Below are 144,179 nucleotides of genomic sequence, written 5' to 3'. Positions count from 1 at the left end.
GGGCTCCAGACTCACTCAGCATAGAGTCTGCTTACGATTTTCTCTTCCTCTGCCACTCCCTGCATCCCCCCTCTAAAAATATATATAAATCTTAAAAAAAAAAAAAAAAACGATGAAAAGTATCCTGAGAAATGTTGGCTATATTTTAATCCACCCCGCATCCCTATACATACTGCCATCATGTAATGGTAAATTGAATTAACATCTACTTAACTTTTGAATAATGAAGTCATATACCTCCCTGATGTGTGACTTTGGGTTTGTACATATAGATTTTTGAATCATTCAAGATAGGTTAGGAAAGCACTGGGTGTTGCAAAATGATAAAGCAGGGCTGAACCAGATAGCATCCCCTTGAGGGAGATGCAGCAAAGCAAGGAAACAGCCTAACCTGAGGAGAGCAAGAGGTGGGAGGTGCTATGACAGATGGCAAATGTTGTCTCAGTGAATGGCTACCTTCTGATAAGCACTACCATTGCTGAACGGAGTAGATTGTAAAAAATTAAAATTAAATAAAAATTCAAGAATTACTTCATTTGTTTCTTCTTGAGTATGGATATTTCTTTATGTCTCTTGGGCCACTGTGGGCAAGAAAGAGTCAGGAAGTCAATAATTTTAAGACATAAACAGGCTTAGAGCACTAGAAGAGAATATTCTTTTATTCATTCGCTAATCCCTCAGTCACTTATTTATTCCTTCTATTCCTTCTATTTATTCCTTCTATCTATTCTTCTATATCATAGACAAGAAAAAAATTGAGATACACATCTCAGTTGTTTTGAAGCTCTTAATGAAAATCCCAGAGGTAAAAATATTGGAAAGATTATAACAATCCAGAGATGATATATTAAAAATATCTGAGCCATAGCTGTCTCTGTAAAGGAACCATATAGAAATATAAAGATTCTTTTTAAGTTATTTTATACATTAGAAAAAATATATGATATTTAATATATAATATAAAAATATATACATACAAATGTTGGCATATATTTATCGATGTCCTGAACAGGCTTTAGATCTTTAAAAATTATGAATTAAAAAAAATAATGATGATACAGAGCTGACACTCTAAATTTGGTTGTCGCTGAATGATAACAGAATGATAAAAAGAATGATAACAAAATGATAAAAAGAAGTATAAGATTTTTATATTAAATCATCTATCACCCACTTATAATTGGGTAAAAGATAATTAATGTTAGTTCATATTGTTGACTGGCTTTTTATGGTAATTGCTTTTTGATCGGTTTTTGCAAATTGGAACTAGAGATTTATAACACCAGGAATATTTTTATTAAACCTTTAATAAAAAAAATACGCTTATAAAGTGAACTTTAATTATATTCCTCTGCAAAAAGTTCATATTTCACAATTAAATAAAAACTACTTAGAATTAAGAAAGTTCTATTGATGCAACATTCTGAGTTCCTTGGAAAAAAGTAAGCTATAATATAATAAGGAATTGGGATGTGGGAAAATACTGTTCATTTCTCACTTTAATAATTAAAGTCACACAAATTCCATAATTATAATGATAATAACAACAATATTGATAACTCCCATTTATTGATCACTTAGGATATACCAGTTCAGTGTCTAACACTTGTCTCCAAGTCATTTTACTTAATGCTCACCACAGCCACAGGAGATAAGCATCGTTACTCTTCTCATTCTATAGATGAGATGCTGTGGCACCAAGATGTAGAGTTCTTTATCCAAAGTCCCACAGCTGATAAAGAATGGCGGTAGGATTCTCCAAGTCTGTCTGTCTTCTAAACCCACTGGGTTAACTATGCTGGCTGGCCACATATAGAAATTAGTTTTTTTGACACTGTCTGCTGACATTTGCATTGAGGAGAGAAAAAAAAAGTCTTACCATAATCCTAGTTTGATTTCACCATGTGGAAGAGAAAGTGGAGAGGAAAGTGAACCCTGTCTCTTGATAAATCATCAATTCTATCTCAGTGGGATGAATCCTTTCAGTGTCCTTGCATTCTGAAGCACAGCTTCCCACCCAGCACGGACCTAAGAACCTATTTAGTTCTGAGAATATCATATCCAAAGCATACGGATTATTTGAGGAAAATTTCCCTTGCACATGCATTACAGGGGGGAAATCTCAAATGTAACCCAATCTCAATGAAATGAGATAAACAAAAGAAAAATGAAAAAAAAATTAGCTCTATTCTCCTATTCTGTCCAGCACTCTTCTCTCCCACAGTCTCCATTTGGAAATACTTTCTCAGCCTTCTTATGGTTTTGAGCACATATTTAACATTTTGAGAAACTTCTATTTGCCTTTGGCTAGAATATCCTACATAAACATCCTCTGCCTACTTATTTAGAACAGCTCCTGTTTCTTCTCACACTCTCCTCTTGCAAGTTCACTATTGTGATAACAGTCATATCCCCCCAAATGTAATAATTAACACTTAGTAATAGGAATGTAGGAAAGTTTATTTTTGGTTTCTCTTACCCCAAAATCAAATTGCTCTTTCATTATGGTCTTAAGGGAACACGAGCCATGTGGCTGTATTCCTGAATTTCCAAATCTCATTCCTGAAGAATTCCATGGAACAGAGATCAACCAGTTGGCATTATGCTGAGAATTGCACTTCCTAAAAGCTCTCAAATAAAGAATGCCATGAAAATGACATTTTAGTCAGAGATCCCAAACTGGATTGACTTCCTCCCTTCTTACTATTCTTGAGCCAATCAGAGATGACTGTAGCGTGCATTCATTTGGAATGACAAGGCAGATAAATATCAGGATGATTGAAGAAAGATGAAAATAGAACGAGTTGGAAGATAGACTGAGAATGGAGAGAAATATGTTGTAGTTTGAAATGAAGCATCAAACTTATTAGTTGTATGACCCCAAATATCAGTGTATGTATAATGTATAATTTGGGCAATAAGTATATTTGGAAATAATTGGAATTTTTAATTTGATTTTCTAAACTTTATTATATTTTCATTTTCAGCATCATCTTGACTCTTTCTTCCAATCATTCAGCTGGATGGCTGGTCAACTCTTCCTAAGTTAGTTTTAAGGGGCCTTTCTAAACTATTCTCATGGTCCCTTTTTAAGTGGCCTATGCTTCTTAGCATGCCCTCCTCTCTATACCACTTTGAGTCCACTTTCTTTATAGCAACTCACTTCCTCATTCCACATTTTTTTAAATTTTTTTTTTCATTCCACATTTTGTATTTAAGAGTTTCTGATACTCTCTAGTTGTAGGAACATTTGATTCCACTTTATGGAAGGGCAAAAGATTGTGTATTGTTCTTTTTTGAGCTGGAACATCTTGATTATATAATTTCAAGACATCAGCTTTTGTTATGTCTCTCAATTTTCCCAGGAATGATAAAATTATCAAGATGCTAGAAAAATGTAATTGTTCCTTCATGAAAATATGAAAAAAACTGATATAAAATATTTGTTTCTCTCTCCCTGTGAAATAAAGCAACAGAAATGTATTGGGCTTCTCATTCTTGCCCTGAATGGTCATTTGTTATCAGGATAGTTGAAATGTTAGCCACTTGCCACACTGCTTCTACCCACAAGATAGAAAAAATTCCTATCAATTTTGAAGGGGTAGCTTGAGTTATAATTATTGTTTTGTTCTTGAGGAATCTATATATTTATCACACTTATGAAAACAAAAGAAAATAAAATTATAGATCCAACTTTTTGAAAATGGGTTGATGAAGTTACCAACATGTGAAGGGATTTGAAGAATTCTACAAGAATCTGATTCCTGACTCTGCCCTAAACACTTCCTACCCCTCCTTATTAGAACCAAGTCTACATCCTGAGTTAACCCTTTATTTCCTCCACTTCAGTTACAATTATTTTTTTCTTTTTAAAGAGAGAGAGAGAGAGAACAAAGGGGAAGAGCAAGAGGGAGAGAGAGACTCTTAAGCAGTCTCCATGCCCAGCATGGAGCCTGATGCTAGGCTCCATCTCACGACCCTGAGATCATGACTTGACTGAAACCAAGAGTTGGTTACTTAACCTGCTGAGCCACCCAAGAGCCTCTTGAGTTACAGCTTTCTAATTTATAGTTTTAAATTCTATTAAAATGCAAGAGCATCTTTTTGTTGTTGTTATTTCATAAGAAATTAATGTATTTACTTTGCAGAGGTAGCACTAGGTTTGCTGCAGAGTGTGAACATGATTAATATTACCTTAAAGAGTTATCTGGCTCAGATTTGCCTGCGTAGGATGTAGCTTCATTAACATGGAATCCCATTCACCTTCCAAATGAAGAAACTGGAAGAAGGTTTTGATAAAGCAATAAGAGCTTCGGGGGTGAATTTAAGTACCTGAAGTGCAGATGGTGATGCCAGTGAATGGTGAGAGGGCACCGGAGGAGAAAAACACTGAACACACACAAAGTCGCCCAGCTTTACAGTTATGCCTAAAACAGCTTTGTCAGAAGCCCTCATTTATTTTCACCCAACTTGTTTACAGTTTTCAACCCACATTTTAACCACAGCTCAACTTTCAGATTACAGCTAAGACTCATGTTTATATTTAAATAAGAACACCTCGCATCCAATAACAAACTGTTGGTTCCTGAGAAGCTAGGGTAATAAATGACAGTCCTGGATTGATACAATTATGAATTTCTTTAATTCAAACCTCATCTCCTCCTTCAAACTCTGCTCACTCTTTTGCAGGTAAGGCTTTTCCACAACAGTATCAGAATATAAATAGTTAATGTTTCTATTAAAACAAGCTTTTAGATGAGGCTGAGTTGTTCTTTGTTCTTCACTAATATCACATTAATAGTTGAGTATTTTAAGCCTAGGTATATAAGGTGCCTTTGTAACCAATGAATAATATATCATATTATTATACATATATGTGATATATCCACATATATACATATGCACATATATGTAATTCACATGTACATAAATGTGAAACAATCTTCTATTTTCCTTATTAGCTTTAATGACTGGTAACACATAATCTCTTATGAGTCTACGATTACTAATGTTGTTTCTCCTTTGACAGAGAAGTTACCTTGGATAACCTATCCCCACATAGAGTTTTATGACCTGCTCTCCAAATTATACAAATTACTCAGAAGTGAAAACCACAATGGAAATATTACAGAATCACATTCCAGCTCTGGAACACAATGCCTTGGTTGTTAGCCAACTTTCTTTTCTTCATCGTTCAGAGTAGTTTATAAAAATATTTTTCTATGCCAATATTGAGTACTGGCACTAGTGTGTTCTCCTTTAAATTTATTGCTGGAAGCTACCAGGATAATTTGGAAGGAACATATCAGTATAAACCAAATAGTACATCTCAATCCAGGAGTTCTCTCATTATCCTAAATAGATCATTAATTTGTATCATGGAGACTCCATCTGAAATGTATGGTCAAAGAGTAAAAGAATGGGCCAAGACTTATAGGAACTTGCTGATAGAACAAGATGTTACTGCCAATCTAGGGTCTCATCAGGGTAAGTTTTCTGTGTCTCAATAATTTCATAAAACGATCATGTAAGAACTTTGTGCAATGTCCTGGGCATTGAAACTGTGCCAAAGAAATGAGACAATGCAAAGAACATATATTCTATGATCAACATTTATAGCAACTACAATGCAGTGTTACATTAAAAAACATAAAACATGATTATGTAAAATTCATTAAATGTGTTTTAATATCAGGAAATCTACTTAACTACTTATATAGCTAGTCATGTTAATAGGTTAAATAAAGACATGTGACACACAATCGATATAAAAGACATCTGATAAAATTTCATAGCATTCCTGTTGAAAAAATTTTTGAAATGATCATGTATATTTTCTTCATAGTATGGGAATAATAAAACTAAACCATGACCTGCATCACAGTGGGTGAATTTTCATTAAAATAAAGAATAAGACATGAATCTCACCATTACCATCACTATCTAGCACTATCCTTTGAGGGCCTGCTTAGACATTAGAAGAAAACAACCAAAAATGAGGTGTAATCATAAGAAAAAGCAGGCTAAATTGTCAATATTCGATTTTTTGATTGTATATCTATACCTCAGGGTAACCAATTGGGTGGATGGAGGGCTTTTTGCACAAAGCCATTTAAAAACTAATTTACAAAACCTTTTTATTCTATTTGACAGTAATCAGTTAAAATATAATAGAAACAAAACTAAAGTATCTAAGGATAGCAAGAAATATGTAATATCTTTATGAATAAAACTGTACACAAATTTTTTGAAGCTCAAATAAGACCTGAGATATGGGCAATTGTTTTCGGAAGATGTCAATTTTCTTTGAATTAATATATAAATTTAATTCAATTCTGATAAAAATCTTTGTTTCAAGATTATGATTCAAATGATGTTGAAGTTTATATGGAAATGTAAATAGCGGATCATGGGCAAACATCTTCTGGAAAATATGACTACTGAAGGGGATCTAAAATGCATTGTAAAGTCATGGTCATCAGAAGATTCTGGCACTGGAATAAATACAAAGAAACAGGGGAATTTGTATTTAATTTTTTTACCACTACAATACTCCCTGAGTACATGTTAAGCAGAACATCATTTCCTAGGCATGATTATTAATCGCTTCATAGCCATTATCATGTAGATATATATAACCAATCATCACTGGCAAGTGTACAGTTCTTGCTATTGTGTTCAACCAGCTATTTTTCTTAATATGGATGAACAGGTTATGTAGATGGAAACAAACACCACTTTTTAATGTCAAAAGAGTTAATTTTTTATTTCTGTTTCCTACAAAAACTCATACAATTCACAACCAATTAAATGTTCTACAATTTTGAAATATTTTTAAAGCAATATATATAGGTAACACACGTTTAGAGACAAATTAGAAAATATATACCTTTACCCATCCTAGGATATTCTTCTTTATTCATCACTGACAACATGAGGGCTAAGATTAGTATTTTATTCCTTAAATTTTATATTTAATTACTGGTGAGTCTGAGATTTTGCCCGCGTTTATGAGCTACTTGTGTTTTCTTCTGGGGATTGCATATTTATATTTTTAGGCCATTTTTCTTTCCAATTTGAGTTAATTTTTTTACAAATTGGTTTCTGAAACTATATCTACATAATAAGGTTGCTAGATTTTTGTTTTTCAAACACATGGCAAACATTTTCCTATATTGTCTTTTAATTATTGATAATGCATTTCATCACAAAGAAATTTTAATTTTTATGTAGTCAGATGTATTGATCTTTTTCTTGTGCCTGTCACACTTAGTGGGAACTTCCCTATGCTTATATCCATTTATACTTCTCTTGTAAACTGGTGATTTCACTTTCATATGTAAATCTTTAATCCATTTAGATTTATTATGGTGTCAAGTACAAGAAGGGAATATAATTTTATTAGTCTGTTTCCTTCTGTTATGAAATGTGATCATTATTTGATAGGAATTAATATAATTTTATATATATATTAATATCTACTGTAATATATATTTCATGTAGTATATATTTATTATTTAATATAATTTGATAGAGCAATCAACATTAATTTTAAGCATAATAATAAATACACACAAGTTAAACTGTGTAATATCTTCCTTTCTTCCCCCTTCTTGCCACAGCAGACAGAATTGAAAGGCTGATGTTGGAGGAGAGAAAGCAGCTTCCAAGAGGGCCCAGAGGACCCAACTTAGGGGCACAGAGACTGGCTACATTTCAAACATAAGCAGTAAACATTTTGAAGGGCATATTGGAGTGGATCTAGATATCTTTTATTCCATACACACTCCAATTCCTCCTACCCCCTTTACCCCTACTGCTATCATCATCACCACTATTGGCAGCAAAACCTCTCCATTATTTCATGAAGAAATCTCAGGTAGCGATGATGAATGGGGTATACAGGAAACAGTCTTCTTCATTGCTATTCTAATATATGCAAAATGTCTTTGGTATCATTTTGAGGTAAGATACTACCTAAATTAAAGTGCTTTATGTGAACATACACATATTTGCTTAGAGAAATTTTAACTGTCCAATTTTTTTTCCAAAATAATTTTATGTCCATTTGAACAGGTTCTCATAACCAAAGAGAAGTCTGAAAGTTACTACTTTATTAATGTGATCAAAGCAAATACTAACAGGAATGAGACAAATCTAAATTACTAATATAATCTGATGTGAAGAAACCAGCATCATTTCTACAATATTACTGATGGAATGGATATCTAATTGTGAGAAAACATCAAAAATGTCAAGGCTTTGCAAATCAGCAAAGACTGGGAAATAATTCCAAACTGAAGGAGATTGGAGAGATATGTCAACTAATTGCAATGTGTGATTCTGAACTAGGTCTTGTTGGTTTCTTTGTTGTTTGTTTTTCTATATTTTTGTTTGTTTGTCTTTATTAGTTTAATTGGAAAACTTGACTGGAAGACTGAAAATTAGACGGCAATGATATATCTGTTCTAATTTCCTGGGTTTTGGTGGTAGTATTGTGACTATAAGGAAGAATGTTCTTATTTGTAGAATATGACAGTAAGCATTTAGGGATGATTGGGTTGGGTATCCTGGTGGCAACTTACTTTCAAAAAGTAAAAGAATTGTTAAGAAAAGGAGAGTTATTTCTACAGTATCCAACACTTTTCTGTAAGTGTGAGATTGTTTTGTTTCAAAATAAAATAGATAAGAAATGATTAAGCATAACGTGATAGGCAAACTATTAAGGCATAGCTACTAACTTCCTACAATGTTGCTAGCATTTTGCCATGATCTATCGGTGATGGGTGGTCATTATTTAAGATATGCTTGCTGCTTTTGAAGCGTTTACGGTCTACTTGAGTATATCATATTTGAAATATAATTATTTAAGGCTAATAAAGTTCTCATGTGTTTGATAGGGATTTGGAGGTTGACTGGTGTATATTGAAATAAAAAAGAGTGCCTTTAAGGAATATTTTGCCTGAAACATTCTTTAAGAGCTAAGAAGATATTTCTCTTGCTTGCATCAATGAACTGTGGAGAAGCAAGGGGCAAAAAGTGATGATTATGTTGGGTAGGTGAGAATGGGTGACTGGCAGAGGATTGTCAGCTGAGCTACCAGTTGTGGAGCTAGGCTCTGGATAGGAACTTGCATAGAGTCAGCAAAATCCAACATTCCACCTCCAAATTGAAATAAAGCACATGGCAAATCTTCATTTTTCTTTCTAACATAGAGACTGTTTGGTAAAAGAGGGTTTTGTATGCCAACAATTAAGTAATATGTACCGAAAAATGATATCAACTAAATAAATAAATATATGAGAAATAAAACAGGTTTTAAATGCTTACATTATTTTTGTAAAGAGGAAGAGTGACTGATCCCACCTGACTTCCTGAAAGTTTTCTGGGATAATCAGTTCTATTCTTTCAAACCACATTAAGGTTATTTTTTTCATCCTTTGCCTCAACCACATTGCACTGGTTGAGCTTCCTTTCTGGGCATCACCAATTACCCATTAGTGGTATCCTAGTTTCCAGAGGAAATTAAAGAAAAATAGGAATGAGAATATGAAAACAAATATGCAGAGTCACTAATCTTGATGAAGTCATATGTGTCATTAGAAAAATGGAGGGAAGATACATCTAATGCATGATCTCTGCTCCAAATGTTAATTAATGGCCACCTAGATTTCTGCTGAGACATCTTCAGTTGCAGATATATTGCCATTTGAATAAGTGTGTATATATGCATGTCTGTGGGCACAAGTCATGACAAAAGAAACAATATCTTTCACTTTCTAAAGGATTTTTCTTTTTTCTTAGCTGTAGGATATAACGTGTTCTAGATGATTTTTGGAGCAGCACTGTGATATATTATCATGCCCACCTCCTTCAAATCTAGTCTTTAACATAGTAAGTAAGTAGCACTGTTGCTATTTTAGATTCATGAGGATCCTGGGATAATTTTTTTTTTCAAAAAAGATGAAAGCATTTCTAGAGTCTGTATTAGCTTACTGGTCCTGCAAGCTCTCTTGAATAAAGATGATGCTATCCTGCACATTAGTTTGAATATTCTACCCACAAGTATCCCCTCTTCATTTCATTGCTTGAATCAGAAGGTCTCTAAAGCTTTCATTCACTTCAATCAACATAAAATGTTTCCTAACACTTGTGACATATTTGAATTATTTGGAAACCTGGAAAAAAAAAAAAGGCTATGGATGATTGAAAAAAAAAAGGAGAATTAATTGATTTGGTGAAGAATCCAGTTATTGGTACTTTGAATATCTTCCTGAGTTCTCAAATATAACTGGAGATGAACATGGGATGGGTTCGCTGGTGAAGCCTTCCTAAAAAAACGGCCTTTTCTTCTCCATCTTGTTGTGCTGCTTGGAGGACAACTGACATGTTAAAATTCTTCTCTCAATGAATGGATGTAGTATACTCCATTGTGGATTGTGTGGAAACGTGGAAGTTGCTTTGATGGCTGGAAAAGGAAATTCAATATTGACAAATAAGGTGAGGAGATAGAAGCAAAGTTTGCCATGAGTGTATTCCCTGGACTAGCTTTAAACAGTGAGCTCAAGTGGGAAGCTCCTGAGCACAACATGATATTCATTCTGAATAATTTACTCATTAACCCAGTACCTAACATGAGCCATGTCCTACACTAGACACATGAAAGCTGAAGCTGATTCAGTCGGCCTTGATGGAACACACTGCACAATAAATGGGAAGTGAGGCAAACACGGGGTGACTACATTGAACCTGAACATGGGACCATGATGAAAGTAGTGTAGAGAAAGGAAATAGGGTATTTTGTAACAAATAGGGAAGAGTATTATTCCTTCTGAAAAGTTAAATTTCTATATTTTTTTAAGATTTTATTTATTCACGAGAGACACACACAGAGAGAGAAAGAGAGAAAGAGAGAGAGAGGCAAAGACACAGGCAGAGGGAGAAGCAGGTTCCATGCAGGGAGCCTGATGTGGGACTTGATCCCGGGTCTCCAGGATCACGCTCTAGGCTAAAGGCAGGCACTAAACCATTGAGCCACCCAGGGATCCCCCCTGTATTTTTTTTTTTTTTTACAGTGGTAAACTCCCTACAATTCTTACTTTTATATTACAATATTGCTAGTCTTTACTTATATATTTTTTCTTCTTTGTTTGCTTATTTTTGCTTGCTAAATAACAGAACACCACGATCTGGGAGTCTCACTGTTTTTGAATTAAAATGTTTATTTATGAGAACTTAAAAAAAACCAAATGGGTCAGTTTCAGTGAATTCTCCAGAGGCTGCAGCAATAGTTAATTGGTTCCGTCCTGGGGCAATGAGAGCCAGCATTTCCCAAGACTAGGACTTGGAACTTCTCCAGAGGTGGTAGATAGGCCTAACACCAACAGAAGGTTCCAAGTCACATGAATCTGGGGAATTATGGATTGAGTGAAGTTACATATGTTTATTTACCTCAGGATTAATTAGAAGCTTTAATATACTAGTGAACGATGTGATTCACCAAGAAGAGGGTATTTTGTTCAGGGCTTTTCAAACACAAAGTGCTGTGGACTTTTTTATTTCCTCCTTAGGATTGGCAGTAATATAGCCCTCTGACTTTTCCAGCTATATCTTAAAACAGTCCATGTTTCAAATGTCATCCCATCGGAGAGATTTTGCCAACCACCCTATCTAAATGAACATCAGGCTTACATCAATTTCTACCCTTTCACCTTGTTTTTGTTCTCCTTCTCTGTGTGTTTCTCACTCCCTCTTAGAACTTAAGGTCCCTGCTACCATAGAGCCTTGCTTCTCTTCAGTGCTTGCCACACAGTACATACTCAAAATATGTGTTCACTGAATTGATCCTGTGTTGCCATCTTCAGTGAGTGACTTTGGTTCCCACGGCCACAAGATGGCTGCTCTACTTTCAGGTGTCATAACAATGTTCTAGATAGAATGACAAGCAAATGATGAGTCATGTGCCTCCTGGTGCTGTCCTTCCCATCTGGAAGACCAGAGTGGTTTCTGAGTGGTTTCACCCTCTAGGCTTCTGCGTATATCTCATTGCTTTGACTATGAGTTTCCGAGGATTCTACAAAGACGAGTATTTTAAACAGGCAAATAGCCATTGTGAACAAAATAAGATTTCTGTATTTACGGAAGGAATAGGCTATGTTGGGTATTATGTATGCCATTAGCATTCATCCCCACCATCCCCAGGAGGCTGTGATTGTCACATACTCAGCTTCACTTGTTTTACTTCTTTGGCTCCCATAGACATTTGAGTTTGCAGTCTTGAACTAGACATTTCTTTCTTTAACGTAAAGATTTTTTTAAGACTTTATTTCTTTATTTATTTATTTATTTATTTATTTATTTATTTATTTATTCATGAGAGACACAGAGAAAGGCAGAGACATAGGCAGAGAGAGAAACAGGCTCCCTGCAGAGAGCCTGATGTAGGACTCAATCCCAGAACCATGTGATCACAACCTGAGCCAAAGACAGATACTCAACCACTGAGCCACCCAGGCATCCCTTTTATTTTTATTTATTTATTTATTTCAGAGATTTATTTATTCATGAGAAACAGAGAGAGAGGGGTGGAGACACATGCAGAAGGAGAAGCAGGCCCCCGTGGGGAGCCCAATGAAGGACTTGAGCCCAGCACCTCCTGGGATCATGACCTGAGCCAAAGGCAGACGTTCAACCACTGAGCCACCCAGGTCTCCTAGGCATCCCATTTTATAACTAATAAAAATTTTATTTATTTCAGAGAGAGAGTTTACGCAAGTGGGGAGAGGAGCATAGGGTGAGAGAGAGGAAATCTCAAGCAGACTCTATGCTGAGCATGGAGCCTGACCCAGGACTTGATCCCTGGACCCTGAGATCATGACCTGAGCAGATATCAAGAGTCGAACTCTTAACCAACCAAATGCTCCTGAACAAGACATTTCTTAAAGTCACTCTTAATCTTTAAATTTTATGATTTACTGATCTATGCATCTCTAGCAAAAGCCTTTGATTTATCTGTATATAGAAAGTTCTTGCATATTTGGTTTAAATAATTAACTTAATAATTATTTAAGGGAAAAATCTTCCTTTTTTTCCCTCATAAATAAAAGCAAACCAAACCAAATTAAAAAAAAAAAAAATAACCCACTTCCAGGTAATAGTCAGCTTTGTTCTGAAGTCATTCATGTTGTGTTCACTGAAGTAAAACAAATGGTCTGTAACAAGTGACCGTCACTCCCCTGGGAAGGTCTGTCATGCAACCATCACGAGTCCTAATCACAGTCTTAGGAACAATGATGACGCTGTCACTAGAAGGTCAGGAGAGGAAGCTGAGAGGCTCTCAAGTCTCAACCAGGGCAAGCCTGACAGAGGACACAGAAGTTAAAAAAAGAAAAAGGAAAGAAAAAAAATCAGATCCACGTAAAAGGAAACGAAGACACACAAAGAAAACTTTGTGAAATGTGTTGAAACTTGGAACATTTGGTTTTATAAAATATCCTGTCACCTTCTAACAATTTTCCATTTTACCATTTGATAAGTGACAAGTTTCACATTGCACAGGTGGCCGATTCCACTACAAATAGCTTCTTGAGCCTTATCAGTATCATTTATCAGAGGCAGCAGAAAATGTGGCATTGCACTAGAGACATTCATTCCAGTCCTATCTACACTGCTGAAGGCTAGTGGATCTCAGGATGGGCCAAAATGATACACTGATATTTACTAAGTGTGTATTAAATGGTAGGTAGTGTAGTAGACATGTTGAGATTCGTTACACTATTTATTTCTTCTAAGAGCCCTGCTAGCCTATTACAAAAGAGAAAATTGAAGCATACAGTACAAACTTAGGCAAATAACTTGAACTTTCTGATTTTCCATTTTCTCTAATCTTATTAGCATTGGACTGGTTGATACCCTTTTTCATTCGTTAAGTGACTATGTCTAATAATGTCCTTAAAATAGAGTTCCTCATTTGCAGAACAGAGATAATGAATCTGCCTTATTGTTTCAAGAAGGAAGGGAGGGTGGGAGGGAGGGAGAAAGAAAAACGAAAGAAAGAAAACCAGGAGATATATATAAGCTCAGACTTAGACTATCTTTGGGTTTCTTTTTCTTTCTTTTTTTTTTTTTTTTCAAGATTTATTTATTTGTTTTGTAGAGAGAGGGAGTGGAGTGGAGGAGTAGAGGGAGAGAGTCCTAAGCAGACTCCCTGCTAAGCATGGAGCACAACACGGGGCTGGTTCTCACCAGCTGAGATCATGACCAGAGCTGAAATCAAAAGTTCTACCTCAACCAACTGAGCCATGCAGGTGCCCCTACCTTCAGATTTCTGAAGAGCAGCACTGGAAATAATAAAACAATGACAACAACAACAACAACAAAACCATAAGTAAATAAATAAATAATACAATCACTTAAAAATCCTGAAGGAGAATTGTTTTCCCCTTGAGTTCTATACCTAGACAAACTATTAAGAAGGCATGAGGATAGAATATTTTTAGACATGGAAGGTCTCCAAAAATTCACCCAATCCCATGTGACCCCTGCTCTATCATCTGCCTGTCCTCCAAATATAGCAATGTGTACCCTTCTTCCCTTCATAATTATTGCAGCTGTGTTTCACATGCAACATTCCTTTGTACAATATAATTAAAAATGAATTACAAGAAAAAATGAAATACATCCCAGATTATTATTAGATTCAACAGAAATAAAATTATATTCTCATAAATATGTTGTGGAAAACCAACATAAGGAAAAGAAGAATTATAAAATCTGTACATGTTTATCATTAAAAGGGAGTGTTTAAATGATGAAATTGAATGTTTCTTACACTCAAAAATTTAATTGTTCCACATATGTAACTTGACAAGCATTCTTAGTAACACAGCTATTCTCTATTTTATTATTTTTTTTAGCGATTCTCTATTTTAAACAGATGCATAGTTTAACACACCAAGCTTTTATCAATATCTAAAGTTTTTAATGTCATAAATGTGCTTACTTTTTGCTGGTTAAATGATCCATTCTATGCTGCATTGGTCACAATTGTACCCCAGAGTATACTGCATATCTGAAATATTTCCATCTTTTGTTTCAATAACATTTGTAGGAGTAAAACTAACCTCTCAAAATATGTGACAGAAGGATTTCAAAGTAATTTCAGCCTAACCAGGATATTCAATTGTATTTTTTATTTAAAATGGATGATAATATATTTTGAACATTTATCTTTAATTTTTTACCAATAAGCTAGTTCTAACAATCTAGCCTGTAAAGTTTTAATTAAGTTTAAATTATCTTTCAGTAGAAGAAAAGGATTTCAGATTCATACATATCCTATTGCATGAACTTCATATATATATGTGAGTGTGTGTGTGTGTGTGTATATATATTATATATATATATATATATAATAAAAATAGTTCATCATACTTATGAGGTATTCAGTGATGACTTTCCCCAATGCATTATGAAGATTATCACCTACTTCACTGATAATTGTGTTAAATTACAAATTATGTCATAATGGTCTGCAAAACTTCTTGAAGCTTATCTGCCACTATAAAGTATGTTGCATTCCTTCTTTACATGAGAGTATTAAAGAATTAAATATATCAATGATATCAAACAAATAAGCAAACCTGACTACCTAATCTATATTTTTTTAGAATTTGGAATATCAACTATTTATTTTATTTTGCAGTAAAACCAAGAGTTCATTCAGTCTACACAAAACTTTCCTCCTTTAAACCAAAGAACCCCAGCATGTGTAGAATCTGCTCATAGTCAGTTTTCATCTTATCCCATAATTAGTGCAAAGAAACTAAAATTTAATACATTAGTTTTTACATAATTCATATCATATAACCTACTTGACTTTCAACTTTTTTTTTTTTTTTTTTTCAGGACAGCAACTTAGGAGCAGTCATAGAGCACAACTTCCAGATTGGACAGAGACAGAGAACTCAAGGAAGAAGCTGCAAAGAAAACACACACACACACACACACACACAATACAGCTGAATTGCTAGCTCCTTGACATGCTTGACCATGTGACAAAGAGCATTCAAGAGTCTTTTTAATACACTTGGAGAACTTGAAGGCTTTAATGATAAAGACAGAAAATCATGAATACAAATAAAAAAGATACACTTAGTAGCTGAGAAAAACAAAGTCAATCATGCTTAAGATGATCATAATGAAAGTATGATAAATTGCATTGAAGAATGTAGAGAAAGGGACACAAGATGTGAGGGGATGTAAAGATGCTTCCTATTTTCTAGTAGGAAGTTAATAGATGATGCCTACAAATTATAAATCAAGAGGCAGCAGGAAAAGTTTCTTACTTAGAACTGTGGACGTGGGGATCTGAATAAACTGCTAAAAGTCACCTGTCAGTAGTCACTTGTGGTTTGGTGAAGAATGGAGTTGTAACAGGGGACTTCTGATTTCAGGAAAAAGTTTGTAAGACATTTTGACTTGTAAAACTCTGCAAGTGTATAAAATAATTTAATAAAAGATGCTACTCTGATTTAGTATTATGATTCTTCATTTTATCAAAATTTTGATCTAAATATCTGCTTCACACAGTTTTTTCTCTAAATATATGTATATGTTAATCTCCATAAGCTGTTAAAACTTAGTTATCATAACTAAATTTACTATAATTTTGAACCATTCGTAAAACTTTTAAATTTTTACCTGAAAAATCAACTGATTCTCATTCTGTGGGTCTTTGTATTTAAAGTTCAAGAATTTTGACATTTTAAAGGTTCAATAAGGGTTATTGCTTTTTGTGCTTATGACTTTAAGTGGCTCAGAAGACTTTAAATTTTCTTTTTAGAAAGTCACCTCACCTCTGAGCAGAGAAACCCCTACCCCTTAGAGGGAAAGCTTTTGTACAAATTTCAACCAAGAAGAAATGAGGTTAGAGTGGAAAGTATTTGGCAATGATAAATTTTAGCCCTTGCCAGAATCAGTTATTGTGCTTTAAGTTTGTAAAATTTCATGTTGTTATGCTTAACATAAAATATAATGATGTTCTTTGGATACATACATTAAATTTTATACTAACGCAGGTAAAAGCACAGATAAACTTGCCTTCATCAGCTTGCTCACAAATTCTGACTATATCTTTGTTGAGATTTCATTTCCTATTTTTTTTTTTACTACAAAGATCATAAAAGCACAAGGCAAACAGCTTAAACCTGAAATGAATTCCATTCTGTTTAGTGACCTGAAACTTTTCCCTGGGAAATTTTTACTTTGGCCACATGATCCTTGCTTGTTCTTTAGTCTTCCATAACCTGAAATCTTTCAAGGATTCCCATCCTTCTAAATGAAAAATTATTCTGAAATTCCCACTGGAAATTCTACTTGGGGGTGCCTAGGGAAAAAAAAATACACACACACCTATACATGAGAAACTGCCTTGAGTTATTCTGGAGCAAATGACACTTTGTATTTAAAATGGAGAAGAGATTGCTTTCTTGCACAATACCTATGCTCCATGTAAATCATACCCTCTGACTGAAGATTCACTGCAGGGTTCACATTGACCTGGAAACAATTCAATCTACAGGGATCAAGGCCAAGGGGAAAGAGAGATATAGCATAAAAGCCAATTCATTATGCTAGCCATCGTTCTCAAAATGAGTGTACAGTTGCAATCAGGTTAATATAAACATCAGGGTCACAGAGGCCACATGAAATTGCAAGGGACAGAGTGACCTGCTTTGTTTGGGTCACATCATGGCAGATAGATTTTCATCTTAAGCTGCTTTGGCCATATATTGTGTCAATGCGGGCTTCTTTTCAACAGGCTACCTCCCCACGGTGCCTCTGAATCCTCTATTTCTAGAGAGTTCTTGAAGGCACTGGGTTTAGGTCCACCCATGCCATTCCCACACTCGTGTTGTGAGCAGCCCTTGGGAGTACATAAAAGTGATTTTAAGGATCCATCAGATCCAGTTTGATTTCCAGTCTCTGAATGACTCCAGCCCATATAGTTTGATTTCATTCAACCATACCCTGTACCCCCCACCTCCATTGGAGGCTTAATTACCAGAACCACTTCTGCCTAAAAGATGGAGTGTCTGAACCACCTTGAAGTGTGTGAAGGTAACTCTGTACCACCCTCCCTTTTTTCTGGGAGTCACTTCAGTGTAAGTGAATTTCAGCTCAGACTCAAGATGATCCTCAGTTGTCCTTGCTCTGAGAGTCTACATTTCTGTGACTTATCCAATACACCAGGCATGCCAGGTCCAGGAACTTGTCTGGATTTTAACCCTTGGAGACATTAAAAGAAACCTCAAATACAAAATATTTAAAACTGCAGTCATGATCTTTTCCCCCTCTCCAAATAAATCTTTCTGTTCACTTATGTAATTGGTGACATTGACTTTTGCCTCAATCAACTGAACCAGAAACTATGGTCCTTCCCTTGAGTCCTATTTCTTCTGTTCCTTATTCTTCACATCCACTTAATCACCAAGTCTTGATAATTCTTACCCTATCCCGTTTCTTCTATTAATTTATACTCCTATATACTTCTATTAATTTATATCTCCCTCCTATACTGTTGTAAAATCTTCTTTCCTGCTATGTTCATCTTGCCTCCAACCTTTTCTGACTCTTCATTCTGTCAATATAAATCACAAATAGGGTGATTACAATCTTGCCATGGCTCCCTACTGCCTCAGGATAAAATTCCTTTTCCTCAAGAAGGCCTGAAAGGCTCTTCTGATCTGACCTGTCTTTGTCTCACCTCATGACTTTTGTTCTACCCACATGTTCCATTCATGTTAATGCCTTGTAGATGATTGTGTCTTTTAAGAAAACTCCTTGTGTTTTCTAAGCAAACCAACCAATCTCAGACCTCTGTGCTTTGCAGGTGTCCATCCTTGAGTCCCTTCCCAATCTGGCTGGTGGGTATCTAGTCTTCCTTCAAAGGCTATTAGGCTTCACCTCCTTGTGGGTCTTCCCAACACACAGAGTGAGGCTCAAGACAATCTAATCTTACTGTCCCGCTAGGTCATTTTCTTATGTCTTATTTAGTCTCAGGTCACTGTATTCAGGCTTTTCCTGTTGCTAATTTTCTGAAAGTACTTTTTCTAAAACCCCAAATGACTTTCATTCTGCTAAATCCATTGCCCCTTTTTGCAGTTTAGCTTACTTAGCACAACTGCTGTGTTGGATTTTGTGGATTATGTTCTTGTTTTGGAGCTCTTCCTATACTACTGAATTCCTTTCTCCTTTCCTTCCTTCCTTCCTTCCTTCCTTCTCCTTCCTTCCTTCCTTCCTTCCTTCCTTCCTTCCTTCCTTCCTTCCTTCCTTCCTTCCTTCCTTCCTTCCTTCCTTCCCTGCCTTCTCCTCTGACTAATCCCCTGTCTAATCTTCCTCTGTCTATTCTCTTACTTATTGACATTCTTGGGCTATATTCTTATCCCACCAGCTTACTTACCACCTCAATCTTATCACATTTATGAATCTTACACATCTAACAGCCCACTAAATTTCTCCATCCAAAAGTCAGACAAGAACCTGCCATCCTACACACTGAGCTATCTTTCCTTATAATATCTGCTTGACACCCCTACTCCTTTAGGAAATCAAAGTCTGTCCAATCATTCAAAATAGTTTTCCTTGATTTCTCATTTTTCCTAAGTCACAAGCAATCACAAGGTCCTGTACAATTGTCCCCCCAAATATGTGTTGACTCTATTGTACCTTCTCTGCCCTGTGGTACTTCTTGTTAGACTACTGTGCACACTTGCAGCCGACTATGTGTCTTCCTTTGGACCTGTAAAATCCCTCCTCTCCAGAACTTCCAGAAACATCTATCCTCAGCATATCACTTCCACATCACTCCCTTACCTACATTTCCTCAACAGTTCCCTCTCACTACAAGAGGGTAAAGTCCACACTCATTAACATCTCAATATAATTTAGCCCCATCTTCCTTTCCTATGTCATCTCTTCCACCATCCATCCCATACTTAATCAGCATCCATGGTGCGCCACTTTTAATTAGCATGCCCAATATGGAGCTTTATGTCTATGCTTTAGTTGACATTAACACCTCTCTCTGAAGACTCAGGAAGTCTTATTTCCAATCCTATTGCATTCACCTACAGATTGGATCATTTTGCTCTCTTCCTTGCTTTTTCCCATGAATGACTCATTACTTCTACTTGTGTTCTAGGCCTTCCCCTTCTTTTCTCCTCTGCAATCTGGCCTCTGAAATTATCCCCTGCCTTTATGCACTGACACGATCTCCAGCTCCACTGCGTATTTCCCTTCAGCCTCCACATTGACTTCCTCTTCCAATGTTTTTGAAAGTCTTTCTCTGATTCTACCTGCATCTCTTTTCTTTCTTTCTTTTTTTTTTAAGACTTTATTTATTCATGAGAGACACACACAGAGAGAGAGACAGAGAGACAGAGAGACAGAGACATAGGCAGAGGGAGAAGCAGGCTCTGTGCAGGAAGCCTGAGGCGGGACTCGACCCTGGGACTCCAGGATCACACCTTAAGCCAAAGGCAGAAGCTCAACCACTGAGCCACCCAGGCATCCCTCTTTTCTTTCTTTTATCATTACACATATTGGAAGAGTGTGCCTTCAATTCTCTTACCTTCTGCTTAGCTCAGCCCACCGCAATGTCATTTCAAATCATAACCCATAGTTGAAACTGTTTTCTTAACATCCCCAATTATCTACTGACTTTAAACTCAAAGAGTGAATTTTTGTCCTTATCCTAGTCAGTCCCCCCAAATTAATTGAGATAAATGCATGCTTCTCTTCTCTGATATTCTTTTTACTGTGGTTAAACTACAGACATCATTCTACTTCTCTTTCTGTATCTACCAGCCTGCCTTCTCCTCCTCCTTCATTTACTTGACTTCTGCTTGTCCCAGACACAAGAACCCCACTAAGTAACTATCCCTTTTCCTACTCTCCTTTTTTTCTTACACTGGACCTTCAGCCATCATTTCACTCCAAATGAAACCCAAATGTGTTTCTTAACCTCTACTTATTTTTTTTTCTTTTGGATTTCAAATCTTTATTTCTAATTACCTATTGAGTATCTCTCAGAATCAGAATGGACAAAAGGATCTAATTAAGTCTTACCTTGTTCTCTTTTTGTTTTCCTGTGTCCTCCATATCAACTCTTTTAGGCCTTACATTCATCTTTCCCCACCTTCCACATTCAGAGGAAATCCTAGTGTTGTCAGTCCTATGTCCACACTGCCTCTTACACCCTTTTTCTCCTTTTCATCCCTGTTGCCGTGATACTGGTTCACTGCCTCTTTTTTAAGCTTTTACGATTTTATTTATTTATTTGTTTGAGATAGAGAAAGAGTCAGAGAAAGAAGGTGCACATGTGTGCACATGCACATGAGCACAAGTGGTGGGAGGGGCAGAGAGAGAGAGGGAAAAGCAGAAACCCCCTAAGCAGGGAGTTGGATGTGGGGTTTGAACTCAGGACTCTGAGATCATGACCTGAGCCACTTAACTGTCTGAGCCCCTAAACATTATATTCTTTTAAGCTTTTTAAAATAGATGCCTCATTGGTATCCTTTCTCTCTAACCTATTCCATCTGTTGCCATCATTACCGTTTCCAAAAGCCACAGTCTGTTCACATTTTCTTGCTTACAGATCTGTTTTCTTTTCCTATTGTTAATAAGATCAGATTAAAACATAAAAATTTTAAAGAGATCACTTTGTCATCATCTGGATCAATCTCTTTTATGAGCCTTGATTTTTTTCTAATTATATCTCAAAATTATTAGAACACTAATTGTTTCAGAACTTGATCTTTACATATCGATGCTATTTCTCTGTCTAGGAATAGTAATTAGGCAGTTCTGTATGCCAGATTCTATGATGTGTATGGAGGATACATAATAATTAAGAAAAAATCTTCCCTTAGTATTTATAGAGATCAGTTCTAGAGCAGAGAAGATAAAATAAATACATAACCAAGTAAGTAAGTAAAAAAAAAAAAAAGCATGCTACATGCTATTCTAGAGGAAGTGTGAGATTTTAAATGTACATAGTAAGGCGCCTTACCTCATGGTTGTGGTGGTAGTGATGATGGCATGTTGGGAAAGTTGGTTACAGAGGCAGGTGCTATTTAAACTGAGTCAATTAAAAAAATAAATAAACTGAGTCAATTAAAGATGGGGAGAAATGGGTGAGTGGGCTGATTCTGGGCAAGAAAAAATGGCCACACATAATATAACAACTAATGATGTTCAGTATAGTGATTGCACAAGATATGAAGGGGAGAATGCTCACTCTGCTGAAGTTTGTTAGGCAAGAAAACACTAGATAATGAAGTACCTTGGACCTTATACAACAAACAATTGGAAGTCCGTTTTAAGCACAGGTGTGATAGAATCATATTTGTATTGAGGAGAAACATTTTGGCCACAGCGTGAATGATAAAATAGAAAGAAAAGACCAGAGGAAGTGGGAGTGCTCAGGAACTGTTGCAGAAATATTTGGGAACATGGGATGCCTGGGTGGCTCAGTGGTTAAGCGTTTGCCCTTGGCTCAGGATGTGGTCCCAGAGTCACGGGATCGAGTCCCACATTGCACTTCCTTGCAGGGAGCCTGCTTCTCCCTCTGCCTGTGTCTCTGCCTCTCTCTCTCTCTCTCTGTGTGTGTGTGTGTGCGTGTGTCTCATGAATAAATAAATAAAATCTTAAAAAAAAAAGAAATATTTGGGAGCAGCCACTTTGGCCTTACTAGATTCTTTGTTACATGAACAGAGAAAGGTGGATTGGTTATGAGGAATAAAAATGAGGATTTAGTGATTGCTTTATTGTTAGTGGTATAAGATTAAGTAGAATAAATGATGGTCAGAGGTAGGGGATACATAAGTCTGGAACTCAGAACTGATCAGCTCTTGAGACATAGATTTGTAATTCATTAGCATATAGGATTAGTGAAAGCTATGGAAATCAATGACATTGACTTTTAAGAATGGTTGAAAGAAGAGGGCAATGGTGGTTCTAGGAAGGTCAGAAAAGCTGTTTCAATAAAGAGGGAGTCCAACATAGTCAAATGCAGCCAAGAGGAGAAATAGGATCGTTTGGGGTTGGGGAAGGGAGCATTCAGTGTCAAGGATATCATTAGTGAACTTGGTACAAGCACTTTCTGCAGAGAATTGAGATAGAGGCTACTTTGCTTTGTTCATTAACATGCCTTCATGTTCATCTCTTGACTGGGACAGTAGGCAACAGTCTTGGCTGTGCACTTGGTGGTGGTTGTGGGAAGGGGCAAAGACTACAGGCCACTAAACACTACTTCTCTTTTTGACCATAAGTAAAAGTCAATTTTGACATTTCCATTTTTTGAACTCCCAAGTAGCCTATGAAAGATAGTGGCAGCAAAGCCTCTTCTAAAGCGTGATTATCTTAGGCTCTCTGCCATAGCTGATTGTCCCACACTCTTCTAAGGATATAACTACCTGCTATCTCCTTTGTTGAAATTCCATTCATTCTCAAGAAACATATCAAATTTCACTTTCCCCTAAAGACATCCTTCCCTCACAAGAGAATTATTGTTCTTCGTCTGTGTTCTTAGAGGATTCTGTACACAAATTCATTAAGTGTTTAAAACATTCTCCTTCATAATACAGTTATATATGTAGGCCTGCTTTCTTTCCCCTCTTGGGACACTGTCTTATTTATCTTTGCACCCTAGATTTCACTTAGTAAATTGAGGTATTTAATCCTTGTTTATTAAGTCAAATTGAAATGTTTACATACCATGGCTTGTCTAATTACAATAAATTATTTTAAAGGTCCAGACTTAGGAGAACTACATTTTTGTGGAGAAAAGAAATAAACACGAGACAATTGAAATTACTTTTGATCCTATCTCGTACTATGATGGCTACTACCTTCAAGTGTAGTTCTAAATAGAGGTAGAGTGCTACTCTGTGTCTGAGAAAGGTTTACCTAATATTTTCCTGCCTGCAGAAGGAAGAAAGTCAGAAAACAGTATTTTGTGACTATAGCATATGAGTGGTATCCCTGAAAAGTATGCAGTAAACTTGAATCTGCCTCTAAACTGGATTTGCTTTGGATAGACAGCTTACATTATATGACAGATACAAGACTTGCTTCTGGAAGTGATGGTCTAATTTACCATCTTCACCTTCAAGAACGTTTTGGAGCTGAATCTTGCTCCTATAAAGAAATGCTAAGCTAGTGCTTAAATGAAGTTTATGTTTCCTGCCAATCTTCTGCCTTTAAAAATATATAATTTTATTTACATGGTCTCAGACCTAGAAAAGTAATGTTTAGTACTTTAAGCTGATTATTGCGAATGAAATGTGGGATTTGTGTCATGGTTTCTCGGTAGTAGGGCAACATTTGAAATCAAGTGTCAAATGGATTCTCAATGTGCATGAATATCGACTAAAAATTTATGTGACTTCACAATGTTGTCAATAGCCGTAAAGAAATTGTGAATTGCTTAGATATTTTTCCTTTCGATCCAAAATATTGCCTTTCTGTGAGCAAACTGATACTTGGCAGACTTGATGAAAATAAGTAATATTGAAAAGTGCTTCGAATTCTTGAAATGCACCCACACTTTAATTGCTATTTGACCCCATTCCTCTTCTCACCAGACAGAGCATAGAGCAAATGATATGATGGATGTCAAATGCAGATTCATAATTCACCACAGTTAGGAACACTTATAATCGTGCATTTTCAAACTCAGTGAAAATGCCCAAGCAGATCAACATCTCATTCAATAGAGTATAGATATAATGGACTGTTTTCTTCAGTATATTCAGTGAAGCAGAGTAAGGGCTAGACTCCAATTATTTCTTATGGTGATGGAGGTGGGGTTTGTTCATAAATGTAAATGGGGACATGAATCAAATGTGTGTCCTCTCTTTTTGACAGAGAGAGAGAGAGAGAGAGAATGAGAGAGACTGTATTTGAAGGACAAAGGGAGATGATTCTAAAGAAGAAGCTATATTTACATATTAGAAATGATGAAAGTTTCTTCAAATGTTACAACAGGAAGAGAGAGTGACTGAAAAACCAAATACTTGCTTGTGTTAAGGTCTTGATAACATATTTTACTGAGTTCTCGGTCACTAATGTTTTAATTAGAATATGAAGCAAAAATTCAATAAAGTGGAATCATTTCTTCAAACTAACAATGAAACTTTGCTTATATCTGTTTATAGTGGAAACTGGCCATAGATATGTTAGGCATTTTTAAAAACAGTTCATTGAAAGTTTTCCATGAATAAATGATTCCTCCCCCCACCCCTGTCTAAATTCACTGCCAAAATATTTGGGACTGGACACCTGGGGCACTTGTTTCCTTCTTGGGGCCAGGCATCCTTCTCATTTCACATACTGTTGACCCAATCAATTCCATCTGTTATAGTCAGAATCCACATACAGTCAAATTCAAAGAGAACAAATTTGGCATTGGTGTCCAGGGCTTCACTTCCTGCTTCATTGACCCCCACTGGGCGGGTCCCTGCTAAAGCTCCAACTTTCAAGGAGCTGAGAGATCTTTGAGGCTCATCTTGAATTTTATCTTACTGGTACTTTTCCAAAGTCAGTGCATTTTATTCAGGCTCTGCCTGGGGCATGAATGACTCTGCTTCCCATTGTAGGATTTCTAAGCATGGACTCCCATTCCATGGGCTTTGGAGGCAATGTGAAGGAGGACCACCAGTAAATCAATCTCTCTCTTCTAAGCTTTTCTTGGAAAGACCGTCCCTTCCATTCTATTTGTTCCCATTATTCAAACATCTCTGCGTTCTATGTGGCAAAACAACCCTTTAGATCCAATGTGGTTACCTAATCCCAGGGTCTTTTCTCTTCTTTCTTTCTTTCTTTCTTTCTTTCTTTCTTTCTTTCTTTCTTTCTTTCTTTCTTTCTTCTTCTTCTTCTTCTTCTTTTTCTTTCTTTCTTCTTTCTTTCTTTCTTTCTTTCTTTCTTTCTTTCTTTCTTTCTTCTTTCTTTCTTTCTTTCTTTCTTTCTTTCTTTCTTTCTTTCTTCTTCTTTCTCTTATGTGTGCACACAATTTTTATGGTCTTCACCTCTGTTACTATTGGGCACACAATTCTGCTGAAGCCACAGTTATTTTGCAAGTCAGCGAGGACTTCTCCAGCACCGGGTTGGAGTTCCATGGGCAACTTTGCTCTAAATTCCCTCTTAAATGGAAAAAAAAGAAAAACATGGACGGAAGGCAGAGGAGCATAAATCTTGCGAGTTGCTTTTCTGAGACCGGCCAGAACCAGCCCTTAAAGGAAGACACTGTGCGCTGCTGGCGGCTGTAGTCTTCTCATTTCGATTTCAACAAGTAGCCCCAGCCAAAGGAGCCTTAGAAGGTAAAAGGGGATCAACCAGGATGTTAATCCAGTTGTGACTTGGGTTTGGGGTGCATTTTCTTCAAAAGCTCCCCCCCACCCCAGGCTATGGGGCCCTGGGCTATGTGTTGTTGGGTGATTGAGTGCCTTTGTCCTGACGGGAGCTTTTCATTTTGTACCTTTTCACCATTGTTTTTGGCCGCAGATCAAGCCTCACATCTCCTGGTCGTGGAATTCCTTTCCGCAGGCCCCACTGCAGGCTCAGGCCTCCGCGTAACCCGAGCCGCCCCCACCTCCCAGCAGACAGCACATTAAAGGGAGGTCTGCGGGCCAGCTGCAGAGACAGGTGTTGCGCTCCCTCACTTTACACCCGCCCCCATTTATTTGTCCTAAGAATTCCTCTCCGGGGGCTGTGGAGCCCCGCCGATGGGGTCGGGCAGACTTTCTAGTTGCGGGGTGCGGGATGCCCGCGCTGCACCTGCTCGGTGGCTTAGCTCGCTGAGCCGGGCTTGCAGAGGCAGCGCGGTCCGACCCCCCGTTAAGGAGCCAGGGGGCCGCGGGGCCGCTCCCGGTCCACCCCACGACGTGTTTACCGACTCGGATTCCAGCCCTGCTCTTTGCCGAGGGCTGACTCATGCTGCTTTCTGAGAAACTGGAGAAGTGGAGAAAATGCGGTGATTATTGTCCTTTTCTCGCCCGTGTTGCAGGGCCCGTGAAAACCAGGCCCGGTGGAGTCCTATCAAATTTAAGGCCGGTAAGGGCAAATCCAGATCAATTTTTAGGGCGCGATTATCTAAATGAGAAGGGTCGGATATCGCAGGGCTTGCTGCAAGCTCTGCTGCTGCTTCGACCGTCCCTTTGGAGGGGGTCGGGATTTTCCCCGGAGAGTGAGTTTATAGGCTGAGGAGGTGCCAACCTGTGGCCTGTCTGGCCTGGATCACCATGATCCATCATGAGGTCTCCTCGTCGTGGCAACTGAGGAAGCTGGAGGCGCTTATTTCTCCTCCTAATCTGAAGTTTAGCTGTGAAAATCCCTCTTTGAGGGGCATCAGTTGTTGGTGGTGGTGGTGGTGTTGTTTTTCCACAAGCCACACCTATGTTCAAACCCTCCTGGGTCTGCTCACCTGGGCTTGGGTAATCTGGTTCTTTCTTCTCTCCTTTGCAGGATTTGAGGTGATGAGGAATGTTTTCCATAATTAGACCAAAGACTGTTGAACACAAATCAGTATTGGCCATCGTTAACGGAAGACAGCTACGTTTGCTACGTTTGTCACTTAGGGAACGTGTAATAAGTAGATCCTACCCATGGGTGAAACCATAAGATAATGAGAGGACTGTGACTTACAATACTTCCTTCCTGGCACTCAGAATTGTCTCTTTCAAGATGTTTGGATGGGACACGGGCCACATGGGAGAGAGTATCCTGTTACTGTCTTCCCAGACTCCTGGAAGCTGGTCTTTAAAGAAAATGGTGCATTCTTCATTTAAACCCTGGCAGCATGCTTGGACCCTGCCTTGCTTTCTTCTTGTAGGAAATCAGATTACCCAGGATGGTAGCAAGACTTCGGAAGTGGCCTTCCACCACCCTGTCACTTGTGGCCTTTTGAAAACACTGTGTTTCTCCCATGCTTGGAAAACCCATGCGGCCGCAGAAGGCCCAGCATTCCAACCATACACACTGCCAGACACACTCAGTGCACATGGAGTTCTTGCAGGCCTTGATGGCTACACTGTGACATTTCTTCTGTGCCTGTGCTTCCTGCTGCCCTCCTTTCTCCCTTTTCACTGGGTTAATTCCTATTTTCCTTGTAGCCCTACATCAAACCCCCCAACCTTTCCTAAGCAGTGCTAGACACTTCCTTCTCACTTGGTCTCTTTCCCACACATCATTTTGTCATCATGTGCCATGTGATTTTTTTGCTCTGATCTTTGTTTGCTTTGGATCATTTGTTTTATGTGTCTCACTAGACCATGCATTCTTTGAGGATCAGGATGGTGTCCTATTTATTCACCTTTGTGAAGGTAAGTCATTCTTCACACCCCCCACCCCCGCCTATCTTCCATGCTGCCACCTGGCAGTCCCAGATGCACATAGGTGCTCAGTTAGTCTTGGTTACATTGACGAGTGAAGACATGAGTGGATAAAGCCATACTTATGATTGATCTTAAAAGGTTTGGGAGGACCAAGGCAGTCTCTAAATCTGTGAAGGGGACAGTGAATGCGGGGCATGGAGAAGAGGAGGCTCCTAAGCCCGTCTTCTGGGACTTTGCACTAACCGACTAAAATGGACTAGTGTCACCCTTCACCCATCATCTTCCTTTCCATCTATTTACTGCTACTGTGTTCAGGAAGGGCTCACGATAAGTGTGACAATGTAAGATGTTCATAGCATGTCATCTTACCTCCCCTAAAAATTGCTGACTATGGTCCATTTTATCTAGTAGTTCACATTTACAAGTAAAAGATTTACCTTTGCTTCTAAATAAAATGCGGATTAATATATTGGTGCACCAGAGACACTTATCAAGGCGCATGGTGCTTTTCTTCTTGGGCAGAAAGTAGTTATTTTTGATCCCATGGTGTTCTTGTGCTGGTCTGTTTTATCTTTCTTCTCCCTCTGATCATCTCACAGAGCTATAGTCAAACTATTCCAGCAATTTTCAGGAATATTCAGAACAGTCATATAGAAAGGGGTGCTATGAAATCCCAGTTTTACAGGGGAAGAAAGAGAAGCTCGGAGGTCAGTAACTTACCCAAAGGGCACAAAGCAGGCCAAGTGACAAAGCTGGATTTCAAGCCCATTCAGCCTGGGTCCAGAGTCTCTGCTGTCAACTGCCGTGATAAGCTATCTCATACTCAGAAGTGTCCACACTCTATGGAGGACAAATTATTTATAAGGAGGGAAACCGAGCAGATAATTTACTGGATCCCTTGGTAATGCTCCATAAAAGGATAAAAAGGAGAGAAAATTAATAATTTCACTTGTAGTTCCAGACCCTGGTAAACTTGTTCATGTTCATATGCTCTGTAGCTCAAACTGAATAACTGAGTACTTTCTGAAGTAAGTAACCAGTTCTATGACTTGGAAAAAAATCTCTGACTCCACTTAACTCATGCAGAGGGCCATGGCATGAGGCCTAAATGCCCAGGAGTTTAAGTCAAGATACACTTACCTAGTAAAACTATTCTTTTGTTGTTTTACTCTTTTCCTTCCTGCTTGGAGAACTTTTAAAGTTTAAAGCTATCTACAAAATGTCATTTTGTCCCTAGAAAGCCGAGGTCATAGAGATACACGTCAGCTGTCAGAAGAGCCGCAAAGGAAGGTGATATTCTTTTATAATGGTTTCTGAGAAGAGAGGCCATCAGAGTGAAATCCAGTAATCCTGCATTTCTGATTTCATGTCTACTGAGAATGCTCAAACTTGAGTGCAGACCTTGGTAGAGTACTGATTGCTGAAAGGTAGCTCTGTCTCCTGGGGGATCTGGAATGAGATCTAGTAGAAAGTTTCATTCAAGTTGAATGGAAAACATAAAAGAGAGTGTTCTATGGGACTCAGAGGTCTGGCAATGATGGATTTACTCCATGTGTGAAAGACTGGAATAAGTGTTCTTCCCACGGTTGATTTATTAATTGGTTTATTAAGAAAGTCCTCCAAGTTAATATTTCACTACCTGCTTGAATAGAGTTATAAATTCCTAAGTAGAGAGTCCACAAATCAAATACAAATGGACACTCTAGTGCCCATCAAATGATGTTTTAACATGTATCTATATGTTTAGCTATAATCTAATAATTCCCTGAGAGTATTGTGCCTACTTTGAGTAGAATGCTGCATTTCAATTTTATTTTTAAATTTAGATATTTCTAAAGATGACCTGAATTAATTTATGGGGAAATTATTACACTCCTTCTTGGAATATGCCTAAGTCTATGGCATGAAATGCACCCATTTCTGAAAGGATTCCTTTAGTAATACTCTCTCATTTTATGAGATTCCATGGCACCATAGCATGACTGAATAAATTACCTTCTGGACACAGCCTAATTTCCCATAGTCCTAATTCTGAAAGATTTTTCAGATTTTTTTTTTTCAGTAGGAGAAATCTTGTAAGATTATCAAATTCATGATTTTACTGATGAACAAAATTGTACCTGAACTATCTTAAAAGTGCTTCTTTTCATTAAAAAAAAAAAAAAAAAAAACTATAGCAAATGAAAGGCATCTATTATATAACTCCCTGGAGTGGATCCCTCTCCTGTTAACTCAAATTTTCAGGAAGCTTGAATTCCTCCAATTCCATTTTAATGCCCCCCCCTTTTTTTTTCTCTCTCATTCTGTTTCAGTGGCAATGAAGAACAGCTGGCCACCATCCTCTGTGATAATAACCTTCATATAGTGGAAACTTGAATGGTTTTGGACATGGTACTCACAAAAACATCTCCTTGCACATGATGTAGCTTATTTGGTATTTCCCCCTGTAAATAGCTAGATTCCTTATAGCCAACCCTTCCAGCGACCATCAAATTTTGGCTCTGTTCAGCATAATGCAAGCATTTTCTGCCCTGTCTATTCAGGAATGTCTTCCGAGGAGGTTACACAATCAAATTTATTGTGTTTAATTTATGACATACAATGTAAGAAGAATGGAATGCTTTTCTGCTAGGATTTGCATCGATAATGAAAGGTTACCATAGTACCGGTCTGCTTTTACCAAATTTGCCAAATTCTGAAGGGAATGCCAATTAGAAGGCGGTCATGGTTCTCGCTGCGACAGATTGAGACCAATACCTGGTGGCGAGGACCCGTGGCTGTTGGCTGGACCCTACTTCTAATTGGGAAAGAAGGCAAACTGCTAGATCGAATAGTGTTTATGAAGTGATATCAATCATTCCAAGGAATATAGCCACACCCCAAGAAAGCTGAGGAAGTGATTCAGTCTTTCTGAGGTCATCTTTTCTATTAGTATCAGGGTAGCCAAAAGTCTGAAACCGGCTCACATTTTGCTCTCTTTAGGAAAAAACAACATTGATTTTAGAGGCTTTTGTTATGGAGGCCAGGGGGATTTTCCCACTGCCGCAAAGAGGAAGCTGGGCTTGGATGGGGAAGCCAGACATTTCTTGGCCTGAGTTTCTCACTTGAATGGGATTCCAGTTTGCCCCCTCCTCACCTCGCCAACCCCCAAGCAGCTCGAGGCCCCACCTCCTCCCTTGGACCATATGGGGAAGCTGGCTCAGTGGCTGTTATTCTACGGACTCCAAGTTCACGCAGCTGTTCATTCCCTGCTTAATGCACCGGTAATTACAGCAATGTGCTCTTCTCTTTTTCCAATCATGTAACTTTTTTTCTAATGGAAAATGATTTGTTTTTAACAACTTCCATGCATTTTGTTCTTTAATAAGAAAGGGTGTCTTGTGGTACTGAGGGATTGAATTCTCTATAAAAAGCCAAAGTCTCTATATCAGTTTCCAGCTCCATAGGAGGGCTCCGTGGGACTAGCCAAAATTGGGGAGGGGGGGGACTTAAGTGGGTGTAACTAACTTGATATGAATAGGTCAGTTGGGAAACAAAGCAAGCTCATCGCCTTCTGCACATGGAGGTGGTGAAAGAACATTTTTAAAAAATGCGAAACTGGGAAAAATCAAAAGTACAAATTGAGCTCTTCTTTCATGATCCAAATTCATGCTCTCACAGGATTTTTAAGACAAATATCTGAAGAGCTTTTCACTTATCTTAGTTCTATCTTTTGGAGCATGTAAATTTTCTGCTTTGATGGTTGGGTTTGGGTGGAGGACTCAAAAGATAGCAAGGGATGCTTCTTTCCCTTCAGCTATGCCAAGCTCTGGGGCACAGATCAAACACGTGTGTGTTCACATTATCATTTCATTTGTGGATAAAATATACCACCCTTGGAATCTCCACCCTTGCAGCTCCCTAAATGGCTTTGGGAATCATTGCAAGAGGATCATTTTTAAAGCAAAACTTTTCCAACTCATTAGAATACTTCGCGTTGGAGCTTTTATTAATATATATATATATATATATATATATATATATATACACACACACACATATGGCAACAGTTGTAGTGAAGAAAACCAAATCAAATCCCTGTGTGTAAATGAAAATCCTAGTTCTATACAACACATAAAGCTAATTTGATCAGAAGGATAATAGCAAAATGAATGTTCCCTTTATATGAAAATTCAGAATTCAAAGAAGTTGGAAGCATGATAGACTATGCTTGCAAGTCGAATATCCCTCATTTGACATTTTAAGGATTCAGAGAATTTAAGATTTAGCTGAAGTTATAAAATAGTTACTCAGAGCCCCAAATCCTTCGGTGCTAAAATGTATCTATATCTTCGAGGGGCATTAATTTTATTACTTGCCTATTCCCTTTATGCTAATAACAGTGAGTAACAACCTGATTGTCAGAAACAACCTCTCTTCGGCTCTGCCCCTCTTATCTAGCTCCCCTTCCAGAAATCTTTTGGTTTTTCTTAGAAATTCCTTCAGAAATTTTATGACTCCAATGTGAGGAAATTTAAAATATTCATACTAGAACTTGGAAGTAAATGACTTCTAAATTTATAATAACATTGGCAAAACAATTGCTTTCCTTCGGAACCACTAGAGTCACAGCAGCAGTCAAGAAGTACTTTTGTTCTTCTGAAGTCTTTAGTTAGAAGCTCCATGTGTGGCCAACTACAGAGAGGGGGTCTGTGCTTCCTCCTCATGGACCTGGCTCATGAGTCTACATTTGATTTCACCCTCTAGGAAATCATTGTTTCCAGCTTTGTAAAAAGTAAAAATTCTATTTATTATATTTCAGCAAGCTTGGAGAATTAGGATCATCGGAATTAGTAGCAAGACTCTAATCCAGGTGTCCATTTTACCTCATATTCTATTTCTTCAGATGATTATATCAGTACCTTTGAGAAGATTTTATTTTTAAAGCTTTAAGTTATTTTGATAACCATTAGACCATCAAAACTATAAATATGGTCTGGTGAATGTCAACATAAGTAGTTGTGTGATAAATAATTGTCCTCATCCTACTTACTCAGTCAGAAAATATTTTTTTTAACTTTTTCCAGCTTTATTGAGGAATAACTGACAAATTTGTATACATTGAAAGTGTACAATGTGAAGATTTGGTATATATTCTTTAATTTTTTTTTTTAATTTATTTATGATAGTCACACAGAGAGAGAGAGAGAGAGAGAGGCAGAGACACAGGCAGAGGGAGAAGCAGGCTCCATGCACCGGGAGCCCGATGTGGGATTCGATCCCGGGTCTCCAGGATCGCGCCCTGGGCCAAAGGCAGGCGCCAAACCGCTGCGCCACCCAGGGATCCCGGTATATATTCTAAAGGATTACCATAATCAGGTTTATTAACACATCCATCACCTTACAGTTACCTTTCATTATATGTGAGGTAAGAATTCTTAAATAATACCTTTTCTTTTGGCAATTTTAAAGTATGCAATATGGTATTTTTAACTGTAGTCACCATGCTGTATGTTGGATTCACAGGACTTACTGGTTTTCTAACTGAAACTTTGTATCCTTTGACCAACATCTCCCCATTTCCTCTATCACTAGTTCCTGGCAACCACCGCAACCACCCTTTTATTCTCTGCTTCTATAAGTTCAATATTGAGTTCAAATTTTTTTTTTTTTTTTTTTTTTTTTTTTTTTTAGATTCCACATATGAATGATACCATGCAGTATTTGTCTTTCTCTGTCTGGCTTATTTCACCTAACATAATGTCCTCCTGCTTCTTCCTTCAACTTTATAGTCTTCCGAGAAGATCCGAACAATCAACAAATTAACCAAGTATACATAAAATATCAGGTGGTGATAAGTTCTATTGAGAGAAACCCAAAAGGAACTCTAGAACATGTTCCCCAGGAGCAACCCAGCTTATGATGACAAATAACCTACAAATAAATGAACGTCTGAAAAGAAGGGATTGGAAAAGCAAGTCCTGGCATATTCAATCAGGGAATATTATGCAACAATGAAAATGAATGCGATACTCAATGTAACATTGTAGGTGGATCTTAGCAATGTCAATATCAGTGAAAATAAGTTCATAGATATTAAAAACATCTGATGCATTTTTCACGAAGTCAAATTCATACAACCAAACCATATACTTTTAAGGTGAAACACATAGATGTGTTTAATAATATAAAATAACTTTTTAAAGCTGTTAATATAAGATTTGGGATTGTAATTATTTTGGATGAAGGGAGAGCTTTCATGTTGCATGTTGGACTCATTCATTTAATTGTGTTATTTTGAAGGAAAACATGAAGGAAGAAAGGAAAGAAGGAAGGAAAGAAAGAAGGGAGGGAGGGAGGCCTTCTCATGAATTAATATTGAGTGTATGTCATGAACCCAGGATTATGATTAATCTGATTTTATGCTCCTGAGGTAAGGGTTGGGGAGAGTTATGGGGTAGTTGTTTGTAGTTTGTTTACTTGTTTTTTTGATAGAGTTGTTAAGGAAGTTCTCTGTAAGGAAATGACATTTGAGCAGAGACATTAATGGAGAGAAGCCTAAAGAACAAGGGTACTGCTGTAGCAGGGGGAAGGGGGAGTAAGAGAGAGGACCAGCAGCAGGAGGTGAGTCAGGGAGGTAGCAGAAGCAGGTCATCTTGGGCATTATAGGCCATGAAAAGCACTTTTACATTTACTCTAAAGGAAACGGAAGCCACTGAAAGGTTCTGAGTAGGAGTAACATCATATATTGTATATTTTGAAAGGAGCAATACATAATGCAGTAGTTGTAGTAGTTGTCCTGCTGTAGTGTGGGAATGAGTATACCAGCATTTTTCTGGCATAGTTTACATTTTGGGCTAGATAATTCTTTGCTGTAGAGGGTTTGCATGGTAGGATATCTAGCAGCATTCATGGCTTCTTATAGAGCTATAGCAACCCCAACCCACTTGTAACAACCAGAAACATCTGTAGACATTGTCAAGTGTCTCCTTGGGGCAAATTCTTTTCTGGTTGTGAATCAATGGAGGGCACCAAAGTTGGAAAAATATAAAAATATAGAAGCAGAGAGAGGAAGTAGGAAAATCTAGCTATATCCACTGGAGACCAGAGCTGTGACTAGGATAGCAGTGCGTGTTGTCCGTCCCCCTTTTCTTTTTCTATATTTTTTTTACTTTTTTATAATTCTCATTTTTTACATTTTTATAATTCTCATAAATTTTATTCAGCTTCAATGAGGTATAAATTACAAATAAAACTGTAAGATATTTTAGGTGTATGTCATACTGATTTGATACATGTAGACTTTGTGTAGAGTCTTCCCATCTAGTTAACACCGCCATCACCTCACATATTTACCTTGTGTTTGCGTGTGTGTATGTGTGTGTGTGTGTGTGAGAGAGAGAGAGAGAGAGAGAGAAAATATTGAAGTTCTACTTTCTTTGTAAATGTCAGTAATACAATACAGTGTTATCAATGATAGTCACCATGTTATGCATTAGATCCTGAGACCTTATAGCATCTTATAGCATGGCCTCCTCTTTTCTAAACACACATTTTCACAGCTTGGGTTTATACCCACATGCCTGGAATTTCTACAATTTGAGAATACTTGGAAACCCCCAAAGATGTGATGTCAAAAATTCATTCACATGCAAAACAAATATTTTCCAGGTGCTCTAGAAACGGTATATTTGAGCATGAAATCATCCATATGGAGGTTCTTTAAGAACTAGATCTTAAGCTATCCATTTCTTCTTCCATTGGTTTTGTCAAGCCTGGTGACTCATTTTCTGACTCACAACCAGATGAGTTCTGAAGACCTGAAATAAGGACCTCGTCTCTGCCTTAGCTTTGGTCAATCTGAAAGTAATCTTACTGACAACACTTTTAACACAGACCCCCATATAAAGTAAATATCAGAGGCATACTGCTCATCCTTAAATGTGTACTTCTGAGGGCAAGTTTCTTTCAGAAGGCACAGGAAGCCATGACAGAGATCATCAGAGAATCAGCTTTGCACCCAAACATGGTAGGGCAGAGAGTCAGATGAGAATTGTGTTTTGTGCAGGATGTTGAGCAAAAAGACCAGGTCCTTGACATCAGTATCACAGGACTTAAGGAATATTGTAGAGCATGCAACAGCAGAGCCAGAGAGCAGAGTTGACAACAGGAGCCTTGAGTGCTTTCCCCTGAGGACTGTATTCTGTTCTCACAAAGGCCAGGCATCTGAAAGGTAGAAATGTAAACACAAGGACACTGAGCGGCCTTTGGTCTGAGAGTGAGCCACACAAGCTTCTAAGTAAACAGTTTGAGGATTTCAGAGTGGTATTAGGAAATGGTTTTATAAGAAAGACAAATCATCCAAATGCAGAAAATGCAACTCTATGGAAGCAAATCTAACTTCCTTCTCTTACAGGGATACTGTAATTAAATCTTTCAGGCCAGAGGGTTAGAAGCTCCTGCTGCTGAGGGTCTTAGCTCGTGCTCATCACTGGTGGTTTACCAGATGACATTCTATGCCAAGTCTGACATGCTAAGGTAGCCCTGCCTTGAAGAGGAGATCACAGTGCACATGGGGGAAAGAGCCTGGATGAGATTGTTTTCATCTGCAGGGCTTAATTCTTCATCCCTCATATTCAAAGCCAAAATCAAAAGCCCACACCATGCTTGATTTTTCCAAAATAATGACTAATATAACACCAAAAAGAGCTGTGTCAACACACCTTTGAGAAGTAGGTGGAAGGGCATATGTCGTCATAGCATAACAACAAGGAGTAATTATACAAATATTAAATGTTATTGCCACTAGCTAGAGTAGCTCTATGCAATGAACTGACTCAAGCAGAGCTCATAGTGTGATCAAAATGCAGTTTTACCTTTATTTATCTATTGATTTATTCAGCTGCCCACTCATATTTCAAAAGTATAATTACTGACAGTAATGCCATCTATCCTCAATGAAAACCCCAAGAAGTCCTTGAATCTTCTACTCATTCTTGGTCCTTTGGTAACTTTATATCATGCAGTCCTAATTTAGAAAAATGGAACATCCTACACAAAAGATTAATCAAAACTGTAGCTCGTTATCCACAGCAAATATAAAATCTTCCTTCCCAGCTTGGATCTGCTTCAGACTGGAAACAAAGGGAAAATGCCAGTGTAGGCAGGGCATGGAATACATCTGATGCATCTCTATTTTTCATAGTGCATCCTTCTTCCAACAGCCAGTGTCTATTTCTCAGGTCGCAGCAGTGGGGAAGACAGAGGTGGTCTTGAGCTCGGCTTTCCTTAGCATGCTTCAAGTTTTCTGGGTTTAACAGATGATTAAGGTTGAATTTTTTTTTTTTTTTTTTTTTTTTTACTTCAAGAGTCTTCTGTACGGGTGTGCAGAACAGCCCACTCCTAAAATCCCCTCGACCTGGGTGGATGCTTTCCTCATTATGATGGTAGACTGTAAAGCTTTGTGATTCGTAGGAACATGGCATTCATTTCTATCTTCCCCCATAGGTATCCTCAGCCATCTAGTTGGCCTTGTTAGAAGGACTTGAGGGCTCCACCTTAGTTCTCTTTTCCGTGTCACATGGGTAAGTGAGACACATGTGCACTGTTACCCCAAAACTCTGGAGTATAAGCAGGTCCACCTCAGGGCAACTACACCTGTTCTCCTGCCTCAGGCTGCCGTATCCTCCTCACTCATGAGTCAAGCAGAGCCCACATTTCACACACGTTTCAGAGCTATCTGCGTCATCATGTGGTCATCCCTAAGTAGGCTTGAAACAAACAGGGTATCCCCAGCCTATTTCCTAAGGTAGTTTTGAAGTATGTTCTTTTTCTATCCCCTCCGTAAAAACTTTTTTTATTCTCGAAGTTAACAAAGAGATGCAAGGATCATGCCACAGCTTCTGACCTATTTCCTTTACAAAATCTGTTTATGGTAAACTCTTTCACACATACTTCGCTATCTGATGTTAATTTTCTAAAGATCTCATTCAAGTTCTGTCAGGAAAAGCCCCCATTTTAACTTTCTGTTGAATTTGTGAAAGAAATTGTGCATACATACAATTGTAAAGAAAAGAAAGTTGATTTTCTGTGTTCTCTGTCCTTGGCCTTCCCATATGCTCATTGACACATCCACCTCTCATTTTTATTAGTTCTTTTCACCAGAAAGGATAGAACTCATGATGCCTAACACAAGACAGTGCAATCACCAGTACCACCATGACCTCAAGCAGTAGACTTTCTAAACCTTTTATCTCCACTAAAATTTTTTATCACAAGACACTTACTCAAAAGACCCACCACTGCACAAGCCAGAAGACAGCTCTTGAGTGTCCCTCTTGTGCCAGCACTGTGTAGAGTTCTAACTGCAGAAGGTGACAAAAGCAGTTCCCTGTACCAGAAGAGTTCAAGGTTTTATTCTAGTTATTTTTATTAGAATACAAAGCAATGCATGGTTTTGCCAATATGTTTGATCTAATGAAAACTTATTTTTTGTAAGAGCTGGGTATTTTATATATTTATATATATATGCAAAATGATGTTGGTCAGAACAACTAAGCTTAAGGATTGAGTGGAAATATATGGAGTGGAACAGGGAAGAACATGCTCCTTTAAGTCACAGATAAGCCAATGTCCCCAAAAGGATCCTTGTTTACTACAAACCATGAGAATTTTTAACTCCTTGGTATTTGTATTTTCTTTCCTGACATAACATCAAAGACATGAACATTTCTACACAAACCGCCATTTGGTACAGTTCATCAGGAAGAGCTGTATCTACTACCAAGTGAATTTTATATCTATCTATCTATCTATCTATCTATCTATCTATCTATCTATCTATCTAAGATATCAATATCATGGATTATATTATTACTATATTGTATCAATATAATGGAATATACTAAAAATCACTCTTTTAAGGAATTGCTATTTACCTTTTAATCCCTTATATCATCTTAAATTCCAGCATTAGTAACTCAGAAAATTTAGCAACCACTGGCCCATTCATTATTAGAGAAAACATTATAATCTCATTTGGATTGACGTATTAATTGTTGATTTTAAGGTTAATGGTTGACATTAGTTTCCCTTAACCTCCCAGGATAACATTTGCATTTTATGCAAAACCCCTAAAATGTCCTTAAACCTGAAGGACTTGGTTAGATAAACAGTTGAGCAATGATAGCAAAGCCAGCTATGGAGATTTTTTGATAGAATAACTATGAGTATTAGCTAATCCCCACCCCTCACTCAAGAAACACATCTAAATCTTATGTTGGTACTTTGGGACATTGACACAAAGCATCAGCATAAAAATGAAAACCAAGCTTCTTTGAAAGATAGCTCTTGAGTGTGCCAGGGAGGGAAGACTAGAGGCAGAAGCAGACTCCCCACTGAGCAGGGAGCCTGATGCAGGACTTGATCCCAGGACCCTGGGATCATGATCTGAACTGAAGGCAGATGCTTAACCAACTGAGCCACTCAGGTACCCCTAAGTTGTTTTTTTGTTGTTGTTGCTTTTATTTTTATTTATTTTTAGATTTATTTATTTATTCTGGGGGGAAGAGGCAGAGGGAGAGAGAATCTCCAGCAGACTCCACACCAAGCAGGGAGTCTGATGTGGGGCTCAATTCCACAACTCTGAGATCATGACCTGAGCTCAAATCAAGACTTGGATGCTCAATCTGTTGAGCCACCCCAACACCCCCAGGATATTGAATTTTTAGGATATAATATTTTTAGCTTTGAGTCCATTTTCCACTTTGAGAAATTATCTCATTATGTATTGCTGAACTAGGGACAAGATGTCCAAAACTTAAAAAAAAAAAAAAAAAAAAGGGATCAAGAATGTCCAAGAATTGATAAAACTCCATCTGGTCTTGTCCCTATGATGTGGCTCCTCCCTAGAGAAAGTCCCAAGATGAACTCTCTCCTCCTTGTACTGCTTTCCCACTACAAGCTGGTAAAATGTAGGATGCCAAAAAAGGATCTGTCCTTCCTTGCCCTGCTGAACCACATCGGAACCTGCAGCAGGAGGAAAATTGTTCCTTATATATCTTAATCAAGATATTCTCCCATGATTTGAACTAAGGGGAAAAAGTTAACAAAAGCCCTACAATCAAAACAATGACTTTATATATAAAGCTCTGAATTGCCCAATCTGTTTGTTCACCATTGTCAATCCTCAGAAACCAGCCAGTGGTGGAAGCCAGCAATTCAGAATCAGGGGCTGATTGGAAAAGGATTGTTCCCATTGCCCAATAATACAGGGTCATAAAACAAACGACAGCCTGTCTTGATTTAAAATTCTGATATATGAGTCAACATGGATTTTCAAAAATACTGCAATAAAGTGTTACTTATCTTGATTAGTGAATTTTTTGAAGACTCCTTATTTTTCATCTGAAGTGAGTACATAATTCACCTCATCTTAATTCTGGATCCTAGTTTTGTTGCCATCTGAACATATCTAGATCCATAGAGGACAAAAATCAAAGCTTGCCCACAGAACCAAACAGTGTCCATCACTGGATATCTCATGGTGGATCTATAGAAGATGATGCCTTTTTTGGTAACTAGCAATACACATCTTATAATGAATGAGAACTTCGGATCCTTCTTTGTCAGACTTACTGGTCAGAAAATGGTCAGAAAGAACTGAAAGCAGGTGGCCAAATTGGCTGTAAAGACTTGAAAGGCAATTTAGATTTTACCCAGTTTATATGTATATTTAATTTAAAATATGATATATATAATACAAAATATAACATTATATATATATGTATTAACAAATTTGTGGCAGAGTAATTTTCAGAGATGAGTCAAGAGTGAAGTTTCTCTATTTCTGACCCTAATTTAGGAATTTCTTTCTTTTCTGAGCTGCTGGTGCCAAATTATCTGATAAGTATCTTATGTTGAGCACAGGCCAGAATTCTGAAGTTTTCCAGGCAATTATTTTCCAAATGAAAAGAAAAAAAAAGGAAACTAAAGATCTAAATAATTAATAGAGCATTGGATTGGCTGAAACACCCTCTCCAAATATTTGATATAGAAAAATGCTCAGAATGGAGATGTGTCAATCAAGAATTCGGAATCCATGGATGTTACCAAGGAACATTTTGGAACAGGCATGGCTGTTTTCTAGAATGACAATACAGAATAGTGAAGATGATACCACAAAAACTGCTTCTATTGTTATGCTCGTTTTTTTTTTTTTTTTGCAAATCTACCATCCATTTAGTAATTTAAACTTTTACTATAACCATCTACTTTTTCAATATACTTATTTTTAGTAGTTATAATCGTCTCTTTAAATTTTTTTAAAGATTTTGGTTTTGAATATAGTTGATAGTTTTAACTGTGATAAAAAAACACATAACATAAAATTTAGCCTCTCAACCATTTCAAAGTGTAAAGGTGAATAGCGATAAGTGTATTCATGTTGCTGTGTAACCAGTCTCAAGAACTTTTTCATTTTATACAAATGAAACTCTATACCCATTAAACTACAACTCTTTATTTTCCTCTCCCTCTAGCCCTTTCTAACCACTGATCTAATTATTAGTTTCTTTGAATTTGAATATGCTAGATACTTCATATAAGTGAAATCATACAGTATTTACATTTTTGTGACGGGATTATTTCACTTAGTATTACGACCTCAACGACTATCCATGTTGTCAGCATGTGTCATAATTTCCTTCCTCTTCAAGGCTAAATAATATTTCATTGTAGGTGTGCACCACATTTTGTTTATCCATTCATCCATTGATGGACACTATGTTGCTACAACCTCCAGACTATTGTGAATAGTGCTGCTATGAACATGGGTTTGTAAGTATGCAAGTAACACTTCCAGATTCTGTGCTCAATTCTTATGGATATATATCCAGAAGCGATATTTATGTCTTCTTTGGTGAAATATCTATTCAAATGTTTTGTCCATTTAAAAATCAAGTTCCAATGAGTTTTAGTATTTATCTTAAATGTACTTCTCAGGTTCTGGTTTCTGAATTTTGATAAGAATAGTATATTGTCTTTAGGCATGGAAGTCTTACTGATAGAAGAACAAATCAAATGGAAGATGGCCAGAACCTAGAACTCAGACCGGAATAGGGAAGATAGTCCAGAGAGTATCAAAACTGAAAAGGAATCAAAAATTGAAAAGTCTTCAGTTATTATAGGAAAGGGTAGCAGCAAAGAATCAGAAGGTAGAGTTACAGAAATGTAAGAAGAAAATAAACCCATGGATTATATTAATTAATTTTTATAGTGTTATTCTTTGATATTTTTAAAGTTATATATGATACTAGATGGCAAGAGGTTGGTGGGCAGCCTGCTTTTCCTGGTCACAAGGTTTCCTGGTACAGTAGCCATAGTGGATGCTCAATAAACATTTGTTAAGTGGAAAAAGGAAGAGAGGTAGGAATAAAAGGATGAGAAAGAAAGAAGGAGATAGGAAGGAATGGGGGAATAAGGCAAGAAGGAACACACAAAACTGAAGAGTGATTTCTTTGTTGAGTTTGACAAGAACACAGTTGAATTACCTTGTTAGGTAAAGTAGATCTGAAGATTTTCACAAACAATGTGGAAGAATGATCTTTCTTCTTGTAATCTATAAGTAGTGGGGATGGATGGACATTTGAGGAGAAGCTTAGGGATTAGTCCTTAGAAAACTTACAACACTTTCAAGCAGTTTCCATTCACATTTCTAAAAGAAGAAGATTGGGGGGATCCCTGGGTGGCTCAGTGGTTTAGCGCCTGCCTTTGGCCCACATCCCAGGATCGACTCCCACGTCAGGCTCCCGGCATGGAGCCTGCTTCTCCCTCCTCCTGTGTCTCTGCCTCTCTCTCTCTCTCTCTCTCTGTCTATGATAAATAAATAAATCTTTTTAAAAAAAGAAGAAGATTGGTTGGAATCATTTATTCATGTGGCCATACATTTATAAAGTTGAAGGTACTCAGAGACTCCCTAATCCAATGTCTTAATTGAAGATGCAGCTGTATTGAGAGATTCTCTGCTGGCATTTCCAACATAACTCTTTTAAATCCAAACTGTAAAATATCTCTCTATTAGAATGATCAGAACTAACATTTACTTAGTGCTGATCATATGTGCAGACACCTGTTCTAATTTGTTTTCCTCTTTCTCTCTCTCTCTCACGCACACACACAAATAAAGACATTTAATACTCAGAAGAACCCAAAGCACAGCCCAATTGTACAGGGGAAGAAACTAAAGAATGAAAAGATGCAGTAACCTGCTCGGTAGACCCAGAATTCCAAGTTCAGGCCAAATCGCTCCAGACATCGTGTCTACCCTGCTCCATTGCACTTGCTGCTTATATTTTACCTATTTATGTCCATGTTTGTTTTTGCTCCTAGAATGGTGGTTTTTAAATGGGAGATTCTTAGCAAGTCTGGAGACATTTTTTTTGGTGGCCATGACTTGAGGATGCTACTGTCAACTAGTGCGGAGAATTCACAGATTCTGCCAAACATCTAAAAATGAATGAGGGAGTTCCTCATAACAAGGAATTATTCAGCCACAAGCATAAATAATGCCAAGGTTGGGAGACACTAGAATATGACACACTAAAGGGCAAAAAGAATGGTGCCTTTCTATATTTGTGTCATATCTGGAACAGACTTGGATGAAAATAAATGTCTATGGTTAGAAGAAATAACTTACCAAATTTGTTAAAGGGAAGGAGTTAATAATAATTATTATTAATAATCAATAAGACACCAGTCAGCTCTAATCAATTAACTGATACCTCCATCCTGAAAATATATATATTTAGGGATATATATATACATATATATATGGATTAGCAAATATATGCACTGCCTTTTTCTGTCCCTTAACTGCATAATTCTATAGTGTGAAATTTGCCCTTGCTAGAAAACAAATCCAGATATATATGGGGTAGATTACAACACAACTGTGTTTGGATATTTTGGGGAAAAAAAGGTAAGCAACATACTAAACATGGTAGAGTTTTACAAATATGATGAATAGATGGAAATGCAATATTTGTGCCCTTTAAGACCCATTGCAAGGGAAATACACATTTATAAAATTCTACAATGAGGGAATTTTATAACTAACAATTGGGGCCAATAGCACATCATATCGTAAGAAGGAGATAAAATCTTACACTAATAACTATTGGGTATGTGCTCTTGTAAAATCCTTTGTGCTTGTAAAACAAAAGACACAAACTCGGATTCCTTAGAGTACCCCAGTCTGAAGGTCAGGTTTCTTGGTGTTGAACCAATCAACACAGAATCCTCACTAACTCAGAGAGAATAGCATCTTCTCTCTCCTTTGCTTTCACTGTCTACTAGTAAGATGCCCTGCTTGCTCTCTCCGTGGGAATGCTAAAATAAAAGTGCTACACAAAGAGTGATCGCTTCAAACAGATATCATCTCTTTCATGGACTTTCAGAAAACAGGCCGCCAAGATACACTTGTGAACTAGCTCCCTGAGGGACAGAAGTAGATGTTCTGACAATACTAGTAAGGTACCACTTGATTTAACAGGAGTCGGGGACTCTTGGAAGCCTTTAGCGCCCTGCCAGGATGCTTCTTGCTACTGAGGAGTCTCTCTGGTTCAGAACCTCTTTCTTTGTTAAATTTAACAACAGTCTTACCTCACAGACTCCTTTCACCTGTTCCATCTTCATAGGATTTTTGATAGGATTTTTCCTGTTTTCCTGAAATCAGGATCTAGGGCTCAAAGTTGGGGGCAAAGTGAGTCACAGAGAGTCAGAGTCTGCAAAAACAGGAAACACCCAACCTATTACAATCAGGTCCTCACCCAGCCTCAGTGAGCATAAGCCAACCACTAGCAGGGAGAAGGTTTCTCGGAAATAACAAAAAAAGTAATGAAACATATTATCAGGAACTGAAGGGTTTGGGATTCTCATATACTAAGCTAAGATAATAAGACAATATGTTATCTTTTGTCTTAGAAATTCTGAAAATGCCCCAAAGTAGTCTCCTCTGATCATTGTGGACTAAACAGCCCTTCAAAGGACCTCATGAGGCTATCATAGGCTCACCTGGATACCTTTTGCAATTAACCCTAAATAGAGCCATGGAAGCATCTCCATAAGGACCTGTAGTTCTGGGGAAGAGTTTCACCTTTATCTGTCCCTGAAAACACAGGTTTGAATCCCAAGCCCACTTAGTTAGCTTTTCTTTCAAATGCCCGACTGTGACATTTTCATAGGAGCATATCATTCTGAGAGTTCCCTTTATTACACTTCATTGTATTCAGATCTAACAATATGATTTCTTTTTATTTTCTGAAACCTGTGGTTTTTTTCTTAAAATAGTATTTTTATGAAAACCGTTAGTATTTCTAGTTAGAGAGGAGGACAACAATAACCAAAGGACCACATTGCAGGTATGTAAGGAAACAATATGTTTTATGTGTGTCTGATATAATTATTTTTATGATAATGCTTTTAACTGGTAATGGCAGTTTCATATCAATGATTCATATCAACGATTTGCAAGATCTGTTGCCTTTAAGTATAATCTGTCTCATAACCAGAATAAATCCCAAATAATTGTGCAGCTCACCATCACTACTGCCACAGTTGTACTGCCCCTAGCTCACTGTTCCAGCTTCCCAACTCCACCATCACTTAGTAAGGCCACTTCAATAGTCTTGATACACTACTTTCACACTTTCTCTAGTCAATTCATTCCCCATGTGGCAGCCATGTTGTTCTGATCACTCGTGGTTCTTGTGTGAAACCCTTCAAAGACCTTGACCTTTTTCCAAGAAAAAATCCAAATTTAAAAATACAACTTGCAATGTGTTTCAAGACTTGCCCCTTCCCCAGCCTCATATTTCACCCTCCACATACCTACATACTTGGCTCAGCCCTACTGGTCATCTTTTGATTCTTTCAGTTCTCCAAAAGACTGCTGCATATACTCTGTTTTCTGTGTAGGATACTCTTCTCTCTGGTTTTTGGCTTATTCACATTTACCTTTCATATTGTAACTTACATGCAACTTCTTCCAAAAGTTCTCCCTTGACCAATCCACCTCAACTATCGGTACTATATTATTCTCTTTCCAAAATGCCCTGAATTTCCCTTTAATAGCCCTTCTAATTACAAACTGAAAAATTTTAAAAGCCATTTAAAAAAACTGTTAAGATTCAAATTCTCCTGCTAGAGTTATTATCCTGAGTGCATTTGGTGCACTATAAATGCATAATACATCTTTGTTAAGTATGTGGGGAAAATGATCAAATAAATAAATTTGTGATATAACTTGTTCCTTTAATACTGAAATGGAATAAGCACATCCTAGTGCCAGCAGTATACTAAAAAGTATAATCTTTTAAGTGATTTTCAATTGTCAGGCATTCTTGTCTTTCACCTCTAAATAGACATGTATAAACATGAATTACAAGCTATCAAAGCACTCATAAAATGATAATTCCAATCAGTTAGGTGACTTGTCTGCACAAGTCTGACTCACTTATATTTGAGACCTTGGTGACCCTTTAGATGAAAAGAAATAGAATATAGTGGAGGAAGTATCTGATGCTCCAGTGGGGTCATACAGGATCTGAATGAGACTGGTTGGTATCTGATGCTGGAGAAAAGTGGAGGCTGAGTAGATCTGACTGGACACATAGACACAGGAGGTGGATTTAGCCAGACACTAGATGGAAGCCTAAGAATTAATCATAAATATTGTGACACAGAATGCCAATGTTGAGTAAACAAAGGCAAAAGCCTAGACAGCATTCAGCAGGTCTGCTGGAACAGCATTTACTAGGATAAAGTAAAAGGAACGGGAGCATTAGCAGGAGGGTGGGTCCTGTGTTGCAAACTTGCAGTTAGCAGATCTAGCATTAGACTCTAAAGAAGAACATTAAACTTTGGCCCATGAAGTTTGTAAGCACTAGCTTCCCTCTGATATGATCAGAGGTTGGAAGCAACATCAGTGTCATGTGGCAGATTTTTGGTTCCTGCCTAATTCCACAGGCTCAGCCTGTGTGGTTGCAGCAATCCCAGTTCCTACTGTGGTGTAATCAGTGGACTAGACACAAGCCTTGTGGATATAATTCACGTGAACTAGTGGATGCTTAACCTAATCCACCACCTCAAAAACTCTTCCTAAACTGAGTGTCTTTAACAATTGACCATGGGTATAACCATGATCACTTTGTGAGTGGCTAATCTGCAAAGAGTCAGTCTTGGACAAGTTACTCAACTCTTGGCCATCAGTAGCCATGCATTTCCTCTTCTTTTTGGACACACAATCAGATGTTCTCATGAGGTCATTTGTGGCCATGTTACTGAGCTTTGGCCTAGAATATTGACAGAAGTGTCATACATCATTTCTAGGACTGATTTCTACAAACTCTTGGCTGTTCTTCCACCTTTCCTCATTGTCTGTTAACTGTATGGGATCTAGTGGAAAATACCAAAGGCCTAAAAGGTAAAGGAGCCATATAATTGAAGGATCCTGGTCTTGGAAAGACTGTACAAAACTAACTCCCCTGCTAATACCCGTTGGACTTGATATGAGCAAGAAAAAAAACAACAGGGATTTATTAAACCATTGGTATTTAGGGAGGGGTATATTGCAGCAGCTAATGTTATATAACCTGATGAATAAATATATAAAATAAGAACTACATCATCAGAAAGAAGTAGAGAGCTAAGATAGAACTGAAGCACATGAAAGATCGAAGCCCACTTTTTGCAGATGAACAGATTCTATGGGACAAAAACACTGTTAGTGTTGTTCAAACATCTGCATCTCACACTTCCTTCTTAATCCCTCCAAGGCAGAGAACAAATCTTATTGAGTTTTGCAGCCTCAGCACTTCACAGGAGAAGTTTCAGCAATGTAAGTTGAGAGTACTCACTCAGAAGCATTTGCAAGTATCAGTGTCGACTGGTTTTGGAATGGGTAAGATACTAAGTGAGGTAACTGGGAGAGAAAAGAGAAAAGAGAAAGATGTTTCTATGTGAAAAATTAAAATAGAATGATATAATTGATATTAAGTAGATGGTTCCTCTGTAATGGGGTTAGAAGTCAGGGAAGGCATCAAACAGAAGGCGACCCCTGAGTAAACAAAAGGAGCCAAAAGCCCTGAGAAGAATATTTTTAGTGGAGGCAGCAATATTGCAAAGGTCCTAAGGCAGAGACAAACTTGGCAAGTTTGTTTACTCAAAAACCATCTAGTTAACATCAATTATATCATTCCATTTTAATTTTTCACATAGAATTTACCACTTTGTGTGTGTATGTGTGTGTTTATTGTTTTCTGTCACCTAAAATGTAAGCTCCATTAGTGTTAGGAGCTTTCCTATCTTTTCCTTTCAATATCCCTGGTGTCTAGAATATTGCCTGGTGATAATAAATATTTGTTGAATAACTATGTGAAACTATGTCAGGAAACTTTGCTCCTGCTCAGCTGACAGTGGAGATCTAACATCAGGCTGAAGAATCTGGACTTTATCCTGTAGGTGATGGGGGTTCAAAAGAGTTGTAATCCAGAGAGTGACATGATAAGAGCTGCATTTTAAAAATGTACTCTGGGAGCCGAATGGAAGATAGATTGTAGAAAGCAGAGCTGGAGGCATGGTAATTAGTTAAAAGATGATAATAATAGCCCAGACAAAAGATTAAACAATAAGAATATCAGTGAGAAAGAAAGTGGAACATAATGCGAGTGGCTGAGGAAAGAAAAACAATAGCCTCCTTAGGACTCATCGGGTGTGGTGAACAGTGTATAGGAAAGAAGGGAAAATGAAGCCCAGGCTTTTACTTGGATAATTATGGATGTAGGTGTGCTGGATGGGGAACAAGTTTGAGAGAACACAATAATGGATTCAACTCAAACAGTCTGAGTAAAAGTGCTAGCAGGACATGTAGTTTGAGGTGGGAAAAGGCAGTTAAAGATGTGAAGTTGAAACGGAGAAAATAGATAAGAACTGAAGGTAAAAATTTGTGAGTCATCTGCCTGGAGGTGGTAATGAAGTACTGGGCAGGGATGAGGTCAGCCAGGAAGAATAAAAATCTTGACTTGAGAGCAGCATGTCAGAATCACTCGAGGTGCTTCTTCAAGTTAGACACAATCTCCTTCCTCCAACTTAGCTTTAGAAATGTAATTTTACTGCTGCATATTGGGGTCCTCAGTGTGCTGGGCTTGAAAGTGCTTGAGAATCACTGGGTTGGGAATGATACATGATGACCAGCCAAAGAACCCTAGAAATGAAAATGATTTTAAGAGTTGGCGCACAAACAGGGACTTAGGAAAGCGATCAAGATGTATCACTGCAAGATGTAGGAGAATAAATAGAAGCAAAATAAAAAAAGACAAAGAAATATCCCTGAAACTGTGGGTCTTGAAGAGTTCATGAAGCAAGAGTGGTCAACGGCACAGATACCAGTAAGTCAAGCAACATCAACACTTGGGAGTCACTATTGAAATTGACAATTGGTTCATTTATGATCTTGGTGAGACTAATCAGATTTTATGGTGAATTTATCAGAGAATAGAAAGTAAAGAACTAGAAAAAAAATGAATTATGCTTTGTAACTCTTTTAAGAAGCTTGGGCTGTGAAACATGTGGATGACAAGGCAGAGAATATCCAAGCATGATAAAAAGTAGTTTTAATGACTTATCCAGAAAGAGAAAATAAGAAAACAGTCCCATCTGCAATTGCATCAAAAGCAATAGAATACCTGGGAATTTTAACCAAGGAAGTGAAATATCTGTACACTGAAAACTCTAAGACGCTGACACAAATAAATAGAGAGATAGTCTGTGCTAATGAATTGGAAGAATTGAAATTGTTGAAATTGTCCACACTACCCAAGGCAATCTACAGATTCAATGCAATCTTTATCAAATTTGCAATGGCATATTTTCACAGAAGTAGAACAATCTTAAAACTTGCACAGAACAGTGAAAGACCTCAAATAGCCAAAGCAATCATGAAAAAGAAATAAAGCTGGAGGTATCACACTCTGATTTCAAACTATATTACAAAACTATGGTACTCAAAACGCTAGTATTGGCATTAAAACAGATGCATAAACCATGTCATCATGGGTTTATTTCTGGGATCTCTATTCTATTCCATTGATCTATGTGTCTAGTTTTGTGCCAGTAATGCACTGTTTTGATTAGATCTTTGTAGTATATCTTGATATCTGAGATTGTGATACCTTAAGATTTGTCCTTCTTGTTCAAGATTATATATACATATACATATGTACATATAATATATATATAATGAAATATTACTCAGCCATAAGAAGAATGAAATCTTGCCATTTGCAATAACATGGGTGGATCTAGATGGTATAACGCTAAGTGAAATAAGTCAGAGAAAGACAAATAGCATATGATTTCACTTATATATGGAATTTACAAAACAAAACAAACAAAAAAAGAGAGAAAACAAAAAACAGACTCTTTTTTTTAATATTTTTTTTTTAAATATTTTTTTTCAATTTTTTTTTTTTTTTTTTTATGATAGTCACAGAGAGAGAGGCAGAGACACAGGCAGAGGGAGAAGCAGGCTCCGTGCACCGGGAGCCCGACGTGGGATTCGATCCCGGGTCTCCAGGATCGCGCCCTGGGCCAAAGGCAGGCGCCGAACCGCTGCGCCACCCAGGGATCCCAAAAAACAGACTCTTAACTATAAAGTACAAACTGGTGGTTGCCCAGAGAGGAGGTAGTGGGGGGATGGGTGCAATAGATGAAGCGGATCAAGAGTATACTTACCATGATGAGCACTGAGTAATATATGGAATTGTTGAATCAGTATATTGTACACCTGAAACTAATATAATACCATATGTTAACTATATATTAACTAGGAAAATAAATAATACAAGCACTAAAATGGAAAAAAGATAATTCAGGTTGAGGTATGCTGAAATCATGATTCAAAAGTACTTTGCAGGTGGATATCCAAGGAAATATGTAGAAGGAACTCAATAAAAAGATCTGGGATCGTTATATATATTTTGGAGATTCCTTGGTAAATCATCCTTTAATAAATCATATTTTTAGGTAAGAGGCATCTAGAGTGAACAGAGAAGCATATATTGGATCTCAAATAAGGAAAATTTATTTGAAAAGCAGTCAAAGGAGGAGGCATCTATAGAGAAGCCTGGAGTGCTATAATCAGGGAAGTAGGAAGGAAATTAGGAGAGAGAAGAATTTAAAAAATTCAGATCCAGTGTAACTGACAGAATTGGTGATCAATGAGTATTAAGTTCAGCTGACTCAGTAACAAAAAGAGTGACAGAAAAGGACCATAAAGACCAAGAAATGAAGTCAGATATGAATTCAGGAATGTCTGTTTAGCACATTGGTGATCATTGGTATCTTTTTGGTCAGTTTTTTAAGCTTGTGGTCCAAATGGAAAAAGATTTCAATTGGTTAAACATCCAAAGGATTGTGGGGAAATTTTAATATAAAACACAATGAATAATCTTTTTAGACATTTTTTAAAACCTTGTGCTTTTCTTACTCCTGAACTCTTCTAATAAACTCATTGGTAAAATATCCAGGGTTTATTTGATAATTCATGATAATAAGAATTTTATAGCTTTTACATTTCTCGCATGACTATTTCATAAGTAGATTAGTGGAATGTGAAATAAGCTCCTAATGCAAGTCTACTGTGATGGATCCAGGTAGGTGTGCCTTATCAGACACTGAGCATGGACGGCCATTTTGAAGTCATTCTTGAATTTACTTCTTAAAATAACAATTTAATAAAAATATTAAATAAGATAATATTTTTTGAGGACTTACTTTTTGCTAGGCACCATAGCCGTATTTGATATAGGTCCTTTCATTTAAGTCTCACATCACTTAGCCAGTGAGCACTAATACCATTCTTGTATTAGAAATGATGAAAGGTAGGTACAGAAAGGTAATCTGCCCACCATGTGTTATGTGGCAAGTGTAATAAATGCATGAATAACAGCTGTGTTCAGTGGGTGGTCCCATGTTTGGAAGTGGGTAAGGAGCAGGCCTAAGTGAAACAGTCAAGCACCACCTCTAAGATCCTCTTACTTTTATCTCTTTTTTCAGTCCTGCCCAATATATAACACTTTAGAACTTTCTTCATGAAAAATAGGAATTGGCAATAGACAATAGCATTTACAACTTTCCTAAGAGTTCTAAATGAAGTTATAATCAGTAAATTCTAATAGTAAATTTTGCTTGCCTTCTATTTCTTTTCTCTTCTGACCAGAAAACCTCAACTTTCCTTTGGGGAGCCATTCTTCCCATTTCTTTGTGTCAGCTGTTAGCTGGGGTACAAATACTGACTAGGGCAGAATATGTCCCTCAGATTTATCTGATTCAATCTCCAATCTCCCTTAGTCACATTAAGTATTTAATATTTCCCAAATTGTTCTAATCATAGTGAATCTATATTTTTGTGCTATAGCAACTGGGAATAGATGCTCTTACTCTGTTAGAGCAGACACAATCTAAACCAAACCTTATCCCAATTAGCATTATTTTTAGCCTTAAGTTTTTTAATTACCTAAGCCAATAATTTTTTTTCAGTTTGAGTTTATTTTCTTGCAATTAATGAAATGGTGAATAAATATTTTATGTCTCCCTTTTATATATATATATATATATATATATATATATATATATATATATATATCATATAGCACTACAGTGAAGTTCTTGAAATTCCAACAGCATGTATTTGGGAAATTTAGCAGGAACTTTTTTATTAGGTCTTTTTTAAGGGAGAAATTAGTTGAAAGAATAAACTTCTCTGGAGTTCAAGTTTAGGTATATATTAAATTATGGTGTGTGTCATATCAGACTTTGGTTATATTCTGACCAAATTACCTACCAGTATGTCAGTGCATGGGATTGATGATGCCATGTCAGGGGTTTGCTTTACCATGCTCAAGGGTATATTTCATAGTTTTGTCCATTTTGAAAAGAAACATATTATTTGTCAGACAGCAACTAAATAAAAGAATTAAGAAGAATCTCTATTTATTGTGCCAAAGAACTATAAAAGTAATCATTGCTAGAGGAATAGACAGGTGATATTTCAAGATTTGACCTTTGGCAATCATGCTTAATTACAACTTAGTGGCCCATAGTCCATCGGTGGAATTGTTCCAGAAACCAGACATAATCTTGAACTTTTCTTGTGAAGGACCAGATAATAAATATATGAAGCTTTGTGGGCCTTACAGCCTCTATTGTCACTATACAACTGTACCTGGTGGCATGAATGCAGCCATAGACAATATAGAAATACCAATATGTAAGTGATAAGCAAAGAAAATATGTAAATATAGACGGTATGAAAATGAGTGTGCATGGCTGTGTTCCATAAAAGCCTTATTTATAGACACTGGAAACTTAATTTCATGTATTTCTCACATTTCATGAAATGCTATTTTTCTTTTTTTAACCACTTAAAAACAGAAAATATTAGCTCACACACAAAAACAGTTTGGCCTACAGACTATATCTTATTTATTTGTTTGTTTTTAATTTCAGTACAAGACAATAAGAAAAAAGTACAAATTGATGGACTTTATAAATTAGAAGGAATACTGAGTGTTGTTGTTAGACAAATAATAACAGAATCAGCCTACATGACAGATACCAAGAATTCTCAGTGGTTTTTCAATGTTTTAGAACTGTGGCACAGAAGAGATTTAACTTAAATATTGAAAGATGTACTGAAAAATGGACAAAAATAGAGAAAATGTCAAGAGTATGTGAATTATTATTTTGAGTTAGACATTTGAGAAAGGCACTATGAATGTTTTTCTTATGTGAGTTCAAAAATAAAATATTCTTTTGATAGAGGTTTGGTCAAGTGGCAAGAGAATATTTTATTGGTGACAGCTACTTCTGTTCTGATATTAAGAAAATATGGATTAGTGGCACGTTTTGAAAACTATAATCTGCCTTAAATAGGATCACTGGGAATAGTCTTAACAGCAGAATTTCCCAAATGGTCTTTCTTCTCCCAGTTTTCAGGGATAGAGAAAGGGCTGTATTATAAACTTTAACTTCTAAAGCAAAATCCAGTGTTAAACAAGGAAAGAATTCAAATTTCAAAAGCTGTGCTGGTTAAAAAAAGGAACACAAGGAAACAAACCGCTTTTAAAACTGACAAACAAGCATCTTCTCTTGTTAAATTTACCTTTCGATTTAAAAACAGAAAATGCCAGGCAAAGCCCAACTGAACCTCCAATCAAAGAAGTTATTGTCTCAGAAGCTGGGAAGCTCACATTCTTGAAATTCTTCTCTAGATACACAAGACCCTTGAGACATCATTTTGCTGCCTCCTAACTATCATGTATTTGAAATCAAACCCGGAGATATCTTTCAAGCACACCCCTAGAATATTTATATGTAACCAGATAATATTCCCAGATTTATGTGCTGTACAATCATACAGATATGATTGGGAATAGATTTTTATTCACACTAATATTTGAAATGAGCAGAAATGAACCTCCGGATTTTCTTTATTTTTTAAATTTTTAAGTATTGATTCATGAGAGACACAGAGAGGGAGAGAGACATAGGCAGAGAGAGAAGCAGGCTCCCTGCGCGGGACCAATCCCAGGACCCCGGGATCATGCCCAATGCTCAACCACTGAGCCACCCAGGCATCCCAAATCTCCAGATTTTCTAAGGCCAGAAATTGCCTACAGTCTCCAAAAAGAAGAAATCAAGAACAATATGATTTATTGTTTACTTTAGGAGAGGATTGAAAAATTCTGTAGATACTAAAAGGCAAGCACATTATAAAGGGTCATATCTTAAAAAAAAATGTTCAAGTGAAAAAGTGAAAAACAATTGGTTTATAGAATGACATTCACATATAAGGTATCTGTGGAATATATTCAAAGGCAATTTCATTATGCAGCTAATAGATGTATAGCTCAGGGATATATAATTTCCTGGAGGTCCTCAGCTCATTGATAAGCACAGATTATAAAGATGTCAAATTATGTAAAAAAATAGAAGATGGTAATGATCAGCCAAATAAATGGTATTACAAAAGGGCAAATAGAAATTTGGAGGACAGAATCAATGTGGGTTTGTAGTTAAATAAGACATTGCGAAGCAATGTATGCAGGCAGTCCGGCTGGGTGAGTGGGGTGTACAGTGCATTGGAGGGAAATGAAAAGCCTTTCCAGGCAAGCACAAAGCTGGGAAGCAAGACCTGACAGGGGGTCTGAGATGTTATGCTGAACGGGCAGTCTTCTGGAGCACAAGCACACCTCCACTTCATTTTGCATTCCCAGGTGCCTTTACACTTCTAGAGGGCGATATTTTTCTCTGCCTGAGCTGTGTCTTGAGCTATGAGATGATGAAGCTACTATGGAATTCTACAGAATCTTAAGTCACCAGTCAGAATCTTGATTTAGAAATTAGAATGTCCAGATGTGTTTAATATGCACAACTCCAGACTTGATTTAAAGTTAACTTTTCCCACCTCCCCCAGTGGGGACTGCTGCAGACAGGAAGTCAAGAGAGTATGTGTGTAGTCGGATGGGCTTCATCACCTCCATCTCTCCCTCCATCATCAAGGTTGGGTAGGAGGAGGCGGGTCTCACCTGACTCTCGTGGTTGCAAGATGGTTCTGTGCTCTCTGGGTCTGGCAGGTGTTTCAAGCTGCCTCTTCCCTTGGAAGCATCTACCTGGGTTATTTGAAGGCTCGCATAGGAAACCGGTGACTCTCCTGCACAGACGCAAGCCACCACTTCCACCACTTTCACCCGGTCGGTGTCTATTCTCATAGACTTCCTCAGTTTGGTCTCGTCACTCCAGTCGTTCATGGTGCAGGGACACTCATTTCTAGGGAGTCCCCAGTAACTCAGAGGTTTCAAGGAAATAAATCTCATCGTGAGCCTCTGTCTCCCTGGCACAGTTTTCTACAGCCCATAAAGGGGCCTCAGGAAGTCTTAGGTCTATGTGATGCCTCCACACTTAAGTAAATTACGTATTTGGAATGTGTCCTGATATCTGACATTTTTTTTTTTTTAAGATTTATTTTAGAGAGAGTGAGAGACAATGGTGGGGAGAGGGGCAGAGGAAGAGGGAGCCCAAGCCAACTCCCTGCTGAGCCCAGAGCCTGAGGCAAGACTTAGTCTCAGGACCCTGAGATCCTGACCTGAGCAGAAAACCCAGAGGCAGAGGTTTAACTCAGGAGCCCCTCTGACATATTTAAAAGCACATCTTATTTTAAATGACATTGGTTTTAGATTCCAGTGCTGCATCTACACCTTTGAAAGTGGGAAAAGCAATTCTTGCAAGTTGCCTGCGTTCATCATAGTGATTTTTTTAATGGATTTTATTTATTTATTCATGAGAGACATACAGAGAGAGAGAGAGAGAGAGAGGGAGAGAGAAGCAGGCTCCATGCAGGGAGCCCTATGTGGAACTCGATCCTGGGTCTCCAAGATCACACCTGGGCTGAAGGCAGGTGCTAAACCATTGAGCCACCCAGGCTGCCCCATCATAGTGATCTGAATAGGTCTATGCTTGTGCGTTGAGATCACACACACACACACACACACACACACACAAATCCCGAAGGAACACTGTTAGGGACTTTGCCTATTGATTCAACCCTAATAAGAAAAAAGTTCTCAAGGTTTTTTTGTGCTATGGACTCTGTAGTATGGTGAAGCGTATAGAACCCTCTCAAAAAAAAAAAAAAAGTTTTTAAATACCCAAAATAAAATACAATGGAATCCAGAGGAATTGGTAATTTTGTAAAATTGATTAATTTTACTGAAATTCAGTTATCAAATGATTAAAAAGTGATACAATAAGGTATACGCTTCTTTTTTTACATAAAATGAACTAGTGGCAGGTGCAAGAGTATTATAGTTTTCAAATAGTGGTGGGTATAAACCATGTTTCTTAAGATTTCTACAGCTGAAATGTGGTATTTGTGATTTCTGCTGGTGACACAGTCAGAGGTATTTTGAATATGGCTCTAACCTGTCTCATCAATTCCTAGTTAAGGAAGGCACTAAATTTCAGTTAAAGAATAGGGAAAATGAAGGTTTCTGAAGGCCATCCCGATCAAAAGCAATCTGTTTGCATATTGTCACTGCCCGTTTCAGTGAAACACGGCCAGTTGCCCTATGGAGGTGGTTTAGTCCATGGAGTTCAATGAAAGATTTACCCTTTTCTTGAATCACTTCTCCTATTCATTCCACCCCACCCCTGCTTCTTCTCTGGGGGATGGTCACAGGCTGTTTACACTGCTCAGCTGGGCCTGGCTTCCTCCACCAGCGAGGCATGGTCCCTGGCCACTGAAAAATATTGCCATTTCACAGGAGTTTACTTTTTCTTAGAATTTTCCCGCACATTGGGGCATCATCCACACTGTTGAAGCAGCAGGAAGGAACTGTCAGGATCAACAGTTTTCTTTTTGCTTAATAAGATGATGATGGCATCACAAATAAAACGCCTCCCTTCCCTCTGGAAGTGCTGGCTTCCTGATGGGATTTCTACTTTGCCTCTTCAGCAGTGTGAAATGACCCAGGGAAAGACTTAATAAGTAGATGTCAGCCCCAGAGTAAGCAGGAAAAAAATGATAAATGGACCACTGGACAACCCTATCACGACACAGTTTGGCCATGCACTTTGCATTCGATTCTATGGTTTTTCCGTGTTAAATACGGTCAGGGATTCCCACGTAGTTTCAGCCTGAAGCTATTACCCCTCGTAATTGAGACTGAGGAAAGGTCGTGGTATTTTTACAGCTTAGCTGTGGCATGCAATATATCACTTTGCTTCTGTCAAAGAAAATATTATACACTTCATTGGCAAAAGGTTTAATCCTGAGTTTTTCCAGTCCACGCTGTGTGCAACGTATCTGCTTGGGTTTACCAATAAATTTCACATTTAAAAATGTTCTAGAAAATTGCCTGGCGCTAGAATAAGATCATTCAGGTATAAAGCAAATGTTTCAGGATCATTAGGAAATTAATTATATAAAGTGATTGACACGTCGCTACAGGAGCAGGAGTGTTACCTACACGTTCGCTTGTTTGAACACAACTCCGCAGATCCTTTGTGAAAAACTGCTTGATTTTTACTAAAATAGGAAAAGTCACTTAGAATGAAAACCAACTGTTTAGGAAATTGCGCTTTTGGGGGGATTTCACCTCTATGGTGGTTATTTTCTTTCCTTTAGTTATGCTTAAAGTATTGATAATTGGTGAACTTTTAGGTAAGAGCTGGTACCCCAGCTATCAGTGCTGGGGAACTTTTTTTTTTTTAATTAGCAAAATGTTTTAGTTTTTTCTTTTTTTTGGAACAATGAAGAAAATCTGCAGTAAAGCTAGGTTTTTATGATTAAAAAAATGACAGATATTAAAACCCAAGAAATCTGTTCAAAGAGGGATTAAAAGGAAAATTCACTTCGTAAAATTCTATATGTTAATCTAACCATATAGAAAAACAGAAAATAATGACCTTAACCTGTAACTTAAGAATCTTTTCCAAATCTTTCCAAATGACAAGAAAAATGACAAGAGAAATAAGGATCGAAGTAAAAATGAATGTATTTTACAAAAGGGAAATACTGGGTCTAATAAATCCTATAATTATTTATTTATTTGTCCAAATTTGGAGAAATACCTTAAATTTTCACTTGGACAAATACCTTAAATTTTCATTAAAAAAAAATCAGTTAGAAGTTAAAAAAATAATGTATATAGCCAGACATAGAATGTGAAACAGGAGCATCTAGGACCTGTTACAACAGTGACCTTGGCTAGGCTGCTGGCTGTGTTCTCCTAGAATCAATTCTAGACAAACTACAGAAGCACATGGAAGGTATGCATAAGGGAAAGCAACAGAAATTGAGAAAAAAAAAATGTTGAGAGTGAATATCACCAAGAAGCAGTGCTTATGTGGGGAGGGTCTTGATACTTTTGTGTCAGGGCATATGGCAGAGAGAATAGGTTGGAGGAAAGCTTCTCAGTTCTGCTTTGACTTTTGGATGCATTACCTTATCAGGAGGTTATCTGTCCCATTGCTCAGAGAGATGTTGGGTCAGTGTAGGCCCCTGGTGCTGTGGATTAGTAGGATTGTAGGGGGAGGAGGAGCGGTTGAGCATCTGCCTTGAACTTAGGTCATGATCCCCGGGTCCTGGGATCGAGTCCCACATTGGGCTCCCTGCTCAGCGGGGCGTCTGCTTCTCCCTCTGCTCCTGCCCCTCACTCTGTTCTCTTTCTCTTTCTCTCAAATAAATAAATTAATGTTTGGCTTGCTGCTGCCCCTGGACATTCCCTCTGCAGTTCTCTTCCTCTGAACCTCTAGGCCAGATTTATAAACTAAATAAGAGGCCTTTTCCCAAACTTTCTTTCTTCTTATTTAAAATAGTTTAAAACTGGACGTGCCTGGATGGCTTAGTCGATTAAGCATGGGCCTTCCACTCAGATCATGAACCTGGGTTCCTGAGATAGAGCCCCAGGTCAGGCTCCCTATTCTGTTTCTTGGTCTCCTTCTGCCCTTCCCCTGCACTCATGCTCACTTGCTTTCAATCTCTCTCTCTCTTAAATAAATAAATAAATAAATAAATAAATAGATAAATAAATAAAATAGTTTAAAAGTGAATCTTGGATTAGAAAACTTACATACCAGGTAATGTAATTCTGTGGGGCTTGGGTCTCTCTGCCCTGGGACACATCCCCTCCCCTCTCTATATGTACAGTAGAAAGATAAAGGCCTACCTTGAGGGCTTATTCCAGTACAGATTACCAGAAGTAATAGCTGATACTCCCAGTGATTCAAATACCAAAATTCCTTGAAACCTCCAGTGAATGAGCGGATAAATAAATTGTGGTGGATCCGAACTATAGAGTATTATTAGGCACTAAAAAGAAATGAGCTATCAAGCCGTGAAAAGACACGGAGGAAACTTAAATGCCTATTACTAAGTGAAAGAAGCTGATCTGAAAAGCTACATACTATAGAATTCTGTGTATATGACACTCTTTAAAAGGTAAAGCTATAGAGTACTAAAAAAAAATAAAAATAAAAATAAAAATAAAAATCGATGCTTGTTGGTGTTTGGGTGGAGAAGGGATGAATAAGCAGAGCCCAGAGGATTTTTAAGGCAGCAAAAATACTCTGTACGATTCTGTAATGGTGGATACATATTATTATTATACATTTGTCAAAACTCATAGAACGTATACCAGCAAGAGTGAACCCTAACATAAACTATGGATCTTGGTGATAATGATGAGGTTGACCAGTTGTAAAAAACGTACCTCTCCGGTTTGAGGTGTTGATAGAGGAAGGTTATACTTGCTTGACAACAGGCAATAGGTGGGATTTCTCTATACTTTTGATCCAATGTTGCTATGAACCTAAAACTGATCTAAAAATACAGCTTATTCATTAAAAAACTAAAATATGATATGTTTTAAAAGAATCACAAAGTTTTTAGTATATAAAATAGTCCTTCCTATTTGGTTCATGTCTTTGATTTCAACCTGTCAAAGGGTCCACCAAAAAAAAAAAAAAGGATAGGAATGGTTCCTCTGCCCTATTCTGCTGGTACCCCCTCCTCCAGCAACATTTTATAGTGAAAGTTTGCAAACATACAGAAACTCTGAAAGGACTTCAGAATGAACACCCATACACCCACCAACTAAATCCTACAATTGGCATTTCACTATACTCATTTTTATTACACATATATTTATTTGGGCTTTCTTATTTTTAAAATGAATTTCAAACTAAGTTGCGGACTTACATGTCACTGTACACATGTCATTAGTATGCCTATTGTTAACTAGGATTTGATGCTTATTGATGGCTCTTTTTTCTTCTTTTCAGGAATATTTATATACAATAAAATGTACAAATAATAAATGATGATTTGATGACCTGAGCAAACCAACCTCCTATTAATAAGCAGAGCATGACTCTCATTCCAGAGAGTTCATAATGTTCCTTGCCAGTAAATCCTCTCCTCCATGTCCACCATTAATTAGTTTTGTCGATATGGAACTTTATATAAATGGAATCTTAGAATATGTACTTTATTGTGTCAGACTTCTTTCACTCAGCATACAGTTTTTGAGATTCATCCATGTTAACATTGTACATCGGTAGTTTTTTCTTTTTATTGCTGAGCAGCAACATGCTGTTGAAATATAACATGGTTTATTTATCAATCTTTCTATGGCTGGATGTATAAGTTGTGTCCTTTTTTGAGTTATTATGAATAAAGCTGCAATGAACAATTTTGTGCAAGTTTTTTGGGGGGACATATTTTTTTGAATCACTGAGTTATAGGCTTGGTATTTTCCCACTTTCTTAAGAAAGTAGGAGAGATTTCTCTAAAATTATAGCATTTTTATACTCCCCCCACAGTGTATGAAAGCTCCAGTAGCTGCACATCCTTCCCAGCATTCAACGGTATCTATCTTTTGATTTAGCTATTTTAGTGGGTGTATAGTGGTGCGGAATTGTCCTGATGTTCAATGATATCCAGTGCTTATTTATGTATTAATTGTCCATTTACATATTATCCTTTGTGAGGCATATGTTTACATCTTCTCATTTCCTTATGGGTAGTTTGTCTTCTTATGATTGTCTTATAAAAGTTTTTTAATTTTGTTTTTGTGTTTTGTGTTTTAAAGTATTCAGGTTACCAGTCCTATGTCAGTTGCCAATATTTTCCCACTGTCTATAGCTTGTCTATGAGTTTACTTAAGGGCGTCTTTGGATGAATCACTGTTCCTTTTTTTGAAGTATAATCTATCAATTTTTTTAAAAAATGGATTTTACTTTCTGTTTTTTTAAAGCCTTTAATTATCTTCAAGCCACAAAAATACCTTATGCTTTCTCTCTCATTTTTTAAAAAAGATTTACTTCTTTATTTTAAAGAGATAGAACATGAACAAGAAGGGCAGAGGAAGAGCAAGAATCTCAAGCAGATTCCTTGCTGATCACAGAGGCCAATGAGTTGCTTGATCCCATAACCCTGAGATCATAACCTGAGCTGAAACCAAGAGTCGGACTCTCAACTGACTGGGCCACCCAGGCACCCCTGACATTTTGTCTTGAAAGTTTCATGGTTTCAGAATTTATGTTTAGGTATAGGATCCATCTCAAATTAATGTTTGTAGTGAGTTAGAGGTTAAGATTTATTTTTTTTATTTGAATATCTAGATGTTCTGATATCATTCGTTGAAAACCTTTTCCTTTCCTTTCCCTCTTGAATTGTCTTGTCACCTTTGTTGAATATCAAACGATCGTAATGTATGAGTCTATTTCTGTCCTCTGTATTTATTTCACTGATTTAATTGTTGAGCATTTGCCAGTACCACACTGTCTTTATTAGTGTATTCTTATAGTAAGTCTTGAAATGATACGGAATAAAAGACTTTTAAGCAAATCATTAGTCAAAAATATATATGGAAAATAATATGATGAAGGAGTCATGTTCATGTAATATAAATATTTCTTCCGATTTAAAACCCATTAAGTTTGCAAAAGGGGTTAACAAATAAAAAAAAAAAACACATCACATCCACTTAACTAATACACACGAATGTGACCAAAATGATTGAGGTAGTACTTCACTATTCCAAAATGGCAATATTTTTAATGATTATATTCAATGTTGATAGAATATATACACAGCTCATTTGGGAAAAAACTCAATGTCATTTATCTGGATATAATATTGTGGTGTGTATATAAAACTTGCAAAAAAACAAAAAAAATCTTGCCTTTTGATAAAAATATTATGTCTTTTGGACAACCCTGCAGTAAGGTGGAGAGTAATTCACAAACCCCAGCACTTAGAAGATTTTCCTAATTTTGGAAAAGAAGGAGCAATGTACCCATTCAAAATAGAGAAATAGAGTGCACCTGGGTGGCTCAGTGGTTGAGTATCTGCCTTTGGTTCAGGTCATGATCCTGGGATTCTGGGATCGAGTCCCATGTCAGGCTCCCCGGAGGAGCCTCCTTCTCCCTCTGCCTATGTCTCTGCCTCTCTCTGTGTCTCTCTAATGAAGAAATAAATAAAATATTTAAAATAAATGAGTAAATAAAATAGAGGAATGGTTACTTCAGAAGCTGTACATCAAATAATGCCAAATATCATTCTAACATAAAAAAAATCAGGCTTTTGAGAAATATTCATAGGTATAGGGAAAGGCTCAATATGGGAAATGCAATCCTAACTTCCTAAAAATATTTGTACATGTGGGGCAAAAAAGAACTGGAAAGAAATATTTTAAGAATTTAACTGTTTTTTTTAATGGTTATTTAATATCCAGTACTTTGAGACAATAAGATTCAGGATGAATTTGATTATTTAGTTTATGATTTTCTGTCCTTGTATATCCTAACAATGGATACTTACTTTATAATTAAGCAATATAAAAATTCTTTAAAAAATTTGTTGGTTTAAGAAGTATAACAAAATGCTGGGAGAACACACATCCTCGTAATATCTCTGAAAAATAGAACAGGTCATTACTGATGATGGAATTGGGTGCATTGGAAATGGATCCAGCCCTAAGAAAGCTATGTGAGGAAGATCCCAGTTAAGGACATGGGGTCTTGCCTCTTTGTCTGGGCTCTTCTACTCTTCAACACTGCATCTTTGGACAGTTCCCAAATAACCAGTCCATTCACCCAACCAGGATGGCCATATCAAATAACAGATGGTTAACAGTTCTTTAAAACTCCCTGCTATTCTGTTTGACCCCACAGAATAGCAGAAGTTAATGTTATCTTGTACCTACAAATTTGTTTCATCTTAATGTAATAATTTGACAGAATTTAGGACTTTGTGGCATGCAATCAGAACGCACACGTTTATTTAATCTCTATAGAAGCTGTTATGTAAGATCGTTGGGGGTTCATGAACGAAGTTGGCACTGGTAGAACCAGCAACAAGTAGAGCTGCTTCCAGAATGACCAGGTTGAGCCACTCCAGCAGCCCCTGGAGCTGCTTTCAGTATGCCATGCCTGTTCTAGAAGCATCAGCCCACCAGCTAAGGCTGAAAGTTTAGCAGCCTCTTGTTGCCCAGCATAATGTAGTATATGCCTTTGGAGAGTGTAAGAAACAACATTTAATTAAGTGTAAATTGTTTCAGCAGTAAGCGTTCATTTAGAATGCCCTATAACCAAAACAAACATTTCTTTTTCACCCTTGATCTGTTTGCACCCATTGACAGTGCTCTGGTCGATGACCCATATTTCGTCAAATTAGTGACCTGGGTGTATAATTGGGGGAATGGAAAATGCATAAATATAACAGAGACTTCCTTGGAATTGGGCTGGTTTATATCAGAGAGATGTTTTTGTGTTTTGAAAATCCAACCCGTATGCCTGTTTCATGAGCATAAGCATGTGCGTTGTAACTGTAAAAATAAGTAAGTGTCTTGGGGAAAAGCGCCTTGAGCAGTTTATGTGGGAAAGGTAAACAAAATCCAATTTGGCTAACCTCTTCTCACTCCATGGAAGGTACTTAAACCACAGTAAAACGAGACAGGAAAAACTGATTTGATTTTTTTTCTAATTCGAAAGAAGAAAACCAATTTGATCTTGGTTTTAGTGATCAGATGAAAATGAGAACATCATGAGCAACACACAGTATATAAAACTAGTGAGGTCTCATTTACAATTTGACAAACAACCTCGGGCAAAAACATTAGTTCTTTGTATTGTCTAATGCAGAACAGAGTATATTGGGCAACGTGTCCTTGAGTGACTGTGTTTGTCAAATCAGCTCATGCAACGTATCATGTATTGAACCCTATATTAACCCCCCGTGGCTCAAACAGTCAGGCCCCATTCACCATGTGGAGAACCTGGAGTTATCGCCTTCCTTGGAATGTTCACATGCTCACTTGGTGCTGAGATCTTGGCAAAATTAAAAGGAATGACCTTCAATACTGACATTCTTTTATATTTTCATCTTATTTTCACGCTGGGGTGGACTTGATCATTCCTCTTTCATCCCCTGCTAGAGCAAAGCTCTCCTGATTTTGCAGACAGAGTCTCTCTCCCACTTGGTCATACCATCTGTCTCCACATTACAGTTTACTCTGCATGAGTACCAGGTAGCAGACGCGGTTTTGCCCAATAGCAAGTACAGTGGAAAGTCTTTCACAGGCTCCCCACAATCTGTGAACATATGATCAGTCTAGGATAACACGTTGTACTAAAAATATACCAGAGAAATGTGCATGTGGTAATAAACAAGAAACCTGAATCGGGGGAGAAATGCGCCATGTGCCATGAGCTTCTGAAATATATGTTTCTCTGTGTACCAGAATGATGACGGTCTGTCAATGGGAGATGATGGGACCAACTAATGTTTGTTTCTTTATTGCAAGTGTTAATGTACATTTAACAGTGTGGGCATAGTGTGTTTGGCCTAAAACCTAAACTGTGAGTTAAATGAGTGGAAATCTAAAAGTATTTGTCAAGAGGTGGTTGGTTTGATAACTAGAAATCTGTAATTTCCACGTGAACTTCTTAAACTATGCATTGACATTGGCAGGATCATCTCAGTAGGTCTGAGAGCGCAAATGCAAAAGAAAGGATTGTGTCTCCTATGTTTTATGCTGCATCATCAACCTTTATTTATACCATCTTTTCCTATAGAACTTGACCATGTCCTTCAAACATTAGAGTACATATTATAGAGACTTTATGCAGAACGATTGTTTATGCAGAAAATATTTGTGCATATTTTTGATATGTCGTTTCGGGAACTGATTTTGCAAACTTGGCACTTGTAACTTGCTTTACTTCATGTGATATTCAATGTCTGCTTTTAGTCAATCAGCTAGGGTGACCATTATCTTATGCCATATCTCCTCCCTACCTCCTATTTCCAGTTCTGTTTGCTGAGGGAGGCTAGGATGAGAAGGTTGCTAGAAGTTTGCTGCTTTCTTCATTTGGTCAAACGACTGTGTTTGGGTTTGAACTGTATTATATCGACCTGGAGCCAAATTTTCTGGATCTGCGATTGGTGTAGCCGTTTTGATTCTCGCATCAGTCATAAAAATTTTGAACCTCAGATGGTATCTGGTTCTCCAGGGACAAGAGAGCAGTGGGATGTAGTAGAGATGTAGTATACAGGTGTCAGAGGCTGGTGTTCACAAATCAGCCTTCTCTGCCATTGCTGTGTGGCTTCCAACCACCAATTTAAACCCTGTGTTTCACCTACAAAATTTATGAAGTCATGTTCATCCCATTGGGTTATTGTGCCTGAAAATGCTTGGTCCACAAACTACCTTACTTAAACCTTTATGATCAGTTGGCAAATAAGTCACATACCCTCGATTGTCCTCCAATACACTCTTTTAAGTATAGATCTAAGACAGCATGGTGGTTTCATAGTTCATATAACATGGTAGCCAACAGTGTGGCAGACACCTGACTAAATCTGGCCCCACTAGCTGGGTAATGAGAACAAGGCAGTGAATTTGAGCCTACCATGGAGATGAGAACTATATCTACCTTGTGCCTCGGAACTGTTGTGAGGATTAAACATCTATTAGAATAATATCTGATATGTAATATGTAATCCATAATCAGTATTATTATCACCATGTATCGATGCAGACTTAGAAATCCTACTTCCATAGGACTGGTCACTCTTTGTTTATTTGGGTCTCCCTCCAATATTACCCAGGCAAAATGAAGCAAGAACCACAAATCTTGGCTCTAGCTCCTTCTTTTTATTTTATTTTATTTTTTTAAAGGTTTTATTTATTTATTCATGAGAGACACAGAGAGAGAGAGAGAGCGGTAGAGACACAGGCAGAAAGAGAAGCAGGCTCCATCCAGAGAGCCTGATGTGGGACTCGATTCCGGGTCTCTGGATCGCACTCTGGGCCGAAGGTGGGGCTAAACCACTGAGCCACCCGGGCTGCCCTCCTTCTTTTTATTTTAAAAAGATTTTACTTATTTATTCATGAGAGACACAGAGAGAGAGGCAGAGACATAAGCAGAGGGAGAAGCTGGCTCCCTCTGGGGAGCCTGATGCAGGACTCAATCCCAGGACCCTGGGATCACACACTGAGCCAAAGTAGAGGCTCAACCACTGAGACACTCAGACATCCCTCTCTAGCTCTTTCTGATGCAGATTTTATCTTTCTTCTGTCTTCTCTACATGGTATTCAGACACCCATTCTATCACATTTCATTGTAAAGTATCAGTTGTCATATTTATCTTCTTCACTGGACAGTTAGCTATGCAATGACCAAAAAAACCGCAAAACTATGTATTCTTTTAGAGCTCATAGTATTGGGCCCAGGTTTTGTTGGCAAATAAATAAGCAATAAATTCTGGCTTAATTAGTTATTATTGAATGGAAGAAAAACATTTATTCTTCGTATTTTCTCCTACAAAATTATATTCTTAATCTGTGATCAGTGGATGTGCCTGTGCACAGGAAATTTGTGAATCATCTCACACTGTATGAAAAATTAATTATGATTGTGAATTTTGCCAGAAAAGGGCTCTGTAGTTTCATCAACTTTCCAGGGCAGCTTGTGGCCCTAAATAGCTTGGGAACTATTAATATAGAATCTCCTTATATTTTTTCTATGAACATTATTTAAAAAAGTCATTAGTCTTTTAAAATGATAATGGCCCCAGATTACATGTGCCTAATATCTAAGACTGGCCTCCTTCTATCTTTGATTCTTCAAATCTGTCCAATATCTGCTGCCTAAAGAAATGCAAACACTTTCTGTGAACATTACATATGCAATATATGCCCATGAGCCCACAGTATGGTTAACCAGATTCCTTTAACAACTTATTTGGTTCTTATGTCAGCATATAATCAGTCTTTTCAATTGAGAGATAATTAATCATTATTATATCTACAAAATTCAAATTACCTGTAACCTGTTATTTGTCTGACTGATGAAGCATAAATGTCATCTAAGGTCTTCCCTCTTCCCCACCTCACCTCTCAGGAGTGGTAAAGCAGATCAAGTAGCAAAAAAGTTTGACTGCTTCCTAGAATATGCAGTATTTTCATTATTTTCTATGTAAATGCATTTGACCTTTTATTGGCTATTTAAATCTATAAAATAATGAAAAACTTTTGGATTTTTTTTAAGAAAATGCTCAAATACAAGATTCCTATTAATTATATTGTATTAATTAGACTAAAGGCTGAGAAACAGACCCAAAAGACAATAGTTCAGCAAAATACAGGTTAAATTTGTGTCTCCTAAAAGCACAGAACATGAGAAGCTTTCCCTTTCCAGAAGTCATGCCCTTGACAGTAGGAAAGCTCTGACATCCTCAACATGTAGCTTCTAAGGGTGCTTTTTCATTCTTGTTGTCAGCCAGCAGCTAGAAAAGTGAAAAACAACTTCAGAGCAAGTATTTTCTAAGCAAGTGAGAGAAGTTGCACATTTTACTTCCGCTCATACTCCACTGATGAAAACTTAGTGACACGTCTATACCTAGCTACCAAAAAGCAGGAAGACATAGTATGCCTGAGTAGCTCTGCACCCAGATACACTATATTATCCTAAAAGAGCAGAAAAGATTTTGGGTGAGATGTAACAACCTCTGTTGGCTATGCAGAATTGGGATTTAGACACACACATCAAAATTGGGCAAAACCAACTACTTTTGGGACTTGATAAATGGATTCTTTGTTTCTCTTCCTTCTGGAGGCATTCAGTAATCTCGAGTACTGTAAATTCAAAATAGCCTCATTGTCTGAGAAGAATGTGAAAGCCACTTAAAGAAATTAACAGAACATGGGTTTGGGTTTCAGCAGAATAGACAAAAGAGAATGATCAGGACCCAGAGATAAGTCAGTCCCATTCGGACAATTAGGTGATCATGGAAGATACAGGCACAAGGTAGTAGAGAGGGTAAGAGAGGGCTCTGATAGAGAACAGTAGGAATTACAGGCATGAAGCCCAGAGCTGAGGTTCACATCGTGATAGCTCCTACGAAATCTGGGAAGGGCAGGCAGGGAACTGGAGCTGACAACCAGGGCAACAGGCTGAAACCTACCTCTGGAAAATAATGCTTGGCTGTCAGAACCCTGACACATGACTGCCCAGAGTCAATTTACTGCAATCAGGATGAAAAGAAAGACTTAGATCACCTACAAAGGAGATGAACGCAGCATGGCCCTGCTAACTATGTAGGTTCTTGTTAGCTTTTATTCTTAGGGGCTTAATAAAGTCCCACAGGCTAAGGTGAGTTAAACCTGCAAGTGTCATTGAAATAAGCCCAGCTGCAGATTTAAGGAACGATAAGGGGCCAAGAAGCTAACCCATCTCAGCTTCTTAAATAAAACTCCAATCTCTGGGTTATTTTGAAGACTGGATTGTTGTTTTTCAGACAGGTAGGCAAAGGGTATAAATGAAGAAAAGAATCAATTAAAAAACATTTCTGAGCAACAAATGGTACTAAGCAACTGGACATTCACGTGAAAAAAAAAAAAGTGATTCTAGACACAGACCTTATATCCTTTACAAAAATTAACTCGAAGTGGATCATAGACCCAAATTTTAAAAGTAAAACTATAAACCTCCTAGAAAATAACATGGGAGAACACAGATAACCTTGGGCATGGTGATTATTTTGTAGATACAACAAAGACGCAGTCCATGAAAGAAATAATCGATAAACCAGACTTCATTGAGATGAAAAACTGCACTGTGAAAGATAATCTCAAGACAATGAGAAGACAAGCCACAGACTTGGACAAAATATTTGCAAAAGGCCTATCTGATTGAAGGACTGTTGTTCAAAATATACAAAGAACTCTTAACACTCAACAAGAAAATTTAAAACCTGATTAAAAATTGGACCAAAGACCTTAGCAGACACTTCACTTCACCAAACAAGATATACAGATGGTAAGTAAGCATATGAAAAGATGTTCTACATCAAATGTCATCAGGGCAATAAAAATTAAAACAATGAGATACCCCTACCGACCCATTGGAATGATCAAAATTCAAAACACTGACAATACCAAATGCTATTGCGGGTGTGGAAAATGAGACTCATTCATTGCTGATGGGAACGCAAAATGGAAAAACCACTTTGGAAGATAGTTGGTCAGTTTCTTACAAAGCTATGCATACTTCTACCAAGTGATTCAGCAGTTATGCCCGTTGGTGTTTACCCAAATTAACTGAAAGCCCATGTCCACACAAAAACCTGTATATGAATGTTTATAGCAGCTTTTTCATAACTGACAAATCTTGGAAGCAGCCACACTGTCCTTCCATTGATAAGCAGGTAAATAAAACAGTGGTACGTGCACATAATGGGATGTTATTCAGTGCTAAGAAAAAGGAGAAAAAAATGAGTGGGAAATATCAGAAAGGGAGATGGAACATGAGAGACTACCAACTCTGGGAAACGAACTAGGCGTGGGGGAAGGGGAGGTGGGAGGGGGGTGGAGTGGGGGTGACTGGGTGACGGGCACTGAGGGGGGCACTTGATGGGATGACCACTGGATGTTATTCTGTATGTTGGCAAATTGAACACCAATAAAAAATAAATTAAAAAAAAAGAAAAAGAAAAATGAGCCATCAAGCCACGAAAATACATGGAGGAAGCTTACAGGCCTTTTACTAAGTGAAAGAGGCCAACCCGAAAAGGTTACATTCTCTATGATTCCACTTACATGTCTTTCTAGAAGAGGTAAAACTTTAGAGACAGTAAACTGATAAGTCATTGCTCAGGGTTGGAGGAAAGAAGAGATGAATAGAGAGAGCACAGAGGACTTTTAGGGATGTAAAAATACCCCGTATGATACCATAATGGCAGACAAACATCATTATATATTTATCCAAACCCATATAATGTACAAAACCAATAATGAACAGTAATAAAAAGTATGGCCACTGGGTGATTATATTATATCACTGTAGGTGCACTGGTCGTACCATATTTTACACTTTGGTGAGCAAGTGGATGGGAGAGGTTATGCAAGTATGGGGACAGGGGGCATGGGGAATCTCTGTTCCTTCTCAGTTTTGGTGTGGACCAAATATGACAGTACGTGTGGAGGGTAGAGCAATGGGTACAAAGTTTCAGTTTGGGAAGATAAAAAAGTTCTGGACACAGATGGCGGTAATGGTTGCACGACGATGTGCATACATTTAATGCCGCAGAACCGCACCTTAAAGAAACAGAATGGCAAATTTTGTGGTACATCTATTTGATCAAAGTAAAAACAATTTTTAAAAATTTAACAAAGACGTAAGCAATCACGGCGCGTGTCTTACATATTTGTGTCTGTCAATTGTTACAGTCAGTGAGCGAAAAGAATGCAGCTTTGGGAAACTTGTTGATGATGAACGTACATATTTTGCCAGTGTACTCGTGTCTGAGACCAATTCTTGGCTCTTGAAATTTTCACTGTGGAAATTAAAACAGGTAAAATGATAACAGCAATCAAATAATATAGAGAAAAAAAAAACCCAACCCTGTGAGATTGGGATGCTCAGGAGAGTGGCAGGGACCCCCGTTCAGGGCACATGCTTCAGGAGAGGATCTGCTCTGTACAGGCTGTGAGCAAAGGTAGGAACTGGCCACCCTTGATCCACCTGCTGCCTCCTACCTTTTGGTCAGAAAAATGATGTATAGCCATCTCCCTACGCTCTGGCTACCAGAGCGAGCGCGGAGATGCTTGTTTGTGTAATTATAAATGCTAGAGACTACAGACGAAGAGACACAGGCAAAAGGAAGCACATCGGGTCGCCCTTCCCCTTCTCTGTTCATACCTTTGCTAGGCAGCCTTTACAACGGCTCCTGATGACTGACCCCCCCACCCCGCACCCCGGTTCTCACATCCTTGTGTAATTTCTCTCCCCTTGAGCAGGAGCTGGACCTATGACTTGCTCCAAATAGATAAAATATGGGAGCACCTGGGTGGCTCAGTGGTTGAGCATCTGCCTTTGGCTCAGGTCGTGATTGGGGTCTTGGGATCGAGTCCCACATCAGGCTCCCCACAGGGAGAGCCTGCTTCTCCCTCTGCCTACATCTCTGCCTATCTCTCTCTCTCTCTCTGTTTCATGAATCAATCAATCAATCAATCAATCGATAAATCAAGCAAGCAAGCAAAAGTGCGGAGATGGAACTTCAAGGTTAAGCCACAGAAAGAACGTGACTTCAGTCCTAAGCTCCCTATCTCACTCTCTTGCTACCTCGTGATGGAGGAAGCAGCTGCCCAGCCATGAGCTGCGCTATGGAGAGGGCCACGTGTGTGGCAGGGAGCCAGTGTCTACCACCAGCCAAATGCCAGTAAGGAAGTGAGGCTGCCAGTAGCAGAAGATTGAGCTTGGAAACGGATGCTCCCGGCAGCCCCTGCTGATGCCTACACAAGCACCAAACTAAACCACACCTGTGTCCCTACCCCCCAGAAATTGTGGGAAAAGAAGCATTCGCTGTGTAAAGCCACTAGGACTTGGGAAGTTTTCCTTCACAGCAGTGGATTACTCTTGCACCCCCAGACAGTGGATATCAGTAATTCTCAAGCAGGGTAGGGTGAGAAACGCTCTGCTTACCAAAAAGGTGCTAAAGCAAAGATGGCTGGGGTCCCACCCACATCCACCACTGTCTCCTCTAGGGTAGGATTGTTGCTGGAAGCGGCCGCCAAGCCAGAGACTACATTTTCCAGCACCACCTCCACCCTTCCACACATATGTGGGGCCATGTGACTCGTTCTCACCCTGGGACATGCGTGGGAATGGTAGGTGTGGCCCTTCTAGGCCTCGAGGTGGACACAGATGTGTGTGTGGACCGTCTCGCTGCATGTGCCCAGCTGAATTCCCAAAGGAGTCTGAAGAGCAGCGCTGGCTTACTCAGAGGACAGAAACATTTGTTCTCAATTATTATAAACCCAACATCTGTTCTGGACACGAAATGAACTTTTAATGGGTTAAGCCACTAAAATGTTGGGGCCTGCAGTTTTTGTTACAGCAGCTAGCGTTACTCTAAATAATACAAGGATACAGGAGCATAGTTTAAAACCCTGAGACGAGACACACTCCACATGGAGACTGTCCACACGTCTGGCAAGGTCTAAAATCCAAAATCAAAAGCATGCATATTGCAGAGCAATAGCCAGGGTATCCCAGGGAGGTGTGGCCTCTTAGGGTAAGGCAAAGAGAGAGAGGGGATAAAATGGTATGACTTTGAGTTGGGGACTTCCCTGTGTCCAGCTTTGCCATGTCATCACGAGGGAGGAAAAGAACGAAAAGCCTTGTAAGTTCTCATTTTTCTCCCCCTATTTCCTCACTACAAAACTCTCATGATGCAGGGGAATGTGGGTGGTTTAGTATTTTGAACTGACTCACAGAAGATCCAAAGGGGGAGCAGGGAAGTGGTGGGGGAAGAGAAAGGGAAGGGAAAGGTCAGACAGTTTGGGTAAATATTGCTCTATTTTAGCAAGATCGAACATTTCATGAACTCTTTCTGAAAAGCCCCAAAATGGAAGGCTGTTTACTTGGGGTTCAAAAAGGAGCTCCAGAGGTTTTGATTTATTGAACATTTTCCACAAAATTTCAATCCTTGCACACACACACACACACACACACATATTTTTCTGCAATTCAAGACCCCTCAAAAGTTTAAGAACGAATCTCTCTAAAGTTACTTTGGTCATGTTATTTGGGGCATTTTGATTTAGTCCTGCTCTTGCCAATTTTTTTCACCTCCTTAAAAGTCTTCCTTAAGACTTATTACCCAGGGGAAATTTTATAAAAGCCAGATGAAGGATGTATTTTTAAAAGTGTGTTTGAACAATGTGTTTGAACAATGCTGGTTCTGTCTGTCTCTTACGTTGCTTTTTTGGATTATAAGCTTGATTAAAACAGAAACCATGTCTTTCTTTCTTGGAAATCTTCTTCTGTCAGAATGCCCCAAACCAGCTCCCAGGCAGGAGAGAGAAATTTTTTTAAAAATGTGATTGGTTCCTGGTGATGAAGTGTCTAATCAAGTTCACTCAGAAGTCAATAGCAATACTAGAAATAAAAATTGAATTTTCTATGCCACTGCCTAGTTAATAAACTTTGACAGACATGTGTAATTATTTTAGATGCAGGAAGACAAAACGATGGATGAGAGGAAACAACTGATAAGATGTTATTGACTTAAATAAGGAAGCCAATTTTATGTGATGGATGTATTGCACATTGGAACAAGAGGCAAATATGATAATTCTTTTATCCCTACGTACGGTGGCCTATTTAAAAGGAGGGTCAAGTATGGTGATTTAAGACATGTCTTTTGTGCTTATTGCATGCCAATGAGACTGTTCTTAACCTAGATTTTACTCCACTGCCCTGGACAGCTTTTCCTAGGCCCAAATTTGCCTGAAGAATCCCAGGACAAGTAAGACTATTGTTATGATTTCACTACCAGATTAAGTAAAGCCTTTTCTCTTATGGAGTGATTAAACAAAACAGTTGCTGGTGATTATCAAATAAAAAATATGAAAATTAACCAACATTATTACTTTGAGATTCTTGCTGAAGATAAGAAGAAGGAAAATGCACACCTGGATGGGAATCTTAGTTAAAAACCTATGAAAACAAATTAGTTACTAATCACTTTCTGTTAATGGAATTTTAGTAAATAGCTATTTTACAATAAGCAGTTCTGCTCCTCACTTGTTTTGGTAGGACCGATTTCATCAAGTTGATGATCTTGGAGAAAGAAAGACTTGGAGGGGTCACAAAGTGCTGGATTTGGAGTTGGGATCGATCTATAGCTAGTGCGTAATTCCAGATGTCAGCAACATGAATTTGTGAGCATGATGCCAGTGGTTCTCTAGGAATCTACTTGTGACACTTGATGTGCAGAGGAGTGGAGGGGAGAGGGAATGGAGATACCAGGTTGATGTTTCTTTTATCTGCCTCACCTCAGTGACTAAGACCGACCACTGAAAGAATCACAGTGAAGAGGAAGATCCTGGTTGCACCATAGGCTTTCCAACGCCCTGGGTGCCAGCAGCTCAGCTCTGCAGTGTAGGCACAAAGCTCAGCATGGTCGGAGAGGAACACATCCCCACACCTCTGACAAACCCCTGGGATCCAGGTGGTGCAGAAAGACTAGAGATGAGACATTGACATTTTGCATATTGCAGTTGGAGGATGCCCCAGAAGACTGCATCCCCAAAGGGGAACAGTGTGCCCAGTGAGGTCACCTACAGCCACATCCTGGCGAGGCACATCCCTCATGTGGTTGGCAGGCAGTGAATGTCCAAAAAAGGCTAGCTCAAAAGAGCAGGATTGGGCTTACTCCTAAGCATATGTGAAGTACCCAGGGAGTGGGAAGAGCCGGTCTGGCAAGGTGACATCTCAAGCAATGACAGTCACAGATCATACCTTACATGGCTCTGGTCTGTACTGCCTGAGGCCAAGAAGTGGAGCTCAGGGATACCTTCACTTGTCTGTCATATCAGCCATTGTCTAAAGGCCTCTTGGCACTTGGTGGGCAGTCAGGCAGCTTGGCTAGGCCAAGGATAGCCCTCTGAAGAAAGTTGCAGTTGGGAGTCCTTAGAAGCAAGGCTCTTGGAAACTGGGGGAGCAGTGGTGAGCCGGAGTTGTGCATAAAGAAATAATAAGAAGGACTTGAGAGGATCCAGATCGAGCCTTACCAGTGTTTGTTATGCCATCTTCCCAAGAAATAGCTAGGGCTGACATTGGAGAAATTAATATGGAGCCTGAGGTCTGTAGTCTTGCAGGCAAGGATAGTAAAGCTGTGAGGGCAGCTTAGTGCAAACATGACCTCATATATATGTGCAGATGGTGAAACCTTACAGGTTACAGTTCTAAGAACTCCAGAGCTAGAAGGGACCTCCTGCATCACCCAGTATGAAGTCTCCTTCCCCATTTTGTAGCAAAGATACTGAATGATCAAGAAAGAGAACTGATTTTTGCCAAAGGCCAAATATCTGTCTAGTGGCAAAGCCAGGATTAAAATTAACATTTTCTGATCTCAGCCCAATTTTTGTTTCAATTATACAAGACACATTATTATATATAAGGTACATTATAATACAAAAAATGTTGTAATTTGAAGATTTGCAACTCCTGCCCTGAAAATGCATCTATCTTCATGTAAAATGATGGAGCTTTGGCACCATGAACTTATGAATCTTGTATTCTTATTCATATCATTGTAGCATTTAAAATTATCATTTAAAATTATCCTCAATATGAACCACTGTATTATTCATCTATGTTTACTAGTATTTATTACCTCATTCTATAGCACCAGAAATTTGAGCTTTACACCGTCTTCTTGTCTTAGAAGAATGCCAAATCCCTTTACCTCCCCAGGGCCAGCTGTCTTAGAATAAGTTCTGTTTTTCCTTCTAGAAAATTGGACAGTCCATCTCTGAAGGTCTAACCCATTGCTTTCTTGAGCTCTGATTGAGATCATTACATAGCTCATCACACTGTCTTCAAAAGCAGAAGGTGATATGAGGATGGATGCCTTCTGTAACCTTATGTGAATGGTAGAGAGAAAAAGACAAAAACAAAAACAAAAACAAAAATGATGCCCATAAAATCTTAGGTTGATCTTGGAAGATCCTACAGTGAAGTTATGCCTTTGGGTAATAATGCCAATGGGGGCAGTGAGAGCATAGCTGTCTGTGCAGGCAGAGCGATGACAGAGCCCAGAGCACTCTGGGCCATGGCCAGGGAGGAAAGCCAGAGGAATAGCAAAAATACTCCTGCTATGTGACCCTGACTGCCTGGTGTGGAGCCACATTCCTCTCAAGGTGAGCCTGGTTTTTCCTTGTTCCAGTTATCACGTGGGCAGAGAGGGTGTTCTCTATGATTTCCAGACTATTCTTAGACCTGATTCAAAGGGAATATACAAGGACACAAAAAGTAGATTTGGATGTAAGATACTTTTTTGAATTTCCAAACTGTCACTGGCTTTAGGACATTATTGTTTAATAAGCCATGCCTCAGTTTACCCATTTTACAGTGAAGGCTACAAGAACATAGAAAAACACTGTGTTATAGTATGATTATGTATACCATAATTATGTATGTACTATAATATTGCATGCAACATACATGTCTACTGATGGAGATTGGGAACAATTTGAGGATTGGAAATTAGAAGTCCTAGATCTCCTTGGAGATGGTGCCAATCCTCTAAATTTCCCTCTGGCTTCTTTGCCCTTTCTTTTATTTTCTTCTCCTCAAGTCACACCTTTTTTTGTATGGAGTTCTGCATTTATTTTCTTATTTTAGTAATCTTTTCCCCTACTTTTTTTTATAGGTAGAACACATCTAAGGTCTTCTCTAGTATATTTTTGAGAATGAATCTTGTTCCTAATAATCATCTTGAATTATCAACAAACATTTAGATCCTCAGTAATTCTCTTAGGACAGGTTGTTTTATAATACAGCTTAGGATATTCCTCATCGAAATGATAAAAATTAGATAAAGTGTAGGGGTTTAAAGTAATCACACTCAGTTATCTAGAAAATCCAATTTTGTAGCACATTTTGATTCTATTCCATGACAGATAGATGAGACAATACTATAACTGAATCACAGGATTCAAAAAAAAAAATTACCATTAGAAGAGAATACAGATACATATTCCAGAAGTAAATCAAGAGAAGACTGAGAGAGTACATAGAGCGAGGCAGCTTCTAGTTCAGAGAAGCAGCCAGACTTGAGTGTCTGTATTTTAGAGATGCTGGGTAGGTGGCCATTCTCAGTAGCATTCTGGTGAGAATACCTTGGACAGCGAACGTCAATGGAGGGCACTTCATTATGGACAAGAGAGCCAACTGGAGGGATTTCAGAGAAATCCTGAAAAAGTTGGGATGCTTTATGAAAACCTCCAAAGAATTTTAAAGGTCCCACTTATGTGGTGTTTTAGGCTGGTCTGATAAATAAATTGCACTTTTTGTCATTTACAAATCACCTCTCCTAAACAAACAATTATAAAACAAATCCTTACATATTTTCCCTTTTGATATGGCTCTCAGAACTAATTTGATTCCTGACGTGTTATTTTTGGTAGCTATATGTAGTTAGAGTCTCTCTTCGAGTTAATATTAATTATATCATTCAATATTTATAACAATGTAATATGAAGATTCTGATTAACTGTGCATATTAAAAATAACTCAGTAAATATTTAGCAGATACCATTTGCCTATGTCAAGGGCATCTTCCATTTTCTCTTAATCACAGTTTAGTTTGAGGATCCACTTTTCCTTCATTTGATTTAGAATCTAACTTTAAAAGTTGGTCTCAGTTGGTATAATAGTGTTATTTTGTCTGTTGCAAGCACTCATCAATAATAAAATAAAATTAATGGCTTACATTATCTTTATTTCAAATAACACAGAATAGGACACATGGAAGTGTTTCATACAAATTAAGGGCAATAAAAATCTCATAAAAGTATTTTTTTAAAGATTTTATTTATTTATTCATGAGAGACACAGAGAGAGAGAGAGAGAGGGGCAGAGACGCAGGCAGAGAGAGAAGCAGGCTTCATGCAGGGAGCCTGATGCGGAACTTGATCCTGGGACTCCAGGATCAATAAAAGTATCTTTTAACAATTATGCATACTCATGTACCTTGATATGAAGACATATTTTTTATTGTGAGTCACAGTCAGAAAGTTTGAAAACCTTTGGTGTGAACTGATCATCATGATGCTATTTCCCTTATGACTTATTTGTGGGTGAGCAACAGAATTTTGAACAATAAGCTTTGAGAGGAAACTTTCTAAGTGTCATCCAGAAAAGTTTGTTCTTGGATTGCAAGAATCTCAAGATAAGAGAGAATCTCATTTCTTCCTCTGTATGTTTTCACGCATGCATGGAAATGCTAAGCTGGACCTGCTGCAGAATCTTGCAATCATGAGATGAGCTGGCCCGTGGAAGAGCCAACCTGTTAGGCACAACAAGGCTGAAAGCTTGAATGGATCTGGCTTCTTAATGATGTCACTGAGTTACCAACTTACTCTGGTGTTGCCTCTGAATTTCTTGATGTGATAGAATAGTTTGTGACTAAGCTACTTGGCTTCTTGGTTTCAGTTTTTTGAAGCTAAATAAATTCTAAGTGATGTGACTACCATCTTATATTTTGGTGCAAACACTGAGACTATGACTAGTTTATTCAATAAAATGTGAAATAAGTGATGATTACATGTGAGGTTCCAAATGTTGGGAAGCTGTGAAAAAATAAATAATATATGCCCTCGATGGTTTACATTCCAGTGATGTGACAAGTAATAAATAGTGAAATAATAAATATATTTAGATTATAATTAATCTTTTAATAGATATAAATAGAATGGCATGATTGAGTGATTTATTTGATTAACAAGTTCTTCTTTAATCAGGATGCTCACTTTTCTGAGGAGGACAGGCATTGCAGCTGGGACTTGAAAAAAAGTTAACCATGGGAGAATGAGGCATAGATCATTCCAGAAAGAGGGATAATAAAAATTATAGACTGTACTGCTAGGCGAGTATACTCACATACTTTTTCTGTTAGAACATTCAATTTGGTAAGTCTGGAACCATGGTAAACCTTTTATATTGATTCCTTGGTAAGAATTCTAATATCTCCTAGAATGCACATCTCCAGACACTAGAATTTACTAGATTATCTTTTACTAGACTGGCTACGTTTTACTTTACTGGATTACTCCTTAATAGTATTATTCTCCAATTGTCCAGTTCTCCAAGCAGCCAACTCAGAATGTGGACATTGGAAAGTTCAATACAGGGTAAAGAAATTAATGAATGAAAACTCCTAGATATCTCATCCATCTGATAATGACTGATAGCTTATAGAAAACTCAAAGTCCCATAAGGAGCCCGGGTGGCTCAGTTGGTTGAGCGTCCAACTCTTGCTTTCTGCTCAGGTCATGATCTCGTGGGTCATGGGATTGAACCCCTAGTTGTTTTCCACACTCAGTGGGGAGTCTACCTGAAGATTCTCTCCCTCTGGCCCTCTCCCTACTTGCATGCTCTTTCTCTCTCTCTAAAATAAGCAAATAAATCTTAAAAAGAAGAAGAAGAAGAAGAAGAAGAAGAAGAAGAAGAAGAAGAAGAAGAAAGAAGAAGAAGAAGAAGGAGAAGGAGAAGGAGAAGGAGAAGGAGAGGAGAAGGAGAAGAGAAGGAGAAGGAGAAGAAGAAGAAAAAGGAGAAGAAAACTCAGTCCCTGAGAAGGTTTATTCAGGTCGCCAGGGTCCACTACTAGGAAAGCGTGTCATCAAGCCACAGGTAAGAACCAAAGAGATGGCTAGGGAAAGATGGCTTCCCCTTAACGATTCCCACTCAAGATCTGCTACTGATTAAAAGACATTGGTAAAACCCATACCAAATGTTAACGATAGCTATTGATGGCTTAGAATATGTTGTTGGTGACTTATATGAATTTCATTTCATCTCCATTCTTTATTTTATATAATTATAATCTATCATATATATTAAACTTTAAAATATATCAGTTCTATGTTAGAATAGAGTTTTGTGTATCAAGTGACTCACTAATCCCTGATATCTACTTCTGAACATATCTTCCTTCTCTCCCATGTCTGAATAATTGATTGCCCTTAGGAGTCCCCATTGTATATGTAATGTGCAATTCGGGATGACAATGAGCAAGTTTATTGTGGCCTTATATTGCCTTGTGTCCCTCACTAAATTATAAAGTCTTTCAATGTATGATGCATGTTTTATTGTATTTTTACTCTGGTGGATACCATCAGGCCAGGATATGCTGAGGTTTCAATAAATCAAAATGAAAAAGGATGAAAATCAAATTCTCTGTAGAATCAAATTCTCTTGTTTTTACTCTGTTGACTGAACCTCATAATATGCTCTGTTCTTTTTCAGCTCAACTATTGCAGCAACTTCCTACCTGTTTTCCCTGACTCTCCCTCCTCCAGCCTCACCGCCTCTCATCACCCCTAAGTGTCATTGTACAAGGTAGCTGAGCTTTAGAATTGGAAGTTGGAATTTTAGCTCTGACATTGATTAACTATGTGATCATTAGCAAATCCCTTGACCTCTCTGAGTCATAAGATTGTTGGAAGAGGAGATTTTAAAAACCTAGATATTTATCAGAAAATGACAAAGAAATACTGGCAATGTGATCAGATTATTCCATTTCTTACTTTAAACACTTTCAAACACTCACCTAGTTTTTTTTCTACCATTTACTGTTTGTGTCAAAATTCATGATGAAACTTCCCAAACCCTCAGTGTCTGAAGTCTTATCTGAGTGAAACTCTTCCACATGGGAAGCTCTCTGTGTTTCTGAAGATCTGCCTGAAACCGAAGATATAAATCTATCTGCTTTTCAGATTTAATTGGCAGCCCCTCCTGGGCAGTAGACCAAAGCTCTATTTTCTAGTCTGGTCTTTGTTGGTAATGAAAGTGATATTTTGGTTTCTCTTTAAAATTTTTCACCTTTTTCAGATGTGAGGTGAGGAAAAGCAGTAGTACGTATTGAGAACTTTTTGAAAACCCCAACAAGAGCTGCCATTTCCTGAGTGTTTACTATTTTCCTGTATTGGTGATAATGTGTTGTATTGTGTTGTATTTTAAGATTTTATTTACTTATTAGAGAGAGAGAGAGAGAGAGAGAATGAGTGGTAGGGAGGGGCAGAGGGAGAGAAAGAAAGAGAAGCAGACTTCCCACTGAGCAGGGAACCCAATGCAGGGCTCAGTCCCAGGACACAGAGATCATGACCTGAGCCAAAGGCAGATACTTAACAGCCTGAGCCACCCAGGCGCCTGGTGATAACGTGTTTTAGATAAATCATCTTCCCATAAATAATAATTATTTCAAGCACTGTTTTAAAAAAAAAATCCATGTCCCAGTTCAGAACTCTGAATCAAATATCCTGGGAGAGGCCCTACTAGTCTATTATTTAACAAAAATACAGTTCTAGGGGGAGCTGTTTCCAGAGAAAGTTGGGGAACCATTGAATTATCATTCTTAATATGTGCACCAAAATAGATCAGAGAAAATTTCTTATAAGGAAAAAAAGAATGGAAACCGTGTCAGGAACTGTGATTGAATCCTGCTTGAAGCTCACAAGTTAAGCTTCACACTTTCATGGGTGTTAGCAGCAAACACAAGACAACTCGCCCAGAGACAAAGGGTGGTTTATTATTCACAGCAACAGCAGTACTAAAAGGGTCAGAATTTTCTTCTGCTAGTTCCTTGAGCTCCAATTTGCATAGAGCAATACAATGAGAACCATGTAATGCTTGTACAGGTAGTAGGTTATGTTACAGAAAATCCCCGAGCTTGCTCCAGGAGACATTACCTCTGCCTTCCCGGGCTGTTTGCTATACGGACACATGTCCTTGAAGATAGTCTGGAACAAAACCAGTCTGCGTCTCTGCTCTTAAGATGTGTGGAAACACAGGACATCCACAGAGAAACGTCTCCCAACAAGCTGGATGATGATATTTCAGGAGGAATAACTAAATAAAGCTTCAAAGAAAAAAGAAAATGGAAAAAAAAAAAGAAAAGAAAAAAGAAAATGGGAAGTTTGAAGACAAAGCAGCAAATGCTTAGGGTTTTTGTTTTTTGTTTTTATTTTTTTGCAGGCGACTGGGCCAGATATGGATTATGTTTAAGCTCAATAAGTTGAAAAATTTGTATACAGAACTCCTGATAATGTATTTGGTTCCTACTGCTCTGACCTCCAAATGAGCAAAAGTTACGATAGAAGGAAAGTCAAAGCTAACTATCTTGCAAGTCGACCTTTGTCTCAGGTTTGGGAGACAGGTAGGTCTGCAGCAGTGGCCTGACAATTCAGTGTACCATCTACAAACTGCCTGGAACTAAGTTACGTCGTGCAAAGTTCTGAAATAAAATGATGGATGGCAGTACAGAATCAGAAGTAATTAAGACCAATGACAGAAGGAACGTGTCCTTGCAAAGTTGACCAAATTAAGTTTATTAAACCACTCCACTATAAAAAGCAGAAGTCTGCATCCTGTGGCATTTCACTCTGTTTCTTAGCTGGGGGACCCTGCTATAGACAAATGAATTAGCCTTTTGTGTATCTGATTCTCTGAAACTAGTTAGGAACCTAAATGCTTCCAGTTTTGTGTCATTGATAGCTGTCTTTTTCGTCTCTGTTTACTTCGCATTGTCTTATCTAGCCACTACGCTGTGCCAAAAGTATTGCAAACACACATTAATACAGACCATCTGGAACATCCTTTTTAAAAAGGGAAAGAAGAATGTGAGGGCTGATAGATTCAGTACAGGGCCTCCATCCAACATCTGTAATGAGATTTGTGGGACCTAGCAGCAGGTTTCTTTAAATTTCATCTGAATGCCATTCACCCCCTGCTTTTTCCACAATGAAAGGGCTGCTCGGGCTCAGAGGGGTTTCCTGGGTAGTTCAGGAAGTGGTGACATTTCCACCAGATCTTTGAAGTTAAGTTACTTCAGAACTCTCAGGGAAAGCTTTGTCACAATCCATGAAATGGGAACAGAGATGTAGTAAGAACAAAGAAGGACACTCAACCATAAAGAAGTAATATTGACTGTATTTTCCTAGTCCTCGCAAAGCTTGAATATAGATGGAGATATCTCATGAAGGCAATTAGTGATGTAAATCTGTCTTTTTTTTTTTTTTTTTTTTAGAGGGAGGAGAAAGGGAGAGGGAAAGAGAAAATCTTAAGCAGGCTTCACACTCAGTGAGGAGCCTGACGTCGGGCTCGAGCCCAGGTCCCTGAGATTATTATCCAACTTCAAGAGTCAGATGCTTCACTACCTGAGTCACTCAGGCAACCCTGCTTATTTAATTATCCTGAGAATGTATAATTCTCACAGGTCTGCTATAAATACAATTTTATTCCAGAGTACAGATTAGATTCAAATACAAATTTATATATTCCTGATAATAGTAATATTAAGAGAGGGGCCATGTAGATTAAACAGAGTAGCTGAGAAAATATTATGTCAATGAAGGAATTGGATGGGGTGCTTGGGTGGCTCAGTCCATTAAGCGTCTGCCTTCTGCTCAGGTCATGATTTCAGGGTCCTGGGATCCAGCCCCTTGTTGGGCTCCCAACTCAGCTGGGACTCTGCTCCTCTCTGTCCTTCCCCCTGCTTGTGCTTGCTCCCACTCTCTCAATAAATAAATAAATAAGATCTTTTTTTTTTTAATAAATAAAATCTTTAAAAAATATTTTTTAAAAATAAAGGAATTGATATTCTAGAGACGAAAATCTTTGTCAAACCCTAAGGATGGATTACTAGATTATTAGACTAACACATGTTTCATTCCTCAGAGAAACCTATGCTTCAATTAACATTAATATAATTTTCCTTTTATGATAATTTAGCAAATGACTGAATATTATCTTTGGTGAGTAATCTTCAGAAGCAATGTAAAATGTGGTAATTGTCCTGTAAAGAAAAATCTCTATTTTTTGCCACATATTTATTTGGATGTAGTTTCACAAAGTATTTGAACCCATACACTATAATAACAAAATTAGGCTGGAGAAAAATAGCACTTCTCAAGTCTGAACAGATATGCCCAAACAAAGGCTGACTGATGAGGAAGGACATTTTACAGTCTGGAAATAGGGACTATCCTGTGGAATCTGGTCTATAGCCATTTTACCTGCCTTGGATTAGAGTTTAACTTTTGGCAGAAAGAGTCCCTCTTCGTATGCCAGGAGTGGTCCAAAAGCTCTCGAGAATTCCATCACTGATGAGACAAGTGTGAAAGTAATTACTACTCTCATTGCAGAAAAACTTAATGCCAAGGCATAGACAGTCCCTTCTCCATTCTTGGTAGGTATGAGAAGAAATGGGGGTTTGGGGGGAGATCGACAAAGTAAGTCAAGGGTGAAGGAGGGAGCTCACATCAAGGCAAAATAATATTTCTCAAAGAGAAAACGAATGAGAATATTGTACCCAATTGATTTCTTACTCTTACTACTCTATGTGATTCATCTGTTGAAGCAGTTGGCACTACTTAAAGTACCACAAATGAACATCATGAAGCTTTTTTTCATTTTAATTTTATTGTTTGGCTGGCTCATCACTGGGAAACAAAGACTTGACTTCAGTTAGCCATTACACTGGCATTTGAATTTGAGACAGAAGGAACAATTGTCTCCGCACTGCAGTAAAAGAAATGTACTGAGGTTATAAACATCCTCTTGCTAATAATGTATGATTTAGGTAGATGTGTTTATTTAGATAAAATGGTCATTTCTCTTCTGCTGCTCTTCCTTCTCTTCCACTTTTTCATTCCACTTTTTTTTTTTTTTTCTCGTCTTTGTACAGAAACCTGCTGGGAAGCCATGTATTCAAAATAATAGTGATTAAATTGGAGAGTGCCAGTCTGACTTGGTTCTAGTGAGAAGCTGCACACAAATGGTAGTGAATGCCAACTGCCTCTCCCCTTCTTATTCCTCCTCTCCCTTCTCCTTCTTCTCTTCATCTTCCTCCTCCTCTTTTGCTTCTTCCTTTCTACGTGTTCTTTTGCAACAGCACGGAGGTATAGCATTTGCAGAGATCACCCAAAGAAGAAAGGAAAAATGTGATTCTGGGAATCCAGTTGCTTGAACTTAATTCTGATTCTATTACTTACTAGTCATGTAACCTTGGGCCAGTTATTTAACATATGTGACCTGCAGGGGCTGAGAGTACCCGTCGCCTCATATTATGAAAGACTTAAATGATCGGTATAAGTGAAGATCTTACTGTGACTCCTAGGCATGGAAATCTTAACCATCACCATAGTCATAGTATTTTCTTCTTTTCTATTTTTGTCATTTTACCCTGTGTTTTCATTGTCTCTGTAGCATGAACTTGGACTATTTGATTTGTTTCTGCAATCTAATGGGTAAGTGTATTATAAAGGCATGGGAAATTCTTTACCAATATTGTCATATATTTGAGGGTAAGAGGGAAGATTTATTTTGAAGCTGGCATGATATAGTCCCCTTTCCTCCCTAATTTAAATTCCTCTATTATACAGAAACCCCAAATCTCTTTTGTTGTCTAGTAACTGCTACAATCCAATAGGCAGGAATATGTATCACGAAAAAGACATGCCATAAATATGCTCAGTGTCTTCAAAGATGACAATTTTAAATGTGAAAACTGTGGAAGACATGAAATGAAGGAAATATGAAGCTATTAAGACGGAAGAAAGCAGGAAACATTTGGATTTAATTCTGTCTTGGACTCATTCCACCAAAGTTCAATGTAACTCAAGACCCGAGCAAATGTGATTGTTCTCCTGTGCGCTTGTTCTTTTAACCTTCTTTTTACTTTTCCTCCATAAGACCAGGTTAATGCCACATATTTTTTAAAGGCTCACATCACAGTCAATTAGTAGTATTACTTACTCTTTTCAAAGTTGAAAAAGAGAGAGAGAGAAAAAAAAAAGAAAAAGAAACCCAGTTTTAGACTCTAGATGTATCTGGAAGGGGTTGTTTAAAACTTCCAACCATAAGAGAGCATTAAAAAGGTGTTATGCAGACAGGATGCATTTCCATGAACTAACTTAAGAGGTGACCATTTAAGAATGGTTCTTTCGTAAAAGGTCCTTTGATCCAAAATTACAAATATCCCCCACTGGGAAGCCAGTGAAGCCAATAAGAGGTGGCTTTGAGGGATGTGAATCTACTTGGTAATAGTTACAGATAACATATTATTGACTGGTATTTTATCTGATTTTTAAAGATTTATCTATCTATTTATTTGAGAGAGAGTGCAGTGGGGAGAGGCAAAAGGAACAGAAGAAAGAATCTCAAGTAGACTCCATGATAAGCATGGAGCCTGATGCAGGGTTCAATTTTACAACCCTGAGATCACAACCTGAGCAGAAACCAGGAGTGTCACTCCATTGACTGAGCCACCCAGGCGCCCTGACTTGCATTTTATTCTAAACTATTGTTTCGCTTATGAAAAAAGAAGAGAAAATCAATGGACAACAGATGGAGCAATACCACTCATCTTTACCCATCACCTGAATCCCATAGGTTGACATAGGCAAAACAAATACAAGGTTTAAATGTTTACTTTGCTTTTTCTGCTATATATTTCTGCTTTCAGATTGGTGAGGAATGCCTCTAGATAAATTGATGATTTCTGCTTGTGTTCATAAATAATATAGCACAAATATACTTTCCAGTTTTATGGAAGGATTTTCATGTTTTTGAAAATTAAGGACAAAATCTATTAACTAACAAGAAGCAACTAATTTGATTTTTTTTAAATTTTTATTTATTTATGATAGTCACAAAGAGAGAAAGAGAGAGAGGCAGAGACACAGGCAGAGGGAGAAGCAGGCTCCATGCACCGGGAGCCCGATGTGGGATTCGATCCTGGGTCTCCAAGATCGCGCCCTGGGCCAAAGGCAGGCGCCAAACCGCTGCGCCACCCAGGGATCCCAAGAAGCAACTAATTTGACTCTAAATGTGAGATATAATGTATATTTTGTGTATACTAAGCAATCATCTTGTCCTATCTGACCACACATCTATGCCCAGATTTTCTTATGAGCCCCTAAATTCCCACAGCTATTGCAAATTCTCATTTTTATGAGTGTGAAATAACCTAAATGATTTTTCTATAGAAGATCCTATGTAGGAATGATATACAAGAAGTCATGTAGTGATTTTTAAAACTTTACTGGTAGAATTAATATTACCCTATTTAATGCTGTTTTCTCTATTTCTTGGTGGAAGAAAATTTGGCCCCCAATTAACTAAATCGTTATGGCTTTTTAGGTTAAATACTTTTAAGACAATGTCAATTACCTAATCTTAATAATTGACAAGGATCTGCTATTATCATAGACCCTCTGTTGAAAGGTGAATACAGATAGAAAGTGACACTGAATATATGAGTGTTTGGCCATTAGGAAAGCATAATATTTTGCAATGTTTTTCTCCACCTATTTGTCAACTACATCTAATTGATTACCCTCCTGTAACATTTTATTCTGTTTGTGAAACCCTGTCCCTAGCAGTCTTCCTCTTCCAAGCGCGTATCATAAATTATGAAATCAATGGCATAGCTTGTCGGGCACACATAAAATTGATAGCTTCCCTTATTTTATATTAGCATAATCTGCCAATTTATTAGGAAAGAGTGAATGACATGCTTGCTGTTAGAACCGGTCATGACAGGTCACTCGAAAACTTATTGATGGTGTGTGAGACGTGCTTTTTAATTAAAATGTGGGACTGAGCTGGCTAGTCAAACACCCTTTTCTCCTTACTCATCACATTTATTAAGTCATGTATTTGCTTATTTATATTATTTTAAATGAACAATGATGAGTCAGAATAGTGTACAAAAGGCATGTCCCGGCGGGGGGGGGGGACACACAAAATAGCAGGCAAAAGCGCACTGCCTGGAAAAAGTCTGTAAGGAGATATGATTACATTGAACATGATAACTCGGGTGAGATACATTTTTTACCAGGGTTACTGGTCACTTTTAAACTTCCTCCGGCCCACTTAAGCCCAACCTGATTGTTTTAAGCAAGATCATTTCCCCACTTTTACCCTCTTTCTTTCACAAAGTTGTAACTTAGGCAAGAGATTCCAGTCCCCATTGCACAATATGCTCGGGGGTTATTGTGATCGCAAAGGATGTTGTGAAATCCTCGAGGCCCGAAATTAATTGTGATGTGACTTAGGTTTTTCAAGTGAAATGTGTACAATAAAGCAGCCCTAGGAGGAGGCTTGGTGGATGAGGAGGGAGGCTGCGACTAGCGGGCCGATTACAGGGTGTCAGAACTGCAGGACCGGGGTGGCTGGCAGGGATTCTGCTTTCATCCCACAGACATCTGCGGGTGAGGGCACGAGATGAAAAGCCAAGCATCTTCTCTGTAATTTATATTGCCACAACATTCCACCGTGGCCGCACTATTCAGCCCCAGGGAGCTCACACGTACTTTTGTTTGCTCAGAAGAGTTTCCAAAAAGGCTTAAGTATGTGCTCTTCGTCCTGTGGAAGAGGGTCTTGCTGATTTTTGATAAAACATTATGAGTGAGGGTCTGTTTTTCGTTTGTTTGAATTCGCCTCCTTGTTTTTCAGGATGCAGTGTCTGACTCCTAGGCACTCCATCTGCTTTGACATTGGACAGACCCTGGGTTCAATCTGTCTTTTCCAGTAATGTGACTTTGACATTGTTAAAAAATACTGTCCTCGTGTGTAAAATGGGCCAGCGCCTACCTCCTCGCAGGGCTGCAGCGTAAGGGTTTGAAACACTCTGACCAAATGCTCTCTGGATAGAAGAAACTCCATGTAGGTCCATCCCTGATGGTTTCCTGATTAAAATATCTCAATTACAGCTGCCGTTTCCACTGCCCTTCCCTGCTAAGTCTGTTTATCTTCTCGGGTTTTACAGCAAGTTCTAGGTCATTCGCAAGTGGAGTCGCTCTTACATTTATCAGCTCTAACCACACAATGCATCAGCCTTCTGTGTTGCCATAAAAGGCAAAACCTGGAAAGTGTCCTTTCTATCATCTGGTTCAGGCTCCCTCTTCTATGGCTGAAGGAATGGAGATTTAGTCAAATTTCACCGTCTTCCCGTTAATGTTCAGGAATAATTAGTGAAGCAGGCGAGACAAAAATCCCATCCTCTAGACCAGACCCAGTCTTAGGCCTTTCATTCCTCTGTATAATCGTGTTTCTATTTCAAAGACCTACCAGAGGACTTATGAATAAATAAGAGTGGAACTTTGTGGAACTGAAAAAAAAAAAAAATTCTTGGTTAATTGCTGTAACTAAATTTGAAATTTTCTTTGTGCAATTTGGTTACTGTGAAGGGTTGATTTTATACAGTGATAATATGAAATGTATTTTGATACCATAGTCAGTGAGCTTAAATTTATCCCCCATTAAGATATAGGAGCTAGGCAGACAAACAAGACAAAAAAGTGGATCCAGCTGTAAATAAGACAAACAAGAAACAAGGGTTATGGGTTTGCCTCTTGTATGGTCTCTTGTTTGTTTCAGGTTTTAGGGAGTGAGTGTCCCATGTAAAGGATCCAAAATAGTGTTTTTAAACACAGAAGATTGCATTCAAGCTCCGGGTGTGATCAGCTAAACACAAATTATTTGCTTGGAGATATCTTATGAAATGATAGAGTAGATCAGTGTTATTCAGTGAGATGATATGAAAGCTCAAGTGATTGCCATAACCGGCACATTGATCTTTCTCAAAATCCTGTGTCTCTATGTCCAGGATCTTGGTTAGAAATAAGAGCAACTTTCTGTGCTTTTCAGGAATAGTTCGTTATGATTATATTGCATCATATTTATTATTGCTCCATATGCCTTGCAATAATCCAATTACAGGGGCGCCTGGGTGGCTCAGTTGGTTAAGTGGCTGAATTTGGCTGAGGTCATGATCTCAGGGTCCTGGGATCGAGCCCCCCGTTAGGCAACTTGCTCAGCTGTGGGGACGAGGGTGTTTGCTTTTCCTGCTCACTCTGCATCTCCCCACTCCCTGCTCATGCTCTTTCTCTCTGTCAAATGAATAAATAAAATATTTTTTGTTGTTGTTTTTTAATGGAAAATGGAGTCTAACAGTACCCAGTACCTTAGGAAGAATAGATAATGTGCTCACACAAGTTAATTCCATCCTTCTAGAAATTTTGCTGCTTTCATTCTTCAGGCACAGAATTCCTATCCTAGCCTTATCAGAGGATTCCTTGATTAGCTTAGCATCATTGTCGACAGTTGTCCAAAAGGCTCTTTTCCCAATTTTACTCTACTTTCCAAATTTGTAGATCTGAGAACATGGCTTATGGATTATGATTTATACACCATGATTTATGACTATGAATGTAATGATTTTTTACTTGATTTTAATACATTTATGCAATATCAAATTAAAGTTATTCCTCTTAAATTTCTCATTGAGAAGATAGCATATATTTTTTTGTGAATCCTGGACTTTAAAAGTACTAATAGTTTGCTTAAGTATGTTTTACAGACTGAGCTACACTGACTTTGTCTCTAGTTTTGCAATAAATTGACATTAGTAAAAGATATCAGCAAATCATGTGGAATATTGCTAAAATCACTGGGCTTGACATTGGCTTAGAAAGGAATCCAGGAGATGAGATGTCTTTTGAAAGACAAATCCTTCTAGCATATGTCCTGTTGTTATATATATATATTTTTTTCTTATGCCTCTGCAAGTTTCCCCTGCAGATTTCAATCTTCCCTACCTGTTATCACCAAATGTTCTCTCAACATACAACTGTGTTGCAGGGCAAGAACATGGACTTGGCATCACAATGTCTCAGATTTGATCCTAGACTCTGTTTGAATTCTTTCCTTTGGGTAAGTTATTTAACATCTTCAAATGTCTTTGGCTAATCTGTGAATTAGAGAGTAGATTCCTAAATTTTAGGACTGCTCTCATGTCAAATGAAATGTTTGTGCTGCACCGAGGGAGATACATTGAATCAGTAGTAGCACTGGCCCTATTATATCACCGAAGAACCTATAGCACTAAGATGAGTGATCTTGAGTAGATTGTTTTACCATTTCTGGCCTCAAAATTTTCATTCATTAATTTATTAGACAGTGATGTATTGAACAACTCAACATGCAACCATAGTTATAGGAAAGGAAAATATTAGCAGTCACTAACATATAAATTTTCCTCTTCCTATTATTCAAAGAAAATATTCTATTTTTATTAATTTTATAAATAGTTATATAATCCTTATTATATACTAAGCACTGTTTTAAGCATTTTACAGGTATTAACTCATCTGAATCTCAAATAGCTTTATGAGTGAGGTGGTGTTCTTATTTTACATATGAGGAATTGATGCAGAGGAGGTTAGTGGTATTCCAGGTCTGCACTGCTAGTCGGTTATGCCAGCAGGATATGAGCCATAATAGATTGGCCCTGAGTCCTCACTGGAAACTATGTAACTGTGCTTTAAAAATCTTTTAAATAAGTAATTGAATATGATGAATATTAATTGTAATAAGTGATATGAAAAAGAGGAGATGCACAGGGTGCTATAAAACGAGAAGAGCAAAATCGGTCAACGGATGACCTTTCTGAGGACCCATTATTTTCTATATTCCATAGAGTCCATGAATTTTTGAGCCTCCTTACCAAATACTTCTCACCATTGACAATTCATTATGCACTGGAACTGGCCATCAGCTGCTCTGACAAATGAACTGTGAGGTCTTCTGCAAAGAAAAAAACAAGAAGTTACTTTTTAAGTATTATAATGCAAATTTTGCTTAAATTTAGAAAAAAAACATGGCCCAGTCCATTGCCATTCTTCTACCTCAAATCGCGTTTAATAAAAACATTTTTTGTTGTTGTTGCTGTTGTTTTTGTTTTTTGGTTTTTTTTGTTTGTTTGTTTTGGAACGGGATGGCACAATACCTTTAAGTACAGTTATCAAAAATGGTGACCAGGCATCCTGCGCCCATTGCTAACCATCAGTGGCAAGTCCTTATGCTAGCCTGGTAGAGCAAGTGCCAATAGAAAAGTAGCCAAAGTTGTCTCTGTCATTATCTTTTGTATTTAAGCACCTTTTTAAAATTGATATGTTGTAAGTGGCTTTCAGCAGGAAGGAAAATTGATCTTTGCTAGAAAGTAAACTCCTTGACAACAAAAACTTGTCCATCTAATCTACTATTCTACACACTGCCTGAAACAGTACCAGGCACGTGGTAAGTTCTTGATAAATATCAGTGGAATGTTGAATTTTGAAGAAAAGTCTTTTTTGGTTACATCAATACCAACCAACCAAAGAAGTCTGAATGAAAGCAGTATGATGTGGTTAAACATTAGCCACTATATTTGGATTCTAGCCCAAGTTTTGCCACCTCCTTGGTTTATGATCTGAGGTAAAGCACTTCATGTGCCTGTTTCTCTCCTTCCCTAGCTATGAAATAGCCACTTTTACCTCTAAAAGTAGAGAGACAGACATCCCTTTGATGTCTTGTTCTCAATTTTAGCCTGCCAGGGGGCTTACAACCTTTTTTTTTTTTTTTAAGGATTTTATTTATTTGGGGGAGAGAGAGAAAGAGAGAGAGAGAGAAGGAGTGTGGGCAATGGCAGAGGGAGAGGGAGAAGCAGACTCCCTGCTGAGCACGGAGCCCAAGGACATTAAGGATCCATCCCAGGAACCTGAGATCATGATCTGGGCTGAAGTCAGACACTAAACCAACTGAGTCACTCAGGGTCCCCATTATAACTTTATTTTTGACTACAATTAATATCTCTGTCTTGTGGTAATGGGAAGAAAAACATAATAATGTACAAACAAAACCAAATATGCCAAAAGAGTGCACATCTGTGTGCTTTCTGAAAAGAGCACTTGCAAATTTGCCATGGTGAGCAAGGAACTTCGACTGATTTACTCTGCCCCTGATTAGAACACTGACTCACTGTATGACTGTATGACTCAATACACACCAGATATTTGTCTAGGGCCAGCCCTGGTTGACTCATAATCTCTGGTTTAAGATGAAGATCTGAGCTACCTTTGATCTTCTTCTTGCAAGAATTTCAAAGGAGATAATACCAGCAGAGCCAACTTGACAGTTACAGAGGATGCACTCGACTCCCCTTATTCTGATTTACTAGAGAAGAGGTTGCCACAGTAGCAGCAAGGGGTGAAATGTCACTTGCAAATTTGCACCTGGGGCTGCAAAAGCCAACAGAGGTTATGTTCAGTTGTGTAGCTTTAAAGAAATAAACATCTAAAAGCATGAGAGAGACTTTTAACGAATTATTTACATCCTCATAACCTGAAACCCAGAAAAACAGATGTCACAGAGAAACCATTTCTTTTCCCATTTTATAAGCATTTTCTACTTTCAATTTTTAGATTGCTGCAGATTATAATCTTTAGGAATAGAAGGCAAGCAGAGTGTGGTGGGAAGGGTGTTTATCAGGCCATCAATGCCTAAGAAGTGGAGGGGCTAGCAGGTTGGTTGGGCTGAAAAAGAGAAGTCAGCCTTTGGGGCAACCTCAGCAAAGCCTTGACCAAGCATGTAGAGAGCTCTGGAGTACAGGTGACGAGTCTGTCAGACTTGTCCCTCAGTGAGAAAAAATGACTAGCCTTTGGCACCCCCCAGAGGTCAGTCCCTGGATTTGGGCTACCCCAGGAAAGGCATTATGTCAGCCAGGGATCCCTGTCACTGTGGGGGACCCTGAAACAGTTGACAGCTAAAGGCTACTGGTGATCAGCACCACAACAAGAGCAATGATCCTTCTCTTAAGAGAATATAGGAGACGGACTTCATTGTCTACCATTCATATCAAAAAGCGAATGATCCTTAAGAAGAAAGCAAAATATGGCCTACTTTCTATGAGACAAACATAATCACTTGAGAATAAAAATCCTATTAAGTGATTTAGTATGAATATCTACATGGGAAACTGGTATGAAGCTTCCTTTCTGTAACCTACAAATCTCTTGAGGGCAAAGACTAGGTCTCTAAACTCTGTATTTTATCCGAACTGTATTAAGGGATCATTAAACACGAATCTAGTAATAGGCTGGTTCTTCTAATCTGCCATTTTCCCAGAATAAGGAGATGACTGGATGCCTCAAGTGGTTAGGATTTACTGTAGATGAAAAGCTTACCTATTGTGTATATATAAAATCTATACATGTTAATGTAATTTAAATATATGTACAGCTGTGTATGTGAATAAATGCCCACATATATCTGGCTCACACATTATAAACTGTAGCTTATGAATGATGTTACAGCAATAGATCTTTGGAATCTTTTTCATAGCTTACATCGAATAGTATAATCACAATACATAAATTCAGTACCTTCATTCCACTACTTAATTATTACATGTAATAAACTTTGATTTTCTTAGAAACATGTTAATATGCAGGACCCTTTAGGTCTCAGACATACACATGGTATCATTAACTATACAGAATGTTTCCTGTGAATACCTGCGTCTGATCAAATGTCTCTCTAAATTGTTGGGCCTTTTCACAGAATTCTTCCATGGTCCAGGATAAAGCAGGTATAATAAAAAAAACAGCACCAATCAAGTGTTTTCATTGATTAAATTCCTCTAGAGAAGCCAGACCTCTCCAAGCACCCTCCTCTCCTGAATTCCCTCCACTTTACTGTCATCAACAATCCCTTGGGTCAGCCTTGCATTAAATCTTGCAAACCTTCCTGCAGTGTCTCTCTATCTTCAGTCTTATTCTGTTCCTGCCAGGAATTCAAAATATTTAAAGCAAAAATTCACAACACTGTAATGACAAATGAACGGATGCACCTCTTTCAGTGGCTGATCAATAGAGCAACGGAAAAAGGAAAGAAAGCCCCGAGAGGAGAAGGGTATACAATATTTGAACACAATTACCAAGCTTCATCTGATATACATGTGTGAAAAGTTTTATCCAACATTTGAGAGATATACATTCTTTTCAAACCCACATAGAATATCAATGAATATTGACCATATATTGGGCTATAAAGCACATTTCAACAAATTCCAAAGGACAGCTATATGCAGAATATATGCTCTGAGTGTCCCAGACATCTATCAACCATCCCTCCACCGAAAATCTATAGCATCCTGACTCCTGTTTTGCAATTACAAATAGTCCTGACTTTTATTATTTATTTCTGCATTTCTTTCTTTATCATTGTTCCACTCATCGCCTACTTCATTGTTGGAATGTCTCATATTGACGTTTCCATTCATTCCTAATGTAGTGCCTAGTACTTAGTTTAGGCGATAAGTAATGTATATTTGTCTAATTTAGTTTAAGCTTTGTGGGATGGACAAGTACACCCAGATCTATGTTGTAAAGCCCTGTATAGTCAGTTAGTCTCAGCATTTTTGTGACAGAGGAGATATGTGGGACAAGAAGACCAATGATATTATAGTATATGCTTTGAGATTTCTGACTTTCTTGCTGCCTACGTGGATCTCAGCAGGCCCCATGAAATGTAATATGTCTTACCTCCTTATAGAAATATTCATTTCCTTAATTGTAGTGCTTTGGAAGACATAATCACTAATTGAGCTGAATTAATAGCATGAGACATTTAAGGAAAATATATATTTCATATTTGTATATAGTAAATGGTGTTGAAAATCCAATTCAGAACAAATTTTATGGCCACATTACAAACCTCTAAATAGGATTGCTAAATGAAATATATCTAGCATATAGAAGAACATAAAGGATAATAATGAACCAAATCTTTTGTCAGATCTTAGCATTTTTCATTATTAGTGTCACATGTTCTTAAGCCAACAGATATCACAGATGTAGTGAGACCATGATTTATCCTCACCCATCAAATAATATATTTCAGTAGAAACTCTGACTCTGTTCTAACTACAGGACTCAGTATCTAGTGTAATATACTCTGGAAACATAAAACATTATTGTTTTTTGACAATAGGTCAAAAAACTTCCGTAGACTAAGGAAATACCTATTTAATATACTTAAAAAAAGCCTACTGCTTAATCATGTCCATTCTTACATTTTTAAGAATCACTATTATCTATTTAAACACCTTACCATTTATGTTTTGGGGAAATCTGTCTATAATTTGAGCTAGAATTACAAGAATGTAAAGATCAAGAAAATGCTTGGGAGACTTGGCTGCAAACGCACCACTCAATTTCACATAATTGGAGATGACAGATACTGAAGCTCAATGAATAATATGCTCTCTGTATGTGTCAAATCAGGTATGAAAAAGAGGTAGTTATGCCAGTGGGCAAAAAATATACATAATTTACTAAGAGTGGAATAGGCTTGCACTAATCTTATTTTTCAACATCTGAGTCATTTGCTTTCAGCATATCTTGTCATATATCCTAACAAGCTCTCCATTCTCTGAAACCCTAGCAGATGATCACAATACTTGGGATAAAGAAAATAAAAAACTCAATGTAGCAAAGCAGTGCTAAAGCTTTTCAGTTAAGAAGTCTTTGAAAATTGGGAAAATGGCTATGGTTCCAAATGGAATTAGTACAGAATAGAGAAAAATTTTTCTACATATCAGAAGCATTTTATATGCAAATATGTACAAAACTTAGGAATACATTATGGCTCATTCCTATAAATATTAAATATTAAAAGCATTTATATTTCTTTATATGGACTTTCTTTTCTTTTTCACCTATTTTGACAAACCAAAATACAGATTTATAATAGAAAAAAATCTAAATTAGAGAGAGCAGAAGGAGCCTCCTACTGACCTCCAGAATTAGGCATACAGTGTTGAACCCGGGTCAGTGAGCCTGTGAGGTGTCCAGATGGGAAGAAAGGATATAGCCTTCTTGCAGGTATCTTATGCTCCAAATGATACAGTCCCTTAACTCCACATGCCAGTTCCTTTCTCAAACTCATTTATCAGATAACTAATTGGTTTTAAGATGTTTAAAAAAAAAAAACTTAATGTGTAATTTAAAATTTTCTAGTAGCTAAATTAAAAGAAAAAAACTAAAAAGAAACCAATTTGTAATATACATTACTTAATCCAATGTATGTGCTATATACACATATATCCAAATATGTCCAAAATATTCACTTTAACACAAAATGAAAAAAAATTGATTAATAGACTACACTCTTTTTATAGAAGTTTTCAAATTTGAGTGTGAACTTTACACTTACAGGACATCCCCATTAGGTTGAGGCACACTTCAAGTGCACAATAGCCATGTGTGCCTGATAGCTACTTTATTGGACAGCACAAAAGTGGATTATCAAGCTAAGTAAGTTCTACTAGTATTCATAAGGTTTAAAAAAAAAGTTGCTTTGCCTTTTTCATCTTTCCTTTCTTTCTCAGCTTCAGTTGGAAAACAAACGTAGTTGCAAAAAAGCAGTACTAAATCTTCTTGGAATTCAATGAATTTTGTATAAAATTAATCTTCCTAATAAAGAAGAGATGCTATAAATGAGATGTATCATGTGACTAAATTGACCTTTACATTTGTTTCGATATTAATGTGCAGAAGTTAAGAGATATAGTAAATGTGTCCTTCCAATATGAAGTAGTTGGAGTGAAAAGTAAATTTAATCATCCTGTGTGTTCAGTCTATAACACATATGAAACCATTTTTTTTTTCTTTTTGCTGAGAAACTTGCCAGTGGAATATTATCCTTTGACTAATGTGTTTAGATCAGAATATAATGTCTACAGGTATCTTTCAAAGCATCACTACTACTATTCTAATATTTCTCTGGAGTTTGTAAATGGCAAATTTTAATGCTAAAATTCCACAATATAATAATACATGCAGTGTGTATTCATATCATCAAACTCATTATCTTAGCCCAGCAAGAATTCTGTTTACCTTTGCTATTCACCATTGACACTCAATTAATTCATATTTTTAATTGTTTGAAACTTCTGTAATGTCATCATAAATATGCTATCTGGAATTTCATTTCCTTTTTTACTGTATAGTTGTTTCCTGAAAAGATTGATTGGTTTTCCTAAGTAATCCGAAGAGTAATTCCTTGAAAATCTTTTTCTCATAGGTTTAGAATGATGTTACATGTCTTGGGAAAGTATTATTTTGTAAAGTCGGGAATCAGTATGAAAAATATGAAAATATAAGACATTATTTTCTTTCATTAATACTAATTTTATGGTTACTAAATTAAATATTTAGAAGAACAGACCAAAATCTATGTCTAATCTCATAGTGATAATACTATTAAGTATACTCTCCTAGATCCTGCTTTGAGTTCAAGAGGTTATGAGCCTTTACTCAACGATTTTATTTGCTTTTTTTTTTCATTTTTGTCAAATGAGACCATATAATTAGGTTAACTTTCAAGATTCCTCATTATAAAATCTCAAATTTAGCTTTCATCTTATCTTTTGAAATATGTGGTTCCATGATGACTTCTCAAGTGACTTCCAGAGTTACAGAATTTATATACTAGCTGGAATGTAATTACCAGGTTAGCATCTGCATTTTTTTTTTTTTGATGCACCCATTATGCAAGTACTAGAAAGTACAGACTTTTTTTCTCAAATATATTTCTGAAGATTTACTGGCCCCTCAAAATTCATCTTGAAGCTCTAACCCCTAATGTGTATTTGGAGATTGAGTCTTTCAATAGGTAATTAAGGTTAACTGAGGTTATATGAGTGAGACTATAATCCGATATGACCAGAGTCCTTACAAGAAGAGGACGGGACACCAGGGATGCAAGCACATAGAGAAAAGGCAGTGAGCTCTAAGCCAAGGTAAGAGGCCTTGGGAAAAACCAAACTGGCTTACAACTTGCCCTTGGACTTCCAACCTCCTGAACCATGAGAAAATAAATTTCTTTTGTTTAAGACATCTCATCTGTAGTCTTTGTTATGACAGCCCTATTCCTGTAGACAGATGTACCCTAAAATCCAAGCAAAGACACTTGTTTGCATGTACTAGCATAGTTCTTTCTACATCAGCAGTCACTGTGACATATTTGTTGTTGTTATGGCATCATTTATATACAGCATAATTTACCAATCTTAAGTGTACAATCAGAAGAATATTAGTAATTATATCCCACAGTCATCACCATAATCAAAATACAGGATGGTTTGTTTTTCCTATATCTTTATGGAATACTTGCTATACTACACCCACCAAACCCAGCATCAACACTGATTTTTTGTAACAATATTTATGTCTTCTACACTGATTTTTTGTAACAATATTTATGTCTTCTAGAGTATCATTGATATATAACTATACAATATGTTTTTGTGTGTCTGTGTGTGATTGTCTTCCCCCACCTAACATGCTTGTTTGAGAGCTATCCACATTCTTACATATGTCAATATTTCTCTTGTTCCATCACTGAACAGCATTCGCAGTATGAACTTACCACAATTTGTCTATCCATTCACCAGCTGATGGCTATTTGAGTTGCTTACAGTTTGGACTTTTATGATCATATTTCTAAGAAGATTTGCAAAGACTTCTTTTTGTGGGACTAGGTTTTATTTCTTTTGGGTATCTACTTAAAAGTGGAATTGCTGGGTCCCATTGTGCATTCCCATGAGCATTAATGAGATTTCCAGGTGTTCCACATCCTTACCAGTGCTTGGTAGGGTCAGATTTAACATGACTTGGTATGGTCAGATTTAACATGAGCCATTCTGGTGTGTATACAGTGATATGTCATTATGTCTTTCTTCTGTGTTTTTTTTCTGATGACTAGCAATGCTGAACATCTTTCCTTGTGTTTATTGACAAACACTTTATTTTGCAAGTGTGTATTCCCATCATTTAACCTTTTTTGTGTTATTTCTCTTATTGTGTTGTAAGAATTCCATATACGCTCTGGTAAAAAAGTACTTTGTACAAGGGTTTTGCAAAAATATCGTGCCAGTCTGTGACATGCCTTATTGTTTTCTTAACTATATCTTTTGAAGAGCAAAACTTGTAATATGGATGGGGTCTAATTTTATTATGTTTTTCACTATGTTTGGACTTGTTATGTCTAGTTGAGGACATTTTTGCCTAACTGAAAATCACAAAGATTTTTATCCTATGTTCTTTTAGAATGCTAGGTAAGTAACTTTAGCTCGTTCTGAGTTAATTTTGTGTATCATGTGAGGCATGTCAAATGTCTAATAGGTACATGAAAATGTGCTCAACATCACTAACCAGGGAAATCAAAATCAAAATCATAATGAGATATCACCTCACACCTGTTAGGATGGCTATTGCCAAAAAGACAAGAGATAATAGTATGCTGAAGATGTGGAGTAAAGGGAACTTGTGTGCACTGTTGGTGGGAATATAAATTGGTACAGCCAATATGGAAATAGCATGGATATCTCTCAAAAAAATAAAAGTATAACTACCATATAATCCAGCAATTCCACTTTTGGGTATATATTGAAGGAAATGAAATCATTATCTCATTGCAATATTCATTGCAGTATTATTTATAATAGCCAAGATATGGAAACAACTTTACTGTCCATCAAGAGACGAATGGATAAAGAAAATGTAACACACACACACACACACACACACACACACACACACACTGGAATATTACTCAGTCACCAAGAAAGAAAGAAAGAAAGAAACAATTCTGCCATTTTTAACAACATGGATGAACTTAGAGGACATTATGCTAAGTTAAATAAGCCAGAGACAGAAGGACAAATATTTAATGATCTCACTTAAAGTGGACATGAACCCAAAACAATTGAACTCACAGAAACAGAGAGTAGAATAGTGTTGCTAAGGGCCAGGGAGTAGGAAAATGGGGAGAGAGATGTCAATCAAACTTTCACTTACAGGATGGATAAGCTCTGAGGGGGTTAACATGCATGCAGTATAGTGATAATAGTTAATAGCACAGTATTCTACACTTAAAATTTGTTCAAAAGAGTAAATTTTGTATGTTTTTTACCATACACACACACACACACACACACACACACAAATGGTAACTGTGTGAGGTTATGCTTGTTTCATTATTTTGATAGTGGTAATCGTTTCACAATGTATACACTTATCAAATCATCACATTGTACACCTTAAATGAATACAATTTTTGTTTGTTCATTGTGCCTCAATAAAGCTGGAAACATTTTTTTCCCTAAATGTAAGAAGGTATAAAAATAAGAATAATAAAAATAAAAAAATCTGGCACACAACAAAGAAAATCACAAAATCAAAGTCAGTTCTTTGAAAAGATTAATTAAGCTGATATATTTCTAACAAGACTGATTTAAAAAAAAAAACAAAGAGAGACAAAGATGCCTCAAATTCACAGAACGGTGACAGAAATAAAAATGAGAACATCACATCAGAATCTGCATGCACTTAAAGGAAAATCAGTTCTATCATCAGCCAAGAAGGATGAAGCCCACTGTCTCTCACTGAAGAAAAATCAACCTCTGGGCACACTTGAGGACCCTGGAAAGTAAACCAGTAGAAGGCAAATTGAGCAGAAGTTAAAATTCAGAGAATGACCAATAGGTAGTGAGTCTCCTATTTATTCCCTTCACACTTCATTTTCCATCTTTGACCAGAGGGTTACCTCCATAGCCCCATCACACCCGTGGACAGTGTTATCTTTGAGAAGAGCTCAGCTTTTGGCCAGAAAACTAAAAAAAAAAAAAAAGAAAAAAAAGAAAAAGAAAAAGAGTCCCTCAGGATAGTGAGTTGGGAGGTTATGTTGTGTTGAGCTGAAATTCATTATCATCTTATGAGTAGATCACAATTTATTTACCCATTTCAACAATGGTTGACATTTGGGTTGGTGTTGCCTAGGAGTTTTACAACAATGACTATTTGTATTTCGGGATACAAGTGTGCCAACTTCTCTACAGTAATGTTGCCAGGCCCTGAAATTATCCAGATTCTAGGGAGTTTCTGTACCATATTAATTAAGAATTACCTTTACAATTTAGCTCTCATTATAACTTTGCTCTAAGACCAACTGTGGATCTCATATACTCATTGATCAGTTTACTCACTCTCTTTTTAGGTAGTTGTTAAATGGTGTTACATTACTTTTGCCAAAATAGCAGAGATGCTTACCTAACAAAGAGTACAGGGGGTTGCATCCTAACTCCGTTAGCTTGGGGATACTCACAATGTACTTCTGTCTTTATTAACGTGCTACACATGATAACTTTATTTGCCTTTATAAAATGACTCTGTGTGTGTGTATGTGTGTGTGTGTAATAGAGAGACATAGAGAAGAGAAAGAGACAGAGTCATTTAGGAATAAAGTCAAGAATCTTCCAATTTAGTTCAAAATTATGAAAGAACTTTTCATGCCAAATGTTGAGGGTTTTTTGTTTTGTTTTTTTTCCTGACCATTAAATGGCTCTTTTATCCACTGGGTGATGTTTATAGAATTTAACTTCAGAATATAATGGAAATTAATTCTCCTTTTCTTAGTTTTTTTTATGGTGTTAAATTGAAACCAATCATCACTCTTTCACATGTTTCCTAAAATTTGTAGGGAAACTCTATATTATTTTTATCTTTTCAACTTTCAAGTGTTCATATTCTGGGATCTCTTGTGATCATTTTTACAGTTAGTTATACCAAATTATAGAAATAAAAAGTACTATTTATACATAATTATAGCTAAGAGATAAAACTAAAAATACATCACTTTTTTCCAATGCCTCAGAATAAAAGAATGTGCAGTGTAAACTCTTATTTTGGATACACATAAACTACATGCTTCATGCACTATCTTTCATGAGATACATCAGAACATTTTAAGTCAAGTACAAATTTATTATCAGTGTAGCTCTGGCATCGTACATTTATGATTAAATTATGAGATGTTATGCATACAGGTTTGAACATTTCTTGCCTCTTCTTTACATTTTATTATAGATGTGTTAAATTATTGTCGAAAATTTCCCTGGAGAATGGTACACTGATAGGAGGTTTCAACAGGATGAATTCTGCATTCTAGTGCTGATGTGTCTCTCCAAAAGTCTGCCATTTCTCTTTAAATACTAAAAGACAGATTACCTTTCTGTAACTCAGAAGCAGCTTAACGTTTGGCTCATGTTTTATTGAAATGAACAACATACCAACTTTTATCATATGTTATGAAATTCAGGAATTGATGTGTTTTTCACCCTGTCACATTTCTTTCTCACCCACTCACATCCTCTTCAACACCCTTCCTTAATTTTCCGAATTATAAAGGGGAACAGTTCAATGAAGAGGGCATTGTTTACGTAACAACGCCCCTTTAAGCAAATCAGCAATCAGTTACTAATTCACATAAAATAAAAGAATGGACACCCAGCCCCTAAACCATAGGAAGAAAAGTCTAGGATAGTATTGCACCACCATCCGCACTCCTCTACTTCCTACCCCACTGTTTCCAACGTCTATGGTTTCAACCTAGATATGGAAAAAGTGGGATGATGGAAAGTGAGAAAAAGAATCATTACTGCAGAGCCCAGAATGATCAAAGGGAATGGGACATATGTGCTCAGATTGATGCTTGCCATACAAACAAGAACTGAGACAGGTACAGGATGAGCACAAAAGGTCTTTCCATTTTTTTTCCTTCTTTTTTGTATGGTATTTTTTAAAAAATTAAATAGAACCCACTGTCATCTTTTTAAAAACTCTGGATAGTCTCCCAGTCATGTTCTATCTGCCTTATAATTTGCATCAATTCTTTACAAATTAAAGTGATAGTCTTGATGGCACTTATCCTTTTGATGAACTTGTTGGCATTTTAAAAAGGTGAGAAGAGGCTGCAGTTGGAATTGCCATTCACATGTCATCCTGTACCATAAGTAGTTGACATCTCAATGATAATTCTACACTGGCTCTCTAGTTCTGTCACTTATAGCCTTTAGATATGTGAACCCCCAAGGCAAGAGAACAGGAAATGAAGTTACGCCTCACATGACAAACTATCATCTCTTTCTCTCTTCCTCTATTCCAAAGGTTTACTAAAAAAGGCAGAAGTTGCCTTTCAGACTGTAGCTGGGTGTCTTAATAAAATTCATACGGATATTAAAATCAACAAGACATTGAGATTTCTGATTGCGTTACATGTTTCCTGCCCATCCTCTCTGCTGGGCCTCTGCCTTCCGCAATGTGCAAGTACTGATGTGGAAGCATTGGGGGACTGACTGGAAGTGACAATCAGCACATCTGCAAAGGGCAGCGTGGAGTCAGTGATGAAAAACCCAGGGATGCGGTTGCTTGGCTGGGGCTGCAGTACATGGAAAGGACTTCATCAAGCTGGTAGGGATAAGTCTGGATTTTGAGGAAAAGAAGGGTTTGGAAAGTCCACTGCATGAAGAGAGAGGGAGAAGAGGGTGTTCAAGACCTTGAACTGGCCACCACACATAAAAGAATGGCGTAACTAGGTAAAGGTCCATTGAAGCAACTGCTGCAAATGAAGAAATCACAATCAATGAAATAAGGTATTCATCATCTCTCCGAGCAAAATCCCTCACAGTCGATATTGCTACTTTTCTTTGTAACCTGATTTGACACTGAGAACATCACAACCATCTCATATAATTGCTTTCTACACCATGATACTATAATGCAGTATTCAGTAACAGTGCTATTTAGTAAAGCAAAAAAAAGCATTATTGTGTATTTTATACATTAGCAATTTTTGCTGTTATACAAATGCTTCCCTGAGTCTGCATTATAGATAAATCTTTGTAGGCTTGTAAATGTTTGTGCAGGTGAGTGTGTTAGGGGAATTCTGGAATTTGGATTTTGTTCTATTGGTTCCTTAACTTCACTCCCAAAAATCTATCTTTAGGAACTAAGATAGATGTGTTTTTCCTGTTAGGATACACATGTATCCGCATATGGTTGCTTTTTGAACCTTGTTTGCAATGATTAAAAAATAACTACCTTGAATAACTAAAATGAAGGGATAAACTTAATAAGCAATGGTGCATTCATGTGGTAAAATACCATGAAAGCATGAAAATGATAGTATACATGAACATCCTTGTTATATTAAATATAAAGCAGAATTTCTTCTTATAAATCAGATTTCAAAAGCATATGTAGTGTAATCCTATTTGGAAAGAAGATACATATTTAAATAAATTCTAGACAAATATTTGAAAGGACATGTAGTAGTGGGTTAGATTATTGGAGTTTGTAAGACTTCAGATAATTAGAAAAATAATATTTGTCTTACTTTACTTTATCTACATATCCAGTTATTCGACTGTATAGTTGTTTAAATATGGGGAAAATGAGTTAAGAAACCAGCATCTTTTCTTAAAAGATTTTATTTATTTATTTATTTGAGACAAATAAATGTGGAAGAGAGCAGGAGCTACTGGGGTGGGAGGGGGGTGGGTCAGAGGGAGAGGGAGAAGCAGACTCCCTGCTGAGTGCAGAGCCTAACATGGGGCTGGATCCCAGGACCCTGAGACCATGACCTGAGCTAAAGTCAGATGCTCAACTGACTGAGTCACCCAGGTCCCCCAGGCCATGTATATTTCTTATGAAATGAATTACTTTGCTGTTTTTACTTTAATTTATATATTTATATTTATTGTATATAATAGGTATTTTATATGTATATACAATATAGGCTTACTTATTTTAAATATAATAGTGATATAATAGTGATAGTTTTGTTGCTACTTCTAATAGTGTTTCAGTTGATTTTCTTCAGTCTTCACATAGAAAAGTCTATTTAGAAAAAGTGATGACTTTTGGTTTCTCCTCTATAATACCTACACACCCTATTTATTTTCTTTACCTTCTTACATTGATTCTGATCATAAAGCAATGTTAAATAATGTCAGTTATGTTTGAATGATTACTTTCTCATGATTTTAAGGAAAATATTCTGTTACTTTAAATATTTTATATTAGATTTAGTCTATGTGTTGAAGTTTTACTCTTTGATTGCTGCGTGTTTATTTGGCTTGTGTTCAGAATTTTTAAATAATCAGAACAGAATTTTGAGATGTTAAAAATACATTTTTGGCATCTGTGGTAATAATTAAGTAACTCTTTTGCTGTTTACATGGCCCGCTTGTTTTGAAGTTACATTCACTGAGTCTCTCAAATAATAGTAATACTCTAATGCAATAGCATATTTTATCTTGAAAGCATTTTATGAAATTTCAGCAATTTAGTCTTTTCCAATTGAAAAATAAATGGTTACTAAGGCTAGAAAAACCATTCAATAAGGAATTAATTGTATCAGTTGTCTTAATTCCAATCTAGCTTATTGTATTGATTTGGTAGGGCTAATGTAACAAAGTTCCTCAGACTCCGTGGCTTCAACACCAGAAATGTATTGTCTCACAGTTCTGGAGACTTAAGTCCAAAATCAAAGGTCCATGCTTCTTTTTATTTTTATTTTTATTTTATTTTATTTTTTTTAAGATTTTATTTATTTATTCATGAGAGACAAAGAGAGGCAGAGACACAGGCAGAGGGAGAAGCAGGCTCCCCGCAGGGAGCCTGAAGGGGAACTGGATCCCGGATCTCCAGGATCACCTTCTGGGATGAAGGCAGACTCTCAATTGCTGAGCCACCCAGGCATCCCATTCCATGCTTCTTTGAAGGCTCTGGGGAAGGATTTCTTGTAGCCTATCTCCTAGCTTCTGGTGGTTCCTTGGCTTGTAGTAGCATAACTCTAAACCTCACATGGCATTGTGTCCGAGTGCATGTCTGTGTCCAGATTTTCTTTTTATCATAGGCCCACCTTCATGATCTCATTTAATTTGATTACCCCTGGAAGATCCTATCTCTAAAACAGGTCACATTCTGATGTACTGGACCCAAACATATCTTTTTTGAGGGACACAATTCAAACCAGGAAATTTACTTCCCATTTTAGAAAATATCATTTTGTATTCCATGAGATTTAAAAAATATATAGAAAAACCACTAATATGAATAATATTTCAATTAACAAAAGATATCTTTGGTTCTGTGAAACTTTTCTGAGTGCCAAGAAATTCACATAATTTTCCTACCAAAACTTCCTGCCATATGAAATAAGTATCTTCTTAGTAACATTAAAAAACATAATTGGAATTGGATCATATCTGATCTGATACTCAACTATCAGTCAATAAAAACCATTTGTATTCTAGAACTTCATTATATACTCAAGCTTGTCATGTTTTTGGCAGTAATTTTTTTGCGTATGTTAAAAATTGCTTTCTCACATGCCTTGGTAGTGGTTAAGATGACAGTGTGCTAGCAAAGAGCTTTTACTAGGTGCATACATTTTCTACGTAAGGTTTTTTTTTTTTCCTTTTTTAAATTTTATAATGAGTATATAGCTCCTACTTCTGAGCTGGAACTGTATCTTAACATGTTGCTATCCCAATTCCAAAGTACTCATTTGGCCCACAAAAAGAGCTGTGGAAATGTTTGTTGAATGAATCAATGGAGTAAGTAAAAAGCCATGCATTTTATCTGATATTCTGTGTGTTAATTTACAGAACTAGCTTCAATTCCAATGGTGGATCTCATTAAATACGGGTTTGTGTTTTGCTTTGAAAACATTTCTCTTGATGTGGATATTCAATCATTTATTGATTATTTTGCAACCATTAGGTTGATCTCCTTGGTGGTAGATGGTGTTCTATGTGTTAAGGGCACAGTCATAAGTACAATGAACTGAGTACCTGGATCATGCAGCCCACAATGTTCTAGTGGGGAAAATCAGATGATAAGTACAAAGCCTTCCTTATCTGCAGTTTTGCTTTCTGTGGTCTCAGTTACCCAACAGTCAGCCACAGTCTGGAAGCAGATGGTCCTCCTTCTGACATATGTCAACAAGTCAATAGTAGCCTAACACTATGTCACATGCCTGCATCATACCCCTCACTTCATCTCATCATGTGAACATATATTATAACAATTGTTCTATTTTATTATTATGTTGTGTATCTCTTACTGTGACTAATTTATAAATTACACTCTATCAGAGGCTTGTATGTCTAAGAAAAAACATGGTGTATATAAGGTGTGGTACTCTCTGGGGTTTCAGGCATTCACTGGTGGTTTTGGAAAGGCAAGGGGGGATGACTGTACTCAGACACACAAGCCACTTGCAGATGATGGCAAGTACTATGAAAAAATTTAAATAAGCAATGGAAAAGAGTATTGTTAGGTCAGAGATATAGGCTATTTTAACTGAGAAGCTCAGGGACAAGACAGCCTCTGTATGTGGTAACTTTGAGCTGAAACTAAATCATCAGCACAAGGTCTTGTGACCTTCATGTGCAAATTGTTGAAGTCAGTTAGTAAATTCTTTTGAATAAACATACACTTGATTATATATCTATTTTTCCTGAAGGTGAGTCCCTGCCTGTCAGCCTCCTTCCCCTTCCATCCAACACAGACACACCTTCTTGCAAATAATTCTTATTTTGGTCTTATTGAATGATAGATAGCTCAATACAATCTCTCTCTCTCTCTCTCTCTCTCTCTCTCTCTCTCTTTCTCTTTCTTTTTATTTTTGCATTGTGAGAGTGTCCTTCTTAGAGAAATATATGGAAATTGCTACCAACCTTACCCCTTACAATTTTGAAGAACAATAAAGATCAGTTAGATAAGAAGATGAAAATAGATGAAGAAGATATTTAAAATCAGCTTTCTAGGGATCCCTGGGTGGCGCAGCGGTTTGGCGCCTGCCTTTGGCCCAGGGCGCGATCCTGGAGACCCAGGATCGAATCCCACGTCAGGCTCCCAGTGCATGGAGCCTGCTTCTCCCTCTGCCTGTGTCTCTGCCTCTCTCTCTCTCTCTCTCTGTGACTATCCTAAATAAATAAATAAAATATTTAAAAAAATAAATAAATAAAATCAGCTTTCTAGAGGTACCTGGGTGGCCCAGTCCATTGAGCAGTTGACTTTTAGTTTCAGCTCAGGTCTGATCTTAGGGTCATGAGCTCGAACCCCCACCCTACCCCCACATCAGGCCCACACTCAGCATGGAGTCTACTTATATTCCTCTCTCCCTCTCCCTGCTTTCTTTCTCTCTCTCTCCAAAATAGATAAGGTAAATCCAAAATAAAATAAATAAAATAAAATAATAAAATAAAATCAACTTTCTATGTTGTCCTACACTTAGCTCTTGAGAAGACAGTTCCTCCTATCTTATAGTTTCTTGTGATATAGTACTACCTGTCTTTGACTGAGTTTCTACATGATTTTGTATGTTAGAACTTTGTAAAACAAGTGACAACAGCACAAGAAGTTGCACTTCATAGGTACAGTTCCAATCACTCTAACCCCAAGAGACATCAACCCCTACTTATACTCTTTGTGGCTTATTGGCCCCACACCCAATCCCAACAGAGATGATACTGTGGTTAGCCAACTACAATGAGGAGGGAGTAAGAAGCATGAACTAAGAAGAATGAACCCCAAACACAGCTTGTTTAGGGCCTTGATAATTTAATGTACTGCTGTGCTTCTCAGTTCAAGGCTCCCACATGTGATATGAGTGTACCAATGAACCTCTTCAGAATGCTGCGATTGTGAGATCACTCAGGCAAAGACTCAAAGCCTTTGATTTATCCTCAGTGTCCTGGTCAGTTAATTCAGTGTGTAATATGGATAAGAATTTTTTTTTTTTTTTTTTGCAAATCTGTTACTCAGATTATGATTTGGACTTCCATGATATATATGAGTTTACTTCTAAATATAGGAAACTTGGTTCAGCTATCCTTGTAGGAACAGTATAGAAGCTTCTCTATTGTGGTGGTTATAATTATGTTAATCCCCTCTCCAAAATGAATCTTTCTCCCCAATGGCTCTGATGGCTATAACCATCAGGTGGCAGTGAGTCCTTAGATTTGGCTCAAATTCCTTGGTCCTTGTAAGGTGGAACTATGCTGGAAAGAACATAAAAACCTTGGGTTTTAAATCCAACTAGATTCTGTTCAGTCCATCTGTAAAAGATTAAAATAATTTCCTCCTTCTAGGATTGTTGTAAAGATCAAATATGTTTCTACATCTTAGAGTAGCCATTATAATTTTTAAGAATTTAGCTAACATTCACTTAGCTTCTATAATATACTAGACTCTGTTCAAATTCCTTCACATATACCATCCTATTCAAATCCCCAACAATGCTATGAACTAACTACTATTATTATCCTCATTTTCAGATGGAGGAACTTTGGCACAGAATAATTATGGAAGAGGTTAGAACAAGAACACAGGCAATCTGATACCAGAGCCAGTAGTCTAGGCTGCCATTGATATGCAGTAGAGGTGACACTGGCTGGCAAGGAAATCCGGATCAGTTTAGAAAAGGCAGCAGGCACCCTGAATGGATAGATACAGCCAAGCTAATAAAGGAAGATGAAGGAGATGTGCCTACAAAGTGTGGCAGTTAAGCTACAACATGGCAAGAACGCCACCATGTTCTTGATTGGTACAATCAGATGGGCGTACAACTTGCCATAAATCCAATGCTTCACTATGAGGTTACAATAGAGGTGTCAGGCCATACCTGAGAGAAAAGACTAGGAGCGGAGTTCTAACTTAAGCAGAAAGGAATGCAGGTGAAAGTTTAATATGACTGAGCACAAGGGAATTGGGCAAATAATAGAATCTGGCTATGGAAAGGGATAGGATTCAGGTACTTCTAGAGGAATGCCAAGGACAGATTATGATAGGGCCTGGAGCACGGACTTGTGCATTGGCTTAAGTAACTTTCTTCATGTGTGCTGGCCATCTCAGAGGCCTCAGCATTTTAGCCTGATGACTTCTATTATGGAAAAAAATGTTAGGATCTAGGAGGAGATCTTCCGGGTTCAACAGAAGAAAACATTAGACTCTGACCTGTCGTTACCAGTCATAATGATTTGTAAATGGTGGAGAGCAAATATCTTCACAACTGTGTGTTACTGTGCTTGGGCTGCCATAACAAAGGACCACAGAATGGCTGGCTTAAGCAACAAAAATTTATTGTCTCACAGTTCTGGAGGCTGAAGGTCCAAGATCAAGGTGTTGGTAGAATTAGTTTCTTCTAAGGCTTCTTTCTCAGGTTTATATATAGATGTCTCCACATGGCCTTCCTTCTGCATGTGTGTCCTAATCTCTTCTTCTTATGAAGATACCAGTCATCTTGGATTAGAGTCTACCTCAATGATCTCATTGTAAGTTTCTTATTTGTTTAAAGACCCTACCTCCAAATAGAGGCACATTCTGAGATGCTGGAGATTAGGAATTCAATATATGAATTTAAGGGGACATGATTCAGCCAATAATATCTGATGCAAGTTTGTTGGTGAGTGACTAAGAAAGATTTCTCTCATACCACTGTTTCACATACCCCAGAGACCCTGAAAAGATTGGGTTGTGTGAAAAGCATCAATCATGTAATCATTTCTTTGTGGATGAGAATTTATAGGCCTAAATTAGTTATTGTCATAACAATACAATTCCCCTATAACTCTATGAAATACATACTATATTATATCAAGGTGTTCTGATCAAGATGAATCCCAGTGCAGTTTTAAATATCACGTAGAATAAAGGACAATATATATCTGAGGTTATTCACTATAGAGAAAACATTTTAGAATTACTGTGGAACCAGCTTTATAAGATAGGTGTAGTCAGGCATACATGTTTTAACAAAACTTTCAGCATGAGACTTCATTATCCTCTCCATCCTTAGGTATTTCTGTTCTGAAGTCAAGGAAATGGAGATAAGCAAGGGCAAAAAAAATTATTGAAAACGGAAGTTTATTCGTGTTTGTGGCCCTGAGGGATTCTTCACTCCTCAGATAGGTAAATGTATGTGATAACATCGCTTTGAAGCCTTCTTGCTAAAACTTAACTATTCGCCATTAAAGAACAAGTAACTTCTACCTTTCAGAAAAGATTTCCTAAAAAGAGAGCAAACCTCCAATGTTTGGACCGGGGGGGTATAAGGACATAAGGTATCTCAAAATAAGTTTTGAGAAATTTACCACATTTTGGTTTTCATCAATTCCAAGTATAACTTACCAGGCATTCTCTTCAGCTTATGTTTAAACCCATGTGTATCTCAATAGAAATCCAATCCATATGTTTCTGATTCATTTACACTTAGCTCATCAAAATATTGTTTTGCAAGAGCTATTTGAAGTCCAAAAAAGCTTTGAAAGCTTTTTTTCTTAGAAACAGGAAATCGGTTTTTGCCAAGTGTAAACAAACACATTCCCCTGCTCCCCGTGCTCACATTTTAATTGGAAATTTAGAAGACAGAAGGTTAGAACTCTCTAAACCTGTCCAAAAACAAATCTATCGTCTATATGGCATGGTGCTGAAGTGTGTCCTTTTTTTCTTTATCTTAATTTTTTAATATCCTTTTTTTTTTGTAAATATCTCTATAACTGGTACACACATTTAAATTCAGATTTTCTACTTTAATTTTCATTAAATTATTTTTTAAATCTCAGTTTTCTTAAGAGAAATAATTTCTTCTAGGAGAACATTGTGCTTAAGCTTTTGCCTGATAGAGTTTCAAATAAAATGGTACCCACTTAGATTTTTCTTGTAAACTTGTGAGTCAGGTAAAAAATAACCCTGTTTTGGCTGATTGGCTTAGATGACCACACTAATGCCACTTAATCATGGCATCGTTGTTGTTTATATTCCTTAAAGATTCAGTCAATGCAAGATGAAGGTCTCCAAAATATTATAGTATAAGACATTGGTATGATGGGACCCAGAAAATTGAACTCAAATAGAAACCACCCAGAAGCATGAGCCTATTTTAAGAATACCTAAATGTGCACAGGTGACATGTTATTACTTGGCATTTAGAAACACCATTTCTGAGCTTCACCAATAGTAATTTAAAATGAGGCTATTATCTCTCCATCTTCATGAATATTTAAGATAAGCCTAAAAGAACATCCATCTGAATGTGCCAGTACCAAGGACTGGTCAGGTGGGATGGTGACTCAAACCAGGTGCTGATCAAGTAGATGAGTAACTCAGAGCACCCAGAGCAAGAGCCCCAGAGGCCAAGTATAGACTCTGATCCTGAAAAACATGCAGAATCAAAGTCAAAGATTGAGTGAAGGGCCTGAGGATGAAAGTAGGCAATCAGATAAAGGCAGAAATGGAATGTGAAGAGGCAGGAACAGAAGCTGGGATGAAGCAGTAAGATTCAACACTTTTTTCTTTTCTAGGATGGCAAAAGAGGACTATTCCCGTATGCATGGATAAAGGCCATGTGGCATGTGGATGGGTTGCCCAGGTTTAGAATCTGGCAGGGAATCTGTGTTGATTGGATGCTTACAGTAGCCTCCCGAGTAAGCCAAAAATCCTTTTCCCTATCAGCCCCATGAGAACCTCCTGTGCTGGATGTAACAGGGGGTAAGGGAGTAGGACTGAAGGCAGATCAGCAGCCAGGCCAAGGCTCAAATCAAAACCCAGTAACCAGCTATTTTGAGGACACTTTAGGAATTTAAATGGAAAGATACTAATGAAATAGAAAACTTATGCCATGCACAAGGTCCAAATTCTGCATCTTATTAACCTGGACACCTACAACACTTGATAAAAATAGCTGATGAATTAGGTTGTACCCATTGCCTATTCTTATAAAGTCCTATATCTAGAAAGAAAATGTCAGATTGTAGAATGTGGTGGCATTATTTGCTAATCGAATGAAATCTGTATTTAATCTTCATTGCCAAAGTTTCTGGAGAAAATAATGGTTTGTGGAATCGTGACACATCAAGCAGGCATGGCCCCATGACTGGGTTCAGGGTGTGCCCAGATGCTCAAACCAAGCCAGATCTTTACTAACTTGAAGGGTTGGAAAGGCCTTAGAAGTCATGAAATTCAACGCTCTTCCAATGCTTGATTACATGATCCAGACTTTGCTTTGACATTCTCCCTGAGACTGGAAACTACTGATATAGTTTCTCCTGATGTAGGTCACTCTGGTAGAACCAAATTGCTAGAAAGTTCCTCCTTACTTTGGCTAAGTTACAGACCCCTCTAATTACCCTGAATCGATCCTGGGTCTACCCTTTGTGGATCCAATCCCCACAGAGAGAATATTAGCTTTGTTTTGAGTCCCCCCCACCACCACTCTTTGCTTGTGCTTTGCTTTTCAGATACTTGTAAATGCTGTTGCAAGCCTCTGTAACCAATCCCTAATTCCTTCAGTGTTTCCTTATGTTTCCCAATTACTTCTAATCTTCTCCTCCTCTGGCCACTCTGCTCTGGCTAGACATGCCCTTTTTGCTCATGTGGCTTGCCCAGCTCTTCATGGTAGCTCCCACAATTTACATAGCTTCCAAGAATTCCTTCCTCCCCAAGGAGTTTCTTCTAATCTCGTAATCCAAGTTCTTTATAACGGAATTCCAGGTCTGACCCATTATCTACTGATTTCTAAGAAGCAACAATATGTCAGGATTTTACCGTGACACTTTGTTTGCCTTGTCTGCATCTCCTACCCCCACGCTAAAGCTCTGGGACTCATGATTCGTGGTTAGCAACGTCGGAGAAAGACCCTCAAAACAACTTGGAAGGTACTTTTGAGTCACATTCCTGCTTAGAGTAACATTATACCTGAGAGTAGACACAAAGTTTGATTTTAGGTAGCAGCCATAAATTGAACTCAGACTAAAGTGAATGGTGATGTGACAGCAATATTCTTTAATAACTGTATGTCCAGACACGTCCCTCCTCTTTCCAGTGTGTGTCAGAGAAGCTGTGAATGTGTCAGAACATTTTCTCATGATCGCTTTCTCAAACTAATGATGTCAGACTATTTATGCATAAAAGGTAGATTAAAGTTCTGTGCACTAACATATACGAGGCAAAGCTTTATTAGCCCTCTTATACTCTCACAGATGCCATCTGTGGATGCTCACAAATAGTTTTTCAATTGGTTGTAGTACTTGTTTATTTGCTCTTCTTTTATTTTCAGACTGTGCTCAGAGAACATTCTCCATGGAGGCCTGGTAAAATGCCAAATTCACAAGTTATTATGCAGAATTTGTGGTCACTGTTTGGGGAAGGAAAGTTATAATACTTTAATTTTATCCCTTTAAAAATCTAATGAAACAATCTCCGTTATGCCTTCTGTGTCTCTTCTCTTCATATTCTCTATCTATTGTTTTTTTATTATTATTATTTTTTCAAGTTATTGACTCTCCCTTGCATGCAAACAGTTAGGTTTGTCATGAGAATTTTTCCTTGGAAAGTGTCCTGTTTTTTATAACAATGACCATATCGTCATTTACTCCAAGGACTGTTGGCTCAAGTGGCAGAGTGACCTTAAGAGTAACTTAGGATTGGTCTCACTGCAAATTCTGTTTTCTGTAAAATTTACAATTTATGATTGAAGGCTTCTATGAAGCACACTTCTATTTTAAAATCAAGTATCTTTTCTTAAAAGAATTCTTGAAACAGATTAATGGTGACTTCATAGCACTCATGATTGGGGCCAAAATAAAGACAAATGTCTTACTTGAATAAAATTTGAATTGATCATAAAAAATTATGGAAAGGACTGAGACTGAATCTGGAAAGGATTTAAGAAGACTTGGTTTATATTTAAGAAAAATGATCATTATTGGTGCCTTTCATATCTCTCTCTCTTTCCCTCTTTCTTTGTTTTTGCACGTGGTTTCTTTCACTGCTTCCTAAGAAGCCAACAAAACCATGAAGACACAGGGAAAAAATATTAAAGTATACCACAAGATGTTAAAAAAGAAACCATGTTTTGCATTTTAGACAAGATTCTATTCAAGGCCTTTGAAAACATGCATTTTAAGTCTGGCTCTTCTCCAAAAACTGAAGGAAGATTAAAGTAAGATATATACTGAGTATAATATATTGGAGCCAAGAAAAGGGTGACACTTGCCTGTAATCAGATATTGGGTTTTGACATCTGACCTTAAATTTCCTGCTTAAAGGCAAAAACCTCTGTGCTCTTTACAGAGGAAAAAGTAAGGGAGTTTCCTTTATTTAAATTAAAAACCTGTGTTCTGTTAAATGTCTCCTGAAGTTTCAACTTCTCTGAGGAAATACAGGTTTGGTACTCCTTTTGTTTGTTTCCAAAAATATATTATTTTTATATTGTATTTTACATAAAAGTTTAGTATGTGACAGTCATGAGACCTCGCGATTGTATTCACCCTATAAAATTTGTCTCGATTCCACTAAACCTTATATTAAGGGGACATACACAAGCCTGTAAGTGCAGAAAGGAGCAAGTAGACAAAACATGATTTTTTTTTAAAAAGGTATGGGAAGGAAAGAAAATGGAAGAGAAAGGGACTTTGTTTAAAGATGGCAGACTGAACATATACATTTGTGTAAATTTTTTCCCCAAACCTTCTACAATGATAGATACATTGAAAAGAGAAGCAAATCTACAAGTACAAAAAAAAAGGGAAACAAGATAACAGAAGAGATTATTTGGCTGCTTGGAAGCAGGTAGATGAGGTAAAAGGCCAAGGAAAAGAAATCCTAAGCCATCATGAAGCAAAAACTTTGAAGAATAACCCCAAATCAGGTGACTCTGGGAATGAGGAAGAAGATACAGTTAAAAACTAATTGGATCAAATCCTACTTAAGAGGCAGGATCCCTGATCCCTCCTTCATTCTTTCCCCCACTTTGAGCAGCGACACACATGTCCTTTTCTTATGGACAGAACATTTCCGGAAAAAGTTATCAGCTTTTCAATGTTTATATGGTTTGATTGAGCCCACCTGGATAATCAAGGATACTCTTCTCCAACTCAAGTTTTTTAACCTTAATCATATCAGTAAAGCCCCTTTTGCCACATGATGTAACATCTTTACAGGTTTCAAGGATTAGGACAGGGATATCTTTGAGGGCTATTATTTTGCCCTTCACAGGGATTTAAGAAAGGGATTGCTTTTAGAAGCATGTTTTTCAGTATTCCAGAAAAGGAATCATATTTGCTTAAAATAAACAGTGCAGCAAGAGAGAAATGGACTGACTCCAGAAATATTTTGAAAGTAGTACAGGCATTCCTGGGTGGTTGATTGGCCATGGAGAGTGTGAAAGAGGGAGCTTTCAAATATAATTCACAGATTTCCCTGTGGGGTCACTGAATGGAGAAGCTATTTCTTAAGAATTAGAATCATAGGAAAAGGAACAAGCATGAGGAAAGATGAACCTAGTTCAGGGCATGAGATGAGTCAGGAGCCAAGAAGACTTTTAGGTACGAGGCTTAAGACAAATCTCAGTTGGATTTGTAGATTTGGGAATTATTAGTCATGATATATGAAGTCATGATGCTAGACAAAATCACCAAAGGGAACATGTAGAGAAAGAATAGAAGGATTGAGAGCAGAACTCAGAGATGGAGTTATATTTAAGCAATAGGCAGAGGAGAGGGGAATGAAGATAAACTATGAAGGGTGGACGAAAACCCAGGAAGCCAGAAGCAAAGGGGACAGTGGGGTCTGAGGAACTCTCATTCTCAGAAGGCTCATGTTTGTGGGCTGTAGCACTGGGCATACCATTTATTTTAGAAGGAGAACATAAGATTTGATCAAGTTAACCATGTAAACACAAGTAATTACTACAGATTGCCCCATAGCCAGGAAATACGTATTTATCAATTGGTTCCAGGAATTCTGAAAATTTAAAGCTTATTTCTTTGTCTTAAATAGGAGGAGCCTTTTCTCTTCTTCCTACTCATCTTCTAAGTAGTTTTATAAAAAGTTGTTTTCTCCTATACCCTTCTCTTATGTTTAAAACAGACACAGGAATAGACAGATCTTTGCTAAGGACATGAAAAAATGTGTAAATCATATGAGGAATTTGCCTGTAAGAATTTAAATCTGTAGATTAGGAAATAGAGTGTAGTATTTCTATCTACTGGCTTGCATAATTTTCACTTTTGTCTCCTCCAAATAAGCCAAATTTTAAATTTCATCTACAGAGTACATGCCAAATCACATTAGAATGTACCTGTTTGCTCTCATTATTCCTAAAACCAATGGATAGGGCATCTGGGTTGCTCAGTCTGTTAAGCATCTGCCTTCACTTCAGGTCATGATCTCGGGGTTCTGGGATCAAGCCCTGCACTGGGCTTCCTGCCTAGCAGGGAATCTGTCTCTCTCCCTCTGTCCCTCCCCACACTTGTGCTCTCTCTTTTTCAAATAAATGAATAAAGTCTTAAAAAAAAAAAAGGCAAATAGATCATTATTCCAGGTATTGAGCATTCATTGGTGCTAAGGCAATTCTGGGAACCATGTTGACTATTTCATTGAACTAGTCTGTGGCTTTGCCTAAGGCTACTGATACCTGTTGTGGGCTAACCTTGACACAACATGTCTTTTCAAGTGACTTACATGCATGATTTAATATGAATATAGAAGTTAACAAGGCACTGTGATCAAAAGCCAGCTGGTATCTAATCAGATAACCATGAAATTTGAAATAATATAGTAAAATTGTTAATGGACCTATGTTGAAACGTTTCAAATGATTATTTATTTTCCAAATTATGAATGATACCATTTCTAAAGATATCTCAATGAAGCTGCCTAGATTAGTAGTAAGTTGATATGCAATTTCTTATTCTAGTAATTAAACTATTTTAAGTGGCAGACATAAAATGTGTTAGGTTTTGTCCAAAGACTGTTCCTATCCAAAATAGTACTTTATTTTTTTCCAATAAAAAAAGAAAATTCTGCTTGGTGAAACTCTTTTCTGTAAAGTTACATTGATTTTTTAGAAAAGTTAACAATCCTTACTTTAGAAGTTAGAAATAGAGTTAGGTAATCATAAAATGCCTCAGACATGCTTGTGTTAGATGCATTCTTGAATTTGTCCTTGCAAAGAGAGATCCTGGATTCTGATGACTATTTTCACAGTCACTATTACCAAGTGCTTGGTGTCTTCTTCCTGTGCCACCAGCATGGCTCAAAGTCATAAATTCTTGCTGCCTTTGACCCTAAGTTCCTTATTCACAATTTTAAAAGTTACCCAAATGAAATGCATGCCAAGACATTACAGTGTAGAGTCTCTTCTATCATAGGATTGCCAACCTTAGTGTAAGGAGCTACATTCATTTCATGAAAACCAGAAGCTCATATCCTGGAGAGAGAGGCAGATATGGAGTTAGAGTTATAGATGCTCCTAACATCATACATTGAACATTTTTAATGGTGGAATTTCTGCTGCTGTTTCTTCTCAGAACTGAGATCTAAGAAAATTGAAGAAACAGGATTAAGAAGGAATTAGCACTGACAAAAATTATAGTCTTAAAAGTATCCTCGACCAAGCCTTCAGCTATGGGATCTGAGGAACTGTGTTTTAGAATGAGCCTAAAGTTATTGTGTTTATTTTTTTGCTTGGGTTTGTTCTGGAAATAGTATTTTAGTATCTCTAGGATGTACAGGTCATGCTAATTTTCAGCCTTTAGAACTGTCCTAGCTCACTGCCTCCCTGGTATAATAGGTAGTCAGTGCTTGACTGGATAGCTGCTCTAAGGTTTAGTAAGACCAATCATGGGGCACCTGGAACCCAGTGGGGGGGTAATAAATTTGACCCAGACACTAATCTGATAGAAGTAGCTTTGCTAAGGAGCTCTAGTTACTTCACTTTTTGAAAATCAGCTCATATTTAAAGGAAAAATATGCATAACCTCAAGAAGAGACTACAAGGAAGAGGCATTGCTATTTATTGAGTGTCTATTCTGTGGGATCATTATCCTACATGCTATTATCACATTTAATTCCTATAATCCTGAGATTACCATTATTATCTCTGTATTACAGATATGAAACTGAGTCTCAGAGAAGTAGCTAACAAACAGGTTTATGCCACAAAAAGCATGAGAGGAGTTTAAACCAGATGTCTAATGCTGAAGCTGATGTTCATTGTATTAGATGACATAGTCTTCCTTGTAAGAAAGAAAATACGTGATTTTTTTTTCTGCTGTTGCCATAAAGGGTTATTTGATTATAGCTGTAGGTAATTTATCATTCTCAGATTTTGGCACATATAATCCTGCAGTCCCAGCATACTTTTTGAACTATGACCTGCTAGTATTCAAATACTAGCAAGAACATGTTTTTCTAGAAATAATAAGCATTGTATTCATCCCCATGAAGCCAATCAATCGTAAGATTCTTTTAAAAAGAATTTTTACATCAGCTAAATATTTCTAAATATCACTCATAGGTCTATTTAGTAGCTGTTAACCCCAGTAGTATTTAAATAGAAATATATTTTGGCATTAAATGTCTTTTAAACTATTGTTCTTTGTTTTTTTAAGATTTTATTAATTTATTTATTTGAGAGAGAGGGTAAGAGAAAGAACATGAGTGAGAGCAGGGCCAGAGGGAGAGGGAGAAGCAGACCCCCCCTACTGAGCAGGGAGCCCGATGCCAGGCTTGATCTCAGGACCCTGGAATCATGAACTGACCTGAAGGCCAACAATTAACCAACTGAGCAATCCAGTCACACCTTAGTTCTAAGATTTTCAATTTATGTTACACAGGATTTCATTTGTCTGTATAGTCTGTATATAGCATAATGTTTTCAATTATTAGATGTTCCTATAAATAAATGTGGTTGATTTGTTTGCAAATAAGACTTACATATTTAAAACTATAACTTTAGAACATTATACACTTTTTGCAGTGGTCAAACTTTTTGGATTTTCCCATACAGTCTCTACACAGGAAATATTTCTAAATTTTCTCTCCTGAGGCCTCAGATAAAAACGCATTTTCTAGCAATCTTGAGTTCTGAGGAGTTTTATATGATCAGGTCTAGCCAATGAGTTATAAGTAGAAGTCATAGATGTCACTTTGGACTAAAGACTTAATGACCTACTCATGACCCTTCTCTTGTTCCTTAGCATGGGAATCACCAATATTTGAGACAGTGATCTATCTGTTAGCCTGGGTTCTAAAGTAACTTTAGTGATCAAAGCCCCTTAGCCAAGTATTGATAGAGTGTCAGGTAAATGAGAAATGAAGCTTTATAGATGTAGCACACTGATATCTGAGGACTATTTGTTACAAAGTATAACCTGGCGTGTCTGCTATAGGTGACTGATACAGTAATACTACTCTGTACCTTGACAAAGCTGTTTTTCTATCTTGAAAACTTAGACAATTTATTGCTTAATTGTTATTAAGCAAGCCATTTTTTAAAACTCAGAGCATATGTTCACACTTTTTGAAAACCATCTCTCATAATTTATTCAGCAGCAAATCTGGATAATATAACTTACCTCTTGGCTCCCTTGCACACTGTGATTATACATATCACATTCTCTCTTTGTCTTCATTGTTTCCACTATGACAGCTCTGTAAAGGACCATGGCAGGTCATTTTATATACCATGAGTATCCTACGCTTAGCAGCATTTTTAGGACAGGTAGATATAGTGGGGGCTCAATAAATATATGTTTGTTGATTGAATAATTGAATCAATGGATACATGAAGAAATAAATGCAGCATTATCAGTGGTGGCAAGATTTCACTTTTGGAAAGAGAAAAAATGATAGGAGACAAATTATAGTAACTTAAGATAAAAAATTACATTTCAGGCACATTGATAGTTATTTATATTCACATAATACTTCAATGTTTACAATGAATTCTCCCTTTGTGCATTGTCCATTTAATATTCCCAACAATCTATTGAGGTGGTTTGGGCAAAGGTAATATTTGCCTCATTTTATGCATGAAGAACCTGTATGTGCAATAAAATAAAGGAACATATGAAAAATCAAAAGGCCTAGGGAGCTAAGTCTTCATGTTTGGTCATCTATTTAAATCCATCCATTCATAGTTTCTTACTGACTTTGAGGTTTTAGTTCAGGTGAAAAACTTTATTAACTTAAACTTAAAATGGGGTGTCTGGGTGGTACAATTGGTTGAGTGATCCTTGATTTCTGCTCAGGTCGTGATCGCAGTCTTTGGATTGAGTGCTGTCTCAGGCTCTTCACATATCTGGGCAGTCTGCTTGAGACTCTCTCCCTCTCCCTCTGCCCCTTCTCCCACCCATGCTCTCTCTCTCTCTCTAAAATAAGTAAATAAACACATCTTTTAAAAATCTAAAAAAAATCTAAAAAAGCTTTAGTCAAGAGAAGAACAGAGGTCAGGACTCATGAACTTGGGGAATGAGGTACAAAAGTAGAGGAGAAAAAGGTGTAAGGGGTGGGTGAGAGGAGAGGTATGGAGGAAAGCAAAAATAAGAAATGGAAGCATCACACAAGGCCAGAGGAGAGAGTGGTGTCCAAAGAGTAGTGTCCAAAGCGTACAAAGAGCATACTTATGTGCAGGACTCTAAAACCGATTCTATGGAATGAGTAGATATCAAAGAGTAAGATCTTTTTTTTTAACATCTATTGAAATGCAAGTCACATACCATACAATTCACCCATTTGAAGTTTACAGTTCAATGCCTTTTTGTATATTCACAGATATGTGCAGTCAATTTTAGAACATTTTTATCGCCCCAAAAAGAAATTCCATATGTTTCAGCTATCACTCCCTGAAACTTCCACCCCTTTCTTCCTATCCTAGGCAGCCATTGGTCCACTTTGTGTTTCTGTAGATTTCCCTGTTCTGGACATTCCATATGAAGAGATGCATGCAATACGTGGTCTTTTGTAGCTGGCTTCTTTCAATTAGCTGAATGTTAAGGTTCATCCATGTTTTGCCATGTATTGGGACTGCATCTTTTCCATAGCTGAATAATATTCCACTATATGGATAAATACACCATATTTGTATGTCAATTCATCAGTTAATGGACTTTTGGATTGTTTCAGTCTTTTGACCATTATGAATAATGCTGCCATAAACAACCATATACAGGTTCTGGTGTGAACATATGTGGGCATTCTCTTGGGTACATATCTAGGAGTGAAATGGCTGAGTCATACAATAACTTATGTTTAATCATTTGAGGAGCCATCAGACTGTTTTCCAAAGCAATTTCACCTCCAATTATGAAGTCACAACACAGTGATGAAGGTTATGAAGAAGAGATGTACTGATTCCTTCAAGGTGGGGATTTTAGAACTTTGAAGATTTTGGAAGCAATGTGGCTGAGTTTGAAACATGGCTCTGTCACTTGCTGGCTGTGTGAGCCAAGGAAAGTTGCTAATCCTCTCTATTCATAAATTTCTACCCCTGCAAAACGGGCACAATTGTAGTAAGTACCTCCATCAGTTGCTGTGGATATTAGAGGTATAGGTGTGGAGGACTTGCCTTGATCACTGGCACACAGGAGCACTGTATTCATGTCAGCCTATACAAGGAATTTCTTTTCTTTTTTTTTTTTTATTATTTATTTATGATAGTCACACACACAGAGAGAGAGAGAGAGAGGCAGAGACACAGGCAGAGGGAGAAGCAGGCTCCATGCACCAGGAGCCCGACGTGGGATTCGATCCCGGGTCTCCAGGATCGCGCCCTGGGTCAAAGGCAGGCGCTAAACCGCTGCGCCACCCAGGGATCCCCTATACAAGGAATTTCTAATGAAGAATGTGCTATTTAATTGTCCAATTGGGCTGCAATGCACTGAATTGTGTCTTCTCACCCAAAATTCATATGTTGAAGCTCTAACTCACAATGTGGTGGGATTTGGAAATTGAGCCTTAGGAAGGTCATTAGATCTAGATGAAATCATGAGGGTGGAGCCTTCATCATGAAATTAGTGTTCTTATAAGAGACACCAGAGAGCTAGCTAGCTTCCTTTCTCCCCTTCTCTCTCCTCCATGTAAGGGTGTGGCAAGAAGGCAGACAACTGGAAGCCAGGAATAGAGCCCTCGTGGGGGAATCAAATTCATCATCACCTTGATTTTGGACTTCCCGACCCCAAGAATGAAAAGAGATGAATGCCTTTGCTTAAGCATTCGGGCAATGATATTTTGTTAAGGCAACCCAAGCTGATAAATACAAGGACTCAATAAAGGTATTTTTCTTTTTCTATATTGAAGAAGCCTATGCATATTTCAAAGCAGATTGGCAGAAACCAATGGGTAGAGTCTGAAGGTCCTTGAACTCGAAAGGGGGATATATCCACATAGTCTTTCATGGGCTCCCAACTTCTTTTTTTTTTTTTTTTTAAGATTTTATTTATTTATTCATGAGAGACAGAGAGAGAAAGAGAGAAAGAGAGACAGAGACAGAGAGAGAGAGAGAGGCAGAGGGAGAAGCAAGCTCCATACAGGGAGCCTGACGTGGGACTCGATCCGGGTCTCCAGGATCAGGCCCTGGGCTGAAGGCAGGCACTAAACTGCTGAGCCACCCGAGCTGCCCGGGTTCCCAACTTCTACTTCACAATTCACAACTTGAACTTCACTAAAGTTGGTGGGATCCTGATCTTTTTTTTCTACATTACATTAGAACCGTGCACACAGGTCAAATGTTTCATAAGGGCCAGGTGACTCGTGGATGGAAATAGTCTTGCTTTGCTCTGCTTTATTCTGCTTTGGATTAGAAATGGGCCTTTTGCATGTCTAACAAAACAACATCCTCCTTTCAGTTTTAAAATCAAATTCCCCGTTACCTGATTTTCCCTACAAATACTATTAAGATTGGTGGCAATGTGACAGAAGAGGGATGCTGGTGCCAAGTGTCTTACAATTTCTAATGAGTTCCTTACCACTTTCTTACCACTGTTTATCTAGTGCTCAGCATTGTACTCGATGTTTTGCAGGGAGTATGCATAGGAAAAAAAAAAAGAAAAAAAGAACATTTTTTTTTTTTTTAATTTAAGGATGTTGTGTTTTATACTGTAAACAAACCACAAATTTAGGATTAACTTAACACCATTACAAAACAACATTCCTGGAAGTTTCAGCAGCTATATTACCAGAAGAAGAGTAGAGACTGGAGACAAAAACAATTCAAGCCTGTGAGGAAATAAAAGGGAGAGAACATCTGGATTGAAACATGGAAATGAGTTTGTCTGGAGATGAGCTGTACTGTTGATGGGTCAGTGGGGGTGGAGAGAAAAGCAGAGAGACAATTCCAGAGTTGGTTGTAAAACACACAGAGGCAGCAACGTGGGCACTGTAGACAAGGGTTAGCAAACTGTTGTCTGAATGTCTTAGAGGTTGTTATGCTGGGAGAACTCTCACAAAGTTCTTGTTCCTTCGTGATTTCCAAGTCTCTTCTCTTTTTCTTGTCATGCAGGTGACTATGTGGGTCTTGAAGAAATTGGTGGCAAGAAGTCAATGTCCGAATGAGAAGTTCAAAATACTAATTTTGGGCACCTGTGTGGCTCAGTGGTTGAGTGTCTGCCTTTGGCTCAGGCCGTGATCCCGGGGTCCTGGGAGGGAGTCCCACACCAGGTGCTCTGCAGGGAACCTGCTTCTCCCTCTGCCTATGTCTCTGCCTTTCTCTCTGCATCTCTCATGAATAAATAAATAAAGTCTTTAAAAAAAATAATACTAATTTTTAGGCTGCTCCTCAAAACACATGGTATTGTGCATCTTCCTTCATGTCATCATTTAACTTTGGGTACACCGATTCCTCCCTTTTCCTCAATTATAGCACAGGCAGGGTAGAGATTTCTAATAGATGGATAGAATTCTGCTTTTGAAAATATGTTTATATCTGTTTTATCATACTGGCCTTTGAAAATATACTCTTTTGATTTAAAATATAGGAAGGAAGAAAGGAAGGGAGGAAATTAGAACAGAAGGAAGAAAAGAAAGGAAGAGGAGGTGGGAGGGAAATGGAGGTTTATTTACATGATCTGTTCTAAGTTCTCCTTACTGTCTTTATCACTTTCCTGTCATCTGCTTAAATAGCTCAGCCTCCCAGCACGTGATGAGGTGGGAGGCCCTGGGTTGGAAAGTTCCAAGGCACAAGAGGTTGCTGTTCATTCACCATGTGGCCTGCCTGCTAGTTATGGCTCAGTCGAAAGTGCCAGCAATTCCCATCAAGGCCAGGGCTGTTAAAGGTAAATATCCCCTGCACAGAGCTGCTATCTTTCTCTGGCTCTATCTCCCAAATGATTCGGGAAACATAAGATTTACTCAGGTGACTTTGAGAAGTAAAAGATGATGGTAGGTCACAGGATGCCTTGCAAAATTGAGCAGTGGACGTGGAGAGCATCCCCGGCCACTAAACAGACAGAACAGGCTGGGATTCTGCGGTTGATGTCATTGATGGGAAACTGGATGAAGAGAATCCAAGATTCATTAAAGGACTGTGTCTTCCTCCAGGGGGAGAAACCTGCAGAGGGGACTGTGCCATTTCATGTTAGGGTAACATGGCTTGGTGAAATAGACCAAAGGACTGGTTATATTGGGCTCTTCTTAGGGGACATGAGAGGTAGAGAAAATCTCAAGTGTGCTCTACCTTCCTCCTCCTACCATCTCCTCATTAGACTTATAGAACAGTAAATACAGGTCAAAATAAATACCAAACTGTCCTTGAAGGGTAGGTGTAATAAAATACGAATATTGCTAATGATAATAATAAATAGTAACTATTGTAATTATTTTGAAGAACAACATGAAAACTGATTAAGTATGCAAATATGGACACAAAGATCAGTCAGCCCAGAAAAGAGATAAAAGGTAGAAGAAGGTGGGGTGGGTAGATTACATATATAATAATGCATAATTAATAGCTATATTATATCACTAATATTATGCATTATATATAATTTTAGGTATAATTATACATATATATCTGTGTATATATCTATATATAAATAATAGCATTTTCTTTCTGTCTTTTTTTTTTTTAATAATAGCATTTTCTATTTGGAAAGCCACTGCCTCTTCCCATGGGCTACCTCCTTGGTCACTGCCATTTTGCTTGAGGTATGATCTCCGTCAACTATAAGTCCCATCCTCATTTACCAGATTTTGTAAATGACATTGAGGATCCAAGTTAGGGCAGATCTATGTAAATATTCATATATATGGATATACATAGGCACGTTATATATACATACATACATATGTATATACATGGCACATACACATATATACATATATACATATATATAATGTGTCTATGTAAATCCATATATATACATTATATATGTGACATCTCCATGGAATGTGGTAATTAGACTTTTGCTTTTTTAATGTGCATTCAAAGCCAAGAGCTTTTCCTGTCCTAATCCTTTGCATTATGTTAAGGAAATGGATTCACTAGCTGGAATTTAAAATTCTTCAGTGCGTTCACATTGTGTACCCTCTTTCACCTCATCTGCATCTTGCTGAATCAACATTTGAATTACTGTGAAAGGGAAGGAGCCTCCAGTGAGGATCTCGAATCCTGACAGGCATCAACTTGAGAGGGGTTGGAAAGTGCAAAGGAGTCAAGGTATCACTTAATAATGGATGGAAGCAGAGGGATCAAGGGCAGAGGGGATTGCCTTAAGCTTATTTCAATTGCAAGTTTTAGCCATCTGAGACTCCAGGGTGGGAAGCACCTCCCAGAGATCAATCAGTCCATCCCTCTGCCTCTGGGCAGAGCCACACCTAGGTAATTCCAGACTGATGAGACGCTACTTCCCTTGGGATTGACTGTGATTGTGCTGACCAAAAAGTACTTCAACTAGAATTACTAATGACTCAGGCGCTTCAGAGTCACGAAGTTGTCATTTATAGCTTAATTAGCACCGTTTAAACCACATCATTTTTACTACATTTCGCATTGTCAGTTGGTTGTAACTAATAAGAAAAACCCAAGTCATAAACAATTTCATTATTTGAAGTAGTAAAAGCAATAAGCCAGACACATTATGTTGGCTTCAGAAATTATAGTAGTAGGCTTTGTTTCAAACAGAGATGAACTATATCAGCATGCAAAATATTTTTTGAATGCTCAAATGTCGAATCTAGCCCAGACTATTTAAAAACAAGAGAATATGAAGCAGTTATATTTTTATTAGTAAACATTAGAAGACCCTAATAAATAGATTTATGTTAAAACAGATGTACATAAAAAATACTTTCACTTACATAAGGAGAAGTAAAAGTTCCAGTATTGTTACTCATGTTAAAAATGTTTAAAATGGGGAAAAAGAATAGTCAAGTTTCTATCTCTATTTATCATCTATCTACATTTATGTGCATTTTTTAAGATTCTAAGCTATTGTTTTTTTTGTTTTTTCTGCACCTCACGAAGATTTCGCTATATTATTTAATTTATTTAAATGGTAGACTATTTCTTATCAGCAGTTTTCGGTTTATAGAAAAATGGAGTGCAGAATATCAAGCTCTCAGATACCTATTCATTCCTCCTGATACTAACACTGTCAGTATTTTGGATTTTGAGCATTCTAATAGGTGCAGAGTGGTATCTCATGGTTGGTTGGTTGATTGATTGATTGATTTGAGATTATGAGATTTTATTTATTTATTTGACAGAGAGATTGAGAGAGCACAAGCAGGGGGAGAGGCAGGCATAGGGAGAAGGAGAAGCAGGATCCCTGCTGAGCAAGAGGCCCAATGTGGGGCTGTATCCCAGAACCCTGGGATCATGATATGAGCCAAAGGCAGACGTTTAACAGACTGAGCCACCCAGGTGCCCCTCATGCTTGTTTTAATTTGCAATTTCTTATGGCTCAGATGGTGAACACCTTTTCTTTCTTTTTTTTTTTTTTTTGAACACCTTTTCATATGCTTATTAGCTATCTGTATATCTTCTTGGATAAGGTGTCTGTTCAGATCTTTCCTCCATTTAAATGGGTTGCTTGTTTTCTTGTTGAGAAGTGTGATATATAGATAGGCATTTCATGATGTTGCAATAGGGCATTGTGTGAGGGGAAACATTCTCTAGTCCTTGGCTGGGTCTGCCTCTTAGTGAGCAAGCCTATGTCCCTTAGCTGTGAGTGTTTCTCACTCCCCCTCCTCCATCCTTCTTAGATGGATAGGATGGCTACAGGGGCTAGAGTTGGAGATGTTCCACCCCTTAGATCAGTTACACTCTGATAAAACTCTTGTAGGTTAAACTCTGGTCAAATATTTCTTCTTGAGGACAGCCTTTATTTATTTTTTTATTTTTAAATATGTATTTATTTTAGAGAGAGAAAGCATGAGCAGGAGGGTCAGAGGGAGAGAATCTTAACCAGACTCTTCTTCACTGAGTGCAGAGCCTGAGATGGGGCTCGATCTCATGACCCTGAATTCACGACTTGAGCCAAAACCAAGAGTCAGCCACTTAAGGAACTGCACCACCCTGGTACCCCCAAGGCTTAATTAAGAACAGAATGCTCTGGGCATATTTCAAAATATCTACCCTGCCCCCATCCTGCTGGAAGGGCAAGGGGACTTTTTTCTCAGATCTTCACTGTGGAAACCTGGTAGGGCTCCTGAAGGTACAACTCACAAAAGTGTGGGGCTCCTACAAGACTGGGCCTCCATGGCATTTTTAACTCTCAGCCTTGTCCACATCAAGCATTCAGAAATTTGTCAATCATCATTTAGATTTCCCTACTCTAGCACTGGATCCCACAAAGGTTTCTGCTCCTAGGTTTCTGTTCAGGTAGGTTGTGATTCTCCATATCTTCTTGGTTCTTCAGTTTTAGAGATATATACTTATGTGTGACCTGAATTCTCTGATAGATCTAAGAAGAGTTCTAGATTTTTAGGTTGCTCAAGATTTTTGTTGTTGTTGTTGTAAAGATTGAAGTGACAACCTCCATGCTCCTTACATGCTGGACCAGATACCAGATGTCTCCCAACTATTTATTTCTAGAAACTTAAGCTGGACATCCATTGGTGTGGTTAATGGTCTCACTCTCATACTTGCTGTTTTCATATTCTCACAAAGCCTTTTAAATCATGTTGTTTTCTTCTCAACAGTGATTAGTTTTTCTTAAGTTGCTATCAAGTGACAATTTCATAAAAAAGATCTTCTTTTCATTGACATGCGTTTTTGTCAGTCAACGTCATTAAGATATTTTAATAATATCAAAGCCTCAGGGTATTTTAAGATGATACATATTTTCTCTGAGCATGAGTTTAAGTTTTCCAAATTTTTATTAAATGTATCTGCACTATAAATCCATCAGGGACATAGAAACTCTCAAGTCACACATAAAACTAAGTCTGAAACTATTAACTAACCTGAATTAGTGAATGTATAAGTCTACAGTAAAATCATAATCGTGATGTAGTGGGAAATGAGACTATAAAAACATATTCATTTCCTACTGAGTTGTCATTTTCTTTATTTCTATAATTGATCACTTAGATTGCTGGGGCTGCTAATTGAATTATATTTTAAAACATATATTCTTTATTTGGAGTAGTGGAAACTGTGAGCCATGTAGATTATGACATAATTACACATCTAGTTTTCCTTTTTATAAATGATTTTTAAGTTTCAGCAATCCTATAAATACATGCACACACACTTTTTTTTTTTCTTTTTGTAATTGTATTCTCTATGTTAGCACTTCTCAAACAGCATGTTTTTCTTAGCTGGAATTTCACAAATTTTATTCACTCACTCACTTCCTTACTTCACCAGTGAGGGTAATAAATGTGATGTAGGGCTCATCATTAGTCCCTGTTCTTGCTTGACTTTCCATTTGTGATAAAAAAGAAATGACAACTTTATCTCAACCATACTAAGTAAAAAACAAACAAAAATTACTAATTAGTTGATCTAATGAATAAGGCCTAAAGGGCAATTCTTTCTCTGCTCCTTGCCTTCTATTTCTGCCATTAATAATCCACTTTTGAACATTTGATGAGGAGGGGCACCTGGGTGGCTCCGTGGTGAAGCATCTGCCTTGGGCTCAGGTAGTGATCCTAGGATACTGGGATCGCATTCTGCATTGGGATCCCCCGCAGGGAGCCTATGTCTCTGCTTCTCTCTGTGTATCACATGAATAAATAAATAAAATCTTTATTAAAACAATTTGAGAAGGATAAAAGCACCTATTGTCTAAATGGCTAATTTAGAAAGCAGTTTTAGAATGTTCGCCAAATGCCATATACCCTTCAATCACTGCCATTTTTAAAAGTTGGTATGTGTCCAGCTAGAGCTTAAGACATTATAGAGGTACTTCAAATGGATTTCTAAGTTAAAAGTTGATAATGTTGTCTTCAGACTTCTAACTTCCATTAATGGTCATGTGAAAAAATTAACCCAAAGCTAAATATATGAAGCACCTTAAAATTGTGGAAATAGAGATACGATTTGATAAGAGGAGATGTCTTGTCTTCCTATACAGAAGTCATTGAGAGGGTGCCTGGGGGGCTAGTTCTGTTAAGCAACCGCCTTTGGCTCAGGTCATGATCCCAGGACCCTGGGATCGAGTCCTTCATTGGGCTTCCCTCACAGTGAGGAGTCTTCTTCTCCTTCTCTCTCTACCTCTCTCCTTTGCTTGTGCTCTCTCTCTCTTTCAAATAAATAAATATTTTTTTTGTTATTGAAAAAAAAGCCATGTGCTAAATTAATGTCGATATACATTTTTGTAATTTAATTTTTGTTTTTTTAAGATTTTATTTATTTATTCATGAGAGATAGAGAGAGAGGCAGAGGGAGAAGCAGGCTCCATGCAGGGAGCTGGATGTGACTTGATCCTGGGACCCCAGGATCACACCTTGAGCCAAAGGCAGATGCTCAACCACTGAGCCACCCAGGTGTCCCACATTTTTGTAATTTAATAAAGATTATCTAACATCTCTGATTTTATTATTGATAAAAGAGAAGCTACCTTTGTGGGCGGACATGTATGTGTAATATCAACACCTGTGAGACAGATAACTAATAAAGAAATGTAGGATTGTTGAAGATGTATAGTTTGTTCCACAAAGTTTCTACGGAGGGCAGTGAGTGGCACAACTGAGCTATTGATTCCTGAATGTATAATTGCTTTGGTCTGTGGAAGTTCAAAGGTTCACTTTAAATAAAAAACTTTATTCTTGCAGCAAACAAAAAGTCTTTATATTAAGATAGACCCAACCAAAGGCATTCAGCACTGCTAACTTTAAGTCATTTTGTTTGACATTAAATATTGCAGGCCAAATCTTCCCTGGGGTGATGCTTTGGCCTTGTAGAAAAACAAAACAAAATAAGATCATTCTGTCCACCTTGTTGATGGTTCTTTTGTCAGCCTGAGTCAGGCACATGTTACACACTCAACAGTCCACAAAGGTGAGTTCTGCTCCCTGTTAACCATGTCAATTACCAGGTCTCCCTAGCGCTGCTATGCTTGTGTCTGAACTGCCCCTGTGCTAATCTCATTTTTGAGTCTTTGATAATAACAGCAATCATGGCAAATGCTTACTTAATACTCACTCTATGCCAACCTCCTAAGTGCTTTGTAGGTATTAACTCTTTTAATCTCCATGGCAGTCCTATGAGGCACGCTGTTATTATCATTTTTTTTACAGATGTAAAAGGAACAACCATCTGAGGTAGGTTCTATTATTATTTCTATCATACAGGTGTAGGTACTATTAGCATCTGCATTTAACAGATGAGCATACTGTAGCACAGAGTGGTTAAGTAAACCTCACAAATGTCACTTAGGCTGGTGCAGGACAAAAGCAGGGTTTGAACCTGGACATTCAGTTTCCTAGTCCCTCCTCTTAAGTACCTCATCATCAAGCCTCAATCTCCCATTAAGTGTTGTTGGTTCATGTGGGTTTGATTTTTAGCTTCTCTAATGGACTTGATTTGGCTCTTGAGGTTCTTTTCCTATGTGAAGTCCATTAAAGATCATCCTCTTAATAAATACCAGTCTGTCACCTCTTCATTGATACAAACAGTTGTCTGCGTGTATGAACGTGTGGGTTTGTGTACAATTGATTGTGCATGGATGTTCCCAAGATTAAAGTTGCAGGCTGAATGGGTTCTTGGAAAGCTATTTCTTACGGATACCAAGATCTCTAATAAACAGCAGTTGAAGAGTGCCCCAGAAGATACAATCCTCCACAGCCCAGCGTTCAGCACAACAAGCCCTTAAACATGGTCTTAGTGAATTTTTCCTCTCAAAGCTGGTGAAGCTGTGGGTTTCCCCACATCCTTGCACAGATTATCTGATGTGTCTGCAATCGAGGTTAAACATAAACTCTGGGAGAAAGTTATTTAAGGCCCTATGAGCAGTTAAACAAAAGTATGTAAACAGAGAATTATCCAACTTCAAAATTTACCTTGTTTTGTATGGTTTTAGTTTTCAGTTTTATTCACAATTCATCACCCAGTCAAGAGATCTGCAAGTTCAAATCTCATTAGGTACAATAGCAAAAAGAAAAAAAAAAAATTAAAAAATCTGTACCCACAAGTTATATCATATTCTCTCCCTTAAATTTATTTCCTTCTTTGAGCTTAGGTGAAAATAAAGTAAAAGAAGCCAAGTGATGATGTTTTAGGTAATCTAAATTAATGGAAATGTGATGGATTGCTGGCATTTATAACATTTTAAAGATGATTCAAAGCAGAGATACACATATGCAGAGAGATATGACTTAGCATTTTTTTTAAAAAAAAATTGTATATTTTTTACTGGAGTTCGATTTGCAAACATATAGCATAAAAAAAACTGAGTGTTATACTATATGTTGACTTATCATTTGAATATGATGGTTGCATTATAATTGACCTATATGGAGCACTTAGTGTATTTTAGACACCATTCTAAGTGCTTTATATTTCTTAACTAAATCACTCTTTTGTAACAAGCCTACTAGAGAGATTTGATTAACTCCTTGTTAATATGAGACAGTGTGCTCCAGCTCGGAGGGAAGAGAGTCAGGATTGACATGCACGCAGCACAGTTCCAAGGCCAGGCTGTTAGCTCCCACTGCCTTTTCTGCAGTTTTCAAACATTGATGCTGGTGGAAAGATTCTCCACGTTCTGTTTCCATAAAGGAGAGGGAATATGAAAGTTCAAAGGAACAGCCTTCACTCATCTTGCCCAAGGTGGGAGGAATGAGGTGCTTACCATGAGTCAGGCAGCAGGAACTCAGCATCTCTCCCAGGCTACTTCCCGTTTGGAACTAGCTTCTCCCAGCAGGGCATTTCCCTTCTCTGCTCTCCTTGCAGTCAGGTCAGTTTAGCTATGTTGAGGGAGGCCTTAGGCTGTCCAGCCCTCATGCTGGTGATTGATGTGAGATAAAAAATAGCAAGCTCATTGAAAGCTGCATTCTTGAATCAGCTAGATTGTTGACGTTGTGCTTTGCTTGTGCTTAAAACTGAAGTCTATTTCTCAATTGGTTCTAATTTGGGAGTCCTAAAAGGTCCTAAAGCTTAGGGCCCTAAAACTTAGTGTACTTCTGCCATAGTTCTGATGTCCTTCATTGTGTTCATTCTTCTGGACAAGGCATCCTTGGCATCTGAGTAGCAAAAACAAATATTTCTTTACGGTTTAGGGCTAAGGTGTAAGGAAGCTTATTGGGTTTCTGTTCTTTAGCTCAGGTAGGAGTCCTGAATGATTCAAAATAGCTCAACAGAGTTCTTCATTGGACTATGAGACCTAATGGTAGTCAGGTGGTCATTTTTCAGGTGACTTCCATGTGTGTGATTTCTTCGGGGACCTCATGTTTAGGGCAATATGGAGAGGGTCCCATCTTCTCTTTCCCGGAAACAGAGCAAAAGATGAGCATAACCTATAAAGAAGAAGCAAAGAAGAGGACATAATCCAGTGCAAAGGCAATTCTGGCTCTCTTGCTACCTTCAAATCTTCTCAGTGGAAATAAGATCTTTCCCTAGAAACTCAGGCATGAAATCTCAGGCAGATGCATGCTTTTTATGATCACTTGTAGGTAATAAAAGTCCCATGATCTCTTCCAGTAAGCAAACAAGTTTCACTTTAGTAATTACAATGGTTTGATATCATGTGTTAATATTTCTATAATACTCATTTAGGGGAAGATTTTCTTTCCACCCAGCTGAGGCTGGCAGTTTATAGCCCCAGTCTTTCCAGAAAGCTAACCATTATCTCTATTGCTCACATCCCCACCACTCCCTTTTGGATCCTCTCCAGGATTAGCGCAGAGGGAGAGACAAAGGAGAAAGACAAGAGATGAGGAAGGTGCTTACCTACGTGGCAATGTGGATCTGGGTTATGTTCTGTGGTCTTGGTAGATATTCAAACCCATCTCTTTCTATCAAGGGTACCTTCCTGAGTTTCTCAACTTTTCCTCTGGAATATTTAGCTGCACTTTCTATCATCCGTGGCATATCTTTCTCTGGCCATCAGAACTCTCATCAGCCTCTGATCTCTGATGATCCTTTCATACCAGCTCTCCTGTCAATCCTATCATCCTTATAGGTGGTCTTAGGGAGTGTCAGGAGGATATGTCTTTATAGTCCACTTCTAGATCATGAGCAAGACTCAAGCATTATTATAGAACTGTAGATAACTTCAACATGACCTGTGATCTCTTTTCCTGTCCCACTGTTTCCAGCTGAAAGCTACAAATTCTTGCCTTCAGAATACTCTGCATTTGCTGGGCTCATGCTCACTGCATACCTTCTAATGCCTGGTATCCATCTCAAGCTCACTGAGTGACTCTTTTGAAGCTTATATTTTGCAATAAGGCACAAAGGTTTGGATGGAGAATAACTTTACAGTACTCCACTAATTTCCCAAGAATGTCTTCAGAAAGAAAAAACAAATCTCCTCTGACCACTACAACCTTGATCATCTTGTATGCATGCTATTGGTGATATTCTCTATATTTTATATTCTTACTGTTTTTACAGTACCTACTTTGAAATACTACTTATCAGACTTGCTTTCTTATTGCTCCCTGTGTTGTCTGGATGAAAACATTCAAGTTAACATCCAGCCGCATGAGCTTTCATTTGAGGACAGAAAAAAGAAGATGAAGAAAGGAAGAGTAGTTTTTCTTCAGAAGCCCCCATGGGCAATGTGAGCAAATAGGATTCCCCTTTTCTTATCCCAGTGAAAGACAGAGGAGAGGTGAAGAAAGAAGACAGATGCTTCCTTATCATCACTTCTGGCTGAAACTCTCTCCTAGACAGGAAAATGCAGAGAGAAACATCTCCAAGCAGCTCAGCAGAGTGATGGTTTCCTACTCAATAGTTACTTTTCTCCTTTCTTCCTAATAAACCTTATTTTTTTAAGATTTATTTATTTATTTATTTATTTATTTATTTATTTATTTATTTTAGAGAAAGCTTATGTGAGAGGGGAGGGGTAAAGGGAGAAGGAGAGAATCCTTAAGCAGACTCTCCACTCTGATCAAGCCAGACACATGGCTTGATCTCAGGACCCCAAGATAATGACCTGAGCCAAAATCAAGAGTCCACCACTTAACCAGCTGAGCCACTCAGGCACCCCCACTAATAAGCCTGATTTTGATGGGGACAGCCATAAGCCCAGTTTAGAAAATACAAAAACAAAAACAAATTAAAACTCTGCATTTCTTAAACTTATCTGCAGAAAGGGCAGGCAATGAAAATCTAAGTGATACTTAGCTGCCTGAAAGAGGAGCTGGCTCAACCATTGACACTTCACTCTTCCTCTGGTCTGAGATGCTAACTTGTTGCTAAGGTTGGAGCTGATACCTTGCAACAATGATTGAATAACCAAAAGAATCATGGAGACCCTCAGCTGATATTTCTGAGCTCTAAACACTCACTTGCAGACTTCTTGCTACAAGAGAAAACTGTAAACCCTCATTTGTCTAAGTGAGTACTTTTAGGTCGCTATTACACCTAAAATGGATTCTAAATTATATACTAGCTGTGGAATTTGGGGCAGGTCCCATAATGTCTCCAGAGCTCAGTTTCCTGATTTCCTGTTTTCTGATGCTGGTACCATCTCAGAAATATTTTGAAGATCAGCAAGTATCATGCACAGACAGTATTTAGCAGAGTTCCATATATTATGGTAAGTAAGCGGTAAATCGATGTAAGTTACCATTCCTTGTCTTCATATAAATATGCATATTCCTTAAATCCAGTGTAGACTCTAAATCAGGAAAATATAGGCTGTGACTGAGGGAAATAAGGTATCTCAAGAAATCACTGCAACTACCTTAGAGTTTCCCTGATCAACTTTGATTTCTAAAATTTAGAAAAAATGAAGATGTAATAAAAGCCAATAAACTTTGAAGATGTAATGAAAGCTAATAAACTTTGAAGTCAGACAAATCCATGTTAATTAATTCCGTATAACAAGAGTGGGTTATTCAGACGAAAGGAGCTCATATCTTAAGTTTAGGAAATGATAGGGGTTGTTTGGACTCATGCTAATTCAAGAGGATTTTGTAATTTCCATATTTACTTTTGTGATTGCCAGATGTGATGTTCCAAAATGTTATTTATAACTAAAACTCTCACCTTCCAACAGATGTAAGCTGCAACAGATGGTAACTGCCCTGGTTGTGGCCACATAGATTAAAATATATGCATGCGTATGCATGTGTGTCCATGAATATATGCTTATGAAGTAGTATTTTGAAATGAGATCACTTTTCTTTAAAATATAACACAGGCAACTTATGAAAGTAGGACGAAAATGTAGGGGAGGACAGTGACTTTTTATTAACTCTTCATGGTCGTTAATCACAGCTTAAGCAAATGCTAGCCCTATCTTCAGCCTTGATAATTCATTTTATGTTTCTTTTTTAAAATTTTTCCTTCAATCTTTATCTGGCTTCATATTCCTCCTGAAGTTCTACTATGGAAACTTCAAGTCTAAGATTTTATATTTTATACCATCTTGGAGTCAAAGGCTTTTTAAGGTTAGCCTCTGAAGAGCTCTCTCCTCCTAAATACTGCCTTTAGCATGGACCCGGCATCTCACTAGACAACTGTTGTCAATAGTGGGAAAAGATTACAGTGGGAAAGATTACACATCACTGCCAAAAACTCATGCTAGTTCCCATAGTATCTTATCTTTCATCTTTAAGCTACCTAAAGGTTTATATCTAGATACTTGATTCTTCCATAACGCACAAAAATTCGGTTATCAAATCTTTTTTTCAATATAGTTCTTAAGTTCTTTTATAATGGAAATTTGAATTTTTCATTGGTGCCTCAGTTATAATATAAAGAGCCATGGTACCTAGTTGTAGAGAACGCTGACTAAGCTTATGTAGTATGTCCAGGGCAAGACCGCCTTCATGGACATACAACGTAAGCAGTCGCACAGGCTCTGTGTTGGGTTTGGTTTATGCTCTGCTATCCTCATATTGAAATTCTTCATAATGTTTTTGAACAAGGGGCTCAGCATGTATTTTGCACTAAATTTGCAAATTATTGTAGCTGGTCTGGGGCTCAGTATTTGACTAAATCTATTTAGTTGAAGCTCTAATTCCTCACATAAGTTGATTTTCCAGAGGCTAAGTCTTCCAGCAGCATCGTTTCCCAATGGGCTTTCCTCTTGATTTCAGGAATCCAATATTACATTAACAAAGTCCCTAGGGTTTGGGATTTATACCAATGTTTTATAATTGACTTTGTCTTTTTTTTTTTTTTTTAAATTTATGATAGTCACAGAGAGAGAGAGAGAGGCAGAGACACAGGCAGAGGGAGAAGCAGGCTCCATGCACCGGGAGCCCGACGTGGGATTCGATCCCGGGTCTCCAGGATCGTGCCCTGGGCCAAAGGCAGGCGCCAAACCGCTGCGCCACCCAGGGATCCCGACTTTGTCTTCTACAGTAAAAATGAAGTTGGTGTGCTTTCATATTCTTTAAGGCTACCATGTATACGGAAATGCTGTATTTTATAGATTAATTCTCTTAATCTATATCAGCCATATTTCTCTCCTTTCTGCTACACATTTAAGGGTGATGATCGCTTGCAACTCAAATCTCAATGTATAGCAATATAATCAGTATTTTTAAAAAGATAATAATGACACTTTTTTCATGTGATTTAATAAAATATCTTTGATGCAGACTCTGAACAAGTTGTTTTAACTAAGATTGAATTTGGATTTTGTACGTTTATGTATTCTTTCAGTATTTTAAGTGGGACACAGTATTTGAAAAGCAGGAATGGCTGAAATGTTAAAGTGATGGTTTTTTTTAAATGCACACAGAGCTAATATATGATTGTTAGGTACAGAGATCAATTACAAGGTTCTATTTTCTCTTAACTGTTTCCTGAGTGAGATAGATTTATTTCTCAGAAAATGTGCCGTATAAGTCAATATTACTAATATTGTGTTTGTCTACAGTGGCTTTGAGGTTCTGATACTCTAGAGAATAGTAAGAGTTGATGCAATTTAGTTATTAGGCATTATAGTTTTTTTAAAGTTTTAGTACGTAGTGATTAATGTGCAAGAGTGTTAAGGTAATGTCAGTTATTTTAAATTACTACATTTATTCATAGGTCTCTTCCAGCAAAACACATGTTGAGCTAATATGTACAAGAAGCAAACTATAGGTAATGCTTTGTATGTACTATAACACATTTTTAAGAGCCAATGCTTTATTTTCTCCCATCAAGGGGTTTATTTGCTTTTTTTTATATTAAAAATATTTATAAGCTCTATTTTCTGTTCTCTATCAATTGCATGTCTGTTTCTTACATACGTGACAATTTTTTCATTTTTGTTCTTTTCCCATCTTTTTCTCCTTTTCTTCTGCTTTCAGTGAGCTTTACCCTTTTAGTTAATTCATCTCTTGACAACTTTCCAGACTCCAAAACTTAATAATTTCTGTTGTCCCAGAAGAGAGGTGAAAGGCAGGTTTTTTTCATCCTTAAGACCATAATTCCCTTTGTTTTATACTTAAGAGCTTCATATTTGCTACCATTCGTAGTTAAACATTCCAAACAACACCCCTGCATTAAGCAGAAGTTTTATCTTTTTCTCTGTGTTCTCTAAGTGACCTTTCTGAATTGCTCATTCTCAAAAGTGTTCCTTATGTGAGTCATACATCCTCATGGCTTCTCTCTCATTTACAAACACTGCATGCAATTTCAGAGGTCCACAGGCCCTTGAGGCCAGATCATGAACCGAGTATTACGAACACCTGCTCTAATTTATCAATTTCTATTTTACAGATATTGTATTGTGTGTAGTTTTCCATAATATTACTCATTCTTTGTTACCTACTTTTACTTTCTTACTTTCTACCTTGCCACTTTCTTTATTGTATCCTTCTTTTTTTTTTTTTTTTTTTTTTAAAGAATGTCCCTTTCATCTTCAAGTTTCATGTCTGGTGTTAACTGTTTTATTTTGTTTGTTTTGTTTGTTTTTGTTTTTGTTTTTTATAAAAAGTTCTGAGCATACTCTCATCCTTTTTGGCTTTTTATAAATGAAACATTCAGTCAATGACTTGAGTCATTCAGCCAGTATGACTTGAGTACCTTGTATATGCTAGACATAATGAGGTATGTAAAATTAAACCAGAAATGATTTTTCTCTAATAACTATATTAATGTTAGTTGATAATATTGATATTTTTAATGACCAATATTAAGAGAATATATTTTATTTTCTAAGAACTCTGCTAAATATGTTATCACAATCCTTCATCCTTTTATTACTTCACTTTCTTTTTTCTCCTCCTGCTTCAACGATAAGATAAAACAAATGGAAAGTGGTAAAACTTCCTCAAGATCACAACTAGAAAACTAACGGAACTGGTTTCAAACACAGATTTCTCTTACTGTAGAGGCACTTCTAATGTCTTCACACATCTTAGATCATGTCTACCTCTCACTTAACATAGTAGTAGAAGTATTTTGGATTTATAGATTTAACCATCCAAACATTCATCCATCCATTCATATATACATACAATTAATATAAGGCAGAAGAGAAAAAAATAAAGAGAATGGATATACAATTCTTTTTTTTCTTTTCAAACATTTTTATTAAACATGTTCCTTAGAGATATGAGGATTTTATTTTATTTTGTTTTTTAATAATAAATTTATTTTTTATTGGTGTTTAATTTGCCAACATACAGAATAACACCCAGTGCTCATCCCGTCAAGTGCCCCCCTCAGTGCTCGTCACCCATTCACCCCCACCCCCCGCCCTCCTCCCCTTCCACCACCCCTAGTTCTTTCCCAGAGTTAGAAGTCTTTATGTTCTGTCTCCTTTTCTGATATTTGCTACCCATTTCTTCTCCCTTCCCCTCTATTCCCTTTCACTATTATTTATATTCCCCAAATGAATGAGAACATATAATGTTTGATATACAATTCTATGGCAATTAGGGGAAGCCAGGAATCACTTGAACTTTTCTTTGTGGAAGAAGTGACACTTGAAACACGCCATGAATGATACCTGAGGCCAAATAGGGAATAGTATGGAAGAGCTGTGAAGGCAAAGGGACTTACAGAAATGTATGCAGAGGGAATGATTGGCTGTTCAATGTAGTTTAAGTAGAGAGTGTGGAAAGTAGGATGTGGAGAGAAAACACATGTTGGAAAGTCTTGTAGGCCAGATAACAGAGAACTTTGACTTCCAGCAATTGAGGTATGAACTTATTTTAGCAGTAGTAAGTGATGGAGGATGTTTTTTGTTGTTGTTACTCTGTTTGCTTTTATTGAAATTTTCCTGTCCTACTCTTCAGTGATGGAGGATTTTAAACAGAAAATCACAACTGTGTTTTTAGAAGAATGGGAACAGGAAGACTTGCAATGGATAGAGACTGTGGGAATGTGCTCATTCTTTTGGTCACATTTATTAAATGAAGACATAAATAATGACATTCTCTATGGAGAGAGGCCCTGTGAGTGGGAGAATTATATAACTAATACTAAGAAACCTGAAATTGCTCAGACTGCTCAATGAGTTCTATTCTTTTGTCTAATGGGAGTTTACACATTCACCTCAGTTCACGTTTTCTTTCTCTTTTGCTTTGTATTATCTCAATTAGGAATTGCATTCTAAGGACCTTTCTTAATAGGGTCCTCTTCTGCTATTTGTTTGTATGCATGTGTGTATGTATGTATGTATTTAAAGACTTTATTTATTTGAGAGAGAGAGGAACACAAGCAGGGGTGGGGGGAGGGTTAAAGGAGAGGGGGAAGCAGACTCCCTGATAAGCAGGAAGTTGGACAGGTTGCAGGGCTCTGGGCTCCATCCCAGGACCCTGAGATCATGACCTGAGCCAAAGGGGGACGCTTAACCAACTGGAGCCACCCAGGCGCCCCTACTGTTTTATTTTTGATGTTGTCTCTCACACATTTTCCCAGCCACTGCTTTCCTTCTATTCTTATGGCCTTTCTATTTTATTCTTAAGATTGTTTTAACTTGTCTTAAAAACAATTCTATGCTTATTCATTGAGTAGTGTCATTGCTCTCTACCAAGCATTACCTGAGATTAGCCCATTTTCTACCACATTTTTCACCATTATATTTCATTTCTCCTCTATATGTCTCAGAGTTCTCCATGAGTCCTATAGACACAGGAGTTCAGGCCTATGGATGATGTGTTAGGATAAAGACAACATCTACCCTCACCAGAAATGGAAAGTTGATTGGTCCAAAAACACCATGCTTTGATTCCATGAGCAACCAGGCAGATCTGGAACAGAGAGGAACAGGACCTTTAGATCTATAGTAAGTATGTGTTCCTGAGTTGTAACAGAGAAGCAATATAATTTTTTTAAAAAGATAACAGCAACCACAAACTAGCATAAATTGATTCTGAATGCTTTCCCTGGAGAGCTGTAATTAGTGTAAGGCTCCTAGTTTGTTTTGAGGGGTCAGATCTGTTTAGAATTAAATGTTGATGGGCTCGGGACACCTGGGTGGCTCAGCGATTGAGTGTTTGCCTTTGGTGGAGGGCCTGATCCTGGAGATCCAGGATCAAGTCCCACATCGGGCTCCCTGCATGGAGCCTGCTTCTCCCTCTGCCTGTGTCTCTGCCTCTCTCTATCTCTCATGAATAAATAAATAAAATCTTTTAAAAAAAATGTTGATGGGCTCCACATTGGGCATGGAGCCTACTTTAAAAAAAATCAGTAAAAATAAAGAAAGAAGAAAGAAAGAAAGAAAGAAAGAAAGAAAGAAAGAAAGAAGAAAAGAAAGAAAGAAAGAAAGAAAGAAAGAAAGAAAGAAAGAAAGAAAGAAAGAAAGAAAGGAAAGAAAGAAAAGAAAGAAAGAAAAAGAAAGAAAGAAAGGAAAGAAAGAAAGAAAGAAAGAAAGAAAGAAAGAAAGAAAGAAAGAAAGAAAAGAAAGAAAGAAAGTTCGGTGTTAGAATAATCAGCCTTATTCTTTTTGCTGTATTTTTGCATTTCTTCTCTTTGGACTTGGGCGCATTGCTTCTCATCTTTTGGATGAAATACCATACTTGCATTACTTCAAGATCTTACCACACATTTTGGAGATTCATAGGGACTACATCTCCTTGGTAGATG

At 37.5% G+C, this 144,179-nt stretch overlaps 1 long non-coding RNA gene across 1 annotated transcript; it reads left to right on the top strand.

The window, feature by feature from the left end:
• Positions 1-27,533: 27,533 nt before the first annotated feature.
• Positions 27,534-92,794, top strand: LOC144296115 (uncharacterized). Its single transcript, XR_013363273.1, has 4 exons — positions 27,534-31,657; positions 42,111-42,205; positions 91,713-91,784; positions 92,551-92,794. It is a non-coding gene; the product is annotated as an uncharacterized LOC144296115 (long non-coding RNA).
• The last annotated feature ends 51,385 nt before the right edge of the window (positions 92,795-144,179 follow it).

This window comes from Canis aureus, chromosome 24, assembly GCF_053574225.1.
Source record: "Canis aureus isolate CA01 chromosome 24, VMU_Caureus_v.1.0, whole genome shotgun sequence".
Lineage (NCBI taxonomy): Eukaryota > Metazoa > Chordata > Mammalia > Carnivora > Canidae > Canis > Canis aureus.
This window is presented reverse-complemented; position numbering and strand designations above follow the sequence as displayed.